At 28.8% G+C, this 144,179-nt stretch overlaps 7 protein-coding genes, 2 long non-coding RNA genes and 1 pseudogene across 9 annotated transcripts; 8 read left to right on the top strand and 2 right to left on the bottom strand.

The window, feature by feature from the left end:
- Window positions 1-5,162: 5,162 nt before the first annotated feature.
- LOC145975035 (uncharacterized) lies at window positions 5,163-7,605 on the top strand (annotated as a pseudogene).
- Window positions 7,606-9,692: 2,087 nt separating this feature from the next.
- On the top strand, window positions 9,693-19,343 carry LOC145974868 (aminopeptidase N-like). Its single transcript, XM_083104937.1, has 11 exons — window positions 9,693-10,198; window positions 10,311-10,790; window positions 10,928-11,114; window positions 11,465-11,615; window positions 12,998-13,079; window positions 15,731-16,095; window positions 16,690-16,967; window positions 18,199-18,395; window positions 18,572-18,907; window positions 18,997-19,066; window positions 19,212-19,343. The coding sequence occupies exons 1-11, from the start codon at window positions 9,699-9,701 to the stop codon at window positions 19,341-19,343; spliced, it is 2,778 nt and encodes a 925-aa protein (XP_082961063.1). The 5' UTR covers window positions 9,693-9,698.
- Window positions 19,344-55,117: 35,774 nt separating this feature from the next.
- Window positions 55,118-86,951, top strand: LOC145974576 (aminopeptidase N-like). The gene is made up of 11 exons (XM_083104492.1): window positions 55,118-55,623; window positions 55,736-56,215; window positions 56,353-56,539; window positions 56,890-57,043; window positions 58,394-58,475; window positions 59,278-59,639; window positions 84,252-84,529; window positions 85,799-85,995; window positions 86,179-86,514; window positions 86,605-86,674; window positions 86,820-86,951. Exons 1-11 carry the CDS (start codon window positions 55,124-55,126, stop codon window positions 86,949-86,951), a joined length of 2,778 nt encoding a protein of 925 aa, XP_082960618.1. The 5' UTR covers window positions 55,118-55,123.
- Window positions 71,703-77,813, top strand: LOC145974955 (uncharacterized). Its single transcript, XM_083105094.1, has 4 exons — window positions 71,703-72,674; window positions 72,778-72,915; window positions 73,038-73,226; window positions 73,495-77,813. Exons 2-4 carry the CDS (start codon window positions 72,855-72,857, stop codon window positions 77,811-77,813), a joined length of 4,569 nt encoding a protein of 1,522 aa, XP_082961220.1. The 5' UTR covers window positions 71,703-72,674; window positions 72,778-72,854.
- Window positions 80,543-81,355, bottom strand: LOC145974053 (uncharacterized). The gene is made up of 3 exons (XR_014439615.1): window positions 81,328-81,355; window positions 81,126-81,241; window positions 80,543-80,918 (listed from the first exon to the last, which is right to left on the bottom strand). It is a non-coding gene; the product is annotated as an uncharacterized LOC145974053 (long non-coding RNA).
- Window positions 86,952-88,993: 2,042 nt separating the features above from the next.
- Window positions 88,994-96,542, top strand: LOC145974634 (aminopeptidase N-like). The gene is made up of 11 exons (XM_083104596.1): window positions 88,994-89,502; window positions 89,617-90,114; window positions 90,252-90,438; window positions 90,789-90,942; window positions 92,293-92,374; window positions 93,005-93,366; window positions 93,991-94,268; window positions 95,404-95,600; window positions 95,776-96,111; window positions 96,202-96,271; window positions 96,417-96,542. The coding sequence occupies exons 1-11, from the start codon at window positions 89,000-89,002 to the stop codon at window positions 96,540-96,542; spliced, it is 2,793 nt and encodes a 930-aa protein (XP_082960722.1). The 5' UTR covers window positions 88,994-88,999.
- A 9,740-nt stretch (window positions 96,543-106,282) lies between these two features.
- Window positions 106,283-108,473, top strand: LOC145975034 (uncharacterized). The gene is made up of 5 exons (XM_083105174.1): window positions 106,283-106,348; window positions 107,335-107,531; window positions 107,707-108,042; window positions 108,133-108,202; window positions 108,348-108,473. Exons 1-5 carry the CDS (start codon window positions 106,283-106,285, stop codon window positions 108,471-108,473), a joined length of 795 nt encoding a protein of 264 aa, XP_082961300.1.
- A 4,218-nt stretch (window positions 108,474-112,691) lies between these two features.
- On the top strand, window positions 112,692-114,815 carry LOC145974710 (uncharacterized). Its single transcript, XR_014439772.1, has 3 exons — window positions 112,692-112,821; window positions 112,920-113,115; window positions 114,780-114,815. It is a non-coding gene; the product is annotated as an uncharacterized LOC145974710 (long non-coding RNA).
- On the bottom strand, window positions 114,679-118,090 carry LOC145974709 (SNAPIN protein homolog). The gene is made up of 3 exons (XM_083104718.1): window positions 118,032-118,090; window positions 117,715-117,956; window positions 114,679-117,344 (listed from the first exon to the last, which is right to left on the bottom strand). The coding sequence occupies exons 2-3, from the start codon at window positions 117,864-117,866 to the stop codon at window positions 117,302-117,304; spliced, it is 195 nt and encodes a 64-aa protein (XP_082960844.1). The 5' UTR covers window positions 117,867-117,956; window positions 118,032-118,090; the 3' UTR covers window positions 114,679-117,301.
- Window positions 118,091-129,884: 11,794 nt separating this feature from the next.
- On the top strand, window positions 129,885-138,677 carry LOC145974866 (aminopeptidase N-like). The gene is made up of 11 exons (XM_083104935.1): window positions 129,885-130,390; window positions 130,503-130,982; window positions 131,120-131,306; window positions 131,657-131,807; window positions 133,197-133,278; window positions 135,043-135,407; window positions 136,022-136,299; window positions 137,533-137,729; window positions 137,906-138,241; window positions 138,331-138,400; window positions 138,546-138,677. The coding sequence occupies exons 1-11, from the start codon at window positions 129,891-129,893 to the stop codon at window positions 138,675-138,677; spliced, it is 2,778 nt and encodes a 925-aa protein (XP_082961061.1). The 5' UTR covers window positions 129,885-129,890.
- Window positions 138,678-144,179: the final 5,502 nt, after the last annotated feature.

Here is a 144,179-nt window from a genome sequence, read left to right as displayed (position 1 = left end):
CAAATAATAAGAAAATTATATTTAATGCCTAAAATTCGAGATTTAATTTATAAAAACATTAAATTTTGTCATTTCGCTTCAAATAATAAATGTAACAGTTTCCTATCTATCCTCTCAATTTTAAATAATTTGTTTAATATTTAGAATCTCTTATTGGAAAAGCAGTAGATTAATTGTTACGGACATGCAGTAACAATGAAATTCTCATTTCGGTATAAAGAAAATTAGAAGTCATATGCTTAATTGCTTTTAAATTATTTAAAAGTTGTCAATCAATGATGAACGAAATAAATTGAGATAAAAAATAATAGCAAATAAAATAATAATGACATATAAAATATGAAATTTTTATATGATTTTTTAACATATTTCATAATATAAGAAAACAAAAATGTTAAAATAACTATTAAAAATAAAACACGTTTATACCAAATATATTTTATTTGGCAGGCAGTAAGGTAAATGTTAATATTTATAACGGATAAAGAGAGAGAGAGAAAAGGATAATCTATTAACTGTTTATGAAATAGTTTTTTATTAAATATTTCTTATTTAATGCTTATCTCGATAATTTATATACGACTATCTTACATACACTCGGCAATAAAAATACTTTAATACACGCAATAAATGGACTATTAGCCATTTATCCCGTCTAGTTTCAAATAATCTATTTAATATTCTGAATTCCAATAAGGGATCCAGATCATTAAACAAATTTCTTTAAATCAAGTCAGTTCATCAAAAATTAAATAAAAGAAAACAGATATACTTTAGATCTTATGTTAGTCCTTTATCAATCCTTTGAAGACTTTATTTTTACCCATTTTATGATGAAAATTTAAATACGAGTTAGTTAAATTTGTCGTCGCGTCGCGGCAAGCGAAGAAACACATGTAATACACTATTATACATTTTTGTTATTTGAAAATGTTGTTGCACATTACTGAAATAATATTGTTAAATAATGTCTTTGCAATATTTCTGTTACATTATAAGGCAATGAGTAATGCTGTAACATTGCAGCAATGTTGTTGCAAGCTTCTGTGTTGTATGAGATATATATAATATTTTTGGATAAGTAAATTTAAATATATTTAAGAATGCTCATTTATTATTTTTTTTATCACGGCTTTATAGTAAGATATACACCTCCTTTGGGCGTAAGTGTAAGGCTATTCGGATCGTAAGTTAACGGGACCATAGTTCGGGGATCAAGTTTGAATTTGAATTTCGACAGAAGACTTACAAGTCCAACCTTGGTTTGCATATAAGCAAATCTTGAACCTAAAAATTAATAGTAATAATGACGTGTAATAAATACTCCCTACAGCACAGAACATTGCAGCAATATTGCGACAATATTCCAATGTTGTTGCATTATTACAACAATATTAATAATATTGCTGCAATATTCTGTGTAGTATGATACTAATAAGATATATTGATAAGATAATGGTAGATAATTCACATTTGTTATAGTCATTGCATAATAAGATATTACACAGATATTACATAGTAAAATAATTGATAATTTATATATAATTAAATATAATTTTTTTTAGAATTATTTAAAAAATATTTAAAGTTAATAACATCTCTAAATGAAATATAATCAAAATATAATTATAATATCTTAATAAATCATAATCATAAATCATAATCATAAATAATCATATACAATTTATTCAATAACATATACTATTAATAATCAATGAAGCTCTAAGTATTACAATATAAATAACATAAAATAATTTTTTAAGTAGGCTACGACAAAGATTAGATTATAATCTATTTTAAGAATCAATTAATTTTTTTGTTTTAGATGAACCTTGTACATGGCACAATGATTACCGCAAAGTGTAACACATGGGAACACATCTGGCGCCAACGATAATATCTGCTATATATTTTTTATATTTTTTAATAAAAATGTAACGCTGTATTAAGAAAAAAAAAATATATATACATATTTTAAATTTTACATTGGGCCCATCAAAAATCTAGCTTTTCCTGTTTTAAACTATATGATTTAAATACGAGGCACGCCAAGTTTTCATATCTTACTTCGACCTGAAGGTCATTTATGCGATTTAGAATTTGTGTAAAACTTTTTGAAATTATATACATCATATAAAAAATGGAATTTTTAGGAATTAAAGTAATCTTAACTCATTTAGTATCGATTACGAATTAATATCACATAATTTATTGTACATGGCTAATAGTATTGATCTCATATCGATTTTTAAATATTTTATTTTTATCTCTTTTAGAATTTTTGATTTTTTTTATGTACTTGGCGTATTTTTTTACCTATATAAGGTTTTTTTCAGGGGATCTCACTGCTTTTTGTAAAAAATATTATTTCTACAGAAAATATATGTTAGATTTTTTAAAGATATCTTTTTATATACTTGACGTATTTTATTTTACCGTTATAAGGTTGTTTCTAGAGGGATATCACCATCTTTTTTTGTAAAAATTTATATTATTTCTGCAAAAAATATATACGCATTTTTAAAAATCTTTACTAAGGGTAAGTCGCGTATTTTTACAAGGTTTTCTAGATATTAAAGTTCACTCCCAAGGGATGGTTTTTGAATATTGTTATAATACGATAAATTATTCTCTTCAGAAGTCTTATCTACGGCACAGTTTTTATATTTTTGTGATACCGTTTTCGAGATAGATTAGATTTTACCCCCAAGAGGTTTTTGAAAATTGTTATGCGATAAATTAATCTCTCACACGTATACACACACATATACACATATCACACGTATGCAAACACATGTACATAAATGGTTTTGTTTCTTAAAGCATTTTTGCACACTAAAGCGAATAATCATATATGCGTGATATTAACGCAGCTTGAAGGACAAAATCGCTTTGAATGTGTGCGTGCGAAGATACGTTCATGAGTCTGAACCTTGCGATGGAAAATGAAAAAAATATGAGAAAAATGCCGTTAAATTTTTAATTACGGCTTTACTTTCTGAAATATTTCAATCGAAAGTTTAGTTGACGTCAATTTGATGTAAAATTCCGGATAAGCTACTTGGTAGCGCCGCGTCGAGAACAGTGTCTCTCAATGCTCGGATCCAATTTTTATCAGTTTTTTTATGTACTTGGCGTCGCGATGCTTGATAATAGATATTTATATTTTCTAAATAATAAATAAAATAAATTGAATAATTTGGAGAATGTAGTTTTATAAACATAGAATATAAACACTCTAAAATCTTTGTAATATAAAAATTAAAATTATTATTTATTCAGTCACGACAAATTCTGACATAAATACTCTAATAAATATATATTAATATATATTAATAAGAATATATATATATATATATATATATATATATATGCAAATTGTCAGAATTGTTCAATTATTATACATACGTACATACATATATACATACATCCGCGCGCGCGCGTACGTGTGTGTGTGTGTGTGTGTGTACAGGGTGTAACTGAAAAAGCGCCCACGGAGCAAATAGCGTTATTCCTGATTAAAAATCGAGTCGAAAAGTCCCGAACTATTTTTTTCTATAATGCTTAATAAAGCTGTAATTATTGAGTAAATAAGCACCGACCTTTAGACAGGCGCACGTCAGTGAGCCGCGCGCCTGGTAGTGTGCGTGAGCGCTCCGCCGTTTCAGCGCTATGTTATGCCGCTATCGTGCAATATTCTTATGCGTCGTAATAATGTGAAAAACTTTAATTTGCATTAAAAATCATATTTCTTCTGTCAAAAGCGTTTCCTTAAAGAAAATTTCGACAATGAGGCTAAAGGTCGGTGCTTATTGGCGTAACTTTACTCAATAATTACCGCTTTATTAAGCATTATAGAAAAAAATGGTTCAGGACTTTTCAATTCGATTTTTAATCAGAAATAACGCTATTTGCTCCGTGGACGCTTTTTCAGTTACACCCTGTATATATATATAGACACATGGTGTTAATGAATATCTGTTACAGACTTGTAGGGTATGCAGAGGGTTTAAAGTAAATCAACTTTTAATAAGGAACTCATTTCCAAAAACACACCGTTTGCGAGTTGCAGACTGGAACTATTGGTATGTTCAGTATTGAGAATAATTCTCATAATAACTTTATTTGATTACATTACACTACAAAAATGTTTAGCAATGTCAAAACAGATGACTACAATAATTGCTCATAATGACGACCACCAACTTCGATGCAAGCATTGCAGCCTGCGAAGCATGTTCTGGTACACTCTTTCCAAAATGTTAGACGTCATTTGGATTTCTCGTTGTCATTATGAGCAATTATTGTAGCCATCTGTTTTGACATTGCTAAACATTTTTGCAGTGTAATGTAAATAAATAAAGATATTATGAGAATTATTCCTAATACTAATTTTCCTAATACCAACAGTTCCAGTCTGTAGATCGCAAACGGTGCGTTTCCGGACATGAGTTCCTTTTTAAAAACTAACCTACTTTGAACCCTCTACATACTGTAGAAGTTTGTAACAGGTATTCATATACATACATATGCATACACTCACACACACACACACACACACACACATATATGTATGTATATATATATATACATATACACACATATATATGTTTATAATATATCATATATATCATATATGATATCAATTTTAATTAAAAATAATCATAAGATGTATTAAATATCATATATATAATATAAGATATAACAAAAGATATTGCAAGAATATTAAAATTTTAACAATATATTTGAAATTTTCATTTCTTGCTGTAATATGTAAAATTGCTGATACAGCCTTCATGTTACATAATAAGAACGGAAGATGCAAACATCTCTAATTATAATAATATATTTAATTTCGTAATATTTTTAACATCACGAAATATGTTTATAATTAATATATATCATATTAAAGTATTTAATAATCAACAAAAGTAATTTATTTTATAACAGGATACTATCGCGTAAATTATGATATTGCGAACTGGCGAAAAATTGCATAATACTTAAATTCTGAAAAATATAGTAATATACATGTTCTCAATCGAACGCAAATCATCAATGATGCGTTTCATTTTGCGATAGAGAAGAAACTTGAATTCTCCGCATTTTGGGAACTCGCTTCTTATTTGCCACAGGAAAGAGATTATATAGCATGGTATCCTATGCTCAAAGCATTTGAATTTTTGTCGAACATCTTTCCATTCTTAAATTTCTATCCTGAATTTAAGGTATATATATAGATATAATTACATTTTTTTATAAAAAAATTATCCATTACATCAATTATCTATTTCATAATACAACGATTTCATATCATAATAATGAATTCTTTTAAAAATAGATATATGTAGTGAGTTGAACAAAAAAAATTAATTATACATTATTATTTAATTTGTTTTGTACCAAAATTCAGAAATTTAAATTCAAAAGGCGCTTATGTTACATACTTGTTATATATTTTTTCTTTATATTTAATATAATCACATAAATTTTGAATATTTCATCAAGTTATTTTTCTATAATAATAATACGTTAGTATTTACATGATAATTGTTGATCAATTGTGTAATTAATATTTAATTAGTTTCAGGAAATTATAGAACACAGTATATAACACAATTATCTTTCTTATATTAATTTTCTTTCGTAGTATTCGAATGTTTACGATGTTAAAAATATACAAATATTTTGCACAGAAATTGACTTATATAATTTTAAGATAATTGTTTTACATTATACAACACATAATAATTTAATATAATATATAATAATCCACTTGTAAATGCTTGTTTTATAAAAGAAATTGATATTTAAAGTTTAGAATACTTAAAATCTATATTTGATACGCCACAGATTTAAATTAAGAAAATAATAATTAAAAAAGTAAAAATCATATAATCAAAATAGATACATCAATCGATACATCAATATGCACAGACTAAAATATATATACAAAGTGTCTCGTAAAGCTTGATCGCGCGTGTCTCGACTCTTGTTTTTTCATTGCTATGCGACATTCGCCGCTGGCACACCTATCGCGCATATCCTACGATATAGTCTCGCGAAACGCGCGCTTATTCACATTTTTAATTAATATTTCAATAATTATTACGAAAATTGTAGAATAGTAGAGAATTTTTCTGTTCAGTCTATTGCGTTCTACTCACTCACGAACGTTAGCACAATTTTATGAAATACTTTATATATCGATATGTGTGTTAAAGATTCATTAAATGATATAAAATCCATACCTATTTAGATGATAAAATATATACACAATTATTCACACACAAATAAGAAATTGGTTAATCTACTTATTATGATATTGATGCTACGAAGTCACATAAATATTAGAGAAATATGAAAGAAAATTATTTAGTAAAAACGTTTATGCGCGTACATTATATCTGTTCTTGTAAATAATGAATTAACTAAATATAATGATAGTTATTAAATTTTAGGGAGTGCTAAGGTTTGATTTTATGCAGAAGTTTAGAATTAGTAATTGGAATCTGCTTAACGAAAGTCACATCAACGATCATACTAAATGTTTAAAACAAGAACTCGCAAAGTAGGAATGTATTATAAATGAAAATCGTTGCGAAGTAAAATCTAGGAGTTATTTGAAATGGCATCTAGCAAATCCTGAAAAAAACAAGTAATTCTTTTCCTAATATTCAAAATATTCGATTCTTTTTATAAGGATATTTTTATATTCTACATATGTTTGAGAAATTAGTTATCACTTATATCAAAAAATTATTTATAAAATACTAAAGAAACTATTAACACAATTTCGATTAGAAGATTTTTATTTCTTTTCTGGTCTGTCTTCTGTAGACTTTTGCCTGGATGGAAGAGGTGGACATATTGCAATGGTTTGAAAACGGCAAATCGTGATACATGGAATAAAGTTTTTAATGATTATATAAAAGGAAATGATAAAATATTAGAATGTTTGGCTTATAGTAAAAGTTCTAAAATTATAATCCATTATTTAGAAACAAAAATATCAGATATTATATTTAAATCTTGGTATAATGTATCTGATATTCAATTTGAATCGATAAAGCGAGCTTATGCCTTAACTGCTAATATTTTCCTTTCTGTTCTTGAGAGGAATACTAAGTACATGCTTACAAGTTTATTAAGTAATTACGAAACAATAATACACAGGTGACGATATTATTTAATAAAGATATGCTACACATAGATGTGAAGATTTATTGTACGAATTAGTTATAATATTGTTTTATTCTTGATAGGAGAGTCAATAAGATTGCGACATTAATTGTTATAATTAACAGTGCGTATTCTAAGGAACAGTTGGATGAGGTAAATTTTAAATGAATCAGATTTCTATATTTTATATAACATTTTTCTTTAATTCTGCTTATAATGATACTCTGTATTTGTGACAGTGCAATTATTAAATACGAAATCATTTATTGATAATAATTATTTAAAAATCCATTTTAGATAAAGAAATTTGTAAAAAAGTATTTGAAAAATTCAGTCATTCCCAGTATTGAATACAAAATAGAAACACGCTGGTCGGAGATCGAAAAACAGATAAATTATTTTCGATCTTTATTTAACAATTGAATAACGAAATCTTTAAGATATTAACTGTTTAGAAATTAAAAATACAGCATAAATGATTGTAATAATATCTATAAATGTATATAACTAATTATTCACTAATGTCATATAGGAATTAATAATTGTTTAATTGTATTTAATCAATATAATATTATAATTGCACAATATAATATTAAAAATATTGTATTGTATAATATTGTATAAAAATATTATATTGTATAATATTGTATAAAATTATTATATTACATTACAATATAATTCATATTATGAATATTATGTATTGATATTTTTAATATTATATTATAATACATATTATATTGTATTACTTTTCTGTATTATTCTGTAAATTTAATAAACAGATGTTGATTATATATTTACATGTGTTTATTTTACACAGATCCATACATATACAAGGTGTTTCCAGTATCTCGCAACAAAGTAAAATCATAAGTAAATATCGCAAAACTGAACTAAAGAATCCTATATCATTTTGAAAACCACCACGTAAAATTTCGAGATATTAATTAAAAAAGATCGGCCAATACATACAAGTATAAGCGCGATTATAATTCTTCAATTAATTTTCTCTCACGAATAGTTTCTTACAAAAATTGTTTTTATAAATAAATGCTTCATATACGAAAATGAAATAAAAAACATAAACAAGTTTATACTTATTGACTTCTGTCGATATGTAAGATATCCTGTGCTACGTATAATCAAGACGTTATTTATATAACACTACGTACCTTCTATATACTGTCAGGTATGCCAACAGAGCCATCAGTTCATAATAGTCTCTTGAAGCGATAAGTTCGCGATTGAATGCTTTTGGTGTTAAATCTGGTATTAAACCTGGCTGATTGAACTAATAGGATAAGGCATTAAATATGAAATAAAATATTTATCTTTCTTTCTTTAAATGTGCATACAAAATTGTGTGGAGTAACAGGTAACGCTTTTATTTTATAAAAGACTTTCTATTTTATAAAAGATTTTCTTTAATTTTCAAATTGACTAACTCATTTTATTGTAAATATTATTTTTATCTTTTGCATACATTACAGTTAATAGAAATGAAGACATTTACGTTTGTACTGTAATCGCATGTTTCGACCATTTTGACATATAGAAAGTGTAAAATTTATATGCTAAACTTCTTTTTGACATTATAAAATTATTGTGTAATTAATTTTATATTATTGCTATAAAATTGTCTAAGCTATATAAAATATTATCTCATTATCTAAGCTATAAAATTATCTATCTTAAAAACGTATAATATTACCTGTGTTTTGTTTTTAAAATATTTTTTATAATGAATGTCTAGGACCAGTAGGATAAGTTAATTTGAATGTGTAATGAACGAATAAACAACAAATAATAAAAAATTAACATTTTATTCAAAAAGATGTGTTATAAAAATATTAACATAATTGTTTTTAGAATTTTGTTCGAATGTTTGATACAATCTGCTACATTATCAAAATTTCTAATATTTGATGATATTTGATTTCCGTTCAGTGTTTGTATGTTTTTAATACATTTCTTACTTAAGGAACAGATTGATCTTGAAAATAACATGTTAGTAAACATATAGTCCATATCGTGTATAAAATCACGTTGTTCAGAATATACCTTCATTTCTCATACATTTTAATGCTTATATTAAATATATATATATATATATATATATATATATATATATAATATATATATACAGTCAAATATGTAATTTTACTAGGACAAATCTTAAAGATAGCTAAATTGAGATAAATAAGACTTATGTTTATTGTGCTTGTCTTACTGGAATTATCTAAATACATCCTTCATATCTCCTAATATTCCAATCCGAAAAAAATATTTCATATGTCGTTTTAATAATTTGTATATTTATCTTTTCTAATCATTCCTTTACTTATTAAACTGTATTATTTTAATTTCTTTTTAAATTAATCGTATTTTCTTATGAAGTGTTTGGTAAATTTTTTTGAACGTTTTTTCACACAAAAATCGATTTTATTGCATACTCTTTGCAAATACTTTTTTTCTTAATGAAGAAACGTTTTTTTATAGATATCCGAGTGAAATTCAACATGACATTCTTAAAACAATTATTAACTATTAGTATAATATATCTTGCCATGATGGCAATAGCGAGTCATGTGGATGATGAAGAATCAAAAATCAAAGGAATCGATGAAGAATCGAAAATCGTGCGCAGTGTATTAAACAATAAATCAAGCAATATATCAGATTATATACTTCCGACACATTATAACATAGAGCTAATGTTACACAATAATTATCTCCGTAGCAAATGCATAATTACTTTAAATATTTCTTATGCAAAACAATACATAAGTTTTTATGCACCGGATTCAGCGAGTATAATAGTATCGACATTAAAGAATAATAATGGTACGGTTTATGAAACAAACTCAAGAAATTTTATTAAAAACAATATTGTCATGCTCGATTTCGGTGATGTCTTGTTGCGAGGAATGTACGATCTGTATATAGAGTCTGAAATCTCAATTAATATCGTAAGGGAATCTTTCGGAATTCCGTACATAAACAAAGATGCAGAAATAGAGTAAGTAGAAGAATATATGAAATATCAAAATCAAATTGCACATTTGTGCATTCTACGCTTACAATTATCTAAAATTAATAATTACCTAAAATATGTCATTAAAATACGGCAGGTGGTTAATCGCAACAGGTTTCCCAGCGAAAAAACAGCAAATACTTCCATATTGGGACAAGCCAGAATTAAGAAGTACTTTTGTTATTTCCATACTGCATCATACAAAATACAAAGCTTTGTCAAATATGCCGATACGAGATAATATATTTATTCCCGATATTATGATGTGGACACGTTTTCACGAGACTCCTTTGATCTCCATAGATAGTGTAGCATTTCTGATATCCGGTTCTCATCCGATCATCCTCTCGGATGATGAAACATTTCGTTCATCCATATGGTTCAGACCACAATCGGAACCGCATTTAAAATTTGCGAAAACTGTTATTTCTTCCATTAGTGTATACATACGTAATTGGAATATTTGGAGGAGAGGAGTTACGCGGACCTCTGTTTCATTTGAGAGCAAAGTGGATCATGTCGTAATCCCGGATTTACAAAATGATATGGAACAGACTTTGGGTTTCATTTTTTATCGGTAATATATAAAGTTAAAAATATAGGTATATTTTAAAAATTATTTTAATTACATATTATATTGTAATTCATTTACGTAAGAAATTATATTAATATCCAAAATTTTTGATACACATTAGTATTTATAATTATTTTTAGAGAAGCAGATATCACTTATAAAGAAGAATTAGATCCTGTTGCATATAAAACGATAATTGCGCGCTTAATTGCACGTGGGATGGTACAAAAATATATTAGAAATCTGTTCAGACCAACTTACTTCTGGCCTCATACACGTTTAAACGAAGGATTTAATATATTTTATCAAGCATACATTAATGGCCAGGTTATTTTATTACTAACGCTATTTGAATACGCAGTCAAATGATTAATAGTTTAGCAATATAAATAATTGTTAAATATTTGTGCAAATATTCTGTTTTATTTCTTAAATATAAGAAATTATAAGAATCCAAGTCTCTAAAATTTCTAGAAATCCGGTGAAAGAAATTTAATAAGAACTAAATATGTATATGTTTTTGTATGAAAATTATCGCAGAAAAATTTACACACACAAACACACATACAAACTTTATTATTAACAATAGCATATAATAAGCTAATTTTGATATGTACCAAAAACATTTTCTTTTTGATTATTTATGATAAGTTATGATTATATCGAATTGATTTTAGGTTTTGTTAAATTCTCGAGAGATGGATTTGTTTGTAGTTCAAATTCAACATGAATTACTCTATCTAAATACTTATGTTGTTATAAATTCTACTATAGAATATAATAGTTATCCTGAAAATTATTTACAGTCTTCTCTCTCTCAAATCAAAGGTATGCGTAAGACACTGCATAATTAAACAATTAAATAATTATAAATTTCTGAATGTTAATTTCATAGAAAATGAGAAAAGTCATTTATAAACAAAAGACCCTGTACGATTCTTATGGAAATTGAATTTAGAAGTTTTGTGAAATTTGCAGAAACTCTGGAAATAAATAGTTTGTGGCAAATTAAAAGTCACATTAACCGCGATATCGTTTGATAGAGCCATTTCGTCGCTACAAGCGTTCAAATGTCGAAATAAAACGTTATTTCATTACTACTGAGAGAAAATAAATAATGTATTATTGAGTAGAATCACACACAGTTGATTACTTTTATTAATACATAGATATTATATTTACGTGGAAAATATGTACATAAATGTATATATAGAGTGTCCATAAACATCCCATATACTATATTTCAGAAGCGGTTCAAAAATTACGAAAAATCATGAAACAGGTGTTTAATTATTTTGAGAGGCTAGTCTTTTAAAGCAATTAGGGAAGTTGTATCCCTCTTCCATTCGAAGGGGGAGACTTAGGGGAAACTTATATAATAACTATACTTTCAACTAATTATATTTTATCTAATATCAAATGGCATGTTATGGCGACGACAGCGGCGATGCTGCTACACACACATTTTTTCCATGTTAATAAATTAGTAAAATGTATTAATATAAATGATCAACTGTGTATGACATTCTAATATATTATTTATTTTATTTAATATATTATTTACTTTTCCTTAATAGTATTGAAATAACGCCTTATTTCGATATTTGAATACTTGTAGTGACGAAACCACTTCATCAACCTTATGACATTTATTTTGACATTTTATAAATTTTTTTGTGTTTTCACGTAAACTATTTATTTCCAAAATTAAGGAAATTCAATCAAAATTCAAATTTCTTAGAAATTCAATTTCCGTAGAAAGAACGGTGCAAGGCCCTTCATTTGTAAAATTTAATATATTTTTTCATAATATTTGCAAAAACGTAATAATATCTAACTTTAAAATTAAATTTTTATATAATTTTTGGATAATTTTTTAATGTGTAATTTTTTTTAAATTATAACTATACATGTTTATCTAAGATTTCAAAAAATCAAAATAAAATATAAAATTAACTGATTCCTTATAATTGTCTAATTTATTATTTTTAACAAATTTTTAATCATTCACTATTTATCTATTATTACAAATTTTTTCGTTGAAATGTATTTAATAATTTTTTATAGCTACTTACTTTGATTTAATTGCACAAATTTTGTGTGTGATATATTTAGTTTTATTAGTTACAAATATATTCACAACCCTTTATTGCACATTTCAGTAAAGGGATTTTAAATATATTAAATTTTTTTTCTTTTAAACATTATAGGATCCATTATATGGCGCATGTTAGAACGAACATTACCACATGATATATTTTCAAAGGGATTCGTGAAATATTTGTATAATCAGTAAGTATAATGTATTGTAATGTAATAATATATACATCATAGAGGAAAAGGAAAGATAAATCAAAGTATAAAATAGATTTAATAATACATTACCAGTTTTTTAATGTTTAAAAGACATAGATATTTAAAAGCATAAATTTATACTGCTATTTTATACGTATGAATTTTTGTTAAGATTGAATTTCAACTTTTTTCTTAATAAATATATAATAGATATTCATATTTTCTAAATATCAAATAATTTAAATTGAATGATTTGGAGAATGCAGTTTTACAAACATAGAATATAAACACTCTAAAATCTTTGTAATATAAAAATTAATTTATTATTCATTCAGTCACGACGAATGCTAACATAATTATTAATAAATATATATTAATATATATTAAATAAAAATATATACATAAAATATAAATAAAATATTTTTATTAAAAATATATACTAAAAAATATATATATTACATATATGTATATATGTTTTTATTATTTCTTTATATGTTATAAAAATAATATGTATATATATTTTTTTTATTTTTATAACATATAAAATCCATGAATCTATCGTGTATATAATCAATAATTGTATATATTATATATTATGTATTATATACACGATAGATTCGTAGATTTTATATATATATATATATATATATATATATATATATATACAGGGTGACCCATTTTAACTTAGGCAGCCAAATAACTCGAAAAATAAGCAAGATAGAGAAAAATGTTTTAGACAAAAGTTGTATGGTTTCGAGGGGGCCATAAGATGGTATCATTGGTTTGACCTTGAAGAGTCATTTGAAAGTCACGTGAAGGTCACTTCAATTTTTTTAAATGTAACATCCTATATATTTTTGTACATTCTTGTAGCTCATCTCGAGAGCTTTCCAAAACACTATAATTAAGTACATTTTCGTTAAATACTTTTTGAGTTATGAGGCTTGAAATAATTTCTTAATTTTACATAAACCGTAAAATATCTTGTAAAATATTCATTTTTCGATTACCTTACCTTAATAGTTTTATGTACAAAATAATGAGAGGAATCAATTGGTGTAAAGAAAACACATAGTTGTTTCGAAGAAAAAATATGTAATTTGCAATTAACAATTCCATATTTTTTCTTAAAAACAACTATGTGTTTTCTTTACACCAATTGATTCCTCTCATTATTTTGTACATAAAACTATTAAGGTAAGGTAATCGAAAAATGAATATTTTACAAGATATTTTACGGTTTATGTAAAATTAAGAAATTATTTCAAGCCTCATAACTCAAAAAGTACTTAACGAAAATGTACTTAATTATAGTGTTTTGGAAAGCTCTCGAGATGAGCTACAAGAATGTACAAAAATATATAGGATGTTCCATTTAAGAAAATTGAAGTGACCTTCACGTGACCTTCAAATGACTCTTCAAGGTCAAACCAATGATACCATCTTATGGCCCCCTCGAAACCATACAACTTTTGTCTAAAACATTTTTCTCTATCTTGCTTATTTTTCGAGTTATTTGGCTGCCTAAGTTAAAATGGATCACCCTGTATACAGGGTGAGCCATTTTAATTAACGCACGGAATTATTTCGGAAACAAAGCATTTTAGAGAAAAATGTTTCAGACAAAAGTTTTATGGTTTCGAGGGGGCTATAAGAGGGTATCATTGGTTTGACCTTGAAGAGTTATTTGAAGGTCACATGAAGGTCACCTTCAATTTCTCAAATGGAACCTACTATTTGTCATTGCATATTCTTGTAGCTTATCTCGAGAGCTTTCCAAAACACTATAATTAAGTACCTTTTCGTTAAGTACTTTTTGAGTTATGAGGCTTGAAATAATTTCTTAATTTTAGATAAACCGTAAAATATCTTGTAAAATATTCATTTTTCGATTATCTTATCTTAATACTTTTATGTACAAAATAATGAAAGGAATCAATTGGTGTAAAGAAAACACATAGTTGTTTTTAAGAAAAAATATGGAATTGTTAATTGCAAATTATATATTTTTTCTTCAAAACAACTATGTGTTTTCTTTACACCAATTGATTCCTCTCATTATTTTGTACGTAAAAGTATTAAGGTAAGATAATCGAAAAATGAATATTTTACAAGATATTTTACGGTTTATGTAAAATTAAGAAATTATTTCAAGCCTCATAACTCAAAAAGTACTTAACGAAAAGGTACTTAATTATAGTGTTTTGGAAAGCTCTCGAGATAAGCTACAAGAATATGTAATGACAAATAGTAGGTTCCATTTAAGAAATTGAAGGTGACCTTCATGTGACCTTCAAATAACTATTCAAGGTCAAACCAATGATACCGTCTTATGGCCCCCTCGAAACCATAAAACTTTTGTCTGAAACATTTTTCTCTAAAATGCTTAGTTTTTAAAAGAAAAGGGGTGTACGTGTGGTCTAGGACACCCTGTATATATATATATATATATATATATATATATATATATATATATATATATATATATATACAATTATATTAAACTTCATAAATTTCTACTTCTGTAGAAGTTACATTATAGATTAAAATACGAAAATAAATTATGTGTAAATTATGATCTTTTTCCTTATTATTTATTTATCATTTTTAGTTTAGTGTTAAAATTATTATGATGTTAAATCTTATAGACTTAGTATGCCTGAAGCAACAACTGCCGATCATTTATGGAACGCTATGAAATCTAAGATGATTGAATTGAATTTTAAGTGTGATTTTAATATAAAAGATATGATAAATTCGTGGATTATGCAGAGGTATCCTTCCGTGTTGGAGGTGAAGCGAAATTACTCTACTTATCATGTAACTGTATCGGTACAATTTTACAACAAATTAGATGAAAAACAATATTATATACCTCTTACTTATGCTACGGAGTCGAATCCCAATTTTGCCATAACTTGGACAAATAGTTTGTTAACACCACGGCATTCAAAAATTGAATTTTACTTTTTTGAGAATAATCAATGGATTATTTTCAATTTACAACAAGCTGGTAAATACTGAATAATAAATCTACATCTATATTGCCTATTATATAATAATAAATTTACAATTATATTGTATATAATTTCAAGTATATATATTTAAATATGAAAATACATATATTTGTATAATTATTATATTGTAGTCGAAGCCATTTTATGTTTGCACTAAATAGCATATCCAAATTGTCAGAATTGTTCAATTATTATACATACATACATACATACATATATATATACATATATAAATATATATATATATAATATATCATATATATCATATATGATATCAATTTTAATTAAAAATATTCATAAGATGTATTAAATTTCATATATATAATATAAGATATAACAAAAGATATTGCAAGAATATTGAAATTTTAACAATATATTTGAAATTTTCATCTCTTGCTGTAATATGTAGAATTGCTGATACAGCCTTCATGTTACATAATAAAAACGGAAGATGCAAACATTTCTAATTATAATAATATATTTAATTTCGTAATATTTTTAACATCACGAAATATGTTTATAATTAATATCATTTTTATCATCATTTTAAAGTATTTAATAATCAACAAAAGTAATTTATTTTATAACAGGATACTATCGCGTCAATTATGATATTGCGAATTGGCGAAAAATTGCACAATACTTAAATTCTCAAAAATATAGTAATATACATGTTCTCAATCGAGCGCAAATCATCAATGATGCTTTTCATTTTGCGATAGAGAAGAAACTTGAATTCTCCGTATTTTGGGAACTCGCTTCTTATTTGGCACAGGAAGGAGATTATATAGCATGGTATCCTATGCTCAAAGCATTTGAATTTTTTTCGAACATCTTTCCATTCTTAAATTTTTATCCTGAATTTAAGGTATATATATAGATATAATTACATTTTTTTATAAAATAATTATCCATTACATCAATTATCTATTTTATAATACAACGATTTCATATCATAATAATGAATTCTTTTAAAAATAGATATATGTAGTGAGTTAAGCAAAAAAATTATTATACATTATTATTTAATTTTTTTTGTATCAAAATTCAGAAATTTAAATTCAAAAGGCGCTTATGTTACATATTTGTTATATATTTTTTCTTTATATTTACTACAATCACATAAACTTTAAATATTTCATCAAGTTATTTTTCTATAATAATAATACGTTAGTATTTACATGATAATTGTTGATCAATTGTGTAATTAATATTTAATTAGTTTTAGGAAATTATAGAACACAGTATATAACACAATTACCTTTCTTACATTAATTTTCTTTCGTAGTATTCGAATGTTTACGATGTTAAAAATATACAAACATTTTGCAGAGAAACTGATTTATATAATATTAAGATAATCTTTTTACATTATACAACACATAATAATTTAATATACATATAATAATCCACTTTTAAATGCTTGTTTTATAAAGGAAATTGATATTTAAAGTTTAAAATACTTAAAATCTATTTTTGATACGCCACAGATTTAAATTAAGAAAATAATAATTAAGAAAATAAAAATCATATATCAACATCGATACATCAATCGACACATCAATATGCACAGACTAAAATATATGTACAAAGTGTCTCGTAAAGCTTGATCGCGCGTGCCTCGACTCCTGTTTTTTCATTGCTATGCGACATTCGCCGCTGGCACACTTATCGCGCATATCCTACGATATAGTCTCGCGAAACGCACGCTTATTCACATTTTTAATTAATATTTCAATAATTATTACGAAAATTGTAGAATGGTAAAGAATCTTTCTGTTCAGTTTATTGCGTTCTACCCACTCAAGAACGTTAGCACAATCTTATGAAACACTTTATATAAAGATATGTGTGTTAACGATTCATTAATTGATATAAAATCCATACCTATTTAGATGATAAAATATATACACAATTATTCACACACAAATAAGAAATTGGTTAATCTACTTATTATGATATTGATGCTACGAAGTCACATAAATATTAGAGAAATATGAAAGAAAATTATTTAGTAAAAACGTTTATTTGCGCGTACATTATATCTGTTCTTGTAAATAATGAATTAACTAAATATAATGATAGTTATTAAATTTTAGGGAGTGCTAAGGTTTGATTTTATGCAGAAGTTTAGATCTAATTATTGGAATCTGTATGACGAAAGTTACATCAGCGATTATGCTAAATGCTTAAAACAAGAACTCGCAAAGTGGGAGTGTATTATAAATGAAAATCCTTGCGAAGAAAAGTCTAAGCGTCATTTGAAATGGCATCTAGCAAATCCTAAAGAAAACAAGTACTTCTTTTCATAATATTTTATTCTTTTTCTAGGATTATTTTTTTAATATTCTGCATATGTTTGAGAAATTAGTTATCACTTATATCAAAAAATTATTTATAAAATACTAAAGAAACTATTAACACAATTTCGATTAGAAAATTTTTATTTCTTTTCTGGACTGTCTTCTGTAGACTTTTGCCTGGTTGGAAGAGGTGGACATATTGCAATGGTTTGAAAACGGCAGATCGTGATACATGGAATAAAGTTTTTAATGATTACATGAAAGGAAATGATGAAATATTAGAATGTTTGGCTTATAGTAAAAATTCTGAAATTATAATCCATTATTTAGAAACTAAAATATTAAATATTTTACTTAAATCTTTGTATAATGTATCTGATATTCAATGTGAATCGATAAAGCGAGCTCATGCCTTAACTGCTAATATTTTCCTTTCTGTTCTTGAGAGGAATACTAAGTACATGCTTACAAGTTTATTAAGTAATTACGAAACAATAATACACAGGTGACGATATTATTTAATAAAGATATGCTACACATAGATGTGAAGATTTATTGTACGAATTAGTTATAATATTGTTTTATTCTTGATAGGGGAGTCAATGAGATTGTGACATTAATTATTATAATTAACAATGCGTATTCTAAGGAACAGTTGGATGAGGTAAATTTTAAATGGATCAGATTTCTATATTTTATATAATATTTTTCTATAGTTCTGTTCATAATGATACTCTGTATGTGTGACAGTACAATTATTAAATACGAAATCATTTATTGATAATAATTATTAAAATAATCCATTTTAGATAAAGGAATTTGTAAAAGAAGGACTCAAAAGTTCAATCATTTCAATTACCGATATTGAACAGAAGATAGGAACACGCTGGTCGGAAATAGAAGAGCAGACAAAATATTTTCGATCCTTATTCAAAAATTGAATAATTAGATTTCTAAGACATTAACTATTTAAAAATTAAAATTATAGAATAAATGATTGTAATAATATTTATAAATGTATATACTTAATTATTCACTAATGTCATATAAAAATTAATAATTGTTTAATTGTATTTTATCAATATAATATTAATTGTACAATATAATATTAAAAATATTGTACTGCATAATATTGTATAAAATTATTATATTACATTACAATATAATTCATATTATGAATATTATGTATATTTCTAATATTATATTATATTAAATATTATATTGTGTTACTTTTCTGTATTATTCTGTAAATTTAATACATAGATGTTGATTATATATTTACATGTGTTTATTTTACACAGATGCATACATATACACGGTGTTTCCAGTATCTCGCAACAAAGTAAAACCATAAGTAAATATCGCTAAACTGAACTAAAAAATCTCATATCATTTTGAAAACCACCACGTGATATTTCGAGACATTAATTAAAAATGATCGGCCAATACATGCAAGTATAAGCGCGATTATAATTCTTCAATTAATTTTCTCTCGCGAATAGTTTCTTAGAAAAATTGTCTTTATAAATAAAAGCTTCATATACGAAAATGGAACAAAAAACATAAACAAGTTTAAACTTATTGACTTTCTGTTCGATATGTAAGATATCCTGTGCTACGTATAATCAAGACGTTATTTATACAGGGTTTAGCAAAAGTGTGGAAACCCCTTAATATTTTGAGAAATAAGCATTTAAAAAAAAAATGTTTCATACAAAAGTTATAGGGTTTTATGTGGCGCATTACACAAGCAACATTATTATGACCTCGAATAGCGTTGTCAAGGTTATGTGAAGGTCACCTCCAACTTTTTAAGTGGGACCCTATATGCTTTTACATATTCTTGTAGCTTATCTCGAGAGCTTCCCAAAACACTATAATTAAGTTAGTTTTCATTAAGTACTTTCCGAGTTATGAGGCTTCAAATTATTTCTTTATTTTACATAAACCATAAAATATCTTGTAAAATATTCATTTTTCGATTATCTTACCTTAATACTTTTATGTTCAAAATAATAAGAGGAATCAATTAGTGTAAAGAAAACACACAGTTGGTTTTAAGAAAAAATATGTAATTGTCAATTGCAAATTACATATTTTTTCTTAAAAACAACTGTTTTTTCTTTACACCAATTGATTCCTCTCATTATTTTGTACATAAAAGTATTAAGGTAAGATAATTGGAAAATGAATATTTTACAAGATATTTTATGGTTTATGTAAAATTAAGAAATGATTTCAAGCCTCGTAACTCGGAAAGTACTTAATGAAAACTAACTTAATTATAGTGTTTTGGAAAGCTCTCGAGATAAGCTACAAGAATATGCAAAAGCATATAGGGTGTCCCATTTAAAAAGTTGGAGGTGACCTTCACATAACCTTGACAACGCTATTCGAGGTCATAATAATGTTGCTGTGTAATGCGCCACATAAAACCCTATAACTTTTGTACGAAACATTTTTTTTTAAAATGCGTATTTTTCGAAATATTAAGGGGTTTCCACACTTTTGCTAAACCCTGTATAACACTACGTACCTTCAATATACTGTCAGGTATGCCAACAGAGCCATCAGTTTATGATAGTCTCTTGAAGCGATAAGTTCGCGATTGAATGCTTTTGTTGTTAAATCTGATATTAAACCTGGCTAATTCAACTAGTAGGATAAGGCATTAAATATATAATAAAATATTTATCTTTCTTTCTTTAAATGTGCATACAAAATTGTGTGGAGTAACAGGTAACGCTTTTATTTTATAAAAGACTTTCTCTTTTATAAACGATTTTCTTTAATTTTCAAATCGACTAACTCATTTTATTGTAAATATTATTTTTATCTTTTGCATACATTACAGTGTTAATAGAAATGAAGACATTTACGTTTGTACTGTAATAGCATGTTTCGACCATTTTGACATATAGACAGTGTAAAATTTATAAGCTAAATTTCTTTTTGACATTATAAAATTATTGTGTAATTAATTTTATATTATTGCTAGAAAATTATCTAAGCTATATAAAATAATATCTCATTATCTAAGCTATAAAATTATCTATCTTAAAAACGTATATTATTACCTGTGTTTTGTTTTTAAAATATTTTTTATAATGAATATCTAGGGCCAGTAAGATGTTAATTTGAATGTGTAGCGAACGAATAAATAACAAATAATAAAAAATTAACATTTTATTCAAAAAGATGTGTTATAAAAATATTAACATAATTGCCTGATTATTTACTTTACTTTAAGTCAAATTTAATTCCCATGCTCTCTATTGCCTATTGTTTTTTCTAATTAACATAATTGTTTTTAGAATTTTGTTGGAATGTTTCATACGATTCGCTACATTATCAAAATTTCAAATATTTGATGATATTTGATTTCCGTTCAGTGTTTGTATGTTTTTAATACGTTTCTTACTTAAGGAACAGATTGAGCTTGAAAATAACATGTTAGTAAACATATAGTCCATATCATGTATAAAATCGCGTTGTTCAGAATATACCTTCATTTCTCATACATTTTAATGCTTATATTATATATATATATATATATATATATATATATAAATATATATATATATATATATATATATATAAATATATATATATATATATATATATATGGGGAATTCTTTTTTAAATCAGCCACCCCCCCTGCCCATTTCAATTTTGGGGAAAAAAATTTTTTTAGCACACGAAAAAATTTGTCAAGAAGTCTAGTTTTTGATGCCGTTAGGTGTTTTAAAAAAAAAAAATTTTCTAACCTTAAAAAAACTGTCTAAAGTGAGGCATCTCGCAAAAAAATGCCATTTTTTAGTCAAAAATGATCGAAAAAATTATAATTCGTCAATAATTTTGACCAAATTACTCATTAAAAGTATTTTGGGGGTCGCTGAACAAGAATCCGATGTCAGATTTCAAATTCAAGATGGCGGATCCAAGATGGCGGACAGTATTTTTCTTACTGTTGACCGATTTCTACTAAATTCTGTATGTAGGGGTTTTTGGGATCGCTGATTACGATTCCGAATTTGAATTTCAAATTCAAGATGTCTGATCCAAGATGGCGGACCTTAATTTCAAATTCCAGATTGCGGATCCAAAATGGTGGACATATATTTTCTTATTATTGGCTGATTTCTACAAAATTTTGTAAACGGAAGTTTTTGAGGTCTCTGATAACGAATTTGAGCTCAGGTTCCAAATTCAAGATGGCGGATCCAAGACGGCGGACATTACTTTTTTAAAAACAGACATTTATGTACCATCTTGGGTCCGCCATCTTGAATTTGGAACCTGAGCTCAAATTCGTTATCAGAGACCTCAAAAACTTCCGTTTACAAAATTTTGTAGAAATCAGCCAATAATAAGAAAATATCTGTCCACCATTTTGGATCCGCAATCTGGAATTTGAAATTAAGGTCCGCCATCTTGGATCAGACATCTTGAATTTGAAATTCAAAATCGGAATCGTAATCAGCGATCCCAAAAACCCCTACATACAGAATTTAGTAGAAATCGGTCAACAGTAAGAAAAATATTGTCCGCCATCTTGGATCCGCCATCTTGAATTTGAAATCTGACATCGGATTCTTGTTCAGCGACCCCCAAAATACTTTTAATGAGTAATTTGGTCAAAATTATTGACGAATTATAATTTTTTCGATCATTTTTGACTAAAAAATGGCATTTTTTTGCGAGATGCCTCACTTTAGACAGTTTTTTTGAGGTTAGAAAATTTTTTTTTTTAAAAACACCTAACGGCATCAAAAACTAGACTTCTTGACAAATTTTTTCGTGTGCTAAAAAAATTTTTTTCCCCAAAATTGAAATGGGCAGGGGGGGTGGCTGATTTAAAAAAGAATTCCCCATATATATATATATAATATAAGTATTTGTTTAATTATTTAATTATATTATATTTTAAATATAAGTTTTTGTTTAATTTTATATTTCGAGTCTTATATTTATTAATTTTTATATATATATACAGGGTGACCCATTTTAACTTAGGCAGCCAAATAACTCGAAAAATAAGCAAGATAGAGAAAAATGTTTTAGACAAAAGTTGTATGGTTTCGAGGGGGCCATAAGATGGTATCATTGGTTTGACCTTGAAGAGTCATTTGAAGGTCACGTGAAGGTCACTTCAATTTTTTTAAATGGAATACCCTATATATTTTTGTACATTCTTGTAGCTTATTTCGAGAGCTTTCCAAAACACTATAATTAAGTACCTTTCCGTTAAGTACTTTTTGAGTTATGATGCTTGAAATAATTTCTTAATTTTACATAAACCGTAAAATATCTTGTAAAATATTCATTTTTCGATTATCTTACCTTAATACTTTCATGTACAAAATAATGAGAGGAATCAATTGGTGTAAAGAAAACACATAGTTGTTTTTAAGAAAAAATATGGAATTGTTAATTGCAAATTACATATTTTTTCTTCGAAACAACTATGTGTTTTCTTTACACCAATTGATTCCTCTCATTATTTTGTACATAAAACTATTAAGGTAAGGTAATCGAAAAATGAATATTTTACAAGATATTTTACGGTTTATGTAAAATTAAGAAATTATTTCAAGCCTCATAACTCAAAAAGTACTTAACGAAAATGTACTTAATTATAGTGTTTTGGAAAGCTCTCGAGATGAGCTACAAGAATGTATAAAAATATATATGATGTTCCATTTAAAAAAATTGAAGTGACCTTCACGTGACCTTCAAATGACTCTTCAAGGTCAAACCAATGATACCATCTTATGGCCCCCTCGAAACCATACAACTTTTGTCTAAAACATTTTTCTCTATCTTGCTTATTTTTCGAGTTATTTGGCTGCCTAAGTTAAAATGGGTCACCCTGTATATATGTACAATTATAGTAAAGTTCATAAATTTCTATATATGTACAATTATAGTAAAGTTCATAAATTTCTATCTCTGTAGAAGTTACATTATAGATTAAAATAAGAAAATAAATTCTGTGTAAATTATGATCTCTTTCCTTATTATTTATTTATCATTTTTAGTATAGTGTTAAAATTATTATGATGTTAAATCTTACAGACTTCGTAAGCCTGAAGCAACAACTGCCGATCATTTATGGGACGCTATGAGATCTAAGATGATTGAATTGAATTTTAAGTATGATTTTAATATAAAAGATACGATAAATTCGTGGATTATGCAGAGGTATCCTTCCGCATTGAAGGTGACGCGAAATTATTCTACTGATGCTGTAAGCGTATCGGTACAATTTCGCAACAAATTAGATGAGGAACAATATTATATTCCTGTTAGTTATACTACGGAGTCGAATCCCAATTTCACCATAACTTGGACGAATATTTTGTTAACATCATGGCATTCAAAAACTGAACTCTTTCTTGAAAAAAATCAATGGATTATTTTCAATTTACAACAAGCTGGTAAATATTGAATAATAAATTTACATCTATATTATCTATATTATCTATTATATAATAATAAATTTACAATTATATTGTACAGGGTGTCCTAGACCACCCGTACACCCCTTTTCTTTCAAAAACTAAGCATTTTAGGGAAAAATGTTTCAGACAAAAGTTGTTTGGTTTCGAGGGGCCCATAAGACGGTACCATTGGTTTGACCTTAAAGAGTCATTTGAAGGACACGTGAAGGTCACTTCAATTTTTTTAAATGGAATACCCTATATATTATTGCATATTCTTGTAGCTCATCTCGAGAGCTTTCCAAAACACTATAATTAAGTTAGTTTTCATTAAGTACTTTCCGAGTTATGAGGCTTGAAATAATTTCTTAATTTTACGTAAATCATAAAATATCTTGTAAAATATTCATTTTTCGATTATCTTACCTTAATATTTTTATGTACAAAAAAGAGGAATCAATTGGTGTAAAAGAAACTTTTAAGAAAAAATATGTAATTGTTAATTACAAATTACATTATTTTTCTTAAAAATAACTGTGTTTCTTTTACACCAATTGATTCCTCTTATTATTTTGTACATAAAAATATTAAGGTAAGATAATCGAAAAATGAATATTTTACAAGATATTTTATGATTTACGTAAAATTAAGAAATTATTTCAAGCCTCATAACTCGGAAAGTACTTAATGAAAACTAACTTAATTATAGTGTTTTAGAAAGCTCTCGAGATGGGCTACAAGAATGTGCAAAAATATATAGGGTATTCTATTTAAAAAAATTGAAGTGTCCTTCACGTGACCTTCAAATGACTCTTTAAGGTCAAACCAATGGTACCATCTTATGGCCCCCTCGAAACCAAACAACATTTGTCTAAAACATTTTTCTCTAAAATGCTTAGTTTTTGAAAGAAAAGGGGTGTACGGGTGGTCTAGGACACCCTGTATATAATTTAAAGTATATATATTTCAATATATAAATACATATATTTGTATAATTATTATATATATATATATATATATATATATACATATATAATGTTTGTAGTCGAAGCCATTTTATGTTTGCACTAAATTGCATATCCAAATCGTCAGAATTGTTCAATTATTATACATACAGACATACATACATACATATATATATATATTTAATATATATCATATATGATATCAATTTTAATTAAAAATAATCATAAGATGTATTATAACTCATATATATAATATATAAAATATAATATAAGATATAACAAAAGATATTGCAAGAATATTGAAATTTTAACAATATATTTGAAATTTTCATTTCTTACTGTAATATGTAGAATTGCTGATACAACCTTCATGTTAAATAATAAAAAACGGAAGATGCAAACTTCTCTAATAATAATAATATGTTTAATACTGAAATATCTTTAACATATCGAAATATGTTTAATCAATATATATCATTTCAAAGTATTTAATAATCGACAAAAGTAATTTATTTTATAACAGGATACTATCGCATCAATTATGATATTGCGAACTGGCGAAAAATTGCACAATACTTAAATTCTCAAAAATATAGTAATATACATGTTCTCAATCGAGCGCAAATCATCAATGATGCGTTTCATTTTGCGATCGAGAAGAAACTTGAATTCTCCGTATTTTGGGAAATTGCTTCTTATTTGACACAGGAAAGAGATTATATAGCATGGTATCCTATGCTCAAAGCATTTGAATTTTTGTCGACCATCTTTCCATTCTTAAATTTTTATCCTGAATTTAAGGTATATATATAGATATAATTACATTTTTTTATAAAAAAATTATCCATTACATCAATTATCTATTTTATAATACAACGATTTCATATCATAATAATGAATTCTTTTAAAAATAGATATATGTAGTGAGTTAAACAAAAAAAATTAATTATACATTATTATTTAACTTTTTTTGTACCAAAATTCAGAAATTTAAATTCAAAGGCGCTTATGTTACATATTTGTTATATATCTTTTCTTTACATTTAATACAATCACATAAATTTTGAATATTTCAGCAAGTTATTTTTCTATAATAATAATACGTTAGTATTTACGTGATAATTGTTGATAAATTGTGTAATTAATATTTAATTAGTTTTAGGAAATTATAAAACATAGTATGTAACACAATTATCTTTCTTATATTAATTTTCTTTCGTAGTATTCGAATGTTTACGATGTTAAAAATATACAAACATTTTGCAGAGAAACTGATTTATATAATATTAAGATAATCTCTTTACATTATACAACACATAATAATTTAATATATAATAATCCACTTGTAAATGCTTGTTTTATAAAGGAAATTGATATTTAAAGTTAAAAATACTTAAAATCTATATTTGATACGCCACAGATTTAAATTAAGAAAATAATAATAAAAATCATATATCAAAATCGATACATCAATCGATACATCAATATGCACAGACTAAAATATATGTACAAAGTGTCTCCTAAAGCTTCGCGCGTGCCTCGACTCTTGTTTTTTCATTGCTATGCGACATTCGCCGCTGGCACACTTATCGCGCATATCCTACGATATAGTCCCGCGAAACGCGCGCTTATTCACATTTTTAATTAATATTTCAATAATTATTACGAAAATTGTAGAATGGTAAAGAATCATTCTGTTCAGTTTATTGCGTTCTACCCACTCACGAACGTTAGCACAATTTTATGAAACATTTTATATATCGATATGTGTGCTAAAAATTCATTAAATGATATAAAATCCATACCTATTTAGATGGTAAAATATATACACAACTATTCACACCCAAATAAAAAATTGGTAAATCTACTTATTATGATATTGATGCTACGAAGTCACATAAATATTAAAGAAATATGAAAGAAAATTATTTAGGAAAAACGTTTATTTGCGCGTACATTATATCTGTTCTTGTAAATAATGAATAAACTAAATATAATGATAGTTATTAAATTTTAGGGAGTGCTAAGGTTTGATTTTATGCAGAATTTTAGATCTAATTATTGGAATCTGTATGACGAAAGTCACATCAGCGATCATGCTAAATGCTTAAAACAAGAACTCGCAAAGTGGGATTGTATTATAAATGAAAATCCTTGCGAAGAAAAGTCTAAGCGTCATTTGAAATGGCATCTAGCAAATCCTAAAGAAAACAAGTACTTCTTTTCATAATATTTTAATCTTTTTCTAGGATAATTTTTTTATATTCTGCATATGTTTGAGAAATTAGTTATCACTTATATCAAAAAATTATTTATAAAATACTAAAGAAACTATTAACACAATTTCGATTAGAAAATTTTTATTTCTTTTCTGGACTGTCTTCTGTAGACTTTTGCCTGGTTGGAAGAGGTGGACATATTGCAATGGTTTGAAAACGGCAGATCGTGATACATGGAATAAAGTTTTTAATAATTACATGAAAGGAAATGATAAAATATTAGAATGTTTGGCTTATAGTAAAAATTCTGAAATTATAATCCATTATTTAAAAATAAAATTATCGCAAATTTTATTCGAACTATTCAATCTATCTGGTCATCAGCTTGGACTGACGAAGCGAGCTTATGCCTTAAATGCTAATATTTTTCTGTCATTGAGTGGCATACTAAATATATGCTTACAAGTTTATTAAATAATTACAAATCAATAAGACACGGGTAACAATATTATTTAATAAAGATATACCACACATATAGATGTGAAGATTAATTGTACGAATTAATTATAAACGTATTGTTTTATTTTTTATAGAAAAGTCAATGAGATTGTAACATTAATTGTTATAATTAACAATGCGTATTCTAAGGGACAGTTGGTCGAGGTAAATTTTAAATAAATCAAATTTCTATATTTTATATAATATTTTTCTATAATTCTGTTCATAATGATACTCTGTATGTGTGACAGTACAATTATTAAATACGAAATCATTTATTGATAATAATTATTAATATAATCCATTTTAGATAAAGGAATTTGTAAAAAAAGAGCTCAAAAGTTCAATCATTTCAATTACCGATGTTGAACAGAAGATGGAAACACGCTGGTCGGAGATCGAAAAACAGACAAAATATTTTCGATCTTTATTCAATAATTGAATAACTAGATTTCTAAGAAATTAACTATTTAGAAATTAAAAATACAGAATAAATGATTGTGATAATATTTATAAATGTATATACTTAATTATTCACTAATGTCATATAAAGATTAATAATTGTTTAATTGTATTTTTTCAATATAATATTAATTGTACAATATAATATTAAAAATGTTGTATTGCATAATATTGTATAAAAATATTATATTGTATAATATTGTATAAAATTATTATATTACATTACAATATAATTCATATTATGAATATTATGTATATTTCTAATATTACATTGTATTAAATATTATATTGTGTTATTTTTCTGTATTATTCTGTAAATTTAATACATAGATGTTGATTATATATTTACATGTGTTTATTTTACACAGATACATACATATACAGGGTGTTTCCAGTATCTCGCAACAAAGTAAAACCATAAGTAAATATCGCTAAACTGAACTAAGAAATCCTATATTATTTTGAAAACTACCACGTAAAATTTCGAGATATTAATTAAAAAAGATCGGCCAATACATGCAAGTATAAGCGCGATTATAATTCTTCAATTAATTTTCTCTCGCGAATAGTTTCTTAGAAAAATTGTCTTTATAAATAAAAGCTTCATATACGAAAATGGAATAAAAATCATAAACAAGTTTATACTTATTGACTTCTGTCGATATGTAAGATATCCTGTGCTACGTATAATCAAGACGTTATTTATATAACACTACGTACCTTCTATATACTGTCAGGAATGCCAACAGAGCCATCAGTTTATGATAGTCTCTTGAAGCAATAAGTTCGCGATTGAATGCTTTTGGTGTTAAATCTGATATTAAACATGGCTAATTCAACTAGTAGGATAAGGAATTAAATATATAATAAAATATTTGTCTTTCTTTCTTTAAATGTACATACAAAATTGTGTGGAGTAACAGGTAACGCTTTTATTTTAGAAAAGACATTTTCTTTAATTTTCAAATCGACTAACTCATTTTATTGTAAATATTATTTTTATCTTTTGCATACATTACAGTTAATAGAAATGAAGACATTTACGATTGTACTGTAATAGCATGTTTCGACCATTTTGACATATAGAAAGTGTAAAATTTATAAGCTAAATTTCATTTTGCCATTATAAAATTATTGTGTAATTAATTTTATATTATTGCTATAAAATTATCTAAGCTATATAAAATATTATCCCATTAGCTAAGCTATAAAATTATTTATCTTAAAAACGTATAATATTACCTGTGTTTTGTTTTTAAAATATTTTTTATAATGAATATCTAGGGCCAGTAGGATATGTTAATTTGAATGTGTAACGAACGAATAAACAACAAATAATAAAAAATTAACATTTTATTCAAAAAGATGTGTTATAAAAATATTAACATAATTGTTTTTAGAATTTTGTTCGAATGTTTGATACAATCCGCTACATTATCAAAATTTCAAATATTTGATGATATTTGATTTCCGTTCAGTGTTTGTATGTCTTTAATACATTTCTTACTTAAGGAACAGATTGATCTTGAAAATAACATGTTAGTAAACATATAGTCCATATCATGTATAAAATCGCGTTGTTCAGAATATACCTTCATTTCTCAAACATTTTAATGGTTATGTTATATATATATTGCGACGTCTTTTTATTTTTAATTTTTCGATCCTCCTCGGGTGTTGGAGAGGAGGATGTTAATGGGGAGCGAAAACGCCGTCAAAAACACAAGGCGGATAGAGATACTCGCGCTCGGAGGAACTAAGATGGAGGGTGTTCTCGCGCGCGCCGCGGCGAAGCGAAGGCCGTCTCGAAATCTCGAAGATGGGCGCCAGATACGGTCTTCCACGTATCAGTTCGCAAAATCGTCAGAATAACGCGAAGAACGTTAGCCTGTTTCGCCACGGGCCGACCAGCTCACCTAACGGTAGAGGGGCAGGGTCCGTTGAAAAGGATCTAGAATTATTTTATGCGAAGCTGTCGGTGATTATGAAAATTGACGAACACAACGGAATTTAACACACACGAGAAACGAACACTCAAATAAATTACGCGAATTTAATATAAAAGAGAAGGTAACAAATTTATTTAAATAAAAGAAATATAATAGAAAAGAATATAAAGGGAAAGAAATAACAAGTTCTAGAAAGAAATAGTAATAATGACATAAATTAGCGAGACTGAATTAACGAAATATAACTGAGTTTAACATAAATGCGAAAATTTGAAATAACGTACAACAGATCGACAGCGGTGATAACAATAGCAATACGAAATCGAGATCATAAGACAGCGGAGATATTTATCGTCCTCCAGGCCCGTTTTTATGGCCGGACTTTGCGAAACCGAACGGCGTTTCGAGAGCGTAACGGAAATTTCGACAATCTCCTCGAGGACGCATTTAACAGATCTATTCCCTTTGTTACTCGCTCTTTTAATCGACAGCACTATGTTTGAAATGAGGTTAATAATTGAGCGATAGTAATCAAGCGATTTGCGAAGACGAAAAATCTCGCTTGCTACGAGCAAGATCGATTCACTCGGAATTCGATAGCCGTCGGACGCCGCTTCGCCTCTTTTCGGCGTAACGCTTTCTATCTACGCGAAACCCTCGAATTTCGACACTTTCTTAATCTATTATGCACCGCGACACACTCCAACGTACGACAAATACACGCAAATACCACGCAATAAACGCAATTCGTACCAGTATCAAGAGCGACAAGGACAGCACGACATTTGCCACGTCGTCACACGCACACGGTCACATGCTCACATACACGCTAATTACAGACGAAAATTGTCCGGAGATCGATTGCGGGGATGTCTTACGCGGTTTCGACAACTCTTTTCGACAGCACGGATAGCGGACGCATTCCCCGCGATTTACCGCGCACGTGGTCGATATACGAGAGCCGGTCACTACGCGTTTTACGACACCCCGAATTCCGGAGAGAGACGAACGGTTCCTTATCAGCTACGGCCTACGTTACGATCGTCCTTGATGCCTCGCTTGTCTCCGGTCGCCCGAAATACACGAAAATCGCGAGCTCGGTACAATGCCCGAGCGACAACGAGACACGAAAATGGCGACGGCGACAGAACGGCCGGTCCGCGGACGGAATCGCGTACGTGGCGTACAAAATAGCGATGGGCAACCTCACCGATACTCGCTCCCGTTGACAGGGGATGATCCTCGGTCTCGTCCTCTCGACAACCTCGCCTGCGACACACAAAACGACAACGACAAAATACGTTTCGCAGAACGACTACAAGCTGAGAGCGCGCGCACCAGAGTGAGTCCCTGGATCTCGCGATCCAGGGTCGATAGCGGCGTCAATTCTGCGCGCAGGGGTGCGCGGATTAGCGGCCAATAGCGCCGCGACACGCGAGGTATTACTGCGCCCCGCGACAACGCCGTATCGGGGGCCGTAACGGCCCCGATAATTTAAAATTCCGAATCTCGGTGACCTTGTTATCCGCGGTCTTCCGGATGCTGGTCCTTCGTCCTTCGTCCTTCGTCCTTGGAGGGTGGCGCCGATCCGGTCCGGTTACTCCGGCTCAAGACAGCTGTTTCTTGGCTGTTTTCCCTCCGTTATTTGAAGGGGGCGAAATCCACCCGCGACTCTGTTCCTCCGGCGTTGTCGTATCGGCTGTCGTAATGATTCCTCTTGGGCCTCTTCTGGTTTCCCTCCGGCGGGTTGCCCGACGTACAAAAATGATACAAAAAAAATAATTAATACTAGCGCGAAAAAGGATAATGGCTCGTCTCTCCGGAGATTTCGATACGGCTCTCGCAATCTTTTTCTGGCACGGCCGCTCGGCTCGCGCCCCGTGAAGATTTCCGGGGCGGATGGACGCGCGTCGGGACGGCAACGTCACACCATATATATATATATATATATATATATATATATACATTGAAATATGTAATTGTACTAGGACAAATCTTAAAGATAGCTAAATTGAGATAAATAAGAGTTATGTTTATTGTGCTTGTCCTACTGGAATTATCTAAATACATGCTTCATGTCTCCTAATATTCAAATCCGAAAAAAATATTTCATATGTCGTTTTAATAATTTGTACATTTATCTTTTCTAATCATTCCTTTATTTATTAAACTTCATTATTTTAATTTCTCTTTAAATTAATCGTATCTTCTTATGAAGTGTTTTGTAAATTCTCTTGAACGTTTTTTCACACAAAAATCGATTTTATTGCATACTCTTTGCAAATACTTTTTTTCTTAATGAAGAAACGTTTTTTTATAGATATCCGAGTGAAATTCAACATGACATTCTTAAAACTATTATTAACTATTAGTATAATATATCTTTACATGATGGCAAAGCGAGTCATGTGGATGATGAAGAATCAAAAATCAAAGGAATCGATGAAGAATCGAAAATCGTGCGCAGTGTATTAAATAGCAAATCAAGCAATATATCAGATTACATACTTCCGATACATTATAACATACAATTAATATTACACAATAATTATCTCCATAGCGAATGCATAATCACTTTAAATATTTCTTATGCAAAACAATACATAAGTTTTTATGCACCGGATTCAGCGAGGATAATAGTATCGACATTAACGAAAATTAATGGTACGGTTTATGAAACAAACTCAAGAAATTTTATTAAAAACAATATTGTCGTGCTCGATTTCGATGATATCTTGTTGCGTGGAATGTACTATCTGTACATAGAGTATGAAATCTCAATTAATATCGTAAGGGAATCTTTCGGAATTCCGTACATAAACAAAGATGAAGAAATAGAGTAAGTAGAAGAATATATGAAATATCAAAAACAAATTGTACATTTGTGCATTCTACGCTTACAATTATCTAAAATTATTCATTATTTAATGTTTATCATTAAAATACGGCAGGTTGTTAATCGCAACAGGTATCCAAGCGAAAAAACAGCAAATATTTCCATATTGGGATAAGCCAGAATTAAGAAGTACTTTTGTTATTCTCATACTGCATCATTCAAAATACAAAGCTTTGTCAAATATGCCGACAGAAACTACTATATTTATATCCGACATTATGATGTGGACATATTTTCACAAGACGCCTTTGATCTCCATAGATAGTGTAGCATTTCTAGTATCGGGTTTTCATCAGATCATCCTCTCGGATGAAACAATTCGTTCATCTATATGGTTCAGACCACAATCGGAACCGCATGTAGAATTTGCGAAAACTGTTATTTCTTCCGCTTGTGTATACATTCGTAATTGGAATATTTTGAGGACAGGACTTGCGCGGACCTCTGTTTCATTTGAGAGCAAAGTGGATCATGTCGTAATCCCGGATTTACAAAATGATATGGAACAGACTTTGTGTTTCATTTTTTATCGGTAATATATATAGTTAAAAATATAGGTATATTTTAAAATTAATTACATATTATATTGTAATCCATTTACATAAGAAATTATATTAATATCCAAAATTTTTCATACACATTAGTATTTATAATTATTTTTAGAGAAGCAGATATCACTTATAATGAAGAATTAGATCCTGTCGCATACAAAACGATAATTGCGCGCTTAATTGCACGTGGGATAGTACAAAAATATATTAGAAATCTGTTCAGACCAACTTACTTATGGCCTCAAACATGTTTAAACGAAGGATTTAATATATTTTATCAAGCATACATTATCGGCAAGGTTATTTTTATTACTAACGCTATTTGAATACGCAGTCAAATGATTAATAGTTATCAATATAAATAATTGTTAAATATTTGTGCAAATATTCTGTTTTATTTCTTAAATGTAAGAAATTATAAGATTCCAAGTCTCTAAAGTTTCTAGAAATCCGGTGAAAGAAATTTAATAAGAACTAAATATGTATATGTCTTTGTATGAAAATTATCGCAGAAAAATTTACACACACAAGCACTCATACAAACTTTATTCTTAACAATATCATATAATAAGCTAATTTTGATATGTACCAAAAACATTTTCTTTTTGATTATATATGATAAGTTATGATTATATTGATTTTAGGCTCTGCCAAATTTTCGGATGGATTTGTTTGTAGTTCAATTTCAACATGAAATACTCTATCTAAATACTTATGTTGTTATAAATTCTACTATAGAATATAATAGTTATCCTGAAAATTATTTACAGTCTTCTCTCTCTCAAATCAAAGGTATGCGTAAAACACTGTATAATTAAACAATTAAATAATTATAAATTTCTAATGTTAATTTCATAGAAAATGAGAAAAGTCATTTATAAACAAAAGACCCTGTACGATTCTTATGGAAATTGAATTTTGAAGTTTGGTGAAATTTGCAGAAACTCTGGAAATAAATAGTTTGTGGCAAATCAAAAGTCACATTAACCGCGATATCGTTTGATAGAGCCATTACTTCGCTACAAGCGTTCAAATGTCGAAATAAAACGTTATTTCATTACTACTGAGAGAAAATAAATAATGTATTATTGAGTAGAATCACACACAGTTGATTACTTTTATTAATATATAGATATTATATTTACGTGGAAAATATGTACATAAATGTATATATAGGGTGTCCATAAACTTCCCATATACTATATTTCAGAAACGGTTCAAAAATTACGAGAAATCATGAAACATGTGTTTAATTATTTTGAGAAACTAGTCTTTTAAAGCAATTAGGGAAGTTGTATCCCTCTTCCATTCGAAGAGGAAGACTTAGGGGAAACTTATATAATAACTATACTTTCAACTAATTATATTTTATCAAATATCAAATAGCATGTTATGGCGATGACAACGGCGATGCTGCTACACACACATTTTTTCCATGTAAATATATTAGTAAAATGTATTAATAAAAATGATCAACTGTATATCACATTCTAATATATTATTTACTTTATTTAATATATTATTTACTGTTCCTTAATAATATTGAAATAATGCCTTATTTCGATATTTGAATAAATTGACTTGTAGCGACGAAATCACTTCAACCTTATCACATTTATTTTGACATTTTTTTTAATTTTTATTGTGTTTTCACGTAATGGTAATTATGCATAAAATGGACCCAGCTTCGCACAAATGTGTTATTGACGTATGTTGTGAAGATGTTATCCCTGATTAACATTCTGAGGGTTTTAGCCGGTCAAAGTAATGACACATTTTTGCGAAGGTGGGCTCTTTTTATGCATAATTACCTACGTAAACTATTTACTTCCAAAATTCAGCAAATTCAATCAAAATTCAAATTTCTTCGAATTTCAATTTCCATAAAAGAACTGTGCAAGGCCCATCATTTTTAAAATTTAATATATTTTATTATAATATTTGCAATAACATAATAATATCTAACTGTAAAATTAAATTTTTATATAATTTTTGGATAATTTTATAATGTGTAATTTTTTTTTAAATTATAACTATACATGTTTATCTATATAAAATTAACTGATTCCCTATAATTGTCTAATTCATTATTTTTAATAAATTTTTAATCATTCACTATTTATCTATTATTACAAATTTTTTCGTTGAAATGTATTTATCAATCTTTTATAGCTGCTGACTTAGATTTAATTACACAAGCTTTCGGTGTGATATATTTAATTTTATTAATTACATATATAGTATATTCACAAACTTTTATTGCGCATTGCAGTAAAGACATTTTAAATATACTAAATTCTTTTCCTTTCAAACATTATAGGATCCATTATATGGCGCATGTTAATGCGAACATTACCACTTCATGTATTTTCAAAGGGATTCATTTCAAAGGGAAATATTTGGATAATCAGTAAGTATAATGGGTAAATATTTCAATGAAGGGAGCCCGCCTCGATTACCTTGACTTTGACATATGTTGTCAAGGTCATTGCCTTGAGTAACATCCAAGAGGTTTTAGCCGTCGCTCGCTGTTCGTTAAAGAGTTATTAGTAAAAGAATTTCACATTTTTAATGCTTTTTATCTCCGAAAATATTGATTTGAGAAAAAAAATTTTAAGCAAAAAATAAAGCCGCTGAAAAACTCTACAAAAAAGGTTATATGCAAAAAAGGTTATATTTTTTTCATAAACCTACTATTTTAGCTGTTATATAAAAAAATAATAATTTTAAATACACTTAATTAATACAATTTAAATTTATATAGAATTTTTAATACAATTTAATACAATTAAAAAATATCACAAATGTATGTGTACACTCACACACACACACACGCGCGCGCGCGCGGGGGTGGTGCAAGGGGGGGCCTTCGGCCCCCCTCCCGCAAACGCTCCGTTGATAGACAAGGTGGACCTCGCTTTATTACAACTTACAGCATACATCCATTGTGATTCAACTTTTCACAATGCGTCCTCTACCGGTGGGGTGGTTGCGGGAAGGGGGGGCCAAGGCACCCCCCTTGCATACTCCGCGCGCACGCGCGCGCGTGTGTGTGTGTGTGTATACAATTATATTAAAATTCATAAATTTCTATCTCTGTAAGAGTTACATTATAGATTAAAATACGAAAATAAATTATGTGTAAATTATGATCTTTTTTCTTATTATTTATTTATCAATTTTAATATAGTGTTAAAATTATTATAATGTTAAATCTTATAGACTTAGTAAGCCTGAAGCAACAACTGCCGATCATTTATGGAACGCTATGAGATCTAAGATGATTGAATTGAATTTTATGTATGATTTTAATATAAAAGATACGATAAATTCGTGGATTATGCAGAGGTATCCTTCCGTATTGAAGGTGACGCGAAATTATTCTACTGATGTTGTAAGCGTATCGGTACAATTTCGCAACAAATTAGATGAGGAACAATATTGTATTCCTGTTAGTTATACTACGGAGTCGAATCCCAATTTCGCCATAACTTGGACGAGTATTTTGTTAACACCAAAGCATTCAAAAACTGACCTCTTTCTTGAGAAAAATCAATGGATTATTTTCAATTTACAACAAGCTGGTAAATATTGAATAATAAATTTACATCTATATTGTCTATTATATAATAATAAATTTACAATTATATTGTATATAATTTCAAGTATATATATTTCAATATATAAATACATATATTTGTATATTTATTATATATATATATATATATATATATATATATGTATATATACATATATTATGTTTGGAGTCGAAGCCATTTTATGTTTGCACTAAATTGCATAATCCAAATTGTCAGAATTGTTCAATTATTATACATATATACATACAAACATACATACATACATACATACATACATACATACATACATATGTATGTATGTATGTATGTATGTATGTATGTATATATAGTATATAGTATATATATATATATATATATATATATATATATATATATATATATATATATATATATGAAGGAGAGTGAATCCGTAGGGCTGCCCAAGTGCTTGAGTATTCTCCTAGAAATAAACAGATAGACCACCCGAGCACTTGAGTTAGGTATAAACAGATAGGTCGCCCGAGCATTTTTCGGTCCGCGATACGAGTAGTCTCTGTGTCGTTGCGAGAGCGCGAAGACGTACGTTAGACGAGCGTATCTCTTTGTTCGTATTAATCCTGTAATCCAACGAATAAATAACAGTCATTTGCCCTAAAAAGTATTCTATTCCATTTTACATCCTTACACCAAAATATCCTACACTTATATAATAACTATACTTTCAACTAATTATATTTTATCTAATATCAAATGGCATGTTATGGCGACGACAGCGGCGATGCTGCTACACACACATTTTTTCCATGTTAATAAATTAGTAAAATGTATTAATATAAATGATCAACTGTGTATGACATTCTAATATATGATATTATTTATTTTATTTAATATATTATTTACTTTTCCTTAATAGTATTGAAATAACGCCTTATTTCGATATTTGAATACTTGTAGTGACGAAACCACTTCATCAACCTTATGACATTTATTTTGACATTTTATAAATTTTTATTGTGTTTTCACGTAAACTATTTATTTCCAAAATTAAGGAAATTCAATCAAAATTCAAATTTCTTCGAAATTCAATTTCCGTAGAAAGAACCGTGCAAGGCCCTTCATTTGTAAAATTTAATATATTTTTTCATAATATTTGCAATAACGTAATAATATCTAACTTTAAAATTAAATTTTTATATAATTTTTGGATAATTTTATAATGTGTAATCTTTTTTAAATTATAACTATACATGTTTATCTAAAATTTCAAAAAATCAAAATAAAATATAAAATTAACTGATTCCTTATAATTGTCTAATTTATTATTTTTAACAAATTTTTAATCATTCACTATTTATCTGTTATTACAAATTTTTTCGTTGAATTGTATTTATCAATCTTTTATAGCTGCTTACTTAGATTTAATTACACAAACTTTGGGTGTGATATATTTAATTTTATTAATTACATATATATTCACAAACCTTTATTGCGCATTGCAGTAAAGACATTTTAAATATACTAAATTCTTTCTCTTTCAAACATTATAGGATCCATTATATGGCGCATGTTAATACGAACATTACCACTTCATATATTTTCAAAGGGATTCATGAAATATTTGGGTAATCAGTAAGTATAATGTATTGTAATGTAATAATATACATCATAGAGGAAAAGGAAAGAGAATCAAAGTATAAAATAGATTTAATAATACATTTCCAGTTTTTTAATATTTAAAAGACATACATATTTAAAAGCTTAAATTTATACAGCTATTTTATATTTATGAATTTTTGTTAAGATTGAATTTCAACTTTTTTCTTAATAAATATATAGTAGATATTCCTATTTTCTAAATAACAAATAATTTAAATTTAATGTTTTGGAGAATGTAGTTTTACAAACATAGAATATAAACACTCTAAAATCTTTGTAATATAAAAATTAATTTATTATTTATTCAGTCACGACGTGCTATCATAATTATTAATAAATATATATTAATATATATTAAATAAAAATATATACATGAAATATAAATAAATTATTTTTATTAAAAATATATACTAAAAAATATTCATTACATATATGTATATATGTTTTTATTATTTTTGTATATGATATAAAAATAATATATAAATATATTTTTTATTATGGCGTTCAAAAATCGTACTCTATTTTGAGAAAGATGAATGGATTATTTTCAATTTACAACAAGCTGGTAAATATTGAATAAAAAATTTATATCTTTATTGTTTATTTATATATACAGGGTGTTCGGAAATTCAATCGCCAAATTTTCAGAGATTGTCGGGGGCACCATAAGAATCATTTTTTGCAAATGAACCTGGGGTCGCAAACGTGTCATTACATCGCTACGGCATACGGAGTGTTCGAAAGAGTCGGGACCTCGTAATATCACAAAAAATAGAAGTTTTACAAAATATTGTTTCAAACAAAAGTTAGGGGGTGTAGAAAGGTCTATTTACTGGTGCCATGTGTTTGACCTTGGATGGCGTCGCCAAGGTCACGACAAGGCCACTTTGAATTTTTGAAATGGAATCCTCCACTTTTTATTGCATATTCTTGTAGCCCTTCTCGAGACCTTTTCAAAGCACTAATTTTACCAACTTTAAGTAAGCCGTTTCGAAGTTATCGAGCTTTTCATGGTAAGATGTCTCGCCAACGAAGGCAAGACATCCAAACACAAATTCGATTCCCAGATTGGAAGATGATCTAGCCAACCATGGCAAGAACTGTGATGGATCCAGCCGATGAAGGCAAGATCGGTGGCTGATCCAGCCGATGAAGGCAAAAAAAAAACAAAAAAAACAAACAATTTTTTGTAAAACTTCTATTTTTTGTGATATTTCGAGGTCCCGACTCTTTCGAACACTCCGTATGCCGTAGCGATGTAATGACACGTTTCCGACCCCAGGTTCATTTGCAAAAAATGATTCTTATGGTGCCCCCGACAATCTCTGAAAATTTGTCGATTGAATTTCCAAACACCCTGTATATAAACACAGGGTGTTAATGAATATCTGTTACAAACTTGTAGGGTATGCAGAGGGTTTAAGTAAATCAACTTTTAATAAGTACCTCATTTCCGAAAACACACCGTTTGCGAGCTGCAGACTGGAAATGTTGGTATGTTCAGTAATAAGAATAATTCTCATAATAACTTTATTTGGTTACATTACATTACAAAAATGATTAGCAATGTCAAAACAGATGACTACAATAATTGCTCATAATGACGACCACCAACTTCGATGCAAGCATTGCACCTACGAAGCATGTTCTCGTACACTCTTTCCAAAATGTTAGACGTTATTTGGATTTCTCGTTGTCATTATGAACAATTATTGTAGCCATCTGTTTTGACATTGCTAAACAATTTTATAGTGTAATGTAAATAAATAATGATATTATGAGAATTATTCCTAATACTAATCTTCCTAATACCAACAGTTCCAGTCTGTATTTCGCAAACGGTGCGTTTCCGGACATAAGTTCCTTATTAAAAGTTAGTCTACTTTGAACCCTCTACATACCCTAGAAGTTTGTAACAGGTATTCATATACATACATATGCATATATATACAGGGTGTCCCATTTTAAAAGTTCCACCCTCCTAACTTTTCAAGATCAACGTTTGAAGGAAAACGACTCGGATAAAAGTTGTAGGGAACAAAGGGGGCTATCTAATAGTGACCTTGGATTCGACATTAAAGGTCATTTTCAAGGTCGTTTGAAGGTCAATTTCCGTTTCTTAAATAGGAACCCCTACTTTTTATTACTTATTCTTGTAGCTTATATCGAGAGCTTTCCAAAACACTATAATAAAGTATTTCTTCATTCAGTACTTTTCGAGTTATGAGGCTTGAAATAATTTCTTAATTTTATATAAACCATAAAATATCTAGTAAAATATTCATTTTTCGATTATCTTACCTTAATACTTTTATGTACAAAATAATGAGAGGAATCAATTGGTGTAAAGAAAAAACAACTGTATGTTTTCTTTACACCAATTGATTCCTCTCATTATTTTGTACATAAAAGTATTAAGATAAGATAATCGAAAAATGAATATTTTACTAAATATTTTATGGTTTATATAAAATTAAGAAATTATTAGTGTTTTGGAAAGCTCTCGAAATAAGCTACAAGAATAAGTAATAAAAAATAGGGGTTCCCATTTAAAAAACGGAAGTTGACCTTCAAATGTCCTTGGAAATGACCTTTAATGTCGAATCCAAGGTCACTATTAGATAGCACCCTTTGTTCCCTACAACTTTTATCCGAGTCGTTTTCCTTCAAACGTTGATCCTGAGAAGTTATGAGGGAACTTTTAAAATGGGACACTCATACACACACACACCCACACCCACACACACACACACACACACACACACACACACACACACACACACACACACACACACACACACACGTATATATGTATGTAATATATCATATATATCATATATGACATAAATTTTAATTAAAAATAATCATAAGATGTATTAAAACTCTTATACATATAAGATATAACAAAAGATATTGCAAGAGTATTGAAATTTTAACAATATATTTGAAGTTTCCATTTCTTGCTGTAATATGTAGAATTGCTGATACAGCCTTCATGTTAAATAATAAAAAACAGAAGATGCAAACTTCTCTAATAATAATAATATATTTAATAATGAAATATCTCGAAATATGTTTAATCAATATATATCATTTCAAAGTATTTAATAATTGACAAAAGTAATTTATTTTATAACAAGATACTATCGCGTCAATTATGATATTGCGAACTGGCGAAAAATTGCACAATACTTAAATTCTGAAAAATATTAAAATATACATGTTCTCAATCGAGCGCAAATCATCAATGATGTTTTTCATTTTGCGATAGAGAAGAAACTTGAATTCTCCGTATTTTGGGAACTCGCCTCTTATTTGGCACAGGAAAGAAATTATATAACATGGTATCCTAGGCTCAAAGCATTTGAATTTTTGTCGACCATCTTTCCATTCTTAAATTTTTATCCTGAATTTAAGGTATATATATAGATATAATTACATTTTTTTATAAAAAAATTATCCATTACATCAATTATCTATTTTATAATACAACGATTTCATATCATAATAATGAATTCTTTTAAAAATAGATATATGTAGTGAGTTAAACAAAAAAAATTAATTATACATTATTATTTAACTTCTTTTGTACCAAAATTCAGAAATTTAAATTCAAAAGGCGCTTATGTTACATATTTGTTATATATCTTTTCTTTACATTTAATACAATCACATAAATTTTGAATATTTCATCAAGTTATTTTTCTATAATAATAATACGTTAGTATTTACGTGATAATTGTTGATCAATTGTGTAATTAATATTTAATTAGTTTTAGGAAATTATAGAACATAGTATGTAACACAATTATCTTTCTTATATTAATTTTCTTTCGCAGTATTCGAATGTTTACGATGTTAAAAATATACAAACATTTTGCAGAGAAACTGATTTATATAATATTAAGATAATCTCTTTACATTATACAACACATAATAATTTAATATATAATAATCCACTTGTAAATGCTTGTTTTATAAAGGAAATTGATATTTAAAGTTAAAAATACTTAAAATCTATATTTGATACGCCACAGATTTAAATTAAGAAAATAATAATTAAGAAAATAAAAATCATATAATCAAAATCGATACATCAATCGATACATCAATATGCACAGGCTAAAATATATGTACAAAGTGACTCGTAAAGCTTAATCGAGCGTGCCTCGACTCTTGTTTTTTCATTGCTATGCGACATTCGCCGCTGGCACACTTATCGCGCATATCCTACGATATAGTCTCGCGAAACGCACGCTTATTCACATTTTTAATTAATATTTTAATAATTATTACGAAAATTGTAGAATGGTAAAGAATCTTTCTGTTCGGTTTATTGCGTTCTACCCACTCAAAAACGTTAGCACAATTTTATGAAACACTTTATATATCGATATGTGTGTTAAAGATTCATTAAATGATATAAAATCCATACCTATTTAGATGATAAAATATATACACAATTATTCACACACAAATAAGAAATTGGTTAATCTACTTATTATGATATTGATGCTACGAAGTCACATAAATATTAGAGAAATATGAAAGAAAATTATTTAGTAAAAACGTTTATTTGCGCGTATATTATATCTGTTCTTGTAAATAATGAATTAACTAAATATAATGATAGTTATTAAATTTTAGGGAGTGCTAAGGTTTGATTTTATGCAGAATTTTAGATCTAATTATTGGAATCTGTATGACGAAAGTCACATCAACGATCATGCTAAATGCTTAAAGCAAGATCTCGCAAAGTGGGAGTGTATTATAAATGAAAATCCTTGCGAAGAAAAGTCTAAGCGTCATTTGAAATGGCATCTAGCAAATCCTAAAGAAAACAAGTACTTCTTTTCATAATATTTTATTCTTTTTCTAGGATTATTTTTTTATATTCTGCATATGTTTGAGAAATTTGTTATCACTTTTATCAAAAAATTATTTATAAAATACTAAAGAAACTATTAATACAATTTCGATTAGAAGATTTTCATTTCTTTTCTGGACTGTCTTCTGTAGACTTTTGCCTGGATGGAAGAGGTGGACATATTGGAATGGTTTGAAAACGGCAGATCGTGATACATGGAATAAAGTTTTTAATGATTACATGGAAGGAAATGATAAAATATTAGAATGTTTTGCTTATAGTAAAAATTCTGAAATTATAATCCATTATTTAAAAATAAAATTATCACAAATTTTATTCGAACTATTCAATCTATCTGGTCAGCAGCTTGGACTGACGAAGCGAGCTTATGCCTTAAATGCTAATATTTTTCTTTCTGTCATTGAGAGGCATACTAAATATATGCTCACATGTTTATTAAATAATTACAAATCAATAAGACACGGGTAACAATATTATTTAATAAATATATACCACACATATAGATGTGAAGATTTATTGTACGAATTAATTATAAACATATTGTTTTATTTTTTATAGAAAAGTCGATGAGATTGTAATATTAATTGTTATAATTAACAATGCGTATTCTAAGGGACAGTTGGGCGAGGTAAATTTTAAATAAATCAAATTTCTATATTTTATATAATATTTTTCTATAATTCTGTTCATAATGATACTCTGTATTTGAGACAGTGCAATTATTAAATACGAAATCATTTATTGCTAATACTTATTTAAAAAATCCATTTTAGATAAAGAAATTTGTAAAAAAGAATTTAAAAAATTCAGTCATTCCCAATATTGAATACAAGATAGAAACACGCTGGTCGGAGATTGAAAAACAGATAAATTATTTTCGACCTTCATTTGACAATTGAAAAACGAAATCTTTAAGATATTAACTGTTTAGAAATTAAAAATACAGCATAAATGATTGTAATAATATTTATAAATGTATATACTTAATTATTCACTAATGTCATATAGGAATTAATAATTGTATATATGTATTTTATCAATATAATATTAATTGTACAATATAATATTAAAAATATTGTGTTGTTTAATATTGTATGAAAATATTATATTATATTACAATATAATTCATATTATAAATATTATATATATTTTTAATATTATATTTTATTACATATTATATTATATTACTTTTCTGTGTTACAAATTTAATGCATAGATATTGATTATATATTTACGCGTGTTTATTTTACACAGATATGTACATATACAGGATGTTTCCAGTATCTCGGTACAAAGTAAAACCATAAGTAGATCTCGCTAAACTGGACTAAAAAATCCTATATCATTTTGCAAAAAACCACGTAAAATTTCGAGATATAAATTACAAAATATTTAGTTACAATGGGACGATCTTTCTCGCGGCGCTCTTCTAGTCTCGCGTATTAGCCGATCATTTTTAATTAATGGTTTTGCTTTACTGCGAGATGGAAACACCCTGTATATATTTTAATCATATACTACAATATTAATTATATAGAAAACTTGACTTTAAAAGATGCTTCTTTTTTAAATAGAAAAAATTTCACAGAAAATATGAAAGTTTTTTAAAGTATTGTTTTATTTGCAGCTTTATTGCATAGTAATAAGATCAGATAAATACATTTAAACTCTCGTGTGCATTCTTTTTTATTTCGGAATATATTAAAATATTGAAATATAAAAAAGTAAAAAAGATTTAATTTCTTTTTCTCCCCTTTGCCCTCGCTCTCCCTTTTTCACTGATTTCTGTATTTTAATATATTAATAATCACGAATATGTTCCCATCCGAATCATCATCCGTAACAACTGTATTATTGTGCATTATATTCGGATTAAATTTTGCGGTAATACAAAAACACATGCAAATTGTCACGTTGAACACGTTAAATTATTTATTTATATTGCGCACTAATATATTAATCATATTATAATCGTTGCAAATCTATTCTTAAATATATTTAAGTTGAACTTATTTAACTTGTAAAAAATGCATAAAAATATGCTGATCAAAATGGAAACAGAATTAAAGAATTAAAATCTCGAATTTGAAAAAATATGTGATCTTATAAAGCTATCACATTATATAAATATGTTATTGAAGAAATGTCAATAGTGATCGATCTAAAAATGGTACCAAAAATATCTCGCGATATTTATTACTTGAAGAAATATAGTTTACACTTGTATCGCGCTTATATTGTAGTTACAATTTCCGTAATGCGGAAATCTCAGGCAAATCTTTCGAGGCTGCTTGACGGAATCATCAATACTCGAGTATCAATTTCCCATTTGCACTAATATCGACGATATACTCTGCTATCAGTATTTGAGTTCACGAAGCCAAATCCTCGCGGATAATCCTAATCGTCGAAACGATGCAACGTTTTATCTGCTAATCTCGCACTGGACGCCTACGACGATCGAATCAGATTGACGTCGTTTAAGATTTATATCTGGCCATGAAAGAGATTTTTATCGTATCGCGAGAAAGAGGGAGAGGCTAGCTTGGAGGAGTATATATTGTGTATGGTATGTGAGAGTGTGTATAATATATTATAGCCAATAATTATCCACATGTATATTAATACATAAAAAGATTGTATTCATTATTATTATTTATATATAATTAAAGTCAATGCAATAGTCTATTTATTATAGCTAATATTCAAGCGATACTGCTACTATTTTCGAAGACTTAAAAGAAAACATACACCCAGATGGGTCAGAAAAAACGATTTTTCAATTTCTGCATTTTCTTATACAGGGTTTACCAAAAGTGTGGAAACCCCTTAATATTTCGAAAAATACACATTTAAAAAAAAAATGTTTCATACAAAAGTTATAGGATTTTATGTGGCGCATTACACAGCAACATTATTATGACCTCAAATAGCGTTGTCAAGGTTATGTGAAGGTCACATTCAACTTTTTAACACACAGTTGTTTTTAAGAAAAAATATGTAATTGTTAATTGCAAATTACATATTTTTTCTTAAAAACAACTATGTTTTCTCTTTACACCAATTGATTCCTCTCATTATTTTGTACATAAAAGTATTAAGGTAAGATAATCGAAAAATGAATATTTTACTAGATATTTTATGGTTTATGTAAAATTAAGAAATGATTTCAAGCCTCATAACTCGGAAAGTACTTAATGAAAACTAACTTAATTATAGTAGTTTGGAAAGCTCTCGAGATAAGCTACAAGAATATGCAAAAGCATATAGGGTGTCCCGTTTAAAAAGTTGGAGGTGATCTTCACATAACCTTGACAACGCTATTCGAGGTCATAATAATGTTGCTGTGTAATGCGCCACATAAAACCCTATAACTTTTGTATGAAACATTTTTTTTTTAAATGCGTATTTTTCTAAATATTAAGGGGTTTCCACACTTTTGGTAAACCCTGTATAATAGTATAATATCTTAAGAATATTTCCTTAAAGTTTCAAGACGAAATTTAAAAAAATAAGAAAGATAGCGTTTTTAACAGGTAGGCGCTCGACTTCACGATTGGCGGGTGAATGTTTACCTGGCAAGCGCCATAGCATCTGCACTCGTTTTCTTTTTGCTAAATGTTAAAAAAACGCTAGTAATGTGTTAGTGCTAGAAGAGATAAATATTGGATACAGGATATTAAACTTTATTTCACGGCAATATCTAAGTGTGTGAAAAGTAAACATTGTGATGATGATATAACATTCAAAGCAAAAAGTACACGCGGATTCGGATTTAAAATTTAAAACCACTATTGTAAATTAATTCATGCAAGCAATGCGCATCAATATGCTTCAGCAGATAATTCGCGAATAATAAGAGTGGAACGTACCGTTCAAGACATAACGAAGGAGGCAAGATTACGTCGTAGACAAGCCAAACTTGAATTAATACAGGCTGCCACATGTCTGCAGAGGACTCACTATATGGCTCTAAAGTAAATGATTCCATATAACTCAAAAAAATCACTGATATATTGTTTAAAAGTATACTTACAACTTTAAATGCGTTTTTCTCGAAACTGTGTTTTCAAAAACGATAATCAAATATCTCGAGAACCACTGGATGGATCGCATTCTAATTTTTTTCTACTTATCTAGCATAAAATTATGCGGCGTTTGTCGTAGCCGTTTTTTATGTCTTTTATTATTTTTTTCTCATTGCCAATGTTACGTCCAGATCCTGGAATGGATAGGCCGTATGGAAGGACGCAACTTACTTACCCCGTGACACACTTTATTCGGGCGTGTGTATGGATCGGGTCGAACGAATGTGAAGGGCCTGACACAGGTCAGCGACCGAAGGTCTCTTTAACGCTGCGTTTTTAAGCCTATTCGTTCGGTGGCCCCTTTTCGATAAAGGAATTTAATCCTTGTTACGCGGGATGGGACCTAGTGCGATCTCAGGATTTAGGGAAGAGAACGGTTTAAATAATTAAATTATACATTAAATTAAAAATACATATATTATATATAAAAAAAAATAATGAAAGAAAAATACATCTTAGCAGTTGTAGGTATGCGTGAGTGGGTATCTGTATGTGTATGTATATATGCTCGCGGGTGTTACAATCGTTCGGAAGTCATCAGTCAGAATATACAGGGAAGAATTTAAGTTAAGAATTAAATTCTGACTGGTTAATACAATATACATATAATTAATATAATATAAGAAATAAAACAAAATAAAAAGTGAATGTGTAATAAAAATATGAATAACGCTTACTCATTAGGAGAAGTATAGAATTCGTCGCTTGCGCATATGTGTTATAGTTAGAATTAAAATTTTCTAAATTCGCTGAAACACAGGTCTAAATTAAAATACAATAATAAAATTAAGATAAGAGATTCGCCAAGTCTAAGTTCGAAAATTATTCATCTATTTCAACGGTTTCTCCCAAAAGTAATGATAATTCAAAGGAAAATAATATAAAGAGAAAATAAAAGATAATAATAAAAATAATAATATAAGGATGGGAAATTAAAAGAATACGAAAGGGAGTAAAGAAAAAGTAGAAATGAAAAGATATATATAAAGAAGGGCTGAAACGAGATATAAAGATAGAAAACAATATAAATTCTCGGTAAACAAATCAGAAAGAGCTAATAAAGAGAAATAAGGAATTGTTCGTGAATCGCCTTACGGAGATTCCATGCGAATTAGGAAGAACAAGGAATGAGACTGGAGGAGCGATGAGACAAGGATTGATTGATTGATAGTAATTAGTAAAATTTAATGGTTATTAAACCGTTTAAATTTATTTGTCAGACATAGATTTTAAATTGTGAGATAGTAAGATATGGGAAAGGGAGAAAATAAAAATTACTCAATTTTACTCACAACTCGTTGGCATCATAAAAATGAGTGCGTTGATAAAATTGCAATGGCTGAGGTCGGAGGTTTATAACATGAAGAGCTGGGTAATGGAGATATTCATCAGAAAATTCACACGATGCACAATTAAATGTTAACAAAATCATTTTCACTGTGATATAAAACAGATTAATAACTCAATTGCATAATGCAAGAAAAAAGGATCCCCGAGGCTATATAATTTTAAAATTGAATGACTGAATCTTGAACTGTGAACTGAACTGTCAATTGCTGCTACTCGTTGGAAGAATTAGCGTACTGTTAACTGTAGTGTTAATAGCGCGCGTCGCGCCTTGCGCTTGCATTTTAAAGTTATTACTCCTCCTCCTTACTGGATGGTGGGAATCTTGTAATAATTTTAATACTCCCTTCTTAAGGACAAAGAGGCTGATTTTTGGGAGGAGAGGCGTTTCTTAAGATTTTTATTGGTTAAGCCCTTTGGCTCGAGACTTAGCTCCATCCAGTAAAGAGTGGGAGTAAGTTGATTAGCTTATCGTTCTTGATGATTTAACGATTCGGAGAACGCTTGAGGGTGGCCTGTCGAACGAGCGCACGTGCACTATCAATTTCAAGAATATTGCTGTATGATTAGATTTTGACAATCTTCCCGAGAACCAGATCTTTATTTTAAAAATTCTTTAGATAGAGAGGCTTCGAACATAAAGCCGTACCAATAGATACGGGACAGTTGGAGTTTCTTATAACAACTTTTCGTCTTATAATTCACGAATTTATTTAGAGTTCCGTTAGCGCTATCTCGACTGGCCATTCTCTGAATTAGATTTGTTAAAGTTTAATGGCGATACACGCGGGTTAGGTTGCGTTCTTCTACGCGTTATCTTTATTCCTAAGAAGAATCGCTTTACATTCCAAATAAAAGTGGATCCTTGATTTCTTTCTTCCACGAAATCGTTTCGAGGAAAGAAAAGAATCGTGGAGTCCACCGGACGTAACAATAACTATACATGTTTATCTAAGATTCAAAAATCATAATAAAATATAAAATTAACTGATTCCTTATAATTGTCTAACTTATTACTTTTAACAAATTTTTAATCATTCACTATTTATCTATTATTACAAATTTTTTCGTTGAATTGTATTTATCAATCTTTTATAGCTGCTTAATTAGATTTAATAACACAAACTTTGGGTGTGATATATTTAATTTTATTAATTACATATATATTCACAAACCTTTATTGCGCATTGCAGTAAAGACATTTTAAATATACTAAAATCCTTTTCTTTCAAACATTATAGGATCCATTATATGGCGCATGTTAGAACGAACATTACCACTTCATATATTTTCAAAGGGATTCATCAAATATTTGGATAATCAGTAAGTATAATGTATTGTAATGTAATAATATACATCATAGAGGAAAAGGAAGAAAAATCAAAGTATAAAATAGATTTAATAATAAATTTCCAGTTTTTTAATGTTTAAAAGACATAGATATTTAAAAGCTTAAATTTATATTGCTATTTCACGTTTATGAATTTTTGTTAAGATTGAATTTCAACTTTTTTCTTAATAAATATATAATAGATATTCATATTTTCAAAATAACAAATAATTTAAATTGAATGATTTGGAGAATGTAGTTTTACAAACATAGAATATAAACACTCTAAAATCTTTGTAATATAAAAATTAAAATTATTATTTGTTCAGTCACGACAAATTCTGACATAATTACTAATAAATATATATTAATATATATTAATAAGAATATATATATATATATATATATATATATATATATACACAATTATATTAAAGTTCATAAATTTCTATCTCTGTAGAAGTTACATTATAGATTAAAATACGAAAATAAGTTATGTGGAAATTATGATCTTTTTTCTTATTATTAATTTATCATTTTTAGTATAGTGTTAAAATTATTATGATGTTAAATCTTATAGACTTAGTATGCCTGAAGCAACAACTGCCGATCATTTATGGAACGCTATGAGATCTAAGATGATTGAATTGAATTTTAAGTATGATTTTAATATAAAAGATATGATAAATTCGTGGATTGCAGAAGTATCCTTCCGTGTTGGAGGTGACGCGAGATTACTCTACTTATCATGTAACTGTATCGGTACAATTTTACAACAAATTAGATGAAAAACAATATTATATACCTCTTACTTATGCTACGGAGTCGAATCCCAATTTTACCATAACTTGGACAAATAGTTTGTTAACACCACGGCATTCAAAAATTGAATTTTACTTTTTTGAGAATAATCAATGGATTATTTTCAATTTACAACAAACTGGTAAATACTAAATAATAAATCTACATCTATATTGCCTAATTATTATATAATAAATTTACAATTATATTGTATATAATTTCAAGTATATATATTCAAGAATACAATTATATCGTATATAATTTCAAGTATACATATATTTCAATATGAAAATACATATATTTGTATAATTATGATATTGTAGTCGAAGCCACATTTTATGTTTGCACTAAATTGCATATCCAAATTGTCAGAATTGTTCAATTATTATACATACATACGCGCGCGCGCGTACATGTGTGTGTGTGTGTGTGTGTGTGTGTGTGTGTGTGTGTGTGTGTGTGTGTGTGTGTGTGTGTGTGTGTGTGTGTGTGTGTGTGTGTACAGGGTGTAACTGAAAAATCGCCCACGGAGCAAACAGCGTTATTCCTGATTAAAAATCGAGTCGAAAAGTCCCGAACTATTTTTTTCTATAATGCTTAATAAAGCTGTAATTATTAAGTAAATAAGCACCGACCTTTAGACAGGCGCACGTCAATGAGCCGCGCGCCTGGTAGTGTGCGTGAGCGCTCCGCCGTTTCAGCGCTATGTTATGCCGCTATCGTGCAATATTCTTATGCGTCGTAATAATGTGAAAAACTTTAATTTGCATTAAAAATCATATTTCTTCCGTCAAAAGCGTTTCCTTAAAAAAAATTTCGACAATGAGGCTAAAGGTCGGTGCTTATTGGCGTAACTTTACTCAATAATTACCGCTTTATCCAGCATTATAGAAAAAAATGGTTCAGGACTTTTCGACTCGATTTTTAATCAGAAATAACGCTATTTGCTCCGTGGACGCTTTTTCAGTTACACCCTGTATATATATATAGACACATGGTGTTAATGAATATCTGTTACAAACTTGTAGGGTATGCAGAGGGTTTAAAATAAATCAACTTTTAATAAGGAACTCATTTCCAAAAACACACCGTTTGCGAGTTGCAGACTGGAACTGTTGGTATGTTCAGTATTAAGAATAATTCTCATAATAACTTTATTTGATTACATTACACTACAAAAATGTTTAGCAATGTCAAAACAGATGACTACAATAATTGCTCATAATGACGACCACCAACTTCGATGCAAGCATTGCAGCCTGCGAAGCATGTTCTGGTACACTCTTTCTGGTGTAAAGAAAACACAAAATTGTTTCGAAAAAAAAAATTTAATTTGCAATTAACAATTACATTTTTTTTTTCGAAACAATTATGTGTTTTCTTTACACCAATCGATTCCTCTCATTATTTTGTACATAAAAGTATTAAGGTAAGATAATCGAAAAATGAATATTTTACTAGATATTTTATGGTTTATGTAAAATTAAGAAATTATTTCAAGCCTTATAACTCGAAAAGTACTTCACGAAAAAATACTTTATTATAGTGTTTTGGAAAGCTCTCGACATAAGCTATAAAAATATGCAATAAAAAATAGGTGGTTCCATTTAAGAAATTAAAGGTGTCCTTAACCTCACCTTAACGATGCCATCCAAGGTCAAACCAATGACAACATCTTATGTTCCCCTCAAAACCATACAATTTTTGTCGAAAACGTTTTTCTCTAAAATGCTTAGTTTTTGAAAGAAAAGGGGTGTACGGGTGGTCTAGGACACCCTGTATACAGGGTGACCCATTTTAACTTAGGCAGCCAAATAACTCGAAAAATAAGCAAGATAGAGAAAAATGTTTTAGACAAAAGTTGTATGGTTTCGAGGGGGCCATAAGATGGTATCATTGGTTTGACCTTGAAGAGTCATTTGAAGGTCACGTGAAGGTCACTTCAATTTTTTTAAATGGAATACCCTATATATTTTTGTACATTCTTGTAGCTTATTTCGAGAGCTTTCCAAAACACTATAATTAAGTACATTTTCGTTAAGTACTTTTTGAGTTATGAGGCTTGAAATAATTTCTTAATTTTACATAAACCGTAAAATATCTTGTAAAATATTCATTTTTCGATTACCTTACCTTAATAGTTTTATGTACAAAATAATGAGAGGAATCAATTGGTGTAAAGAAAACACATAGTTGTTTCGAAGAAAAAATATGTAATTTGCAATTAACAATTCCATATTTTTTCTTAAAAACAACTATGTGTTTTCTTTACACCAATTGATTCCTCTCATTATTTTGTACATAAAAGTATTAAGGTAAGATAATCGAAAAATGAATATTTTACAAGATATTTTACGGTTTATGTAAAATTAAGAAATTATTTCAAGCATCATAACTCAAAAAGTACTTAACGGAAAGGTACTTAATTATAGTGTTTTGGAAAGCACTCGAAATAAGCTACAAGAATGTACAAAAATATATAGGGTATTCCATTTAAAAAAATTGAAGTGACCTTCACGTGACCTTCAAATGACTCTTCAAGATCAAACCAATGATACCATCTTATGGCCCCCTCGAAACCATACAACTTTTGTCTAAAACATTTTTCTCTATCTTGCTTATTTTTCGAGTTATTTGGCTGCCTAAGTTAAAATGGGTCACCCTGTATATATACATTAAAATATATAATTGCACTAGGAGAAATCTTAAAGATAGCTAAATTGAGATAAATAAGAGTTATGTTTATTGTGCTTGTCCTACTGGAATTATCTAAATACATCCTTCATGTCTCCTAATATTCAAATTCGAAAAACATATTTTATATGTCGTTTTAATAATTTTTATATTTATCTTTTCTAATCATTCCTTTATTTATTAAACTGTATTATTTTAATTTCTTTTTAAATTAATCGTATTTTCTTATAAAGTGTTTTGTAAATTTTCTTGTACCTTTTTTCACACAGAAATTGATTTTATTGCATACTCTTTGCAAATACTTTTTTTCTTAATGAAGAAACGTTCTTTTTATAGATATCCGAGTGAAATTCAACATGACATTCTTAAAACTATTATTAAGTAATAGTATAATATACCTTGCCATAGTGACAATAGCGAGTCCTATGGATGGTGAAGAATCAAAAATCAAAGGAATCGATGAAGAATCGAAAATCGTGCGCAGTGTATTAAATAACAAATCAAGCAATATATCAGATAATATACTTCCGATACATTATGACATACAGTTAATGTTACACAATAATTATCTCCATAGCGAATGCATAATCACTTTAAATATTTCTTATGCAAAACAATACATAAGTTTTTATGCACCGGATTCAGCGAGGATAATAGTATCGACATTAACGAATATTAATGATACGGTTTATGAAGCAATCTCAAGAAATTTTATTAAAAACAATATTGTCGTGCTCGATTTCGGTGATGTCTCGTTGCGTGGAATATACGATCTGTATATAGAGTATGAAATCTCAATTAATATCGTAAGGGAATCTTTCGGAATTCCGTACATAAACAAAGATGAAGAAATAGAGTAAGTAAAAGAATATATGAAATATCAAAAACAAATTATACATTTGTGCATTCTACGCTTACAATTATCTAATATTATTCATTATTTAATGTTTATCATTAAAATACGGCAGGTGGTTAATCGCAACAGGTATCAAAGCGAAAAAACAGCAAATATTTCCATATTGGGACAAGCCAGAATTAAGAAGTACTTTTGATATTTTCATACTGCATCATTCAAAATACAAAGCTTTGTCAAATATGCCGACAAAAACTACTATATTTATGTCCGATATTATGATGTGGACATATTTTCACAAGACTCCTTTGATCTCCATAGATAGTGTAGCATTTCTAGTATCGGGTTTTCATCAGATCATCCTCTCAGATAATAAAACAATTCGTTCATCCATATGGTTCAGACCACATTCGGAACCGCATCTAGAATTTGCGAAAACTGTTATTTCTTCCGCTAGTGTATACATTCGTAATTGGAATATTTGGAGGAGAGAACTTGCGCGGACCTCTGTTTCATTTGAGAGCAAAGTGGATCATGTCGTAATCCCGGATTTACAAAATGATATGGAACAGACTTTGGGTTTCATTTTTTATCGGTAATATATATAGTTGAAAATATAGGTATATTTTAAAAACTATTTTAATTACATATTATATTGTAATCCATTTACATAAGAAATTATATTAATATCCAAAATTTTTCATACACATTAGTATGTATAATTATTTTTAGAGAAGCAGATATCACTTATAATGAAGAATTAGATCCTGTCGCATACAAGACGATAATTGCGCGCTTAATTTCACGTGGGATGGTACAAAAATATATTAGAAATCTGTTCAGACCAACTTACTTATGGCCTCATACATGTTTAAACGAAGGATTTAATATATTTTATCAAGCATACATTATCGGCAAGGTTATTTTATTACTAACGCTATTTGAATACGCAGTCAAATGATTAATGGTTTAGCAATATAAATAATTGTTAAATATTTGTGCAAATATTCTGTTTTATTTCTTAAATGTAAGAAATTATAAGATTCCAAGTATCTAAAGTTTCTAGAAATCCGGTGAAAGAAATTTAATGAGAACTAAATATGTATATGTCTTTGTATGAAAATTATCGCAGAAAAATTTACACACACAAACACACATACAAACTTTATTCTTAACAATAGCATATAATAAGCTAATTTTGATAAGTACCAAAAACTTTTTCTTTTTGATTATTTATGATAAGTTATGATTATATCGAATTGATTTTAGGCTCTGCCAAATTCCCGAATGATGGATTTGTTTGTAGTTCAAGTTCAACATGAATTACTCTATCTAAATACTTATGTTGTTATAAATTCTACTTTAGAATATAATATAAGCTATCCTGAAAATTATATACAGTCTTCTCTTTCTCATATCAAAGGTATGCGTATAACACTGCATAATTAAACAATTAAATAATTATAAATTTCTAATGTTAATTTCATAGAAAATGAGAAAAGTCATTTATAAACAAAAGACCCTGTACGATTCTTATGGAAATTGAATTTTGAAGTTTGGTGAAATTTGCAGAAACTCTAAAAATAAATAGTTTGTGGCAAATCAAAAGTCACATTAACCGCGATATCGTTTGATAGAGCCATTTCGTCGCTACAAGCGTTCAAATGTCGAAATAAATAATGTATTATTGAGTAGAATCACACACAGTTGATTACTTTTATTAATACATAGATATTATATTTACGTGGAAAATATGTACATAAATGTATATACAGGGTGTCCATAAACTTCCCATATACTATATTTCAGAAACGGTTCAAAAATTACGAAAAATCATGAAACAGGTGTTTAATTATTTTGAGAGGCTAGTCCTTCAAAGCAATTAGGGAAGTTGTATCCCTCTTCCATTCGAAGGGGGAGACTTAGGGGAAACTTATATAATAACTATACTTTCAACTAATTATATTTTATCAAATATCAAATAGCATGTTATGGCGACGACAGCGGCGATGCTGCTACACACACATTTTTTCCATGTTAATAAATTAGTAAAATGTATTAATATAAATGATCAACTGTGTATGACATTCTAATATATTATTTATTTTGTTTAATATATTATTTACTTTTCCTTAATAGTATTGAAATAACGCCTTATATCGATATTTGAATACTTGTAGTGACGAAACCACTTCATCAACCTTATCACATTTATTATGACATTTTTTAAATTTTTATTGTGTTTTCACTTAAACTATTTATTTCCAAAATTCAGGAAATTCAATCAAAATTCAAATTTCTTCGAAATTCAATTTCCGTAGAAAGAACCGTGCAAGGCCCTTCATTTGTAAAATTTAATATATTTTTTCATAATATTTGCAATAACGTAATAATATCTAACTTTAAAATTAAATTTTTATATAATTTTTGGATAATTTTATAATGTGTAATTTCTTTTAAATTATAACTATACATGTTTATCTAAGATTTCAAAAAATCATAATAAAATATAAAATTAACTGATTCCTTATAATTGTCTAATTTATTATTTTTAACAAATTTTTAATCATTCACTATTTATCTGTTATTACAAATTTTTTCGTTGAATTGTATTTATCAATCTTTTATAGCTGCTTACTTAGATTTAATTACACAAACTTTGGGTGTGATATATTTAATTTTATTAATTACATATATATTCACAAACCTTTATTGCGCATTGCAGTAAAGTCATTTTAAATATACTAAATTCTTTTTTTTTCAAACGTTATAGGATCCATTGTATGGCGCATGTTAATACGAACATTACCACTTCATATATTTTCAAAGGGATTCATGAAATATTTGGATAATCAGTAAGTATAATGTATTGTAATGTAATAATATACATCATAGAGAAGAAGGAAGAAAAATCAAAATATAAAATAAATTTAATAATATATTTCCAGTTTTTTAATGTTTAAATGACATAGATATTTAAAAGCTTAAATTTATACTGCTATTTTATATTTATAAATTTTTGTTAAGATTGATTTTCAACTTTTTTCTCTATAAATATATAACAGATATTCATATTTTCTAAATAACAAATAATTTAAATTGAATGATTTGGAGAATGTAGTTTTACAAACATAGATTATAAACACTCTAAAATCTTTGTAATATAAAAATTAATTTATTATTTATTCAGTCACGACGAATGCTAACATAATTATTAATAAATATACATTATTATATATTAAATAAAAATATATAAATAAAATATAAATAAAATATTTTTATTAAAAATATATACTAAAAATATATATTACATATATGTATCTTATATGTTTTTATTATTTTTGTATATGTTATAAAAATAATATATATATATATTTTTTTTTCCATTTTTATAACATATAAAATCCATGAATCTATCGTGTATATAATGAATAATTGTATATATTGTATATATGTAATATATACACGATAGATTCGTATATTTTATATATATATATTTATATACAATTATATTAAGTTCATAAATTTCTATCTCTGTAGGAGTTACATTATACATTAAAATACGATAATAAATTTTATAAATTATGATTTTCTTTTTTTTATTTATTTATCAATTTTAATATGGTATTAAAATTATCATAATGTTAAATCTTATAGATTAGATGATCCTGGAGCAACAACTTCTCGTGATTTATGGAATGTTATGAGATCTGTCATGATTGAATTGAACTCCACGTATGATTTAAATATAAAAGACACGATAGATTCGTGGATTATGCAGAGGTGTACTATCGTGTTGAAGGTGACGCGAAATTATGTTACTGCTCTTCCAAGCGTATCAGTAGAATTTTACAACAAATCAGATGAGAAACAATATTATATACCTGTTACTTATACTACAGTGTCGAAACTCGATTTTAACGTAACTTGGACGAATTTTTGGTTAACACCATGGCGTTCAAAAATCGAACTCTTTTTTAAGAAAAATGAATGGATTATTTTCAACTTACAACAAGGTGGTAAATATTGAATAAAAAAATTATATCTTTATTGTTTATTTATATATATATAATTTCAAGTATATATATTTTAGTACATATATCATGTTTGTAAAGAAACCATTTTATATTAGTACAAAATTATTTACATATCCAAATTCTCAGAATTGTTTTATTATTATTTACATTTATATATATATATATATATATATATATATATATATATCATATTATATATATCAGATTAGATATCATATATGACATAAGTTTTAATTAAATATAATCATGAAATGTATTAAAACTCATATATATAATATAAGATATAACAAAAGATATTACAAGTATATTGAAATTTTAACAATATATTTGAAATTTTCATTTCTTGCTGTAATATGTAGAATTGCTGATACAACCTTCATGTTAAATAATAAAAAACGGAAGATGCAAACTTCTCTAATAATAATAATATATTTAATACTGAAATATCTTTAACATATCGAAATATGTTTAATCAATATATATCATTTCAAAGTATTTAATAATCGACAAAAGTAATTTATTTTATAACAGGATACTATCGCGTCAATTATGATATTGCGAACTGGCGAAAAATTGCACAATACTTAAATTCTGAAAAATATATTAATATAGGGTAAAGGTGCCTATTATAAGATAGGTTCCCAATATAAGATAGCCTCTTAGTAACGACACCGTGCATTTGAAAAGTGTGGTGCTTGCGTCGCTTACTTCCTCGGATAAACAGGTCCAATCGTGTATCAATGTGCGCCGGCCAGCGACAGCGAACAGGCGAGGACACGCTGATTTGTCGCGGAAGCAAAATCATAAATTTTTCCGCACTAGATTCAAGGTACGTTAAATTTTTATAAAATTTGTTTTGAATGTTGTAAAATATTAATAAATTCGTCGCTAATGTAGTCTATTTTATGATACTAGTGCACATTATAGTGTTTTATAAGTGAAACAAAATGATTTTTGTTGAATCTCGGTCAAATGGTAAGCTCTTAATAAGAGATACCGAAGGTCTCGTAATATGAGATGTCTCATATTAGGAACCATTTTTTTTGTAACGTAGATAATTGATTATTTTGAGATTATTTTATGTTTTTAGATGCCGCCATCAAAACGAAAAAGCTGAAATCCCAGCTTCTAAGTTACAAACTCAATGATAGTTGTGATTACCTACCTAATGCGACTGAAATGTGATCTCTAGTTAAATATTTAAGGATGTTTTTTTATTTTATTTTTCTAAGGATAGTAGTAGATATGGGCCACTATGGTGCGTGAAAACAAACCCCCACCACTCGGCCCCTGGCGCCGTGGGCGTGGCCAGGTGAAGTGGAGGGAGGCGTTCTGATTGGTGGAAACAATGCCCCACCTCCCGAAGTCTCGATTTTGATTGGCTTGCACCATAGTGGCCCAGAGTTTGATTGGCTTGCACCATAGTGGTCCAGAGTTTGATTGGCTCGCACCATAGTGGCCCAGAGCTGCGATTGGTCGACGCCGGCTGTGTCGCCGATTTATCAAATTTTTATTTCCCTACCTCCGCGGTACTAGACTCGAAGAAGAGCAATCCTCCTCCCACTCCAGCCCTGGCCCACCTGTATAGGGTTCCGAGTCAAATTCCCGTTACCTAGCCCTTAGTCGCTCTCGCTACGTCTTGGCAGAACGAACCCCCCCCCCCCCACCTACCGACTTTCGGAGGGTAGCCGGCGGTATACCATATGTCTCGAGGAAACAATCCTTACCTCCCCACTCCGTCTCGGGGCCCGCTATGGAATATCGAAACAAGCCCCCTCCGCTCGAACGGTTCATGACGCACTTTATCGGAAAAAGAGACAAAGCATCTCAGTAGGAGACAATAATTATTATAATTATTATAATTATTATAATTAGACTACATTGCACTACAGAGGTAAAAAGATGAACATGCGGATGATTGAACGCAAGGCTGGGGTGTTATAAAGGAAGAAGGGAAAAGTTAAAAGTATTAAACACGAATTAAGATAAAAAATTTTCACATTTATTAATATATCCGCATACAATTCGTAGTACTTCGCAAAAATTTTTTTTATATCTTCTTACAATTAAACACGCTATTAATTAACATTATATTTTTCATGTTTTTTTTCGCGAAGAAAAATTTTATGAAATAATTCTACGATTAAATGATCGTTATATTTGCAATTTTCGGAAAAAAGACTAAGAAATCCATCGAGATCGTAACCGCTGCACATATAATATAAAAATACACAACTGTAGAGTCCGCAGGTTTGAGAGAAAAGCCCTTGTAGTTGTTCGGTATTCCATCGATAAATGTTGGAATTTCGCCGGAGACGTAGGAAAAAACCCGGATACAAGGGCGGTATTCCGTAGCTATCGAAGTATGTCCCTGTACCGTCTTCGTCGAGGAAGAAAGCGATCCAGTGTTCTCCAGGGCGATTATGATTGTCCGTATTAGCGACGATGGCCGTCGACCTCGTCCACGCCATCGGCAATCTGTCGGCAGGATAGACTCCCACATGTTTGACATCTAGCTGACGCAATGCTTGCAGAATTTCGCGAGAGTCCATTTGTTTGCAGCGAAGACGAGCGAACAAGCGGTATTATTTGAATAATTTCTTTTGGTGGCTTGTTTTCGGGTTGTACAGCTAACGGATTTTCTGTTTGCGCGGAGCGGTTAATAGCCGCACGTTCGATTTTTTGCAGATTTTTCTTCTCTATTTTATTATTTGATTGTGCTTTAATATTTTCATTTTCATCGTCGTCGTCGTCGTCGCTTACTATCAAAATTTCGGGAGAACTGCAAGTCGTTCGAGTAATGCTGTCTCCGTCGCTGCTGAAATTATTTTGCGCAACAATCCAGCTTTTTAATTTGTAAGCGTTGCGTAATGCACAATGAAAGATTCCGAATTTTCGAAATCCGTGATGTCCGCACTCTTCTTCTACCGTCAGATTTTTGAATGCCGGTGAGATGCCTTCCAAATTATATATATTTCTAGAAAGTAGATTCCTCAAATAACTCGCTTTCTCGTTTTCTCTAACATAAATGTGACGCACGCATCTTGTAATTTGCCGCAGTTGCGATGTAAAATATTTCGGATTAGTTTCGCCATCGAACCATTCAATGCCGTGATGATTTCGCGTGAGCCAGTTGTTTTCTTGTCTTATTTTTTCAGGTAATTCCGCAAACGAATGCGTCGGTATCATAATCCAATGATCGACGATTGGAGCGTCAATCGCTACAATAGCAACCTCCTTAGGGATAAACTTTTTCTTCGCATCGCGGAAACCCTGAATATCGACGACTATATCCATCTTACGAAAAAAACTTATGTGATTCGACGCGAGGCTCTATGTAAAACAACGACGCCGAGCGTGTCTCCAACGAAACTGAATATTTTTCGAAACGTTGCGCACTGATGTCGGAGTTTTGAGCGAAGTAGAGGGGGAACAATTTTAAGCGTCTATAAAAAATTTACCCCGAAAAATCGACGATGACCTGACGAGACGAGTCGATTTCTATGACATTATCGAATTCGGCATAGATAATACAATTAATCGTCTCGGAAAGTGCTCTTACGAATCGCACTTCTAATCGTAAACTACCATGTTTGACGAGATTCCAATGTCCAGCGCAATTAGCGGATAGATCGGGAGTAAGATCAAAAGCGAATAAAGTATATCCTTTGAAATAGTCGTCTCTGCTTATAGAATTTCCCTCGTTCAAAAAATGAATACCTGTTCCCGAGAAAAGCGTTTGATAAGCTTCGATGTAAAGCGGTTCCTCCTCGGAGAAAGCTGGTTGCAAAGGTCTACTGGGGATTTGCGTGCCATCGACGTACAGCGAGAAGAAATTTATTCCGTAGTTCTTGAAATTAAACGGATTTAATTTTCTGTCACCGTTAAACGCTTTATTACTAACGAAACCGACGTCTATTACTCGCTTCGGTAATTGACCGAGTATTACATTATCTAACGATTCACCCATAACGCCGCTATGAATCGTGAATGTTTTAACCTCGACTCTCGTGAGCGGATACTTGGCTGTAACTTTACTCATCATTCTAGCATGCGCGAGTAACAAACCCGAGCTTATTTTCGCCCTTCTAACGAGCAAGGTAGCGTCGAGAATGTGAATTTTCGATGTTCCGCTTTCCATGAGACAGAACGAATCTTTCGAACGAACGAATCTCAACCGTACTTCTACACCGTTAATTAAAAATTTGTCTTGATTGAAAACGTCGCAATGGAGATGTCCTACGAGATCTAACGCCTTTCCTCCGGAAATGTAACGAGCGCGTCTCGCGAGAGCGGGATTGCCGGGATTTGTTTCCAACATATCGTCCATGTGTCCGGGTGCATCCATGTCCCATAGACAGGAAGTTAGATGGGAAGTTTTTGCGGGTGAAGAATAATTTAACAACGCCTCTATGTACGCACGGTACGCGTAAGCGTTGTTTGGAGGCGACACGAGCTTTTGATTGAAATACACGTCGATTTGATTGAAGATAGAATGAAGCAAATGATTTACAGGGCCTACGGCTATTCTTTCGGCGCTTGTTCCTGAAGCCTGTCTCGTGGAATCGGCGCTTGTTTCTACACGTAGACGAAGACTCAGCATGGTGTGCGTGAGATCTAAATATTCTTCTCCGTGTCCGGGGATGACGAATTCTATCGGCGAGTCGTCCGAGAGAGAGGTCACGGGTTTGTAATGAATCCATTGCGAATTTTCGATGCTAGTTTGCGTAGGTGGTAGAGAGAAGAGATCTAGTTCGCTCTTTAAACACTCGCTCGAATGCGTGTGAAGAAAAGACATATTTCTTTATCGCAAATTGCTCGCTGTCGTCCGTCGCTCGCCACCGTCGTTAAATTAGAATGCTCCGAATATAACCGCTTAAGAAAATATATCGGATACGGTACGTTTTTTACCGATTTTACGTCGTTTCGCAGACGTCTTAAGTCTTTTTTTCACAACCGTACGACTTTTCTTCTTCTTTTTATTTCTCTGCGCTTTTGTACTCGTTCTTTTTTTCCCAACCGCTTTGATTTTCTTACTCGTCCGTCGTCGCTTGCGAGCCGATGTTATTGCGGATCGTGCGATGTGATTATCAAGCCCGACAAAAGGGAACTGAGCTACATGCATTTTCGCATCAGACTTATATCCCGAACCCTTCATTAGACTACTTATTTTTTCTTTGGCTTTTCTCTTGAGTTTGTCTCGCGATTCTTCAAAACGGTGTTTGGCCGCTACCTTAAATGGCGTATTGTTTTCGACGTCTTCGATTACATTAACGCCAGCCCGTAAAGCTTCTTTTCCCACAGCTCGCGCGGCTTTACCTAAATATGGTAGTACGCGTCTGAATAATCCCCCGAGAAAACTGCCGATTCCGTGACCGCGCTGATAGGGCGATCCGACGAAAACTCGCGGGATTCCGCCGCCGCGTCCGCCTCCGTTCTGTAATTCGTCGCAATATACCGAGTAATAGTCCATTAATAATAATAATAATAATGAACGGTCAAATGCGTTTTTCTCTTTCGCGGATTCCGTGTATTTTATAATATCTAATCGATACACCTAAAATGCAAAGTTACCGTCAGCGTTCCGAATTCGAATGGTATGCTCTTCCCCAGCTGATCTCTTATATCTATTTCGATCGTACGGAAACTCGTTCGCCGCAGCGCGATGTATTGCGCGGGCGAAAAATGCTTTATCTGAGTGGATGCAAACGGATAATCGTTTCGTACATCGTGCGCGACTATTCGAAGAAGAGGCGATTGTACATCGCCCGTAATATAAGGTTCGCAAATGTCGCAGTAGACGAAAAGCTTGTCTGGAATACCTCGCAACAAACTAGCTGGTATGTCGGCTATTATATAGTCGTCACCCGTGAGTACAAAAGGAAATTTTGGAAAAGCAATGCTCGAAGAAGGAGGAATGTCAGGATTGTAGTAGATCGGTAGTAGATCGTTCGAACTTCCACAGCGTGAATCAAAACCGAGCATACGACAAAGCTTGTCGGAAAAATGCACATGATGTTCCATATCGCATTTCCTCTCTTTGCAGGAAAGTCTCATAACAACTTTACCACCAGCTTTTAATTCCCAAACGACATGGGCTTTTACGGGTTTGCACGCGTCATTCATTGTCTCTATAATATCGCGTACGCTCGAATAAACGCCTGGTGATACTTCGACATCCGCATGAGAAAACGCATCGATGCTCTTATTAATATCGATAAACTTTATTGTTCCTTCTCCAGGGCGTATATGTAAAAAGCTACACGGAAACTGGATCTCCGTGAGCGCTACTTCCCAACGACCGCTTAAGTCTATACGCTGAGGTAATTCGGTGGTGAAACACGTTGTTTTATTTTCCGGAAAGTAGCGCATGCTACTATTACTCGGGAGGATTATGTGAAATTCTTCCCCTCTCATTTTGATATTAAACTCGAGGCTGATATCCAAGAATCGAATTTAGAAGGATATCCCCGCCAACTAACCAGTAATTGTTTATTGTCGCCCCGTCCCTTGGTTTTTATCACGTGGTCTACGATAAATTCTCCCTCTCGTAAGTCTTTAATAACTTGCGTTAATTCCTGCTCGTAAAAAATCCCGTCTATAACCTCGCCCTGTAAATCGCTTAGTTCGTATACAGGAGGTCTTCTCCATTCGAGAACGCGATGAATTCGAAATATTTCTTCACTCCATCCCGCCTCGTATCCTTTCTCAAACGCTGCTTTTGCTCTACTAATGCGTACGAGCTCGCCCGCTCTGTATTTACACTTTTGTTTGCGCCCGCGATTTTTTCTTCCTTCACCATCTTCGGCATTGATATTCCAACGTCGATTCATATTTTCTCGCGCGATACGCGCATTTTCCAACGTAACGATCGCTGGTTGCATTTTAATGCTAGAATGACGAGTATGATTGTAAGCGTGAACAATATCCTGCAAAATATCGATATAACGGCGAGTATTTTTATGTGTAAAATAGCGCCACATCCTCTCCTTAAGTGTTCTATTGAAACGTTCGACTATAGCTGCTTTGATATCGGGATTTCGCGCTACACGAAATCGGATGTTTTTTTCTTTTAAGAATTTTTGTACAGCGCTCGCGATAAATTCTTTACCTTTGTCGGTTTGTAGGTAAACGGGTAAACGTTTTTTGTTTCTCGAGAATATGTTTTGAAAGGCCTTTATCACGCACGTCGAAGTTTTATCGCGCAAAGGTTCTACCCAAGCAAATTTGCTAAGTACATCGATAACCACCAGTAGATAGGAATATCCGTCGTTATAACTCTTAAGATTACGAAGATCGATTAAATCAGCCTCCCATAAATCATCGATATTTGTCACGTTATAATGTAAACGCGGAAATTTTCGTCGTACTGGACGATGCAGCGTGTACGCGTCTTGCGATTTAAGCCAGTCGACAACCTCGTTACGCGAGAAATTCGGCTTAGCCGCTCGTGATAAATTGACCGTCGCTGAATAACCCGCGTAGTGCGAAGGATCGTAATATAATTTTTCGAGTTCCATCTTATTAGAATTTGCTCCAACCGAATAAACCTCTTGCTTTCTTCGTCGGGGAATTCTCGTCCTTACTTGCTAATGTTTTATCGGCCTCATCCTCATCCTCATCGGCAGATATAAATACCGTATCTCCTTCGGATACAACTGTCTCGTTTAACCTGCTGCGTGAACGACGAGTTTTCGGAGTGGAAGTAACAGCTGCTAATTCGCTGCTTTTAATACGACGAGCTATTTTGCCTACGTGTAAAAAACTACGATTTCCTATGAGACTGGAAGGTGTGTTTATGTCCTGCAGTAATCGCGCAAACTGAACTCTTCCGATTGCTTTTACTGTTTTTCTCTCGCGTATCGCGTCATTTATGAGATCGCTAATATTCGAACCCGTTACAACCGCACCGTTTATAGTCACGAGTCCTTGTCTATCCCAACCGATCTTTGACGACGGAGCATCGAGTAAATATTTCAATAGCGTGTGAGCTTTGTAGCGATAAGTTTTCGGCACACTTTCGATTATATTTTTAATCATTTCCGCCGATTGATCGCGTTTTTTTCCGAAACTATTAGCGTCACCTCCTCCTCCATCTTCAACGCTACTAATTAAAGTACGCGTAAATTCTTCGGTATCGTCATCTTCCAAGTACATGTCCTCGTCTTGCTCAGTTTTATCATCGGCGTCACCGTTTAAAGCCCCACGCGAATCTTTGCGAAAACGCTTTTTTGCATCCCGAACAAAGTAAAGATAACGTTGAAGTACTTCTTTATACATTTTCCATCTTTCACCCACGTCGGCGGGAGTCGAGAGATTGAGAATACGACACATCTCCGCATCGAGTCGCGATAAAGGGGTTCCCGGTGTCCGTACAGATTTATTATTATCATTTTCCGTATTATTAACATTTTCCGACTGTTGATTTTGCTGCTGCTGCTGCTGCATTCGTTGCATTTTTTCGAGATTTTCCGTAGAAATTAAAACCATTTTTTTAGCCTTTTCCATTTTTAATACTTTTCCAAATATTATTATTTTTCCTCACAAAGAATATAAAGAATTGTATTTCTTTTCACTCGCCGATAATTCGTGATAATAAAGCTCCGAGTATAGGGCCGATAATATAGGGTAAAAATCCTCCGCGTTGTACCAATAGTTTTCTTTTAGTCTTCAAATTACCCCGCTTTGCCGCGATGCGCCGTAAAGTCGTTTTATGCTTGGACAAGCGCTTTTTTTCGCTAGATTCGAGTGGTACGTTACCTTCGAGCGTATTGAAAATACACTCCTGAATACACTTTACAAATTTATTGTCGGCATCGCGTAAGAACGCCGCTCTTTGATTTTTTTTCAAATAGCATAGAGTTTTTAAGAAACACAGGTTCTTCTCTCCGATGCAACGTTTTGCAGTCTTTATTGCGCTATTCGGTAAATTCCTCGCTGTCGCTGTCGATGATGTTTTGTTAGTGTCTGCTTTTTTCACCATTGCGTCGTAATCGCACAACTACAACTCGCGGCTGCGAATACCTTTCTTTTATACGCTTCCGGCTCTAATGACAGATTTACGTGGTATGTAGACGTAATGTAGAGTATCCTCCGGAAAGATACACGTGCGAAATCGGTATTCGTCTGGAGTCGATTGTTTCAAATCGAGCAATAAATATCCATGCGGCTTCGAGGTAGCGTCGTAGTACGCTTCTTCCATAAATTTTGGATCGTCGGGATATACCTGACGCGCTAAATGACGAATTTGCGCACGATCGCGCGGATTTTTGAAAACTACTATATAATTCGCGTTGAGAGATATGTCGCGCTGTCCACGTCCCTGATGGAAAAGATTTTGCGAAATGAGTATAACGCTGAGATTCTTATGATGACTTCCTTTCGTAAATAGATCCACGATAGCGTCGCACGAAGACGATTCCCTCATAAGATCGTCGATTATCACCAATTTCGGAGAAAGCGCATCGTTAGAATAATCCTCCGGACGCGGTAACCCTTCGCGAAATTCGATTATATTTTTCCTCGATTTTATTAAAGCATTATCGCTATATTTGCTCTCGCTTTTCTCTTCTTCTCTCTCTCCCGTGTCGCAATGTAAGCACTGATACGCATCTTGTCACTCGGCGTAATAAAATAAAATTCTCTCGAATCGGACATCGGACATGCGGGATAAATGTCGAAGAAATGTTTTCACGAAAATTGTTTTCCCGCATCCCGTAGGACCGCAGACGATCGACGTCCAAGGATGTTTCCAGCGCACGTCCATTACACAAAATAATCGATTTCGCGTTTAGGAACAATCTCATAAATAAAAAAGTAAACGACGATATTTAACAACAATAATCTAAGAAAGAAAAAAATGCGCATGCTCCTCGAATATTATACAGGAATGTAAGAAGAAAATAAGCTTATTCGCGTGGGGCCCCATCCGCGCCGGCCACGTGCTCGCGCTAGCGTTCTCTGTTACGCGTGCGAGCGGAAAGCACCGCTGATTAGATGATACACGACGCGCGACCGCGAGTAAGCGTATTCGCGCGAGGGTAAGCTCGCATCGGCGACTTTCGCGAGCACCAACGCTAATGAGCTTATAATTGATTCTCCATATACGCTTATAGTAAAAATAAAATGCTTAAATTCTGGAAAATATATTTTAAATCGATGTATCGCCTAAATTACAAAATACCTGTACATACTCGTATTTTATGAATCAACCGATAGCTGACTCAGACAAACACTATCCCCCCGTGATATAATAATAATATCTAGAGATTCTTAAAACCTTAAACACACGTTAAAAAACTAGAGACATTCAATAAAATAATCTCATCTTAAGATAACCGTCAATGGTTTTCATTTTAAAATAACCCCGCTATATTTGCAATAGTGATTAAGAAAACAATTCTGTTTCCAAATAATTTAGGAAGATATGGAAAATCTTTCTCACCTTGAATCTACCCTAGCGAAACCCTCATCCTAAATCCTCAACCTATTTTTTTCTCATGCTGAAACAGCATATATATCGTATCGACTAAGAAATCTGATAAGATTTCACATTTTTTTAAATTAAACATTCAGATATACCCCCGCCCGTAATATCTATAAATTTATCATTCGAATCTTCCTTAATAAAACATCCCCTAAATATTTTTCCCGTGGTGAATCACTCGAGATATAGCTTAGAGAAAATTTTTAGAAGTTTCTAGAAACGTTTATAGAAGTTTCTCGGTATTTTTCTTTGATTATTGTAAAATATTTTGTTTGAATACGCATTTATGCTCACTTCTGCCCATATTATTTCCCCCCACTCTTTTTGCTTAGATTTTTTTTTAGGTGGGAGAAGCAGTAATATAAGCGCGAGGACAAACCGTGTATTCATTCGAATTTCGTCGTTAACAGAAGTTAAGTCTCGAGCGAAGAAGAAAAATTCTACGCAAATACGCTAACGTTGTTGTTGTGATTATTTTTTGCACAGTACATTTTTCGAGTTTGTTTCGAGTGGTTAATAGTAATGGCTGGAACGACCGAAATAGCCAGTTTTGTGAAATCCTCGCATGTTTGCGATATTAAGGAGCCGGAAAATGGAGACAATAAAATCGGCAACGGTGGAAGAAACCGACATTTGTTGCTATCAACAACATACGGACTTAATTCATCCTTCACTAAGAAGATACAAGTGGGATTGCAATCGACGAAGGAAGACTGTTTTGTTCCAATTGTTAAATTAACGAGCAATAATGCCGATGGGATTTGTCTCGACTCCGACACGTGGCAGCAATTTCAATCCTGCATGGAACATATGAGACAGTATTTGAACGACGATCAAAAAAGAACGGGAGGAATAAATCCGATTATTATTAACAATATCACCATCAACTTTACCAGCGCTTATGGCTCGAGGGCTATTCTAGTGGCATACAAGGAAACCAACGAATATTCCGCGAGTAATGTCGAGAAGGAAGAACAACCTCCGTCGAAGAAACGAAAAACTTATAACACCGCTATCGTGATGCAGAAAGTTACTTTCCTCGGCTTGGAAAATATTATAAAATGCATAGATACGCATTTGTCGCAATTAATTAATATCGTTGATATTACTGTCAATACATGTGCTAACTATATAATAAACGAAATAGAATTAAAACTTCCCTCATCGTACATAGATTGCGAAATTATAAAACTCACAATTAAAGGAAATTATGAACAAATCGAACAAAGTGTTCGAACTCAAATTAATAATTTAACATTTTTAGATGTATATTTCAGCATTATATTTGTAGAGATACTTTCGCTTAAATTTAATGAAATTTCTCGTGCGATTTTACAAAAACAAAAATTTTATGAAAACCAATAAATAAATGTACATCGATAAAATATAATAAATAACATAACAAGTTTTTCTTAAAAAAAAAATTCACAGAGTACTTTTTACTACGTTTTCAACATATTTCCCGATATCTCCTTCTGTCCTTTACTGCGAACACGCAGCAACACGTCGTGTATTATTATTATTAGCATTAAACGTGTATTTTTTCTTATAAAGAAACAAATAATTTTAAAAATTTATTATATTCGAGCAATAGCTATGGTCGACGCAAAATAAAAATCTTTGACAAATAAAATAATTACAAATTTTTTTTTATTACGCCTAGTTTTTAAGAAATCATATGCGTAAACCATTACTTAATTAAGGTAATTAGCAAAATGTTTAGCGTCAGTTGCTTTCTCGAAAAACAAAATAAGAAATGAAATAGATTATTCGCGCTACGGTGAAAAATATAATTACAATACGGTATATACGACTACAAGAAATTTCAAACTTCTACATTTTTTATGGACTTCTCCGTGCGCTGATAAAGGTTTGTTTGATTTTCCTTTTTGAGTGGGGAGGAAAATATATAAAATGGACAACGCTTAACCGAATATAAGCATTTTCGAGATTTTCTTTGCCCGAGGAAACTTGTACGATTTTCACGCGCGTGTTATTCCTTTAAGAAAAAAATGGCGTGTAATAAAAATTTGATATCGAGTTGTGCAAAGTTGGCTGCGAGTTTATCTCCAAAGATAAATTCCGCGAGCTACATTTCCAAATTAACGGAAACAAGTGAACATAATTACAGCGTATTTTCGAATTTCGCGTGTGCCTGCTCCGATACATTGCTTGCGATTTTATATAAATTGGGGCATTTCGGCGGCGACGCGAAATTACTAAATATTGCCGGCGAAATAATTAGTGCACGAAGAGCCTTGAGCGAAGATGAAAAATATGAAGAAGAGGAAGATGTAGGTGGACATATAACCTACCTACTTCGAAACTACAGTAGGATCCAGTCGACGGGTAATTATTTTACTTATTTTATTTATTTTTGCTTTCAAAGAAAAAATACGAAAAATCGCGATTATAAAGTTAAATATTTAATTACTAATTAATCACAGGAAACAATAATCTCGCGAGAACAGCGATAGTGCGACCTTCACGTAGACGCCGCGCAGAGGAAGAACCCGAGGCAGGTCCTTCGCGTAAGTTTTGCACGTAATGAAAACGAGTGCTAATTTTTCTCGGATAGAATGTTCGGTAGTAATAAAAATAATCAATACTAATAAAAAATATTCTACATTTCAGGAAGACCGCGATTACTCGAGCAAAATCCGGCGATTCCCGTTGTCGTTCTTGACGACGACGACGACGACGAGGAAAGCATGAACGCTGACGACATCACATATGCAATCAGTAGCCCTGATAGCGAAGTGTTCTCGCCGGGTAAAGATGATGATTATGTAAAAAATAGGCTAAAACGAAAATTCAAATATAAAAATAATTTTAGAACTGTTTTAAATTTTGTTTCTATAATATTAAATATTCGAATCTTGAAATATTATTAGAATTTCCGCGAGAGATGGAGGAGCGCGAGAGAGTGGAGATTAACGAAGAAGAGCCAGAAGAGAGTGGGGAAGAAGAAGAAGAAGTGCAGGAAGAGGAAGAAGTGATAGTGCTGGAAGAAGAAGAAGAAGAAGAAGAAGAGACTGTGAGAGAGGAAGAAGAGGAAAATATATACGCTCCCTCCAGAGAAGGTAACTTTAATAATTTATTTCTCGATATATTTTTATGCTCGAATTTAATCCAAATTCTTAATTTTTCTTTAGAAACTCGTCGCTGGGGGATTAGCTATTCCCCAGAATATTAGTAGCGGAATAAAAAACAACAAATATTGCTAAAAAGGTGAGATTATTTCGTTGTATTATAATATTTATAGTACGGATTACATTCGAGTATAAAAATATTAAAATAATAAAAATAACAAAAATAGTATTTATAATTTATACGGTTTTTTTTTAACAGTACAATACGGAGGTGGTGTTGACGGCCAACAAAATTCTGCGCTCTCCCACACCAATGAGGAAGAAGAAGCGGAAGAGGATGAGACTGAGGGGGAGGTAGCCGAGTTACCCCGCTCGGAAAATATTTCATCCGAGACCGAGGAGGGTGAAGAGGACGAGGAGGAGGAGCATGAGTACCAGCAGCAACAACAACAGCAACAACAACAACAGCAACATCAGCAGCAGCAGCAACAACTTCACCAACAGGTCGGAAATAATAATTTTAATTTTGTAAATTTAATATCGGAAAATGCGCGACAATTTAGAAGATTCCGGGTAATCGGTAGAGAAGCGAGTTTCGCGATACGTCCGTTGACTGAAGGCAACGATATATATCACTCGTTAGAAAACGCGTTTCGCGAAATTCACGCGTATGCGTTAAATTCATGTGAACCGGACGATTACGTAGGATTATCGTTTGATTCGCCGAATTTATCGCATGGTCCTGCGGGTATATCTTTTCGTCCGGCGCGTGATTTGAGTTACGAGGACATTTTGAGACTTGTGAGTTCGTTAGCACAGAGCGCCGGTGGTCTCGATATCGCCGACCAATTTAACATACGGGTTTATAATGTCTCGATGCCTTCGGGTCGCGGTCGCGTCACGTTAACACGGGAGGATGTCGCGAAACGTTCGATAGTCGAAATTAATAATTCCGATAACCTGTGCTTCCCTCGAGCTCTCGTAGTAGCTCAAACTTATAGCGAGCGCGGTAATATCCGTACGGGTGAGCTGCATGAGAAATGGAACGCAATAAGATATCAGCATTCTTCGTTACAACGCGAATGTGCATTGCAATTAACGAGAAATGCCGGTGTCGCAATACCGGAAGAGGGTTGTGGAATTCGTGAAATCGAACGTTTCCAGCGTTATTTCGCCGCCGACAATATCGCGATTATTGTGTATAATTTTAATACTTTCGGTCGCGGCGAAAAACCGATGTATGACGGTGCCGAAATACTCGCTTCTCTCGGACGCGAGTCCTCGCGGCGATTAAATATCATGTATTACGAGGATTCGCGACATTATAATCCTATTTTAAATTTAAAAGCCGCCGCTGGTACTCGCGATTATTGCGTAGCGTGTAATGTAGGCTTCCGAAACGATAGACCCAATAGTCACCGGTGCTTAAATAAATGCCCGCGATGCTTATCCGCACCACCGTGCGATTCCACTTACGCCGAAATAAAATGCGACGCGTGCAATCGGCTATTTTACGGTGCAAGGTGTTTCGAGCGTCATCGTAGCGAGAAATCGTACGACGGTAGAACACGCGCTAATGTTTGTAGCATCGTGCGATTTTGCGATAGTTGCGGGCGTAACGTTAAATCGAATTTAAAACACGAATGCGGCGTTTCTTATTGCAAATTATGCCGTTCACAACAACCGCGCAATCATATGTGTTATATGCAACCTCTTCGACAACGTGTCGATATTTCCTCTGCCGGGCCATCTTCATCAGCGATGGTACCGGATGAGGTAGATATATCTAGCACGAGAGAAGAAGAAGCACGGAACATATGTGATAACGCGGAAAAGAACGAACGTGCATATGAACGCGGAAAGGGACGTGTGGCTTTCGTATTTTACGATTTCGAAACGTGGCAGGACGAGACGGTCGAAGGAACGGGAAATATAAAAAAACATATTCCGACGCTATGCATCGCGCAACAGATTTGTGAAGCATGCGTGGAGGAAAATAACATGCCCGTGTGGTGCCGTTGGTGCGGAGTGCGAGAGTTCGTATTTCAACGCGATCCGGTTAAACAGTTTGTAGATTTCGTTACGCGTCCGGTAAAATATTTTAAACACATAATTTGTATAGCGCATAATGCGAAAGCGTTCGACGCGCAATTTATTTTGAAATATATCGTGGAAAATTGTAGGGATATTGAACCGAAAGTAATTTTAAACGGCACAAAAATTATTCTTTTAACCGCGGGACATACAAAATTCATCGATAGCGTTAATTATATGCCGATGCGCTTATCCGAATTACCTAAGGCTTTCGGGCTAAAGGATACTGAGGATAAGGGCATTTTTCCGCATTTATTTAATACTATCGAAAATCAAACGTACGTCGGACCGTTACCCGATGTACAATATTATTCTCCGGATAACATGAAATCGCAAGAGCGCGAACGCTTTCTCACATGGCATACCGAAATGAGGGAAAAAAATACCGTGTTCGACTTCCAACGCGAGATAGTGCGCTATTGTCGTAACGATGTTGATATTCTTCGACGAGCGTGCGTAGCGTTTAGAAAAATTTTCCTAGATCGCGGAAATGTATGCCCGTTCGAGGAATGTACAACTATTGCTTCGACCTGCATGACGGTTTTCCGGAAAAACTTTTTGCAAGCCGATACGATAGGCATTATTCCTACGGGGGGATACAGATGCGCGAGCAATCATTCGCGTAAAGCCTTACAATGGCTGATATGGATGGAGCGCGAACTCGACCGCCGTATAAATCACGCGGGGCGTGCGCGGGAATATCGCACGATCGAGGGTACGCTCGTCGATGGTTATTTCGAAACGTCTGTTGCGGGAAAGACGCAGCGTCACGTGTTGCAATTTCACGGTTGCTTTTGGCACGGATGTCCAACTTGTTTCCCTGTAAATCGCGATAAAGCGCTTTCGTCGGGGGAGGATCGCGGAGATACATTAAATTCGCGATATGAACGAACTCTCGCAGTTTCATGGCGCCTTCGTCAGCGGGGATACATAGTGTCGGAAAAGTGGGAGTGCGCCTTCGACCAAGAAATGCGCGACAATCGTGTAATGTATGATTTTCTCGCGAACCATCCGATGGTAGAAACACCACCGCTCGATCCTCGCGACGCGTTTTTCGGTGGGCGTACGGGAAATATCGCAACTCAATACGAAGTCACAGGTACGGAGAAAATACGCTACGTCGACGTATGCTCATTATACCCGTTTGTATTGAAGACGGGCGCTTTTCCGATCGGTCATCCGGAAATTTACGTCGGCGATGAATGTAGCGCGTTAGTCGGAAGGTCACCGAATTATAATTTCGACTCGCTCGAAGGCCTCATACGCTGTAGAGTACTCCCTCCTCGTGATTTATTTCACCCCGTACTTCCGCATCGCGTACGAGGAAAATTACTCTTCGCGTTATGTCGTAGTTGCTGCGAAACATTTTCTCAGACACCGTGCACTCATAATGATAGCGAGCGTGAATTCGAGGGTACCTGGGTAACCTGCGAATTACGCAAGGCCGTCGAGAAAGGTTATCTCGTAACGTCGGTAAGCGAAATTTGGCAATATAGAGTTAGCCAATACGATCGCGCGTCGCGGCAAGGTGGATTGTTCGCCGAATATATTAATACGTTTTTACAGCTTAAACAGGAAGCCAGTGGTTGGCCGAGCGAATGCGGGGAAAACGACGATGAGGCAAAAGAGCGATACTTGAGGGAATATGAAAAAACTGAGGGTATCGTTCTTGATAAGCGAAACATCGCGCGGAATCCTGGTTTACGCTCGGTTGCGAAACTATGCTTAAATTCATTCTGGGGAAAATTCGGCCAACGATCCAATTTGCCGACTACCGAAATCGTAAAAACACAACAACGTTTCACGACATTACTAACGAGCGCCGAATACGAGATAACCGACATATTACCCGTGAATGACGAGGTAATGTATGTTTCGTGGCGACTGCGACAAGAGGCTCTCGTTCCCTCGCCGATAACAAACGTCGTGACAGCAGCGTATACGACTGCACTAGCGCGTTTAAAATTGTACGAGTACCTAGAACGTTTAGATCGTCGTGTATTATATTACGATACGGATTCGTGTATTTTTATAAGCACCGGTGATTCGAACGAATACATGCCGCCTACGGGAAATTTTCTAGGCGACATGACGGATGAACTCGAAAGCTACGGCCGCGGTAGCTATATCGAGGCGTTCGTGTCCGGGGGCCCGAAATTTTACGCCTACATCGTGCGAACACCGGAGGGTAATACTCACGAAACTTGTAAAGTTAAGGGTATTACTCTCAATTACGAGAACTCGCGACGAATTAATTTTAATGCTATAAAAAAGCTACTATTAGCGAGAGAAAAAGACACACAGGAAAACGAAGAAGAAGAAAATAACGAAACTTCGATAAATCTACGCTTTAATGCGATTCGACGTACGGCGTTTCATGAAATTGTTACGCGAAGTGAAACAAAAATATGTGCGCCGGTATTAGTAAAGCGTAGATTTATCAATAGCAGATATTCGCTACCATACGGATATGTGTCGGTATAACAATATTCTTATTTCTTGGGTGACTTTTTCTTTTTTAAATAAAAGTCGCGCATTTTCCGATTTTATTTTAAAAAATAGAATTATAAATATTGTAAGTAGCATAAGAAAAATGTAAAATTTATAACAATATAAATATAATTCTTCTTTGTATATATTTCTGTATATTAATAATAAGCAAACATTTTATTAAAAAATGGCTGGTTTTGAAAAATATTAATAAATGTAAAAATTTTTTATCTTAATTCGAGTTTAATACTTTTAACTTTTCCCTTCTTCCTTTATAACACCCCCGCCTCGCGTTCAATCATCCGCATGTTCATCTTTTTACCTCTGTAGCGCAATGTAGTCTAATTATAATAATTATAATAATTATAATAATTATTGTCTCCTACTGAGATGCTTTGTCTCTTTTTCCGAGTGCGTCATGAACCGTTCGAGCGGAGGGGGCTTGTTTCGATATTCCATAGCGGGCCCCGAGACGGAGTGGGGAGGTAAGGATTGTTTCCTCGAGACATATGGTATACCGCCGGCTACCCTCCGAAAGTCGGTAGGTGGGGGGGGTTCGTTCTGCCAAGACGTAGCGAGAGCGACTAAGAGCTAGGTAACGGGAATTTGACTCGGAATCCTATACAGGTGGGCCAGGGCTGGAGTGGGAGGAGGATTGCTTCTTCGAGTCTAGTACCGCGGAGGTAGGGAAATAAAAATTTGATAAAACGGCGACACAGCCGGCGTCGACCAATCGCAGCTCTGGGCCACTATGGTGCGAGCCAATCAAACTCTGGACCACTATGGTGCAAGCCAATCAAACTCTGGGCCACTATGGTGCAAGCCAATCAAAATCGAGACTTCGGGAGGTGGGGCATTGTTTCCACCAATCAGAACGCCTCCCTCCACTTCACCTGGCCACGCCCACGGCGCCAGGGGCCGAGTGGTGGGGGTTTGTTTTGACGCACCATAGTGGCCCATATCTACTAAGCTACAAGAATAAGTAATAAAAAATTGGGCTTCCCATTTAAAAAACGGAAGTTGACCTTAAAATGACCTTGGAAATGACCTTTAATGTCGAATCCAAGGTCACTATTAAATAGCACCCTTTGTTCCCTACAACTTTTATCCGAGTCGTTTTCCTTCAAACGTTGATCCTGAAAAGTTATGAGGGTGGAACTTTTAAAATGGGACACCCATACACACACACACACACACACACACACACACACACACACACGCACACACACGCACGCACGCACGCACGCACGCACGCACACGCACACGCACACGCACACGCACACGCACTCGCACACGCACACGCACACGCACACGCACACGCACACGCACACGCACACGCACACGCACACGCGCACACACACACACACACACACACACACAAACGCAAACGTATATATGTATGTAATATACCATATATATTATATATGACATAAATTTTAATTACAAATAATCATAAGATGTATTAAAACTCATATACATATAAGATATAACAAAAGATATTGCAAGAATATTGAAATTTTTACAATATATTTGAAATTTCCATTTCTTGCTGTAATATGTAGAATTGCTGATACAGCCTTCATGTTAAATAATAAAAAACAGAAGATGCAAACTTTTCTAATAATAATAATATATTTAATACTGAAATATCTCGAAATATGTTTAATCAATATACAGGGTGAGCTATTTTAATTTACGCACGCAATTATTTCGGAAACAAAGCATTTTAGAGAAAAATGTTTCAGACAAAAGTTTTATGGTTTAGAGGGGGCCATAAGATGGTATCATTGGTTTGACCTTGAATAGTTATTTGAAGGTCACATGAAGGTCAACTTCAATTTCTTAAATGGAACCTACTATTTGTCATTGCATATTCTTGTAGCTTATCTCGAGAGCTTTCCAAAACACTATAATTAAGTACCTTTTCGTTAAGTACTTTTTGAGTTATGAGGCTTGAAATAATTTCTTAATTTTACATAAACCGTAAAATATCTTGTAAAATATTCATTTTTCGATTATCTTATCTTAATACTTTTATGTACAAAATAATGAGAGGAATCAATTGGTGTAAAGAAAACACATAGTTGTTTTTAAGAAAAAATATGGAATTGTTAATTGCAAATTATATATTTTTTCTTCAAAACAACTATGTGTTTTCTTTGCACCAGTTGATTCCTCTCATTATTTTGTACGTAAAAGTATTAAGGTAAGATAATCGAAAAATGAATATTTTACAAGATATTTTACGGTTTATGTAAAATTAAGAAATTATTTCAAGCCTCATAACTCAAAAAGTACTTAACGAAAAGGTACTTAATTATAGTGTTTTGGAAAGCTCTCGAGATAAGCTACAAGAATATGCAATGACAAATAGTAGGTTCCATTTAAGAAATTGAAGGTGACCTTCATGTGACCTTCAAATAACTGTTCAAGGTCAAACCAATGATATCATCTTATGGCCCCCTCGAAACCATAAAACTTTTGTCTGAAACATTTTTCTCTAAAATGCTTTGTTTCCGAAATAATTGCGTGCGTCAATTAAAATGGCTCACCCTGTATATCATTTCAAAGTATTTAATAATCGACAGAAGTAATTTATTTTAACAATTAGTAATTAAGTCCTCCGTAAATTAATAATTAAAAAGATAGAAAAGACAGAGAGAACTAATATGAAATGTCAAAATTAAAAATTATCAAGTATCATTATATATTTATATCGCAGCTAACAAACAATACAAAAAAGAAGAAAGAAACAGAAAAAAAATATACAAACAAAATGTGGTACATATAATTATTTACAAAGTTATGTGCGGACGTTTCGACTTACTTTCAAGTCATCATCAGCGCAAATTAAATAGCAAGGAAAGCATAAAGCACATTCGCAGAAATATAACGCAAACAAACATGTATATAGGGTGGCATCTTTAAGTATACTTATTGTCGGGAGGACGCCAATGGAAGCGCTAAGGATGCCCATCATACAATAATAACAGGTTTAAACGGTTCTTTGAGGTTGGCGGAGACCATCTCCAATTTGGGTGTGTATGCCCAAATTTGAGTGTCGTTTAACAAGCTGTCTGCAAAATCCGTTACTTAAACCTGTATTAACCACGCAGGCAATGTAATCGTTATATAAAGGATTAAGAGTGAATCAAAAGTACTGATAAAATAGCTAAAATTATAAATTTCTTTATAGGGAGAAACAATAATAAATCAAAATAATAACTATAATGTCAACTGATAATAACCGTAATAAGTATGATGACATATGTAAAAATTAAAGTGGCGTAAAGAAAAATAACTTACAATGTTGAGAGAAAGATCGCATGGTCAACGTGGTCATTATTGGTGTTGAAATTGCTTAACCATAAATCGACAATCGAGCGCTAACATCTCGAAACGACGGCAACGGCACAAGTGGCCTGAGATAACAATAAGCCGTTTAGTAATAACAATTTCTGCGTATGACCCTCAAACGTAAGGAAGTTTATTTATTACTTCATTATACCTAATTGTGATGCCGACAAAATTATTGTTAACATTGACCCCTCGTCGTTTTCTAACATCAAATACAATATTTCTGACATCAAAGATAAATGGTTTATAAATAAGTCATCAACTCATATTCCTGATAACATTAAAAATTTTTTACAATTGGGTGGAAATTTTAGCTTACCTGTAATTAATACCACTAGAATAACTACCAATTTCATTATTAATCATGAAAATAATCTTAGTAAACTTCCTCCTGATAAACGCATTGTTGTCCGTAACAGATTTGTTAATATTATTAATTCTTTGCCTTCTTACCGCTATCCACTCTCCAAGACTCATAAGGAGATACTACATCTTAACTCGATCACAAAAAATTTCCTTAAGGAGAATCCCAACCTAATCGTCACACGAGCTGATAAAGGCAACGTCACTGTTGCACTCGACAGAGACAGGTATATTTATGAGATTGAAAAGCTACTAAAAGATGAAGAAACCTATGTTGTGGTAAATAAAAATCCTATCAATCGATTAATTTCTAGTTTACGTGAATCACTTACTAAATGGAAAAATAAAGAATATATCACATTAAAATCATACCGCTCATTATCATTCAGTGAGGGCACACTCCCACGGGCATACGGTTTGCCTAAGATTCACAAGCCTAATTGTCCGTTCAGACTTATTGTCTCATCAATTAACAGTCCTCTTTATCAGTTAGCTTTATTTCTCCATAAAATTATGAGCAAGAGTTTCCCTCTAGCTCGCGGCTTTGTAGATAATAGTTTTGAATTGGTCAATAAGTTAAATGACGTGCGACTAGAAGAGGATCACAAACTTATCTCACTTGATGTGGTGTCTTTATTCACCAATATCCCGATTGATCTCGCATTGGATGGCGTTTCTAGAAGATGGAACTTTATCAAAGAACATACTGATCTACCTGAATCTGAGTTTCTATATGGAGTGAGATTTGTGCTAGATTCCTCTTTCTTTGTTTTTAATAACACCTTTTAGACAATCTTTTGGCACTCCTATGGGCTCTCCCCTTTCACCGATCATAGCTGACATTGTAATGCAGGACTTAGAGAACAGAGCCCTGAACATTATAACCTTTACACCACATTTTTATTTTAGGTTTGTGGACGATATAATTACTGCTTTTCCCACTAACCTAATCGACCATGTTTTATCTGTTTTCAATTCTCTCAACCCGCGATTGCAATTCACAATGGAGGTTGAGGTTAACAAATCTCTCAGTTTTTTAGAGATCACCATTATATCAGAGAATAATAGGCTCCTTTTTGATTGGTACCATAAACCAACCTTTTCCAACAGGTATTTGAACTTCCTGTCGCAGCATCCTGAATGCCAGAAAAGAGGTACAATTATTGGTCTGATTGACCGAGCCTTCATGTTGTCGCATCCAAAGTTCCACTTTGGATTCTAATAATGAGGCAAAAACATTAGCCTCATTATTAGAATCCTTATTTACAACGGATACCCATTAAAGTTCATTTTTGACACGATTAATCGTAGAATCCTTTTCCTGACACGGAAATCCACAGCTAATAAGTCTGACATTGAAAAAACATCCCCGTCATATTTCACAGTGCCTTTTTTACCTTCCTTAACAGATAGTTTAAAAAACATCTTTAAAGACACTGATACTACTTTATCTTATTATAGTCTTAATAAACTAAATTCTATCATTATGGGCCATAAAGATGCCATTCCGAAGAACTCGAATACAAATGTCGTATACAAAATTGAATGTGGTGACTGCGACGCATCTTACGTTGGACAGACAAGTAGGAAATTGGGCACAAGGATTAATGAGTATAAGAAACATATAAATAGAAACACAACGAACAAGTCCGTTATTACAACACACAGGTTAAATTTCAATCATGAATTCAGATGGGACGATGTTAAAATATTGGACAGAGAAGTTTTTTATAATAAAAGATTAATCTCTGAAATGTTGTCCATTAAACGACAGCAAAATGGTTTAAATTTACAGACGGATACAGATCATTTTCCCGATATGTATAACGAAGTAATAAATAAACTTCCTTACGTTTGAGGGTCATACGCAGAAATTGTTATTACTAAACGGCTTATTGTTATCTCAGGCCACTTGTGCCGTTGCCGTCGTTTCGAGATGTTAGCGCTCGATTGTCGATTTATGGTTAAGCAATTTCAACACCAATAATGACCACGTTGACCATGCGATCTTTCTCTCAACATTGTAAGTTATTTTTCTTTACGCCACTTTAATTTTTACATATGTCATCATACTTATTACGGTCATTATCAGTTGATATTATAGTTATTATTTTGATTTATTATTGTTTCTCCCTATAAAGAAATTTATAATTTTAGCTATTTTATCAGTACTTTTGATTCACTCTTAATCCTTTATATAACGATTACAATGCCTGCGTGGTTAATACAGGTTTAAGTAACGGATTTTGCAGACAGCTTGTTAAACGACACTCAAATTTGGGCATACAAACCCAAATTGGAGATGGTCTCCGCCAACCTCAAAGAACCGTTTAAACCTGTTATTATTGTATGATGGGCATCCTTAGCGCTTCCATTGGCGTCCTCCCGACAATAAGTATACTTAAAGATGCCACCCTATATACATGTTTGTTTGCGTTATATTTCTGCAAATGTGCTTTATGCTTTCCTTGCTATTTAATTTGCGCTGATGATGACTTGAAAGTAAGTCGAAACGTCCGCACATAACTTTGTAAATAATTATATGTACCACATTTTGTTTGTATACTTTTTTTCTGTTTCTTTCTTCTTTTTTGTATTGTTTATTAGCTGCGATATAAATATATAATGATACTTGATAATTTTTAATTTTGACATTTCATATTAGTTCTCTGTCTTTTCTATCTTTTTAATTAGTAATTTATTTTATAACAGGATACTATCGCGTCAATTATGATATTGCGAACTGGCGAAAAATTGCACAATACTTAAATTCTGAAAAATATAGTAATATACATGTTCTCAATCGAGCGCAAATCATCAATGATGCGTTTCATTTTGCGATAGAGAAGAAACTTGAATTCTCCGTATTTTGGGAACTCGCCTCTTATTTGGCACAGGAAAGAAATTATATAGCACGGTATCCTATGCTCAAAGCATTTGAATTTTTGTCGAACATCTTTCCATTCTTAAATTTTTATCTTGAATTTAAGGTAAATGTATATATATATATATATATATATATATATATATATATATATATATATAATAACACTTTTTTATAAAAAATTATCCATTACATCAATTATCTATTTTATAATACAACGATTTCATATCATAATAATGAATTCTTTTAAAAATAGATATATGTAGTGAGTTAAACAAAAAAATTAATTACACATTATTATTTAATTTCTTTTGTACCAAAATTCAGAAATTTAAATTCAAAAGGCGCTTATGTTACATATTTGTTATATATTTTTTCTTTATATTTAATACAATCACATAAATTTTTAATATTTCATAAAGTTATTTTTCTATAATAATAATACATTAGTATTTACATGATAATTGTTGATCAATTGTTTAATTAATATTTAATTAGTTTTAGGAAATTATAGAACACAGTATATAACACAATTATCTTTCTTATATTAATTTTCTTTCGTAGTATTCGAATGTTTACAATGTTAAAAATATACAAACATTTTGCAGAGAAATTGACTTATATAATTTTAAGATAATTATTTTACATTATACAATACATAATAATTTAATATATAATAATCCACTTGTAAATGCTTGTTTCATAAAAGAAATTGATATTTAAAGTTTAAAATACTTAAAATCTATATTTGATACGCCACAGATTTAAATTAAGAAAATAATAATTAAGAAAATAAAAATCATATATCAAAATCGATACATCAATCGATACATCAATATGCACAGACTAAAATATATATATAAAGTGTCTCGTAAAGCTTGATCGCGTGTGCCTCGACTCTTGTTTTTTCTTTGCTATGCGACATTGCTATTCGACGCTGGCACACCTATCGCGCATATCCTACGATACAGTCTCATGAAACGCGCGCTTATTTACATTTTTAATTAATATTTCAATAATTATTACGAAAATTGTAGAATGGTAAAGAATCTTTCTGTTTAGTTAATTGCGTTCTACCCACTCACGAACGTTAGCACAATTTTATGAAACACTTTATATATCGATATGTGTGTTAAAAATTCATTAAATGATATAAAATCCATACCTATTTAGATGATAAAATATATACACAATTATTCACACAAATAAGAAATTGATAAATCTACTTATTATGATATTGATGCTACGAAGTCACATAAATATTAAAGAAATATGAAAGAAAATTATTTAGTAAAAACGTTTATTTGCGCGTACATTATATCTGTTCTTGTAAATAACGAATAAACTAAATATAATGATAGTTATTAAATTTTAGGGAGTGCTAAGGTTTGATTTTAAGCAGAAACTTAGATTTAGTAACTGGAATCTGTTTAACAAAAGTCACATCGACGATCATACTAAATGTTTACAACAAGAACTCGCAAAGTGGGAATGTATTATAAATGAAAATCGTTGCGAAATAAAATCTAGGAGTCATTTGAAATGGCACCTAGAATATCCTGAAAAAAACAAGTAATTCCTTTCATAATATTCAAAATATTCGATTCTTTTTATAAGGATATTTTTTATATTCTACATATGTTTGAGAAATTAGTTATCACATATATCTAAAAATTATTTATAAAATACTAAAGAAACTATTAACACAATTTCGATTAGAAGATTTTTATTTCTTTTCTGGACTGTCTTCTGTAGACTTTTGCCTGGATGGAAGAGGTGGACATATTGCAATGGTTTCAAAACGGCAGATCGTGATACATGGAATAAAGTTTTTAATGATTACATGAAAGGAAATGATAAAATATTAGAATGTTTGGCTTATAGTAAAAATTCTGAAATTATAATCCATTATTTAGAATCAAAAATATCAGATATTTTATTGAAATCTTGGCATAATGTACCTTATATTGAAGTTGCATCGATAGAGCGAGCTTATGCCTCAACTGCTAATATTTTCCTTTCTGTTCTTGAGAGGAATACTAAGTACATGCTTACAAGTTTATTAAGTAATTATGAAACAATGAGACACAGGTGACGATATCATTTTATAAAGATATACTACACATAGATGTGAAGATTTTATTGCACGAATTAGTTATAATATTGTTTTATTCTTAATAGGAGAGTCAATAAGATTGCGACATTAATTGTTATAATTAACAGTGCGTATTCTAAGGAACAGTTGGATGAGGTAAATTTTAAGTAAATCAGATTTCTATATTTTATATAATATTTTTCTATATTTCTGTTCATAATGATACTCTGTATGTGTGACAGTACAATTATTAAATACGAAATCATTTATTGATAATAATTATTAAAATAATCCATTTTAGATAAAGGAATTTGTAAAAGAAGAGCTTAAAAGTTCAATCATATCAATTACCGATATTGAACAGAAGATGGGAACACGCTGGTCGGAAATAGAAAAACAGACAAAATATTTTCTATCCTTATTCAACAATTGAATAATTAGATTTCTAAGACATTAACTATTTAAAAATTAAAATTATAGAATAAATGATTGTGATAATATTTATAAATGTATATACTTAATTATTCACTAATGTCATATAAAAATTAATAATTGTTTAATTGTATTTTATCAATATAATATTAATTGTACAATATAATATTAAGAATATTGTACTGCATAATATTGTATAAAAATATTATATTGTATAATAGTGTATAAAATTATTATATTTCATTACAATATAATTCATATTATGAATATTATGTATATTTTTAATATTATATTATATTACATATTATATTTTATTACTTTTCTGTATTATTCTGTAAATTTAATACACAGATGTTGATTATATATTTACATGTGTTTATTTTACACAGATACATACATATACAGGCTGTTTCCAGTATCTCGCAACAAAGTAAAACCATAAGTAAATATCGCTAAACTGAACTAAAAAATCCCATATCATTTTGAAAACCACTACGTAATATTTCGAGACATTAATTAAAAAAGATCGGCCAATACATGCAAGTATAAGCGCGATTATAATTCTTCAATTAATTTTCTCTCGCGAATAGTTTCTTAGAAAAATTGTCTTTATAAATAAAAGCTTCATACGAAAATGGAATAAAAAACATAAACAAGTTTATACTTACTGACATCTGTCAATATGTAAGATATCCTATGCTATGTATAATCAAGACGTTATATAACACTACGTACATTCTATATACTGTCAGGTATGCCGACAGAGCCATCAGTTCATGATAGTCTCTTGAAGCGATAAGTTCGCGATTGAATGTTTTTGGTGGTAAATCTGATATTAAACCTAGCTATTTCAACTAGTAGGGTAAGGCATTAAATATATAATAAAATATTTATCTTTCTTTCTTTAAATGTGCATACAAAATTGTGTGGAGTAACAGGTAACGCTTTTATTTTATAAAAGACTTTCTATTTTATAAAAGATTTTCTTTAATTTTCAAATTGACTAACTCATTTTATTGTAAATAATATTTTTATCTTTTGCATACATTACAATTAATAGAAATGTGTGGGTGAAGACATTTACGTTTGTAATAACATGTTTCGACCATTTTGACATATAGAAAGTGTAAAATTTATAAGCTAAATTTCTTTTTGACATTATAAAATTATTTTGTAATTAATTTTTTATTATTGCTATAAAATTATCTAAGCTATATAAAATATTATCTCATTAGCTAAGCTATGAAATTATCTATCTTAAAAAAGTATAATATTACCTGTGTTTTGTTTTTAAAATATTTTTTATAATGAATGTCTAGGACCAGTAGGATATATTCATTTGAATGTGTAATGAACGAATAAACAACAAATAATAAAAAGTTAACATTTTATTCAAAAAGATGTGTTATAAAAATATTAACATAATTGTTTTTAGAATTTTGTTCGAATGTTTGATACAATCCGCTACATTATCAAAATTTCAAATATTTGATGATATTTGATTTCCGTTCAGTGTTTGTATGTCTTTAATACATTTCTTACTTAAGGAACAGATTGATCTTGAAAATAGCATGTTAGTAAACATATAGTCCATATCATGTGTCGCGTTGTTCAGAATATACCTTCATTTCTCACACATTTTAATTCTTATATATATATATATATATATATATACATTGAAATATGTAATTGTACTAGAACAAATCTTAAAGATAGCTAAATTGAGATAAATAAGAGTTATGTTTATTGTGCTTGTCCTACTGGAATTATCTAAATACATCCTTCATGTCTCCTAATATTCAAGTCCGAAAAAATATTTCATATGTCGTTTTAATAATTTGTATATTTATCTTTTCTAATCATTCCTTTATTTATTAAACTGTATTATTTTAATTTCTTTTTAAATTAATCGTATTTTCTTATGAAGTGTTTGGTAAATTCTCTTGAACGTTTTTTCACACAAAAATCGATTTTATTGCATACTCTTTGCAAATACTTTTTTTCTTAATAAAGAAACGTTTTTTTATAGATATCCGAGTGAAATTCAACATGACATTCTTAAAACTATTATTAACTATTAGTATAATATATCTTGCCATGATGGCAATAGCGAGTCATGTGGATGATGAAGAATCAAAAATCAAAGGAATCGATGAAGACTCGAAAATCGCAGTGCGCAGTGTATTAAACAATACATCAAGCAATATATCAGATTATATACTTCCGACACATTATAACATACAGTTAATGTTACACAATAATTATCTCCTTAGCGAATGCATAATCACTTTAAATATTTCTCATGCAAAACGATACATAGGATTTTATGTACCGGATACAACAATTATAATGTACTCAAAATTAAATCAAAATAATGGTAAGCTTTATGATACAAATTCAACAAATTTTATTAAAAACAATATTGTCGTGCTCGATTTCGGTGATGTCTCGTTGCGTGGAATATACGATCTGTATATAGACTATGCAATCTCAATTAATATCGTAAGGGAATCTTTCGGAACTCCGTACATAAACGAAGATAAAGAAATAGAGTAAGTAGAAGAATATATGAAATATCAAAAACAATTTGTACATTTGTGCATTCTACGCTTACAATTATCTATAAAATTAGTCATTATCTAAAATATATCATTAAAATATGGTAGGTGGTTAATCGCAAAAGGTATCCAGCGAAGAAATTGGTATCAAACGAAAAAACAGCAAATATTTCCATATTGGGACAAGCCAGAATTAAAAATTACTTTTATTATTTGCATAATACATCATCCAAAATACAAAGCTTTGTCAAATATGCCGATACGAGATACTGAATTGACGAACGATAATATGATATGGACATATTTTCATGAGACTCCTTTGATCTCCATAGATAGCGTAGCATTTCTGGTATCCGGTTTTCATCAGATCATCCTCTCGGATAATGAAACAATTCGTTCATCCATATGGTTCAGACCACAATTGGAACCGCATCTAGAATTTGCGAAAACTGTTATTTCTTCCGCTAGTGTATACATTCGTAATTGGAATATTTGGAGGAGAGAACTTGCGCGGACCTCTGTTTCATTTGAGAGCAAAGTGGATCATGTCGTAATCCCGGATTTACAAAATGATATGGAACAGACTTTGGGTTTCATTTTTTATCGGTAATATATATAGTTGAAAATATAGGTATATTTTAAAAACTATTTTAATTACATATTATATTGTAATCCATTTACATAAGAAATTATATTAATATCCAAAATTTTTCATACACATTATTATGTATAATTATTTCTAGAGAAGCAGATATCACTTATAATGAAGAGTTAGATCCTGTCGCATACAAGACGATAATTGCGCGCTTAATTGCACGTGGGATGGTACAAAAATATATTAGAAATCTGTTCAGACCAACTTACTTATGGCCTCATACATGTTTAAACGAAGGATTTAATATATTTTATCAAGCATCCATTATGGGCAAGGTTATTTTATTACTAACGCTATTTGAATACGCAGTCAAATGATTAATAGTTTAGCAATATAAATAATTGTTAAATATTTGTGCAAATATTCTGTTTTATTTCTTAAATGTAAGAAATTATAAGATTCCAAGTCTCTAAAGTTTCTAGAAATCCGGTGAAAGAAATTTAATGAGAACTAAATATGTATATGTTTTTGTATGAAAATTATCGCAGAGAAATTTACACACACAAACATACATACAAACTTTATTCTTAACAATAGCATATAATAAGCTAATTTTGATATGTACCAAAAACTTTTTCTTTTTGATTATTTATGATAAGTTATGATTATATCGAATTGATTTTAGGCTCTGCCAAATTCCCGGATGATGGATTTGTTTGTAGTTCAAGTTCAACATGAATTACTCTATCTAAATATTTATGTTGTTATAAATTCTACCATAGAATATAATATAAGCTATCCTGAAAATTATATACAGTCTTCTCTTTCTCATATCAAAGGTATGCGTATAACACTGCATAATTAAACAATGAAATAGTTATAAATTTCTAATGTTAATTTCATAGAAAATGAGAAAAGTCATTTATAAACAAAAGACCCTGTACGATTCTTATGGAAATTGAATTTTGAGGTTTGGTGAAATTTGCAGAAACTCTGGAAATAAATAGTTTGTGGCAAATCAAAAGTCACATTAACCGCGATATCGTTTGATAGAGCCATTTCGTCGCTACAAGCGTTCAAATGTCGAAATAAATAATGTATTATTGAGTAGAATCACACACAGTTGATTACTTTTATTAATACATAGATATTATATTTACGTGGAAAATATGTACATAAATGTATATATAGGGTGTCCATAAATTTCACATATACTATATTTCAGAAACTGTTCAAAAATTACGAAAAATTATGAAACAGGTGTTTAATTATTTTGAGTGGCTAGTCTTTTAATGCAATTAGGAAAGTTGTATCCCTCTTCCATCCGATGGGGGAGACTTAGGGAAAACTTATATAATAACTATATTTTCAATTATTTATATTTTATCAAATATCAAATACCATGTTATGGCGACGACAGCAACGATGCTGCTACATACACATTTTTTCCATGTAAATAAATTAGTAAAATGTATTAATAAAAATGATCAACTGTATATGACATTCTAATATATTATTTACTTTATTTAATATATTATTTCTACTTTTCCTTAATAGTATTAAAATAACGCCTTATTTCGATATTTGAATACTTGTAGTGACGAAACCACTTCATCAACCTTATCACATTTATTTTGACGTTTTTTAAATTTTATTGTGTTTTCGCGTAAACTATTTATTTCCAAAATTTAGCAAATTCATTCAAAATTCAAATTTCTTCGAAATTTAATTTCCGTAGAAAGAACCGCGCAAGGCAATTCATTTGTAAAATTTAATATATTTTTTCATAATATTTGCAAAAACGTAATAATATCTAACTTTAAAATTAAATTTTTATATAATTTTTGAATAATTTTATAATGTGTAATTTTTTTTTAATTATAACTATACATGTTTATCTAAGATTTCAAAAAATTATAATAAAATATAAAATTAACTAATTCCTTATAATTGTCTAATTTATTATTTTTAACAAATTTTTAATGAGTCACTATTTATCTATTATTACAAATTTTTTCGTTGAAATGTATTTATCAATTTTTATAGATGCTTACTTAGATTTAATTACACAAACTTTGGGTGTAATATATTTAATTTTATTAATTACATATAAATTCACAAACCTTTATTGCACATTGCAGTAAAGACATTTTAAATATACTAAATTCTTTTTTTTTCAAACGTTATAGGATCCATTATATGGCGCATGTTAATACGAACATTACCAATTCATATATTTTTAGAGGGATTCATGAAATATTTGGATAATCAGTAAGTATAATGTATTGTAATGTAATAATATATACATCATAGAGGAGAAGGAAAAAAAATCAAAATATAAAATAAATTTAATAATATATTTCCAGTTTTTTAATGTTTAAATGACATAGATATTTAAAAGCTTAAATTTATACTGCTATTTTATATTTATGAATTTCTGTTAAGATTGAACTTCAACTTTTTAATTAATAAATATATAATAGATATTTATATTTTCTAAATAACAAACAATTTAAATTGAATGATTTGGAGAATGTAGTTTTACAATCATAGAATATAAACACTCTAAAATTTTGTAATATAAAAATTAAAATTATTATTTATTCAGTCACGAGACAAATTCTGACATAATTACTAATAAATATATATTAATATATATTAATAAGAATATATATATATATATATGTATGTATATATATATATATATATATATATATATATATATACACATATATATATGTATACAATTATATTAAAGTTCATAAATTTCTATCTCTGTAGAAGTTACATTATAGATTAAAATACGAAAATAAATTCTGTGTAAATTATGATCTCTTTCCTTATTATTTATTTATCATTTTTAGTATAGTGTTAAAATTATTATGATGTTAAATCTTACAGATTTCGTAAGCCTGAAGCAACAACTGCCGATCATTTATGGGACGCTATGAGATCTAAGATGATTGAATTGAATTTTAAGTATGATTTTAATATAAAAGATACGATAAATTCGTGGATTATGCAGAGGTATCCATCCGTATTGAAGGTGACGCGAAATTATTCTACTGATGTTGTAACCGTATCGGTACAATTTCGCAACAAATTAGATGAGGAACAATATTATATTCCTGTTAGTTATACTACGGAGTTGAATCCCAATTTTACCATAACTTGGACGAATATTTTGTTAACACCATGGCATTCAAAAACTGAACTCTTTCTTGAAAAAAATCAATGGATTATTTTCAATTTACAACAAGCTGGTAAATATTGAATGATAAATATACATCTATATTATCTATTATATAATAATAAATTTAAAATTATATTGTATATAATTTAAAGTATATATGTTTCAATATATAAATACATATATTTGTATAATTATTATATATATATATATAAATATATATATATTATGTTTGTAGTCGAAGCCATTTTATGTTTGCACTAAATTGCATATCCAAATCGTCAGAATTGTTCAATTATTATACATACAGACATACATACATACATACATATATATATATATATATATATATATATATCATATATATCATATCTGATACCAATTTTAATTAAAAATTATCATAAGATGTATTAAAACTCATATATAATATATAATATATAATATAAGATATAACAATAGATATTGCAAGAATATTGAAATTTTAACAATATATTTGAAATCTTCTTTCTTGCTGTAATATATAGAATTGCTGATACAGCCTTCATGTTACATAATAAAAACGGAAGATGCAAACATCTCTAATTATAATAATATATTTAATTTCGTAATATTTTTAACATCACGAAATATGTTTATAATTAATATATATAATTTTAAAGTACTTAATAATCAACAAAAGTAATTTATTTTATAACAGGATACTATCGCGTCAATTATGATATTGCGAATTGGCGAAAAATTGCACAATACTTAAATTCTCAAAAATATAGTAATATACATGTTCTCAATCGAGCGCAAATCATCAATGATGCTTTTCATTTTGCGATAGATAAGAAACTTGAATTCTCCGTATTTTGGGAACTTGCTTCTTATTTGGCACAGGAAAGAGATTATATAGCATGGTATCCTATGCTCAAAGCATTTGAATTTTTGTCGAACATCTTTCCATTCTTAAATTTTTATCCTGAATTTAAGGTATATATATAGATATAATTACATTTTTTTATAAAATAATTATCCATTACATCAATTATCTATTTTATAATACGATTTCATATCATAATAATGAATTCTTTTAAAAATAGATATATGGAGTGAGTTAAACAAAAAAAAATAATTATACATTATTATTTAATTCTTTTTGTACCAAAATTCAGAAATTCAAATTCAAAAGGCGCTTATGTTACATATTTGTTATATATTTTTTATATTTAATACAATCACATAAATTTTAAATATTTCATCAAGTTATTTTTTTATAATAATAATACATTAGTATTTACATGATAATTGTTGCTCAATTGTGTAATTAATATTTAATTAGTTTTAGGAAATTATAAAACACAGTATATAACACAATTATCTTTCTTATATTAATTTTTTTTCGTAGTATTCGAATGTTTACGATGTTAAAAATATACAAACATTTTGCAGAGAAATTGATTTATATAATATTAAGATAATCTTTTTACATTATACAACACATAATAATTTAATATATGTATAATAATCCACTTGTAAATGCTTGTTTTATAAAGACAATTGATATAAATATCATATATCAACATCGATACATCAATATGCACAGATTAAAATATATGTACAAAGTGTCTCGTAAAGCTTGATCGCGCGTGCCTCAACTCTTGTTTTTTCATTGCTATGCGACATTCGCCGCTGGCACATCTATCGCGCATATCCTACGATATAGTCTCGCGAAACGCACGCTTATTCACATTTTTAATTAATATTTCAATAATTATTACGAAAATTGTAGAATGGTAAAGAATCTTTCTGTTCAGTTTATTGCGTTCTACCCACTCACGAACATTAGCACAATTTTATGAAACACTTTATATATGGATATATGTGTTAAAAATTCATTAAATGATATAAAATCCATACCTATTTAGATGGTAATATACACAATTATTCACACACAAATAAGAAATTGGTAAATCTAATTATTATGATATTGATGCTACGAAGTCACATAAATATTAAAGAAATATGAAAGAAAATTATTTAGTACAAACGTTTATTTACGCGTACATTATATCTGTTCCTGTAAATAATGAATTAACTAAATATAATGATAGTTATTAAATTTTAGGGAGTGCTAAGGTTTGATTTTATGCAGAACTTTAGATCTAATTATTGGAATCTGTATGACGAAAGTCACATCAGCGATCATGCTAAATGCTTAAATCAAGAACTCGCAAAGTGGGAGTGTATTATAAATGAAAATCCTTGCGAAGAAAAGTCTAAGCGTCATTTGAAATGGCATCTAGCAAATCCTAAAGAAAACAAGTACTTCTTTTCATAATATTCTATTCTTTTTCTAGGATTATTTTTTTATATTCTGCATATGTTTGAGAAATTAGTTATCACTTATATCAAAAAATTATTTATAAAATACTAAAGAAACTATTAACACAATTTCGATTAGAAGATTTTTATTTCTTTTCTGGACTGTCTTCTGTAGACTTTTGCCTGGATGGAAGAGGTGGACATATTGCAATGGTTTGAAAACGGCAGATCGTGATACATGGAATAAAGTTTTTAATGATTACATGAAAGGAAATGATAAAATATTAGAATGTTTGGCTTATAGTAAAAGTTCTAAAATTATAATCCATTATTTAGAAACAAAAAGATCAGACATTTTATATAAATCTTGGTATAATGTATCTTATATTGAATTTTCATCGATAGAGCGAGCTTATGCCTTAACTGCTAATATTTTCCTTTCTGTTCTTGAGAGGCATACTAAGTACATGCTTACAAGTTTATTAAGTAATTACGAAACAATAAGACACAGGTGACGATATTATTTAATAAAGATATACTACACATTGATGTGAAGATTTTATTGTACGAATTAGTTATAATATTGTTTTATTTTTTATAGAAAAATCAATGAGATTGTAACATTAATTGTTATAATTAACAATGCGTATTCTAAGGGACAATTGGGCGAGGTAAATTTTAAATAAATCAAATTTCTATATTTTATATAATATTTTTCTATAATTCTGTTCATAATGATACTCTGTATTTGTGACAGTGCAATTATTAAATACGAAATCATTTATTGATAATAATTATTTAAAATATCCATTTTAGATAAAGAAATTTGTGAAAAAGAATTTGAAAAATTCAGTCATTCACAATATTGAATACAAGATAGAAACACGCTGGTCGGAGATCGAAAAACAGATAAATTATTTTCGATCTTTATTTAACAATTGAATAACGAAATCTTTAAGATATTTACTGTTTAGAAATTAAAAATACAGCATAAATGATTGTAATAATATTTATAAATGTTTATAATTAATTATTCACTAATGTCATATAGGAATTAATAATTGTTTAATTGTATTTAATCAATATAATATATAATTGCACAATATAATATTAAAAATATTGTATTGTATAATATTGTATAAAAATATTATATTGTATAATATTGTATAAAATTATTATATTACATTACAATATAATTCATATTATGAATATTATGTATTGATATTTTTAATATTATATTATATTACATATTATATTGTATTACTTTTCTGTATTATTCTGTTAATTTAATACACAGATGTTGATTATATATTTACATGCGTTTATTTTACACAGATACATACATATACAGGCTGTTTCCAGTATCTCGCAACAAAGTAAAACCATAAGTAAATATCGCTAAACTGAACTAAAAAATCTCATATCATTTTGAAAACCACCACGTAATATTTCGAGACATTAATTAAAAAAGATCGGCCAATACATGCAAGTATAAGCGCGATTATAATTCTTCAATTAATTTTCTCTCGCGAATAGTTTCTTAGAAAAATTGTCTTTATAAATAAAAGCTTCATACGAAAATGGAATAAAAAACATAAACAAGTTTATACTTATTGACTTCTGTCAATATGTAAGATATCCTATGCTATGTATAATCAAGACGTTATTTATATAACACTACGTACATTCTATATACTGTCAGGTATGCCGACAGAGCCATCAGTTCATGATAGTCTCTTGAAGCGATAAGTTGGCGATTGAATGCTTTTGGTGGTAAATCTGATATTAAACCTAGCTAATTCAACTAGTAGGGTAAGGCATTAAATATATAATAAAATATTTATCCTTCTTTCTTTAAATGTGCATACAAAATTGTGTGGAGTAACAGGTAACGCTTTTATTTTATAAAATACTTTCTATTTTATAAAAGATTTTCTTTAATTTTCAAATCGACTAACTCATTTTATTGTAAATATTATTTTTATCTTTTGCATACATTACAGTTAATAGAAATGAAGACATTTACGTTTGTACTGTAATAGCATGTTTCGACCATTTTGACATATAGAAAGTGTAAAATTTATAAGCTAAACTTCTTTTTGACATTATAAAATTATTGTGTAACTAATTTTATATTATTGCTATAAAATTGTCTAAGCTATATAAAATATTATCTCATCATCTAAGCTATAAAATTATCTATCTTAAAAACGTATAATATTACCTGTGTTTTGTTTTTAAAATATTTTTTATAATGAATGTCTAGGACCAGTAGGATATGTTAATTTGAATGTGTAATGAACGAATAAACAACAAATAATAAAAAATTAACATTTTATTCAAAAAGTTGTGTTATAAAAATATTAACATAATTGTTTTTAGAATTTTGTTCAAATGTTTGATACAATCCGCTACATTATCAAAATTTCAAATATTTGATGATATTTGATTTCCGTTCATTGTTTGTATGTTTTTAATACATTTCTTGCTTAAGGAACAGATTGATCTTGAAAATAACATGTTAGTAAACTATAGTCCATATCATGTGTAAAATCGCGTTGTTGAGAATATACCTTCATTTCTCATACATTTTAATGCTTATATTATATATATATATATATATATATATATATATATATATATATATATATATATATACATTGAAATATGTGTAATTGTACTAGGACAAATCTTAAAGATAGCTAAATTGAGATAAATAAGAGTTATGTTTATTGTGCTTGTCCTACTGGAATTATCTAAATGCATCCTTCATGTCTCCTATTATTCAAATCCGAAAAAAATATTTCCTATGTCGTTTTAATAATTTTTATATTTATCTTTTCTAATTATTCCTTTATTTATTAAACTGTATTATTTTAATTTCTTTTTAAATTAATCGTATTTTCTTATAAAGTGTTTTGTAAATTTTCTTGTACCTTTTTTTACACAAAAGTCGATTTTATTGCATACTCCTTGTAAATACTTTCGTTTTTAATGAAGAAATATTTTTTATAGATATCCGAGTGAAATTTAACATGACATTCTTAAAACTATTATTATGTAGTAGTATAATATACATTACCAAAATGGGAATAGCGATTCCTATGCATGATGAAGAATCAAAAATCAAAGGAATAAATATCGATGAAGAATCGAAAATCGTGCGCAATGTATTAAACAACAAATCCAGCAATATATCAGATTATATATTTCCGACATATAACATAAAGCTAATGTTACTCAATAATTATCTCCGTGGCAAATGCAAAATCACTTTAAATATTATTTATGCAAAACAATACATAAGTTTTTATGCACCGTATTCAACGAGTATAATAGTATCGACATTAAAGAAAAATAATGATACGGTTTATGAAACAAACTCAAGAAATTTTATTAAAAACAATATTGTCGTGCTCGATTTCGGTGATATCTTGTTGCGTGGAATGTACGATCTGTATATAGAGTATGAAATCTCAATTAATATCGTAAGGGATTCTTTCGGAATTCCGTACATAAACAAAGATGAAGATATAGAGTAAATAGAAGAATATATGAAATATTAAAAACAAATTGTACATTTGTGCATTCTACGCTTACAATTATCTAAAATTATTCATTATTTAATGTTTATCATTAAAATACGGCAGGTGGTTAATCGCAACAGGTATCCAAGCGAAAAAACAGCAAATATTTCCATATTGGGACAAGCCAGAATAAAGAAGTACTTTTGTTATTTTCATACTGCATCATACAAAGTACAAAGCTTTGTCAAATATGCCGATAGAAACTACATTTATGTCCGATATTATGATGTGGACATATGTGTATTTTCACAAGATTCCTTTGATCTCCATAGATAGTGTAGCATTTCTAGTATCGGGTTTTCATCAGATCATCCTCTCGGTTGAAACAATTCGTTCATCCATATGGTTCAGACCACAATCGGAACCGCATCTGGAATTTGCGAAAACTGTTATTTCTTCCGCTAGAGTATACATTTGTAATTGGAATATTTTGAAAACAGGACTTGCGCGGACCTCTGTTTCATTTGAGAGCAAAGTGGATCATGTCGTAATCCCGGATTTACAAAATGATATGGAACAGACTTTGGGTTTCATTTTTTATCGGTAATATATATAGTTAAAAATATAGGTATATTTCAAAAATTATTTTAATTACATATTATATTGTAATCCATTTACATAAGAAATTATATTAATATCCAAAATTTTGCATACATATTTGTATAATTATTTTTAGAGAAGCAGATATCACTTATAATGAAGAATTAGATCCTGTCGCATTCAAAACGATAATTGCGCGCTTAATTGTACGTGGGATGGTACAAAAATGTATTAGAAATCTGTTCAGACCAGCTTACTTATGGCCTCATACATATTTAAACGAAGGATATATTTTATCAAGCATACATTATCGGCAAGGTTATTTTTATTATTAACGCTATTTGAATACGCAGTCAAATGATTAATAGTTATCAATATAAATAATTGTTAAATATTTGTGCAAATATTCTGTTTTATTTCTTAAATGTAAGAAATTATAAGATTCCAAGTCTCTAAAGTTTCTAGAAATCCGGTGAAAGAAATTTAATAAGAACTAAATATGTATATGTTTTTGTATGAAAATTATCGCAGAAAAATTTACACAAACACACATACAAACTTTATTCTTAACAATAGCATAAAATAAGCTAATTTTGATATGTACCAAAAACTTTTTCTTTTTGATTATTTATGATAAGTTATGATTATATCGAATTGATTTTAGGCTCTGCCAAATTTTCGGATGATAGATTTGTTTGTAGTTCAAGTTTAACATGAATTACTCTATCTAAATACTTATATTGTTATAAATTCTACTATAGAATATAATATAAGCTATCCTGAAAATTATATACAGTCTTCTCTTTCTCATATCAAAGGTATGCATATAACACTGCATAATTAAACAATTAAATAATTATAAATTTCTAATGTTAATTTCATAGAAAATGAGAAAAGTCATTTATAAACAAAAGACCCTGTACGATTCTTATGGAAATTGAATTTTGAAGTTTGGTGAAATTTGCAGAAACTCTGGAAATAAATAGTTTGTGGCAAATTATATGTCACATTAACCGTGATATCGTTTGATAGAGCCATTTCTTCGTTACAAGCGTTCAAATGTCGAAATAAAACGTTATTTCATTACTACTGAGAAAAAATAAATAATGTATTATTGAGTAGAATCACACACAGTTGATTACTTTTATTAATACATATTAATAGATATTATATTTACGTGGAAAATATGTACATAAATGTATATATAGGGTTTCCATAAATTTCCCATATACTATATTTCAGAAACGGTTCAAAAATTACGAAAGATCATGAAACAGGTGTTTAATTATTTTGAGAAACTAGTCTTTTAAAGCAATTAGGGAATTTGTATCCCTCTTCCATTCGAAGAGGGAGACTTAGGGGAAACTTATATAATAACTATACTTTCAACTAATTATATTTTATCAAATATCAAATGGCATGTTATGGCGACGACAGCGGCGATGACTGCTTCACACACATTTTTTCCATGTAAATAAATTAGTAAAATGTATTAATATAAATGATCAACTGTGTATGACATTCTAATATATTATTTATTTTATTTAATATATTATTTACTTTTCCTTAATAGTATTGAAATAACGCCTTATTTCGATATTTGAATACTTGTAGTGACGAAACCACTTCATCGACCTTATCACATTTATTTTGACGTTTTTTAAATTTTTTTTGTGTTTTCACGTTAACTATTTATTTCCAATATTCAGGAAATTCAATCAAAATTCAAATTTCTTCGAAATTCAATTTCCGTAGAAAGAACCGTGCAAGGCCCTTCATTTGTAAAATTTAATATATTTTTTCATAATATTTGCAATAACGTAATAATATCTAACTTTAAAATTAAATTTTTATATAATTTTTGGATAATTTTATAATGTGTAATTTCTTTTAAATTATAACTATACATGTTTATCTAAGATTTCAAAAAATCATAATAAAATATAAAATTAACTGATTCCTTATAATTGTCTAATTTATTATTTTTAACAAATTTTTAATCATTCACTATTTATCTGTTATTACAAATTTTTTCGTTGAATTGTATTTATCAATCTTTTATAGCTGCTTACTTAGATTTAATTACACAAACTTTGGGTGTGATACATTTAATTTTATTAATTACATATATATTCACAAACCTTTATTGCGCATTGCAGTAAAGTCATTTTAAATATACTAAATTCTTTTTTTTTCAAACGTTATAGGATCCATTGTATGGCGCATGTTAATACGAACATTGCCACTTCATATATTTTCAAAGGGATTCATGAAATATTTGGATAATCAGTAAGTATAATGTATTGTAATGTAATAATATACATCATAGAGAAGAAGGAAGAAAAATCAAAATATAAAATAAATTTAATAATATATTTCCAGTTTTTTAATGTTTAAATGACATAGATATTTAAAAGCTTAAATTTATACTGCTATTTTATATTTATAAATTTTTGTTAAGATTGAATTTCAACTTTTTTCTCTATAAATATATAACAGATATTCATATTTTCTAAATAACATATAATTTAAATTGAATGATTTGGAGAATGTAGTTTTACAAACATAAATTATAAACACTCTAAAATCTTTGTAATATAAAAATTAATTTATTATTTATTCAGTCACGACGAATGCTAACATAATTATTAATAAATATACATTATTATATATTAAATAAAAATATATAAATAAAATATAAATAAAATATTTTTATTAAAAATATATACTAAAAATATATATTACATATATGTATCTTGTATGTATTTATTATTTTTGTATATGTTATAAAAATAATATATATATATATATTTTTTTTCTATTTTTATAACATATAAAATCCATGAATCTATCGTGTATATAATGAATAATTGTATATATTGTATATATGTAATATATACACGATAGATTCGTAGATTTTATATATATATATATATATACAATTATATTAAGTTCATAAATTTCTATCTCTGTAGGAGTTACATTATACATTAAAATACGATAATAAATTTTATAAATTATGATTTTCTTTTTTTTATTTATTTATCAATTTTAATATGGTATTAAAATTATCATAATGTTAAATCTTATAGATTAAATGATCCTGGAGCAACAACTTCTCGTGATTTATGGAATGTTATGAGATCTGTCATGATTTAATTGAACTCCACGTATGATTTAAATATAAAAGACACGATAGATTCGTGGATTATGCAGAGGTGTACTATCGTGTTGAAGGTGACGCGAAATTATGTTACTGCTCTTCCAAGCGTATCAGTAGAATTTTACAACAAATCAGATGAGAAACAATATTATATACCTGTTACTTATACTACAGAGTCGAAGCTCGATTTTAACGTAACTTGGACGAATTTTTGGTTAACACCATGGCGTTCAAAAATCGAACTCTTTTTTAAGAAAAATGAATGGATTATTTTCAACTTACAACAAGGTGGTAAATATTGAATAAAAAAATTATATCTTTATTGTTTATTTATATATATATAATTTTAAGTATATATATTTTAGTACATATATCATGTTTGTAAAGAAACCATTTTATATTAGTACAAAATTATTTACATATCCAAATTCTCAGAATTGTTTTATTATTATTTACATTTATATATATATATATATATATATATATATATATATATATATATATACAGGGTGATTCTAAATAACTTTATGCTTTTGCAAAAACATAATCTTGACCGAATTCTAAGACGATTTTTCCTTTGGCAAAATTTCGTCCGAAGCTTAGTTTTTGAATTATTAAAGGAAGTAGTTAACGTATGACGGGTCGAATACAAGAAGCAGGCAAGGGTGACGCGATTCACCGTCAGACGCGGGTGCTTACGCGGGGCGCCTGCTGCGATCAGCTGGTCGCTATACACATACATACACACATGCGAACACATACATTCTCTCTCTGTCTGTCTGTCTGTCTGTCTCTCTCTTTCTCTCTCTCTCTCCCCGCCTCTCTCGCTCATTCGCTCACTCACCTGTTTTTTTTTTTTTTTTTTTTTTTTACGAGAGAGGGGAAAATGCATTTTATGCATACCCACCGGTCGATCCAGTGAGTTATGTGGGACTCGAGTACCAAGTCGAATTACCAACTCGGTACTCCCTACCCACTAAAAACCCCTCTCTTTTCACGAATTTCCTTTGACACACTGTCCCTCTGACTTCCCGAGATCTGTTTTCACATAACGTCAAAAAGTAGTTATTATTACCTTGTTCGATGACTTTTGATGTATTGCTGTAATTGCTTGAAGGAGAAATGAATTTTCCGATAGATCGTACGTTCTCAAATTTAACGTAGATATCACGTTGCAAAAGACAAGAAATCCACACTAAATTATTAACTGAAAGTTTTTATCCTTTCATGAACTGTATTCTTGTATAAACTTTAACGTAATCACATTTATTTACTCACTCGATGAGACGAGAAATTTACTAATGACTCTCACTAATCACTATTAATCACTGTCGAATAATAACTGTTGGCGATTAAAAATCACTCGATGAAAGAAACACGCGCGGACACGTTACTACACGACGCGACGACGCGACAATGCGACGATAATTACTCGGCGACTGCAAGCAGTTTTTTGTCATGGTAGGTTGCGGTAGGTTAATGTACTACTGGCGCTATCGAACGCGATCATGTGTTCGATTGAAGAATGCGGTAAACATAATAAACATTTAACATATTAATATTATTATTATCATGAATGTGTGTGATATCCATACATCGTATATCTATTTAAAAATTAATTAGATTAAATAAGTGTTTTTAAAATATTTATTACTTTTACTATTACCATATAAAATATTAATATTAAATATTTATTTAAGATAATAGTAAAAGTAATAAATATTTTAAAAACACTTATTTAATCTAATTAATTTTTAAATAGATATCATACGATGTATGGATATCACACACATTCATGATAATAATAATATTAATATGTTAAATGTTTATTATGTTTACCGCATTCTTCAATCGAACACATGATCGCGTTCGATAGCGCCAGTAGTACATTAACCTACCGCAACCTACCATGACAAAAAACTGCTTGCAGTCGCCGAATAATTACCGTCGCATTGTCGCGTCGTCGCGTCGTGTAGTAACGTGTCCGCGCGTGTTTCTTTCATCGAGTGATTTTTAATCGCCAACAGTTATTATTCGACAGTGATTAATAGTGATTAGTGATAGAGTCATTAGTAAATTTCTCGTCTCATCGAGTGAGTAAATAAATGTGATTACGTTAAAGTTTATAAAAGAATACAGTTCATGAAAGAAGAAAAACTTTCAGTTAATAATTTAGTGTGGATATCTTGTCTTTTGCAACGTGATATCTACGTTAAATTTGAGAACGTACGATCTATCGGAAAATTCATTTCTCCTTCAAGCAATTACAGCAATACATCAAAAGTCATCGAACAAGGTAATAATAACTATTTTTTGACGTTATGTGAAAACAGATCTCGGGAAGTCAGAGGGACAGTGTGTCAAAGGAAATTCGTGAAAAGAGAGGGGTTTTTAGTGGGTAGGGAGTACCGAGTTGGTAATTCGACTTGGTATTCGAGTCCCACATAACTCACCGGACCGACCGGTGAGTATGCATAAAATGCATTTTCCCCTCGTAAAAAAAAAAAAAAAAAACCACGGGTAAGTGAGCGAATGAGAGAGAGAGAGAGAGAGAGTGAGAGAGAATGTATGTATTCGCATGTATGTCCGTGCATAGTATAGCGACCAGCTGATCGCCGAAGGCGCCCCGCGTGAGCGCCCGCGTCTGACGGTGAATCACGCCACCCTTGCCTGCCTCTTGTATTCGACCCGTCATACGTTAACTACTTCCTTTAATAATTCAAAAACTATGCTTTGCACGAAATTTTGCCAAAAGAAAAATCGTCTTAGAATTCGGTCAAGATTATGTTTTTGCAAAAACATAAAGTTATTCAGAATCACCCTGTATATATCATATTATATATATCAGATTAGATATCATATATGACATAAGTTTTAATTAAATATAATCATGAAATGTATTAAAACTCATATATATAATATAAGATATAACAAAAGATATTACAAGTATATTGAAATTTTAACAATATATTTGAAATTTTCATTTCTTTCTGTAATATGTAGAATTGCTGATACAACCTTCATGTTAAATAATAAAAAACGGAAGATGCAAACTTCTCTAATAATAATAATATATTTAATACTGAAATATCTTTAACATATCGAAATATGTTTAATCAATATATATCATTTCAAAGTATTTAATAATCGACAAAAGTAATTTATTTTACCATATAACAGGATACTATCGCGTCAATTATGATATTGCGAACTGGCGAAAAATTGCACAATACTTAAATTCTGAAAAATATAGTAATATACATGTTCTCAATCGAGCGCAAATCATCAATGATGCGTTTCATTTTGCGATAGAGAAGAAACTTGAATTCTCCGTATTTTGGGAAATCGCTTCTTATTTGGCACAGGAAAGAGATTATATAGCATGGTATCCTATGCTCAAAGCATTTGAATTTTTGTCGAATACCTTTCCATTCTTAAATTTTTATCCTGAATTTAAGGTATATATATAGATATAATTACATTTTTTTATAAAAAAATTAACCATTACATCAATTATCTATTTTATAATACAACGATTTCATATCATAATAATGAATTCTTTTAAAAATAGATATATGTAGTGAGTTAAACAAAAAAAATTAATTATACATTATTATTTAATTCTCTTTGTACCAAAATTCAGAAATTAAAATTCAAAAGGCGCTTATGTTACATATTTGTTATATATTTTTTCTTTATATTTAATACAATCACAAATTTTGAATATTTCATCAAGTTATTTTTCTATAATAATAATACATCAGTATTTACATGATAATTGTCGATCAATTCTGTAATTAATATTTAATTAGTTTTAGGAAATTATAGAACAGTATATAACACAATTATATTTCTTATATTAATTTTCTTTCGTCGTATTCGAATGTTTACGATGTTAAAAATATACGAACATTTTGCAGAGAAATTGATTTATATAATATTAAGATAATCTTTTTACATTATACAACACATGACTCTTGTTTTTTCATTGCTATGCGACATTCGCCGCTGGCACACCTATCGCGCATATCCTACGATATAGTCTCGCGAAACGCACGCTTATTCACATTTTTAATTAATATTTCAATAATTATTACGAAAATTGTAGAATGGTAAAGAATCTTTCTGTTCAGTTTATTGCGTTCTACCCACTCAAGAACGTTAGCACAATCTTATGAAACACTTTATATATCGATATATATGTTAAAAATTCATTAAATGATATAAAATCCATACCTATTTAGATGGTAATATACACAATTATTCACACACAAATAAGAAATTGGTAAATCTACTTATTATGATATTGATGCTACGAAGTCACATAAATATTAAAGAAATATGAAAGAAAATTATTTAGTAAAAATGTTTATTTGCGCGTACATTATATCTGTTCCTGTAAATAATGAATTAACTAAATATAATGATAGTTATTAAATTTTAGGGAGTGCTAAGATTTGATTTTATGCAGAATTTTAGATCTAATTATTGGAATCTGTATGACGAAAGTCACATCAGCGATCATGCTAAATGCTTAAAACAAGAACTCGCAAAGTGGGAGTGTATTATAAATGAAAATCCTTGCGAAGAAAAATCTAAGCGTCATTTGAAATGGCATCTAGCAAATCCTAAAGAAAACAAGTACTTCTTTTCATAATATTTTATTCTTTTTCTAGGATTATTATTTTATATTCTGCATATGTTTGAGAAATTAGATAACACTTATATTAAAAAATTATTTATAAAATACTAAAGAAACTATTAACACAATTTCGATTAGAAGATTTTTATTTCTTTTCTGGAATGTCTTCTGTAGACTTTTGCCTGGATGGAAGAGGTGGACATATTGCAATGGTTTGAAAACGGCAGATCGTGATACATGGAATAAAGTTTTTAATGATTATATAAAAGGAAATGATAAAATATTAGAATGTTTGGCTTATAGTAAAAGTTCTAAAATTATAATCCATTATTTAGAAACAAAAATATCAGTAATTTTATATAAACCTTGGTATAATGTATCTTATATTGAATTTGCATCGATAGAGCGAGCTTATGCTTTAACTGCTAATATTTTCCTTTCTGTTCTTGAGAGGCATACTAAGTACATGCTTACAAGTTTATTAAGTAATTACGAAACAATAAGACACAGGTGACGATATTATTTAATAAAGATATACTACACATTGATGTGAAGATTTTATTGTACGAATTAGTTATAATATTGTTTTATTTTTTATAGAAAAGTCAATGTGATTGTAACATTAATTGTTATAATTAACAATGCGTATTCTAAGGGACAATTGGGCGAGGTAAATTTTAAATAAATCAAATTTCTATATTTTATATAATATTTTTCTTTAATTCTGCTTATAATGATACTCTGTATTTGTGACAGTGCAATTATTAAATACGAAATCATTTATTGATAATAATTATTTAAAAAATCCATTTTAGATAAAGAAATTTGTAAAAAAGAATTTGAAAAATTCATTTATTCCCAGTATTGAATACAAAATAGAAACACGCTGGTCGGAGATCGAAAAACAGATAAATTATTTTCGATCTTTATTTGACAATTGAATAACGAAATCTTTAAGATATTAACTGTTTAGAAATTAAAAATACAGCATAAATGATTGTAATAATATTTACAAATGTATATACTTAATTATTCACTAATGTCATATAGGAATTAATAATTGTTTAATTGTATTTAATCAGTATAATATTATAATTGCACAATATGATATTAAAAATATTGTCTTGTATAATATTGTATAAAAATATTGTATTGTATAATATTGTATAAAAATATGACATATACAGGATGTTTCCAGTATCTCGGTACAAAGTGAAACCATAAGTAGATCTCGCTAAACTGGACTAAAAAATCCCATTTTGAAAACCAAAATATCATTTTGAAAACCACCACGAAAAATTTCGAGATATTAATTAAAAAAGATCGGCCAATACATGCAAGTATAAGCGCGATTATAATTCTTCAATTAATTTTCTCTCGCGAATAGTTTCTTAGAAAACTTATCTTTATAAATAAAAGCTTCATACGAAAATGGAATGAAAAACATAAAGAAGTTTATACTTATTGACTTTTGTCAATATGTAAGATATCCTATGCTACGTATAATCAAGACGTTATTTATATAAAGCCGGGTCTACATTGGTCGTATCGTAAGGTTGTAAGGTCGTAGTCGTAAAAAATTGACCAATCCCAGTTGAAGTTCAGGAGAATAATCAACTGTGATTCGTCAATATCTTACGACTACGGCCTTACAACCTTACGATACGACTAATGTAGACCCGGCTTAACACTACGTACATTCTATATACTGTCAGGTATGCCGACAGAGCCATCAGTTCATGATAGTCTCTTGAAGCGATAAGTTGGCGATTGAATACTTTTTGGTGGTAAATCTGATATTAAACCTGGCTAATTCAACTAGTAGGATAAGGCATTAAATATATAATAAAATATTTATCTTTCTTTCTTTAAATGTACATACAAAATTGTGTGGAATAACAGGTAACGCTTTTATTTTATAAAAGACATTTTCTTTAATTTTCAAATCGACTAACTCATTTTATTATAAATATTATTTTAACTTTTGCATACATTACAGTTAATAGAAATGAAGACATTTATGTTTGTACTGTAATAGCATGTTTCGACCATTTTGACATATAGAACGTGTAAAATTTATAAGCTAAATTTCCTTTTGACATTATAAAATTATTGTGTAATTAATTTTATATTATTGCTATAAAATTATCTAAGCTATATAAAATATTATCTCATTAGCTAAGCTATGAAATTATCTATCTTAAAAACGTATAATATTACCTGTTTTGTTTTTAAAATATTTTTTATAATGAATGTCTATGATCAGTAGGATATGTTAATTTGAATGTGTAATGAACGAATAAACAACAAATAATAAAAAATTAACATTTTATTCAAAAAGATGTGTTATAAAAATATTAACATAATTGCCTGATTATTTACTTTACTTTAAGTCAAATTTAATTCCCATGCTCTCTATTGCCTATTGTTTTTTCTAATTAACATAATTGTTTTTAGAATTTTGTTGGAATGTTTCATACGATTCGCTACATTATCAAAATTTCAAATATTTGATGATATTTGATTTCCGTTCAGTGTTTGTATGTTTTGAATACGTTTCTTACTTAAGGAACAGATTGATCTTGAAAATAACATGTTAGTAAACATATAGTCCATATCATGTATAAAATCGCGTTGTTCAGAATATACCTTCATTTCTCATACATTTTAATGCTTATATTATATATATATATATATATATATATATATATATATATATATATAAATATGTACATTGAAATATGTAATTGTACTAGGACAAATCTTAAAGATAGCTAAATTGAGATAAATAAGAGTTATGTTTATTGTGCTTGTCCTACTGGAATTATCTAAATACATCCTTCATGTCTCCTAATATTCAAGTCCGAAAAAAATATTTCATATGTCATTTTAATAATTTTTATATTTATCTTTTCTAATCATTCCTTTATTTATTAAACTGTATTATTTTAATTTCTTTTTAAATTAATCGTATTTTCTTATGAAGTGTTTTGTAAATTCTCTTGAACGTTTTTTCACACAAAAATCGATTTTATTGCATACTCTTTGTAAATACTTTTGTTTTTATTGAAGAAACGTTTTTTATAGATATCCGAGTGAAATTCAACATGACATTCTTAAAACTATTATTAAGTAATAGTATAATATACCTTGACATGATAGCAACAGCGAGTCATGTGGATGATGAAGAATCAAAAATCAAAGGAATCGATGAAGAATCGAAAATCGCAGTGCGCAGTGTATTAAACAATCCCTAAAAAAATTACCCTTTTAAAAAAAAGGTAAAAAAAGGTGCTAAGTCCGCGTAAAAAACAGTATATGTATTTGCAAAATAGTGTATTATTAACTGTAAAAAACTATTGTAAAAAACCTGTCTCCAAAATAGTGTTATTTTAAAACTGTAAAAAACTACTGTAAAAAACCTATCTTCAAAATAGGATTATTTTAATCTACAAAATAGTTATTTTAATCTGCACAAAATAGTGTTATTTTAAACCGTAAAAAATTGTTCTACAAATTATTTTAATTTTGTGTAAAATTGTATATCCTACAAAAATAATGATATCAAAAAAATTGCGCTAAGTGAAAATAAAAACTTATAAAAATATTTTAACCAAAAAAAGTTATACAAAATAGTTGTTTTAATTTTCTACATTATATCCTAGAAAAATGATGATATCCAAAAATTACGCTAATTGAAAATAAAAACTTAAAATATTTTAACTAAAAAAAATTGTACAAAATAATTGTTTTAATTTCCTACAAATAATATTAAAAAGTTGCGCCAACTGAATAAAAATTTTCACTATAAAATATACATTTCTTTTTTATTTCCAATATTAAAAGAAAAATGATATTAAATGAATTGTAATATATCTATTATAAAAAATCGTTGAAAATATGAACAATCATATACATTGCAATAATCATATGCATATATCCTGAAAAGTTTAATTAAAAAAAAAAAAAGGAAATGATAATACAAAATACAAAATACAAAATTATTAAAAAAATTAAAAATTAGAAATTAATAAAAAAAAAAAAATTTATTTAAAAATTAAAAATTAATACATATAAAAAAATTTTAGTTAAAAAACTTAGCGCTGCTAATTTCATTAGCACATTATTCAACGTAGCAGCGCTAAGTTTTTTAACTAAAATTTTTTTATATGTATTAATTTTTAATTTTTAAATAAATTTTTATTTTTTTTTATTAATTTCTAATTTTTAATTTTTTTATTAATTTTTAATTTTGTATTTTGTATTATCATTTCCTTTTTTTTTTTAATTAAACTTTTCAGGATATATGCATATGATTATTGCAATGTATATGATTGTTCATATTTTCAACGATTTTTTATAATAGATATATTACAATTCATTTAATATCATTTTTCTTTTAATATTGGAAATAAAAAAGAAATGTATATTTTATAGTGAAAATTTTTATTCAGTTGGCGCAACTTTTTAATATTATTTGTAGGAAATTAAAACAATTATTTTGTACAATTTTTTTTAGTTAAAATATTTTAAGTTTTTATTTTCAATTAGCGTAATTTTTGGATATCATCATTTTTCTAGGATATAATGTAGAAAATTAAAACAACTATTTTGTATAACTTTTTTTAGTTAAAATATTTTTATAAGTTTTTATTTTCACTTAGCGCAATTTTTTTGATATCATTATTTTTGTAGGATATACAATTTTACACAAAATTAAAATAATTTGTAGAACAATTTTTTACGGTTTAAAATAACACTATTTTGTGCAGATTAAAATAACTATTTTGTAGATTACAATAATCCTATTTTGAAGATAGGTTTTTTACAGTAGTTTTTTACAGTTTTAAAATAACACTATTTTGGAGACAGGTTTTTTACAATAGTTTTTTACAGTTAATAATACACTATTTTGCAAATACATATACTGTTTTTTTACGCGGACTTAGCCTTTTTTTACCTTTTTTTTAAAAGGGTAATTTTTTTAGGGATATCACTCTTTTTTGTACTATATGTTAAACATCTTTAAATAAATGAGCAAAGAACCCGCCACCACCCCCGTCATATTTCATTAAAATTCGACGGTCCTCTTTGCTTACTATATAGATATTCAAATCCTTCAAACTTCTTTGCTATTCTTATTGCAAAAATAACGGCTAATTACAAATCAATATGTCATTAGAAATCTACATTTATTATTCACAATTAATACTTATAAATCCATTAATGAATAATCGTTGCTTTGCTTATCTAATTCATCATTGAATATATAAATGGAACGGAGAAAAAGTGAGTTATTTAATTCTATTTTTAATAGTAAGGGAAATAAAGACAAATTATCAAGAGACACGGTAGTGTTGGCAACTTACCTAAATATTTTTTCACAGTTCATCAAATAATGCAGAATATGAAGCAGTCTTCACGAAATTATTGTTGATACATTACAACATTCTTTTATATGGGACTGATCGAAAGGGTTTTCTATCATTTTTATACAAATATTTTATAACTTATATTATACATTTACAGTTCCAGAAACGAAAAAGAACCAGCAACAATTAATGATAATGAAACTCACAAAAGGTAAGCAATGATTATTAATAATATCTATAAAGATATTTTATAATATAATTTATTATTTTATATATTTTATTTCAATCTTTTATTATAATCTTCTATTATATATGTTTCACGCATGATACTGTTTAACTTTTATTTAAATGTGTCTTATTATAATTCATATATGTATTATACATACAAATACATATAATTACTCATCGCAATAACTAATGATTGTTATAATACATATACAGGGTTTGTCAAAAGTGTGGAAACCCCCAAATATCTCACAAACGGTGCATTTAAAAAAAAAATGTTTCAGGCAAAAGTTGTTTGGTTTCAAAGGGGCCATAAGACGGTACCATTGGTTTGACCTTGAAGAGTCATTTGAAGGTCACGTGAAGGTCACTTCAATTTTTTTAAATGGAACACCCTATATATTTTTGCACACTCTTGTAGCTTATCTCGAGAGCTTTCCAAAACACTATAATTAAGTACCTTTTCGTTAAGTACTTTTTGAGTTATGAGGCTTGAAATAATTTCTTAATTTTACATAAACCGTAAAATATCTTGTAAAATATTCATTTTTCGATTATCTTACCTTAATACTTTTACGTACAAAATAATGAGAGGAATCAATTGGTCTAAAGAAAACACATAGTTGTTTTGAAGAAAAAATATGTAATTTGCAATTAACAATTCCATATTTTTTCTTCAAAACAACTATGTGTTTTGTTTAGACCAATTGATTCCTCTCATTATTTTGTACGTAAAAGTATTAAGGTAAGATAATCGAAAAATGAATATTTTACAAGATATTTTACGGTTTATGTAAAATTAAGAAATTATTTCAAGCCTCATAACTCAAAAAGTACTTAACGAAAAGGTACTTAATTATAGAGTTTTGGAAAGCTCTCGAGATAAGCTACAAGAGTGTGCAAAAATATATAGGGTGTTCCATTTAAAAAAATTGAAGTGACCTTCACGTGACCTTCAAATGACTCTTCAAGGTCAAACCAATGGTACCGTCTTATGGCCCCTTTGAAACCAAACAACTTTTGCCTGAAACATTTTTTTCTAAAATGCACCGTTAGTGAGATATTTAGGGGTTTCCACACTTTTGACAAACCCTGTATATTACTATATGTTGCATGCGCAATACAAATGCATTATAATAAAAAATTAAAATAGACCATTAAAATTAAAACTAACCATTAGTTGTTGCGATACGTAACTATATGTACTTCTGCGTATAACACATATATATGTATTACAATAAAAGATTAAAATAAAGGTTAACCAAATATTGTGTGTGCAACTCATATGCATTACAATAAGGATTAAAATAATAAAATATATAAAATAATAAAATATTATAAAATTTTTTATAGAAATGATAGATAACAATCTATTATTTCATTATAAAAATGTTTTATAATCTATTTTAATATTTTATTATCTTAATCTTTTATTATAATGCATATGTATTGCATACCCAATACTTGGTTAACTTTTATTTTAACACTTTATTGTAATACATATTGTAATACATATATATAATAAAAATATAGAAATATATAATAAAAATAGATGACAAAGAATTAATTTTTATTTTAATCTTTTATTGTAATACATAATATAAAAATATTTTATATTGTACAATATATTTTATACATTTCTATTTTCAGATCTAACGAAAAAGAAAATGAAGAAAATCCTAAAAAGTAAGTGTAACACATTATATTATTAATACATATGCGTAAGAAATGATAGATAACAAGGGAATAAAAATTTATTTTACTATTTTTATTGTAATTCACTTATTGTAATTACTTATTTTTTATTGTAATTCATATTTGTGTTGCACACACAATACATATATGCATTACAATAAAAGATTAAAATGAAGATTAATCATTTATTATCTATCATTTCTACTATCATTTCTAAACATATTTTATAATATGTATTTTATATGTTTCCATTCTTTCAGAACCTACAATATGGAAGAAATGGAGCCAGAAATTGAATTGTCGTCCTTTTTACGTGTTGAGGCTGAAGCGGCTTTAAAAGAAAATATAATACTTAAAAAAAAAATACAAAAATTAATGGAAACACAAAAATTAATGGAAACACAAAAAGAATCGCCTCCACCAACGATGGCATCACTACCACCGCCACTGCCGCCGTCAACGTCGTCACCGCTGCCATCGCCGTCAGCGTCGTCACCGCTGCCACCGCCGCCGTCGTCACCGATAATGACAGCGGGGCAAGTAAGAGGTAAATAATTTTGAATTATATAATTGGCACGTTAATTATAAAGGAATCAGCTAAATGAATCAGCTATGTTAAAAGTTAATAAATCTATTACATTTTCAGATTTATGAATTTAACATTGCCCAAAGTATTTTTAGCCTTCTATAGAATTAAAATTTGTATTTTCATGAATTTTTGTGTCGTATAAATTATATTTTACAAAAAAAATTTTTAATTCACAAATAATTATTTTTATATTTTAAAAGGCTAAAAGTATTTTGCGTAATGTTAAATTCATGAATCTGAATGTACATATATTAAAATTAGATTTATTAACTTTCAATATAGTTAATCCGTGCAGTTCTTCTTTAAATATTATATTCAAATAAAATAACATTAAAATATTTCTTTTATTGTAGAACAACCGCGTGCACGATGGGCTAGAGCGGGACGGTCGAGAGGACGAGGCCGAGGCCGAAGTTCCAATCCAAGAACCTCAGCCCGTTATAGAAATAATATTTTTAATTTTTATTAATATTTAAATGTGTATGCGTGTGCGTGTGTGTGTGTGTGCGTGTGTGTGTGTATCATCATACATAGAATATTTTTTATAAATGTGTCTTTTTGTTTTTTCTTTCTATGCTTTGCATAAACTACTTTTTATTTTTCATTTCCTTTTGCAAAGCATAAGCTATTTTTAATTTTGAAAATTTAAATATTCTATGTTATGATATAAAAAGATGTTTGTATGTGTGTGCATGCGTGTGCGTGTGTGTATGTATATCATCATAGCATAGAGTATTTTTTCTTTCTATGCTTTTGCATAAACTACTTTTCATTTTTTTCATTTTTAATTTTCTTTCGCAAAGCATAAGTTATTTTTAATTTTGAAATTTTGAATTTCAATACTCTATGTTATGATGATATAAAAATATGTGTGTGTGTGTGTGTGTGTGTACATCATCATAACATAGAATATTTTTTTTTATAAATGTGTTTTTTCGTTTTTTCTTTCTATGCTTTGCATAAACTACTTTTTATTTTTAATTTTCTTTTGCAAAGCATAAGCTACTTTTAATTTTGAAATTTAAAAATTCTATGTTATGATGATTTCTTTTAAAATCGCTTCAGCCTCAACATGTAACGATGACGATAATTCAATTACTGACTCCATTACTTCTTCCATGATTAGTTTGTGCGTGTGCGTCTGTGCGTGTGTATCATCATAACATAGAATATTTTTTATAAATGTGTCTTTTTGTTTTTTCTTTCTATGCTTTGCATAAACTACTTTTTATTTTTCATTTCCTTTTGCAAAGCATAAGCTATTTTTAATTTTGAAAATTTAAATATTCTACGTTATGATGATATAAAAATATGTTTGTATATGTGTACATGCGTGTGCGTGTGTGTATGTAATATCATCATAGCATAGAGTATTTATTTTTTCTTTCTATGCTTTTGCATAAACTACTTTTCATTTTTAATTTTCTTTCGCAAAGCATAAATTATTTTTAATTTTGAAATTTTGAATTTCAATATTCTATGTTATGATGATTTTTTCTTTCTATGCTTTTGCATAAACTACTTTTCATTTTTAATTTTCTTTCGCAAAGCATAAATTATTTTTAATTTTGAAATTTTGAATTTCAATATTCTATGTTATAATGATTATATCAATTGCAATAAAATGAGCATTATATTTTTTCAATGCCATTGCTAGAGCTGTGATGACTATACCAGAACCACTACCTATTTCTAAACAAATCACAGGTTTCATCGCATGCAGAATGTCTAAATCTTCTTCCAAAGTATCTATTAAAAGATACGAATCCTCAGAAGGATCATAAACCGTCTTGAGTTCTTCATCTGATAAATTAACTACTGGAGTTTCCATAATTTATGGTGAAAATTGTAAGAAATTCCTTTTATAAAACTTGCAAAGTAATCAATGTTAAGTAATAACAATCCGCTGCTTCAGCTCTATTTGACATATCCTATAACAAAGAGAATAGTTATGCATAAAAAATAATACTCTTCGCAACTTTTGTACGCAACTTGTAGTACATGATAGAAGCACAATTTTTTATAACATTCCAATAATTATATATGAAAATTGAAAATGATTTTCAAAATGCTCAAGAATTCTTGTAAAATAGGTAACAATAAGATATATATGTTGCTTGTGTAAGTAAATCGCAATTTTTTATCGTTACAATTCGATGAATAAACATATATTTTGCAATAAATAGTACGTACTGTGAAAGAAATATAAGAATAATAAATATACGTAAATTTGCAAGAAGAAACGCGAAAAATAAATGTTACTATTATTGCATGCGCGCTGAACAGAAAACTTGACGTCACCTTGTGGCGCGAATTCTCTCGTCCAGTTGATCCACCGTAGGTTTCAAGAGACTCATAAGACCTTCCGTTAATGCATCCCGCGTCGGATTTTCGCAAAAGTCATCTATCTTGTCGTCGATAGATGTATTGTCACTCGCTGTGTCCACGTCCATGTTATAGCTGTAGTGAAGTAGACACTACCGTGTCTCTTGATATATATATATATATATATATATATATATATATATATATATATATATAATCTGAAATAATAATATAGATACAATCTAATCTAAATATATAAATGTTATATGTATATTATTATTTTATATAATTACCTGAAGTGACACACTTAACCTTTTAGAACATATTCATAAGCATCGTTAACGACACAGAGCGCTACTAACGCTGCGTCGCGTGAATCACTGCTAGCGCATTCTTGTGGCAGACGTTGGAAACGTATTTCTGTATATTCTTTGTTACATTAAGAGGAGTTGACGATGACTATGACGACGTTTCTTAATCGAAATTTTCACATTTCAGACTTTGCATCATGATATCTCCGTTTACAGAGCACGTAGCGCAAAAATAAAAACACTTTTATTATTTAATTTAAACCCAAGCTATCGATTAATTCTACTAAGAACTCGATCAGTTGAGCGGTTATATGAGAAATAAAAATATCGAGTTATACTCTCAATCCGACTCGCGTAATAATACACGGAATGCATTTTTTTGCTTACGCTAGGACTTAGCAAAGACACTACCGTGTCTCTTGATACATCAAGCAATATATCAGATTATATACTTCCGACACATTATAATATGAAGATAATGTTAGACAATGATTTTCTCCATAGCGTATGCATAATCACTTTAAATATTTCTCATGCAAAACGATACATAGGTTTTTATGTACCGGATACAACAATTATAATGTACTCAAAATTGAATCAAAATAATGGTAAGCTTTATAAAACAAAAACAACAAATTTTATTAAAACAATATTGTCGTGCTCGATTTCGGTGATGTCTTGTTGCGTGGAATGTACGATCTATATATACTGTATAAAATCTCAATTAATATCGTAAGGGAATCTTTCGGAACTCCGTACATAAACGAAGATGAAGAAATCGAGTAAGTAGAAGAATATATGAAATATGAAAAACAAATTGTACATTTGTGCATTCTACGCTTACAATTATCTAAAATTAATAATTATCTGAAATATGTCATTAAAATACGGCAGGTGGTTAATCGCAACAGGTATCCCAGCGAAAAAACAGCAAATATTTCCATATTGGGACAAGCCAGAATTAAGAAGTACTTTTGTTATTTCCATACTGCATCATAGAAAGCTTGTCAATACAAAGCTTTGTCAAATATGCCGACAGAAACTACCATATTTATATCCGATATTATGATGTGGACATGTTTTCACAAGACTCCTTTGATCTCCATAGATAGTGTAGCATTTCTAGTATCGGGTGTTCATCAGATCATCCTCTCGGATGAAACAATTCGTTCATCCATATGGTTCAGACCACAATCGGAACCGCATCTAGAATTTGCGAAAACTGTTATTTCTTCCGCTAGTGTATACATTCGTAATTGGAATATTTTGAGGACAGGACTTGCGCGGACCTCTGTTTCATTTGAGAGCAAAGTGGATCATGTCGTAATCAAGGATTTACAAAATGATATGAAACAGACTTTGGGTTTTATTTTTTATCGGTAATATACAGGGTGTTTCATTTTAATCCGACCAGTCGAATATCTCGAAAACTAAGCCCGGGAGAGAAAAATATTTCAGACAAAAGTTGTTTGGTTTCGAGGGGGCCATAAGATGGTGACAATGATTTGACCTTGAACAGTCATTTGAAGGTCACATAAAGATCACCTTAAATTTCTTAAATGGAATATCCTATATATTTTTGCACATTCTTGTAGCTGACATCGAGAGCTTTCCAAAACACTATAATTAAGTACCTTTTCGTTGAGTACTTTTTGAGTTATGAGGCTTGAAATAATTTCTTAATTCTACATAAACCGTAAAATATCTAGTAAAATATTCATTTTTCGATTATCTTACCTTAATACTTTTACGTACAAAATAATGAGAGGAATCAATTGGTGTAAAGAAAACACATAGTTGTTTTGAAGAAAAAATATGTAATTTGCAATTAACAATTCCATATTTTTTCTTAAAAACAACTATGTGTTTTTTTTACACCAATTGATTCCTCTCATTATTTTGTACATAAAAGTATTAAGGTAAGATAATCGAAAAGTGAATATTTTACAAGATATTTTACGGTTTATGTAAAATTAAGAAATTATTTCAACCCTCATAACTCAAAAAGTACTTAACGAAAAGGTACTTAATTATAGTGTTTTGGAAAGCTCTCGAGATAAGCTACAAGAGTGTGCAAAAATATATAGGGTGTTCCATTTAAAAAAATTGAAGTGACCTTCACGTGACCTTCAAATGACTCTTCAAGGTCAAACCAATGATACCATCTTATGGCCCCCTCGAAACCAAACAACTTTTGTCTGAAATATTTTTCTCTCCCGGGCTTGGTTTTCGAGATATTCGACTGGTCGGATTAAAATGAAACACCCTGTATATAGTTAAATATAGGTATATTTTAAAAATTATTTTAATTACATATTATATTGTAATCCATTTACATAAGAAATTATATTAATATCCAAAATTTTTCATACACATTAGTATGTATAATTATTTTTAGAGAAGCAGATATTACTTATAATGAAGAATTAGATCCTGTCGCATACAAGACGATAATTGCGCGCTTAATTACACGTGGGATGGTACAAAAATATATTAGAAATCTGTTCAGACCAACTTACTTATGGCCTCATACATGTTTAAACGAAGGATTTAATATATTTTATCAAGCATACATTATCGGCAAGGTTATTTTATTACTAACGCTATTTGAATACGCAGTCAAATGATTAATAGTTTAGCAATATAAATAATTGTTAAATATTTGTGCAAATATTCTGTTTTATTTCTTAAATGTAAGAAATTATAAGATTCCAAGTCTCTAAAGTTTCTAGAAATCCGGTGAAAGAAATTTAATAAGAACTAAATATGTATATGTTTTTGTATGAAAATTATCGCAGAAAAATTTACACACACAAACACACATACAAACTTTATTCTTAACAATAGCATATAATAAGCTAATTTTGATATGTACCAAAAACTTTTTCTTTTTGATTATTTATGATAAGTTATGATTATATCGAATTGATTTTAGGCTCTGCCAAATTCCCGGATGATGGATTTGTTTGTAGTTCAAGTTCAACATGAATTACTCTATCTAAATACTTATGTTGTTATAAAATCTACTATAGAATATAATATAAGCTATCTTGAAAATTATATATCTTCTCTTTTTCATATTAAAGGTATGCGTATAACACTGCATAATTAAGCAATTAAATAATTATAAATTTCTGAATGTTAATTTCATAGAAAATGAGAAAAGTCATTTATAAACAAAAGACCCTGTACGATTCTTATGGAAATTGAATTTTGAAGTTTGGTGAAATTTGCAGACACTCTGGAAATAAATAGTTTGTGGCAAATCAAAAGTCACATTAACCGCGATATCGTTTGATAGAGCCATTTCGTCGCTACAAGCGTTCAAATGTCGAAATAAATAATGTATTATTGAGTAGAATCCCACACAGTTGATCACTTTTATTAATACATAGATATTATATTTACGTGGAAAATATGTACGTAAATGTATATATAGGGTGTCCATAAACTTCCCATATTCTATATTTCTGAAACGGTTCAAAAATTACGAAAAATCATGAAACAGGTGTTTAATTATTTTGAGAGGCTAGTCTTTTAAAGCAATTAGAGAAGCTGTATTTCTCTCCCATCCGAAGAGGAATATTTAGGGAAAACCTATATAATAACTATACTTTTAATTAATTATATTTTATCATATATCAAATATCATGTTATGGTGATGACAGCGGCGATGATGCTACACACACATTTTTTCCATGTAAATATATTAGTAAAATGTATTAATAAAAATGATCAACTGTTTATGACATTCTAATATATTATTTACTTTATTTAATATATTATTTACTGTTCTTTAATAATATTGAAATAATGCCTTATTTCGATATTTCAATAAATTGACTTGTAGCGACGAAATCACTTCATCAACCTTATCACATTTATTTTGACATTTTTTTAAATTTTTATTGTGTTTTCACGTAAAGGTAATTATGCATAAAAATGGCCCAGCTTCGCACAAATGTGTTATTGACGTATGTTGTGAAGATGTTATCCCTGATTAACATTCTGAAGGTTTTAGCCGGTCAAAGTAATGAGACATTAGTGCGAAGGTGGCCTCTTTTTATGCATAATTACCTACGTAAACTATATATTTCCAAAATTCAGCAAATTCAATCAAAATTCAAATTTCTTCGAATTTCAATTTCTATAAAAGAACCGTGCAAGGCCCTTCATTTGTAAAATTTAATATATTTTTTCATAATATTTGCAATAACGTAATAATATCTAACTTTAAAATTAAATTTTTATATAATTTTTGGATAATTCTATAATGTGTAATTTTTTTTAAATTATAACTATACATGTTTATCTAAGATTTCAAAAAATCATAATAAAATATAAAATTAACTGATTCCTTATAATTGTCTAATTTATTATTTTTAACAAATTCTTAATCATTCACTATTTATCTATTATTACAAATATTTTCGTTGAATTGTATTTATCAATCTTTTATAGCTGCTTACTTAGATTTAATTACACAAACTTTGGGTGTGATATATTTAATTTTATTAATTACATATATATTCACAAACCTTTATTGCGCATTGCAGTAAAGACATTTTAAATATACTAAATTCTTTTTCTTTCAAACATTATAGGATCCATTATATGGCCCATGTTAATACGAACATTACCACTTCATGCATTTTCAAAGGGATTCATGAAATATTTGGATAATCAGTAAGTATAATGGGTAAATATTTCAATGAAGGGAGCTCGCCTCGATTACCTTGACTTTGACATATGTTGTCAAGGTCACTGCCCTGAGTAACATCCAAAAGGTTTTAGCCGTCGCTCGCTGTTCGTTAAAAAATTATTAGTAAAAGAATTTCACAATTTTAATGCTTTTTATCTCTGAAAATATTGATTTGAGAAAAAAAATTTTTAAGCAAAAAATAAAGCCGCTGAAAAACTCTACAAAAAAGGTTATATGCAAAAAAAGTCATATTTTTTTCATAAACCTACTATTTTAGCTGTTATATGAAAAAATAATAATTTTAAATACACTTAATATAAATTAAATTTATATAGAATTTTTAATACAATTGAATACAATTAAAAAATATCACAAATGTATGTGTACACACACATACACACACACGCGCGGACGCGCGGGGTGCAAGGGGGGGCCTTCGGCCCTCCTCCCTCAACCGCTCCGTTGGTAGGCAAGGTGGACTTCGCTTTACAACTTACAGCATACATTCATTGTGATTCAACTTTTCACAATGCGTCCTCTACCGGTGGGGTAGTTGCGGGAAGGGGGGCCAAGGTCATCCCTTGCGCCACTCCACGCGCGCGCGCGCGCTTGTGTGTGTGTATACAATTATATTAAACTTTATAAATTTCTATCTCTGTAAGAGTTACATTATAGATTAAAATACGAAAATAAATTATGTGTAAATTATGATCTTTTTTCTTATTATTTATTTATCAATTTTAATATAATGTTAAAATTATTATAATGTTAAATCTTATAGACTTATTAAGCCCGAAGCAACAACTACCGATCATTTATGGGACGCTATGAGATCTAAGATGATTGAATTGAATTTTAAGTATGATTTTAATATAAAAAATACGATAAATTCGTGGATTATGCAGACGTATCCTTCCGTGTTGGACGTGACGCGAAATTACTCTACTTATCATGTATCCGTATCGATACAATTTTACAACAAATTAGATGAGAAACAATATTTTATACCTGATACTTATGCTACGGAGTCGAATCCCAATTTTACCATAACTTGCACGAATAGTTTGTTAACACCATGGCATTCAAAAATTGAATTTTTCTTTTCTGACAATAATCAATGGATTATTTTCAATTTACAACAAGCTGGTAAATACTGAATAATAAATCTACATCTATATTGCCTATTTATTATATAATAAATTTACAATTATATTGTATATAATTTCAAGTATATATATTTCAATATGAAAATACATATATTTGTATAGTTATTATTTTGTAGTCGAAGCCAATTTTATGTTTGCACTAAATTGCATATCCAAATTGTCAGAATTGTTCAATTATTATACATACATACATACATACATACATACGTATGTATTTGTATGTATACGTATGTATACGTATGTATGTATTGCGAGTTGCAGACTGGAACTGTTGGTATGTTCAGTATTAAGAATAATTCTCATAATAACTTTATTTGATTACATTACACTACAAAAATGTTTAGCAAAGTCAAAACAGATGACTACAATAATTGCTCATAATGACGACCACCAATTTCGATGCAAGCATTGCACCTGCGAAGCATGGTACACTCTTTCCAAAATGTTAGACGTCATTTGTATTTCTCGTTGTCATTATGAGCAATTATTGTAGCCATCTGTTTTGACATTGCTAACCATTTTTGTAAGTGTAATGTAAATAAATAAAGATATTATGAGAATTATTACTAATACTAATATTCCTAATACCAACAGTTCCAGTCTGTATCTCGCAAACGGTGTGTTTCCAGACATAAGTCCGTTATTAAAAGTTAGTCTTTGAACCCTTTACATACCCTAGAAGTTTGTAACAGGTATTCATATACTTATATTTACATATATATATATATATATATATATATATATATATATATATCATATATATCATATATGATATCTATTTTAATTAAAAATAATCATAAGATGTATTAAAACTCATATATATAATATAAGATATAACAAAAAATATTGCAAAAATATTGAAATTTTAACAATATATTTGAAATTTTCATTTCTTGCTGTAATATGTAGAATTGCTGATACAGCCTTCATGTTACATAATAAGAACGGAAGATGCAAACATCTCTAATTATAATAATATATTTAATTTCGTAATATTTTTAACATCACGAAATATGTTTATAATTAATATATATCATTTTAAAGTATTTAATAATCAACAAAAGTAATTTATTTTATAACAGGATACTATCGCGTCAGTTATGATATTGCGAATTGGCAAAAAATTGCACAATACTTAAATTCTCAAAAATATAGTAATATACATGTTCTCAATCGAGCGCAAATCATCAATGATGCGTTTCATTTTGCGATAGAGAAGAAACTTCAATTCTCCGTATTTTGGGAAATCACTTCTTATTTGGTACAGGAAAGAGATTATATAGCATGGTATCCTATGCTCAAAGCATTTGAATTTTTGTCGAACATCTTTTCATTCTTAAATTTTTATCCTGAATTTAAGGTATATATATAGATATAATTATATTTTTTTATAAAAAAATTATCCATTACATCAATTATCTATTTTATAATACAACGATTTCATATCATAATAATGAATTCTTTTAAAAATAGATATATATAGTGAGTTAAACAGAAAAAGTTAATTATACATTATTATTTAATTTTTTTTTTACCAAAATTCAGAAATTTAAATTCAAAAGGCGCTTATGTTACATATTTGTTATATATTTTATATATTTAATACAATCACATAAATTTTAAATATTTCATCAAGTTATTTTTCTATAATAATAATACATTAGTATTTACATGATAATTGTTGATCAATTGTGTAATTAATATTTAATAATTTTTAGGAAATTATAGAACACAATATATAACACAATTATCTTTCTTATATTAATTTTCTTTCGTAGTATTCGAATGTTTACGATGTTAGAAATATACAAACATTTCGCAGAGAAATTGACTTATATAATTTTAAGATAATTTTTTTACATTATACAATACATAATAATTTAATATATAATAATCCACTTGTAAATGCTTGTTTTATAAAAGAAATTGATATTTAAAGTTTAAAACACTTAAAATCTATATTTGATACAGCACAGATTTAAATTAAGAAAATAATAATTAAAAAAGTAAAAATCATATAATCAAAATAGATACATCAATCGATACATCAATATGCACAGACTAAAATATATATACAAAGTGTCTCGTAAAGCTTGATCGCGCGTGCCTCGACTCTTGTTTTTTCATTGCTATGCGACATTCGCCGCTGGCACACCTATCGCGCATATCATACGATATAGTCTCGCGAAACGCGCGCTTATTCACATTTTTAATTAATATTTCAATAATTATTACGAAAATTGTAGAATGGTAAAGAATCTTTCTGTTTAGTTAATTGCGTTCTACCCACTCACGAACGTTAGCACAATTTTATGAAACACTTTATATATCGATAGGTGTGTTAAAAATTCATTAATTGATATAAAATCCATACCTATTTAGATGATAAAATATATACACAATTATTCACACAAATAGGAAATTGATAAATCTACTTATTATGATATTGATGCTACGAAGTCACATAAATATTAAAGAAATATGAAAGAAAATTATTTAGTAAAAACGTTTATTTGCGCGTACATTATATCTGTTCTTGTAAATAATGAATAAACTAAATATAATGATAGTTATTAAATTTTAGGGAGTGCTAAAGTTTGATTTTAAGCAGAAACTTAGATTTAGTAACTGGAATCTGTTTAACAAAAGTCACATCGACGAACATACTAAATGTTTAAAACAAGAACTCGCAAAGTGGGAATGTATTATAAATGAAAATCGTTGCGAAGTAAAATCTAGGACTCATTTGAAATGGCACCTAGAAAATCCTGAAAAAAACAAGTAATTCTTTTCATAATATTAAAAATATTCGATCTTATTATAAGGATATTTTTTATATTCTACATATGTTTGAGAAATTAGTTATCACTTATATCAAAAAAAAATTATTTATAAAATACTAAAGAAACTATTAACACAATTTCGATTAGAAGATTTTTATTTCTCTTCTGGACTGTCTTCTGTAGACTTTTGCCTGGATGGAAGAGGTGGACATATTGCAATGGTTTGAAAACGGCAGATCGTGATACATGGAATAAAGTTTTTAATGATTACATGAAAGGAAATGATAAAATATTAGAATGTTTGGCTTATAGTAAAAATTCTGAAATTATAATGAATTATTTAGAAACAGAAATATCAGATATTATATTTAAATCTTGGTATAATGTATCTGATATTCAATTTGAATGGATAAAGCGAGCTTATGCCTTAACTGCTAATATTTTCCTTTCTGTTCTTGAGAGGAATACTAAGTACATGCTTACAAGTTTATTAAGTAATTACGAAACAATAATACACAGGTGACGATATTATTTAATAAAGATATGCTACACATAGATGTGAAGATTTATTGTACGAATTAGTTATAATATTGTTTTATTTTTGATAGGTGAGTCAATGAGATTGTGACATTAATTGTTATAATTAACAATGCGTATTCTAAGGAACAGTTGGATGAGGTAAATTTTAAATGAATCAGATTTCTATATTTTATATAACATTTTTCTATAGTTCTGTTCATAATGATACTCTGTATGTGTGACAGTACAATTATTAAATACGAAATTATTTATTGATAATAATTATTAAAGTAATCCATTTTAGATAAAGGAATTTGTAAAAAAAAGGGCTCAAAAGTTCAATCATTTCAATTACCGATATTGAACAGAAGATGGGAACACGCTGGTCGGAAGTAGAAAAACAGACAAAATATTTTCGATCCTTATTCAACAATTGAATAATTAGATTTCTAAGACATTAACTATTTAAAAATTAAAATTATAGAATAAATGATTGTGATAATATTTATAAATGTATATACTTAATTATTCACTAATGTCATATAAAAATTAATAATTGTTTAATTGTATTTTATCAATATAATATTAATTGTACAATATAATATTAAAAATATTGTACTGCATAATATAGTATTAAAATATTATATTGTATAATATTGTATAAAATTATTATATTACATTACAATATAATTCATATTATGAATATTATGTATTAATATTTTTAATATTATGTTATATTACATATTATATTTTCTGTATTATTCTGTAAATTTAATACACAGATGTTGATATATATTTACATGTGATTTATATATTTACATGTGTTTATTTTACACAGATACATACATATACAGGGTGTTTCCAGTATCTCGCAACAAAGTAAAATAAATATCGCTAAACTGAACTAAAAAATCCCATATCATTTTGAAAACCACCACGTAATATTTCGAGACATTAATTAAAAAAGATCGGCCAATACATGCAAGTATAAGCGCGATTATAATTCTTCAATTAATTCTCTCTCGCGAATATTTTCTTAGAAAAATTGTCTTTATAAATAAAAGCTTCATACGAAAATGGAATAAAAAACATAAACAAGTTTATACTTATTGACTTCTGTCAATATGTAAGATATCCTATGCTATGTATAATCAAGACGTTATTTATATAACACTACGTACATTCTATATACTGTCAGGTATGCCGACAGAGCCATCAGTTCATGATAGTCTTTTGAAGCGATAAGTTCGCGATTGAATGCTTTTGGTGGTAAATCTGATATTAAACCTAGCTATTTCAACTAGTAGGGTAAGGCATTAAATGTATAATAAAATATTTATTTTTCTTTCTTTAAATGTGCATACAAAATTGTGTGGAATAACAGGTAACGCTTTTATTTTATAAAAGACTTTCTATTTTATAAAAGATTTTCTTTAATTTTCAAATCGACTAACTCATTTTATTGTAAATATTAATTTTATCTTTTTCATACATTACAGTTAATAGAAATGAAGACATTTACGATTGAAAAGCTGTAATAACATGTTTCGACCATTTTGACATATAGAAAGTGTAAAATTTATAAGCTAAATTTCATTTTGACATTATAAAATTATTGTGTAATTAATTTTATATTATTGCTAGAAAATTATCTAAGCTATATAAAATAATATCTCATTATCTAAGCTATAAAATTATCTATCTTAAAAACGTATAATATTACCTGTGTTATGTTTTTAAAATATTTTTTATAATGGATATCTAGAGCCAGTAGGATATGTTAATTTGAATGTGTAACGAACGAATAAACAACAAATAATAAAAAATTAACATTTTATTCAAAAAGATGTGTTATAAAAATATTAACATAATTGTTTTTAGAATTTTGTTGGAATGTTTCATACGATTCGCTACATTATGAAAATTTCAAATATTTGATGATATTTGATTTCCGTTCAGTGTTTGTATGTTTTTAATACGTTTCTTACTTAAAGAACAGATTGATCTTGAAAATAACATGTTAGTAAACATATAGTCCATATCATGTATAAAATCGCGTTGTTCAGAATATACCTTCATTTCTCATACATTTTAATGCTTATATTATATATATATATATATATATATATATATATATATATAATATAAGTTTTTGTTTAATTATTTAATTATATTATATTTTAAATATATATATATATATATATATATATATATATAATATAAGTTTTTGTTTAATTTTATATTTCGAGTCTTATATTTATTAATTTTTATATATATATATATATATATATATATATATATATATATGTACATTGAAATATGTAATTGTACTAGGACAAATATGAGATAAATAAGAGTTATGTTTATTGTGCTTGTCCTACTGGAATTATCTAAATACATCCTTCATGTCTCCTAATATTCAAATTCGAAAAACATATTTTATATGTCGTTTTAATAATTTTTATATTTATCTTTTCTAATCATTCCTTTATTTATTAAACTGTATTATTTTAATTTCTTTTTAAATTAATCGTATTTTCTTATAAAGTGTTTTGTAAATTTTCTTGTACCTTTTTTCACACAGAAATTGATTTTATTGCATACTCTTTGCAAATACTTTTTTTCTTAATGAAGAAACGTTCTTTTTATAGATATCCGAGTGAAATTCAACATGACATTCTTAAAACTATTATTAAGTAATAGTATAATATACCTTGCCATAGTGACAATAGCGAGTCCTATGGATGGTGAAGAATCAAAAATCAAAGGAATCGATGAAGAATCGAAAATCGTGCGCAGTATATTAAATAACAAATCAAGCAATATATCAGATAATATACTTCCGATACATTATAACATACAGTTAACGTTACACAATAATTATCTCCATAGCGAATGCACAATCACTTTAAATATTTCTTATGCAAGACAATACATAAGTTTTTATGCACCGGATTCAGCGAGGATAATAGTATCGACATTAACGAATATTAATGACACGGTTTATGAAGCAATCTCAAGAAATTTTATTAAAAACAATATTGTCGTGCTCGATTTCGGTGATGTCTCGTTGCGTGGAATATACGATCTGTATATAGAGTATGAAATCTCAATTAATATCGTAAGGGAATCTTTCGGAATTCCGTACATAAACAAAGATGAAGAAATAGAGTAAGTAAAAGAATATATGAAATATCAAAAACAAATTATACATTTGTGCATTCTACGCTTACAATTATCTAAAATTAATAATTACCTAAAATATGTCATTAAAATACGGCAGGTGGTTAATCGCAACAGGTTTCCCAGCGAAAAAACAGCAAATACTTCCATATTGGGACAAGCCAGAATTAAGAAGTACTTTTGTTATTTCCATACAGCATCATACAAAATACAAAGCTTTGTCAAATATGCCGATACGAGATAATATATTTATTCCCGATATTATGATGTGGACACGTTTTCACGAGACTCCTTTGATCTCCATAGATAGTGTAGCATTTCTGATATCCGATTTTCATCCGATCATCCTCTCGGATGATGAAACATTTCGTTCATCCATATGGTTCAGACCACAATCGGAACCGCATTTAAAATTTGCGAAAACTGTTATTTCTTCCATTAGTGTATACATACGTAATTGGAATATTTGGAGGAGAGGAGTTACGCGGACCTCTGTTTCATTTGAGAGCAAAGTGGATCATGTCGTAATCCCGGATTTACAAAATGATATGGAACAGACTTTGGGTTTCATTTTTTATCGGTAATATATAAAGTTAAAAATATAGGTATATTTTAAAAATTATTTTAATTACATATTATATTGTAATTCAGTTACATAAGAAATTATATTAATATCCAAAATTTTTCATACACATTAGTATTTATAATTATTTTTAGAGAAGCAGATATCACTTATAAAGAAGAATTAGATCATGTTGCATATAAAACGATAATTGCGCGCTTAATTGCACGTGGGATGGTACAAAAATATATTAGAAATCTGTTCAGACCAACTTACTTCTGGCCTCATACACGTTTAAACGAAGGATTTAATATATTTTATCAAGCATACATTAATGGCCAGGTTATTTTATTACTAACGCTATTTGAATACGCAGTCAAATGATTAATAGTTTAGCAATATAAATAATTGTTAAATATTTGTGCAAATATTCTGTTTTATTTCTTAAATATAAGAAATTATAAGAATCCAAGTCTCTAAAATTTCTAGAAATCCGGTGAAAGAAATTTAATAAGAACTAAATATGTATATGTTTTTGTATGAAAATTATCGCAGAAAAATTTACACACACAAACACACATACAAACTTTATTATTAACAATAGCATATAATAAGCTAATTTTGATATGTACCAAAAACATTTTCTTTTTGATTATTTATGATAATTTATGATTATATCGAATTGATTTTAGGTTTTGTTAAATTCTCAAGAGATGGATTTGTTTGTAGTTCAAATTCAACATGAATTACTCTATCTAAATACTTATGTTGTTATAAATTCTACTATAGAATATAATAGTTATCCTGAAAATTATTTACAGTCTTCTCTCTCTCAAATCAAAGGTATGCGTAAGACACTGCATAATTAAACAATTAAATAATTATAAATTTCTGAATGTTAATTTCATAGAAAATGAGAAAAGTCATTTATAAACAAAAGACCCTGTACGATTCTTATGGAAATTGAATTTTGAAGTTTTGTGAAATTTGCAGAAACTCTGGAAATAAATAGTTTGTGGCAAATTAAAAGTCACATTAACCGCGATATCGTTTGATAGAGCCATTTCGTCGCTACAAGCGTTCAAATGTCGAAATAAAACGTTATTTCATTACTACTGAGAGAAAATAAATAATGTATTATTGAGTAGAATCACACCCAGTTGATTACTTTTATTAATACATAGATATTATATTTACGTGGAAAATATGTACATAAATGTATATATAGAGTGTCCATAAACATCCCATATACTATATTTCAGAAGCGGTTCAAAAATTACGAAAAATCATGAAACAGGTGTTTAATTATTTTGAGAGGCTAGTCTTTTAAAGCAATTAGGGAAGTTGTATCCCTCTTCCATTCGAAGGGGGAGACTTAGGGGAAACTTATATAATAACTATAATTTCAACTAATTATATTTTATCTAATATCAAATGGCATGTTATGGCGACGACAGCGGCGATGCTGCTACACACACATTTTTTCCATGTAAATAAATTAGTAAAATGTATTAATATAAATGATCAACTGTGTATGACATTCTAATATATTATTTATTTTATTTAGTATATTATTTACTTTTCCTTAATAGTATTGAAATAACGCCTTATTTCGATATTTGAATACTTGTAGTGACGAAACCACTTCATCAACCTTATGACATTTATTTTGACATTTTATAAATTTTTATTGTGTTTTCACGTAAACTATTTATTTCCAAAATTAAGGAAATTCAATCAAAATTCAAATTTCTTAGAAATTCAATTTCCGTAGAAAGAACGGTGCAAGGCCCTTCATTTGTAAAATTTAATATATTTTTTCATAATATTTGCAATAACGTAATAATATCTAACTTTAAAATTAAATTTTTATATAAAAAAAATTTTTGGATAATTTTTTAATGTGTAACCTTTTTTAAATTATAACTATACATGTTTATCTAAGATTTCAAAAAATCAAAATAAAATATAAAATTAACTGATTCCTTATAATTGTCAAATTTATTATTTTTAACAAATTTTTAATCATTCACTATTTATCTATTATTACAAATTTTTTCGTTGAAATGTATTTAATAATTTTTTATAGCTACTTACTTTGATTTAATTGCACAAATTTTGTGTGTGATATATTTAGTTTTATTAGTTACAAATATATTCACAACCCTTTATTGCACATTTCAGTAAAGGGATTTTAAATATATTAAATTTTTTTTCTTTTAAACATTATAGGATCCATTATATGGCGCATGTTAGAACGAACATTACCACTTGATATATTTTCAAAGGGATTCGTGAAATATTTGTATAATCAGTAAGTATAATGTATTGTAATGTAATAATATATACATCATAGAGGAAAAGGAAAGATAAATCAAAGTATAAAATAGATTTAATAATACATTACCAGTTTTTTAATGTTTAAAAGACATAGATATTTAAAAGCATAAATTTATACTGCTATTTTATACGTATGAATTTTTGTTAAGATTGAATTTCAACTTTTTTCTTAATAAATATATAATAGATATTCATATTTTCTAAATATCAAATAATTTAAATTGAATGATTTGGAGAATGCAGTTTTACAAACATAGAATATAAACACTCTAAAATCTTTGTAATATAAAAATTAATTTATTATTCATTCAGTCACGACGAATGCTAACATAATTATTAATAAATATATATTAATATATATTAAATAAAAATATATGCATAAAATATAAATAAAATATTTTTATTAAAAATATATACTAAAAAATATATATATTACATATATGTATATATGTTTTTATTATTTCTTTATATGTTATAAAAATAATATGTATATATATTTTTTTTATTTTTATAACATATAAAATCCATGAATCTATCGTGTATATAATCAATAATTGTATATATTATATATTATGTATTATATACACGATAGATTCGTAGATTTTATATATATATATATATATATATATATATATATGTATATACAGGGTGAGCCATTTTAATTAACGCACGCAATTATTTCGGAAACAAAGCATTTTAGAGAAAAATGTTTCAGACAAAAGTTTTATGGTTTCGAGGGGGCTATAAAGATGGTATCATTGGTTTGACCTTGAAGAGTTATTTGAAGGTCACATGAAGGTCACCTTCAATTTCTCAAGTGGAACTTACTATTTGTCATTGCATATTCTTGTAGCTTATCTCGAGAGCTTTCCAAAACACTATAATTAAGTACCTTTTCGTTAAGTACTTTTTGAGTTATGAGGCTTGAAATAATTTCTTAATTTTAGATAAACCGTAAAATATCTTGTAAAATATTCATTTTTCGATTATCTTATCTTAATACTTTTATGTACAAAATAATGAAAGGAATCAATTGGTGTAAAGAAAACACATAGTTGTTTTTAAGAAAAAATATGGAATTGTTAATTGCAAATTATATATTTTTTCTTCAAAACAACTATGTGTTTTCTTTACACCAGTTGATTCCTCTCATTATTTTGTACGTAAAAGTATTAAGGTAAGATAATCGAAAAATGAATATTTTACAAGATATTTTACGGTTTATGTAAAATTAAGAAATTATTTCAAGCCTCATAACTCAAAAAGTACTTAACGAAAAGGTACTTAATTATAGTGTTTTGGAAAGCTCTCGAGATAAGCTACAAAAATATGCAATGACAAATAGTAGGTTCCATTTAAGAAATTGAAGGTGACCTTCATGTGACCTTCAAATAACTCTTCAAGGTCAAACCAATGATATCATCTTATGGCCCCCTCGAAACCATAAAACTTTTGTCTGAAACATTTTTCTCTAAAATGCTTAGTTTTTAAAAGAAAAGGGGTGTACGGGTGGTCTAGGACACCCTGTATATATATATATATATATATATATATATATATATATATATATATATATATATACAATTATATTAAACTTCATAAATTTCTATTTCTGTAGAAGTTACATTATAGATTAAAATACGAAAATAAATTATGTGTAAATTATGATCTTTTTTCTTATTATTTATTTATCATTTTCAGTGTAGTTTTAAAATTATTATGATGTTAAATCTTATAGACTTAGTATGCCTGAAGCAACAACTGCCGATCATTTATGGAACGCTATGAAATCTAAGATGATTGAATTGAATTTTAAGTGTGATTTTAATATAAAAGATATGATAAATTCGTGGATTATGCAGAGGTATCCTTCCGTGTTGGAGGTGAAGCGAAATTACTCTACTTATCATGTAACTGTATCGGTACAATTTTACAACAAATTAGATGAAAAACAATATTATATACCTCTTACTTATGCTACGGAGTCGAATCCCAATTTTGCCATAACTTGGACAAATAATTTGTTAACACCACGGCATTCAAAAATTGAATTTTACTTTTTTGAGAATAATCAATGGATTATTTTCAATTTACAACAAGCTGGTAAATACTGAATAATAAATCTACATATATATTGCCTATTATATAATAATAAATTTACAATTATATTGTATATAATTTCAAGTATATATATTTCAATATGAAAATACATATATTTGTATAATTATTATATTATAGTCGAAGCCATTTTATGTTTGCACTAAATAGCATATCCAAATTGTCAGAATTGTTCAATTATTATACATACATACATACATACATATATATATACATATATAAATATATATATATATATATATATATATATATATATAATTTATCATATATATCATATATGATATCAATTTTAATTAAAAATATTCATAAGATGTATTAAATTTCATATATATAATATAAGATATAACAAAAGATATTGCAAGAATATTGAAATTTTAACAATATATTTGAAATTTTCATCTCTTGCTGTAATATGTAGAATTGCTGATACAGCCTTCATGTTACATAATAAAAACGGAAGATGCAAACATTTCTAATTATAATAATATATTTAATTTCGTAATATTTTTAACATCACGAAATATGTTTATAATTAATATCATATTTATCATCATTTTAAAGTATTTAATAATCAACAAAAGTAATTTATTTTATAACAGGATACTATCGCGTCAATTATGATATTGCGAATTGGCGAAAAATTGCACAATACTTAAATTCTCAAAAATATAGTAATATACATGTTCTCAATCGAGCGCAAATCATCAATGATGCTTTTCATTTTGCGATAGAGAAGAAACTTGAATTCTCCGTATTTTGGGAACTCGCTTCTTATTTGGCACAGGAAGGAGATTATATAGCATGGTATCCTATGCTCAAAGCATTTGAATTTTTTTCGAACATCTTTCCATTCTTAAATTTTTATCCTGAATTTAAGGTATATATATAGATATAATTACATTTTTTTATAAAATAATTATCCATTACATCAATTATCTATTTTATAATACAACGATTTCATATCATAATAATGAATTCTTTTAAAAATAGATATATGTAGTGAGTTAAGCAAAAAAATTATTATACATTATTATTTAATTTTTTTTGTATCAAAATTCAGAAATTTAAATTCAAAAGGCGCTTATGTTACATATTTGTTATATATTTTTTCTTTATATTTACTACAATCACATAAACTTTAAATATTTCATCAAGTTATTTTTCTATAATAATAATACGTTAGTATTTACATGATAATTGTTGATCAATTGTGTAATTAATATTTAATTAGTTTTAAGAAATTATAGAACACAGTATATAACACAATTACCTTTCTTACATTAATTTTCTTTCGTAGTATTCGAATGTTTACGATGTTAAAAATATACAAACATTTTGCAGAGAAACTGATTTATTTAATATTAAGATAATCTTTTTACATTATACAACACATAATAATTTAATATACATATAATATAATCCACTTTTAAATGCTTGTTTTATAAAGGAAATTGATATTTAAAGTTTAAAATACTTAAAATCTATTTTTGATACGCCACAGATTTAAATTAAGAAAATAATAATTAAGAAAATAAAAATCATATATCAACATCGATACATCAATCGACACATCAATATGCACAAACTAAAATATATGTACAAAGTGTCTCGTAAAGCTTAATCGCGCGTGCCTCGACTCCTGTTTTCTCATTGCTACGCGACATTCGCCGCTGGCACACTTATCGCGCATATCCTACGATATAGTCTCACGAAACGCACGCTTATTCACATTTTTAATTAATATTTCAATAATTATTACAAAAATTGTAGAATGGTAAAGAATCTTTCTGTTCAGTTTATTGCGTTCTACCCACTCAAGAACGTTAGCACAATCTTATGAAACACTTTATATAACGATATGTGTGTTAACGATTCATTAATTGATATAAAATCCATACCTATTTAGATGATAAAATATATACACAATTATTCAAACACAAATAAGAAATTGGTTAATCTACTTATTATGATATTGATGCTACGAAGTCACATAAATATTAGAGAAATATGAAAGAAAATTGTTTAGTAAAAACGTTTATTTGCGCGTACATTATATCTGTTCTTGTAAATAATGAATTAACTAAATATAATGATAGTTATTAAATTTTAGGGAGTGCTAAGGTTTGATTTTATGCAGAAGTTTAGATCTAATTATTGGAATCTGTATGACGAAAGTTACATCAGCGATTATGCTAAATGCTTAAAACAACAACTCGCAAAGTGGGAGTGTATTATAAATGAAAATCCTTGCGAAGAAAAGTCTAAACGTCATTTGAAATGGCATCTAGCAAATCCTAAAGAAAACAAGTACTTCTTTTCATAATATTTTATTCTTTTTCTAGGATTATTTTTTTAATATTCTGCATATGTTTGAGAAATTAGTTATCACTTATATCAAAAAATTATTTATAAAATACTAAAGAAACTATTAACACAATTTCGATTAGAAGATTTTTATTTCTTTTCTGGACTGTCTTCTGTAGACTTTTGCCTGGTTGGAAGAGGTGGACATATTGCAATGGTTTGAAAACGGCAGATCGTGATACATGGAATAAAGTTTTTAATGATTATATAAAAGGAAATGATAAAATATTAGAATGTTTGGCTTATAGTAAAAGTTCTAAAATTATAATCCATTATTTAGAAACAAAAATATCAGATATTATATTTAAATCTTGGTATAATGTATCTGATATTCAATTTGAATCCATAAAGCGAGCTTATGCCTTAACTGCTAATATTTTCCTTTCTGTTCTTGAGAGGAATACTAAGTACATGCTTACAAGTTTATTAAGTAATTACGAAAAAATAATACACAGGTGACGATATTATTTAATAAAGATATGCTACACATAGATGTGAAGATTTATTGTACGAATTAGTTATAATATTGTTTTATTCTTGATAGGGGAGTCAATGAGATTGTGACATTAATTGTTATAATTAACAATGCGTATTCTAAGGAACAGTTGGATGAGGTAAATTTTAAATGAATCAGATTTCTATATTTTATATAATATTTTTCTATAGTTCTGTTCATAATGATACTCTGTATGTGTGACAGTACAATTATTAAATACGAAATCATTTATTGATAATAATTATTAAAATAATCCATTTTAGATAAAGGAATTTGTAAAAGAAGGACTCAAAAGTTCAATCATTTCAATTACCGATATTGAACAGAAGATAGGAACACGCTGGTCGGAAATAGAAGAGCAGACAAAATATTTTCGATCCTTATTCAAAAATTGAATAATTAGATTTCTAAGACATTAACTATTTAAAAATTAAAATTATAGAATAAATGATTGTGATAATATTTATAAATGTATATACTTAATTATTCACTAATGTCATATAAAAATTAATAATTGTTTAATTGTATTTTATCAATATAATATTAATTGTACAATATAATATTAAAAATATTGTACTGCATAATATTGTATAAAATTATTATATTACATTACAATATAATTCATATTATGAATATTATGTATATTTCTAATATTATATTATATTAAATATTATATTGTGTTACTTTTCTGTATTATTCTGTAAATTTAATACATAGATGTTGATTATATATTTACATGTGTTTATTTTACACAGATACATACATATACAGGGTGTTTCCAGTATCTCGCAACAAAGTAAAACCATAAGTAAATATCGCTAAACTGAACTAAAAAATCTCATATCATTTTGAAAACCACCACGTGATATTTCGAGACATTAATTAAAAATGATCGGCCAATACATGCAAGTATAAGCGCGATTATAATTCTTCAATTAATTTTCTCTCGCGAATAGTTTCTTAGAAAAATTGTCTTTATAAATAAAAGCTTCATATACGAAAATGGAACAAAAAACATAAACAAGTTTAAACTTATTGACTTTCTGTTCGATATGTAAGATATCCTGTGCTACGTATAATCAAGACGTTATTTATACAGGGTTTAGCAAAAGTGTGGAAACCCCTTAATATTTCGAAAAATAAGCATTTTAAAAAAAAATGTTTTATACAAAAGTTATAGGGTTTTATGTGGCGCATTACACAAGCAACATTATTATGACCTCGAATAGCGTTGTCAAGGTTATGTGAAGGTCACCTCCAACTTTTTAAGTGGGACCCTATATGCTTTTACATATTCTTGTAGCTTATCTCGAGAGCTTTCCAAAACACTATAATTAAGTTAGTTTTCATTAAGTACTTTCCGAGTTATGAGGCTTCAAATTATTTCTTTATTTTACATAAACCATAAAATATCTTGTAAAATATTCATTTTTCGATTATCTTACCTTAATACTTTTATGTTCAAAATAATAAGAGGAATCAATTAGTGTAAAGAAAACACACAGTTGGTTTTAAGAAAAAATATGTAATTGTCAATTGCAAATTACATATTTTTTCTTAAAAACAACTGTTTTTTCTTTACACCAATTGATTCCTCTCATTATTTTGTACATAAAAGTATTAAGGTAAGATAATTGAAAAATGAATATTTTACAAGATATTTTATGGTTTATGTAAAATTAAGAAATGATTTCAAGCCTCATAACTCGGAAAGTACTTAATGAAAACTAACTTAATTATAGTGTTTTGGAAAGCTCTCGAGATAAGCTACAAGAATATGCAAAAGCATATAGGGTGTCTCATTTAAAAAGTTGGAGGTGACCTTCACATAACCTTGACAACGCTATTCGAGGTCATAATAATGTTGCTGCGTAATGCGCCACATAAAACCCTATAACTTTTGTACGAAACATTTTTTTTTAAAATGCGTATTTTTCGAAATATTAAGGGGTTTCCACACTTTTGCTAAACCCTGTATAACACTACGTACCTTCAATATACTGTCAGGTATGCCAACAGAGCCATCAGTTTATGATAGTCTCTTGAAGCGATAAGTTCGCGATTGAATGCTTTTGTTGTTAAATCTGATATTAAACCTGGCTAATTCAACTAGTAGGATAAGGCATTAAATATATAATAAAATATTTATCTTTCTTTCTTTAAATGTGCATACAAAATTGTGTGGAGTAACAGGTAACGCTTTTATTTTATAAAAGACTTTCTATTTTATAAACGATTTTCTTTAATTTTCAAATCGACTAACTCATTTTATTGTAAATATTATTTTTATCTTTTGCATACATTACAGTGTTAATAGAAATGAAGACATTTACGTTTGTACTGTAATAGCATGTTTCGACCATTTTGACATATAGACAGTGTAAAATTTATAAGCTAAATTTCTTTTTGACATTATAAAATTATTGTGTAATTAATTTTATATTATTGCTAGAAAATTATCTAAGCTATATAAAATAATATCTCATTATCTAAGCTATAAAATTATCTATCTTAAAAACGTATATTATTACCTGTGTTTTGTTTTTAAAATATTTTTTATAATGAATATCTAGAGCCAGTAAGATGTTAATTTGAATGTGTAGCGAACGAATAAATAACAAATAATAAAAAATTAACATTTTATTCAAAAAGATGTGTTATAAAAATATTAACATAATTGCCTGATTATTTACTTTACTTTAAGTCAAATTTAATTCCCATGCTCTCTATTGCTTTTTCTAATTAACATAATTGTTTTTAGAATTTTGTTGGAATGTTTCATACGATTCGCTACATTATGAAAATTTCAAATATTTGATGATATTTGATTTCCGTTCAGTGTTTGTATGTTTTTAATACGTTTCTTACTTAAAGAACAGATTGATCTTGAAAATAACATGTTAGTAAACATATAGTCCATATCATGTATAAAATCGCGTTGTTCAGAATATACCTTCATTTCTCATACATTTTAATGCTTATATTATATATATATATATATATATATATATATATATATAATATAAGTTTTTGTTTAATTATTTAATTATATTATATTTTAAATATATATATATATATATATATATATATATATATATATATATATATATAATATAAGTTTTTGTTTAATTTTATATTTCGAGTCTTATATTTATTAATTTTTATATATATATATATATATATATATATATATATATATATGTACATTGAAATATGTAATTGTACTAGGACAAATATGAGATAAATAAGAGTTATGTTTATTGTGCTTGTCCTACTGGAATTATCTAAATACATCCTTCATGTCTCCTAATATTCAAGTCCGAAAAAAATATTTCATATGTCGTTTTAATAATTTTTATATTTATCTTTTCTAATCATTCCTTTATTTATTAATCTGTATTATTTTAATTTCTTTTTAAATTAAATCGTATCTTCTTATGAAGTGTTTTGTAAATTCTCTTGAACGTTTTTTCACACAAAAATCGATTTTATTGCATACTCTTTGCAAATACTTTTTTTCTTAATGTAGAAACGTTTTTTTATAGATATCCGAGTGAAATTCAACATGACATTCTTAAAACTATTATTAACTATTAGTATAATATATCTTGACATGATGACAAAGCGAGTCATGTGGATGATGAAGAATCAAAAATCAAAGGAATCGATGAAGAATCGAAAATCGTGCGCAGTGTATTAAATAGCTAATCAAGCAATATATCAGTTTACATACTTCCGATACATTATAACATACAATTAATGTTACACAATAATTATCTCCATAGCGAATGCATAATCACTTTAAATATTTCTTATGCAAAACAATACATAAGTTTTTATGCACCGGATTCAGCGAGGATAATAGTATCGACATTAACGAAAATTAATGGTACGGTTTATGAAACAAACTCAAGAAATTTTATTAAAAACCATATTGTCGTGCTCGATTTCGGTGATATCTTGTTGCGTGGAATGTACTATCTGTATATAGAGTATGAAATCTCAATTAATATCGTAAGGGAATCTTTCGGAATTCCGTACATAAACAAAGATGAAGAAATAGAGAGTAAGTAGAAGAATATATGAAATATCAAAAACAAATTGTACATTTGTGCATTCTACGCTTACAATTATCTAAAATTATTCATTATTTAATGTTTATCATTAAAATACGGCAGATTGTTAATCGCAACAGGTATCCAAGCGAAAAAACAGCAAATATTTCCATATTGGGATAAGCCAGAATTAAGAAGTACTTTTGTTATTCTCATACTGCATCATTCAAAATACAAAGCTTTGTCAAATATGCCGACAGAAACTACTATATTTATATCCGACATTATGATGTGGACATATTTTCACAAGACGCCTTTGATCTCCATAGATAGTGTAGCATTTCTAGTATCGGGTTTTCATCAGATCATCCTCTCGGATGAAACAATTCGTTCATCTATATGGTTCAGACCACAATCGGAACCGCATGTAGAATTTGCGAAAACTGTTATTTCTTCCGCTTGTGTATACATTCGTAATTGGAATATTTTGAGGACAGGACTTGCGCGGACCTCTGTTTCATTTGAGAGCAAAGTGGATCATGTCGTAATCCCGGATTTACAAAATGATATGGAACAGACTTTGGGTTTCATTTTTTATCGGTAATATATATAGTTAAAAATATAGGTATATTTTAAAATTAATTACATATTATATTGTAATCCATTTACATAAGAAATTATATTAATATCCAAAATTTTTCATACACATTAGTATTTATAATTATTTTTAGGGAAGCAGATATCACTTATAATGAAGAATTAGATCCTGTCGCATATAAAATGATAATTGTGCGCTTAATTGCACGTGGGATGGTACAAAAATATATTAGAAAACTGTTCAGACCAACTTACTTCTGGCCTCATACACGTTTAAACGAAGGATTTAATATATTTTATCAAGCATACATTAACGGCCAGGTTATTTTATTACTAACGCTATTTGAATACGCAGTCAAATGATTAATAATATAGCAATATAAATAATTGTTAAATATTTGTGCAAATATTCTGTTTTATTTCTTAAATATAAGAAATTATAAGAATCCAAGTCTCTAAAATTTCTAGAAATCCGGTGAAAGAAATTTAATAAGAACTAAATATGTATATGTTTTTGTATGAAAATTATCGCAGAAAAATTTACACACACAAACTTTATTCTTAACAATAGCATATAATAAGCTAATTTTGATATGTACTGTATGAAAACTTTTTCTCTTTGATTATTTATGATAAGTTATGATTATATCGAATTGATTTTAGGTTCTGCCAAATTTTCGAGAGATGGATCTGTTTGTAGTTCAAGTTCAACATGAATTACTCTATCTAAATACTTATGATGTTATAAATTCTACTATAGAATATAATAGTTATCCTGAAAATTATTTACAGTCTTCTCTTTCTCAAATCAAAGTTATGCGTAAAACACTGCATAATTAAACAATTAAATAATTATAAATTTCTGAATGTTAATTTCATAGAAAGAGAGAAAAGTCATATATAAACAAAAGACCCTGTACGATTCTTATGGAAATTGAATTTTGAAGTTTGGCGAAATTTGTAGAAACTTTGGAAATAAATAGTTTGCGACAAATCAAAAGTCACATTAACCGCGATATCGTTTGATAAAGCCATTTCTTCGCTACAAGCGTTCAAATGTCGAAATAAAACGTTATTTCATTACTACTGAGAGAAAATAAATAATGTATTATTGAGTAGAATCACACACAGTTGATTACTTTTATTAATACATAGATATTATATTTACGTGGAAAATATGTACATAAATGTATATATAGGGTGTCCATAAAATTCCCATACACTATATTTCAGAAGCGGTTCAAA

Source organism: Camponotus vicinus, unplaced genomic scaffold (assembly GCF_025532165.1).
Source record: "Camponotus vicinus isolate PSW18456_S1 unplaced genomic scaffold, iyCamVici1.0 SCAF_7, whole genome shotgun sequence".
In the NCBI taxonomy this organism is placed as follows: Eukaryota; Metazoa; Arthropoda; class Insecta; order Hymenoptera; family Formicidae; genus Camponotus; species Camponotus vicinus.
This window is presented reverse-complemented; position numbering and strand designations above follow the sequence as displayed.

Bases quoted from the DNA above. Each gene is read 5' to 3' on its own strand.
- LOC145974868 (XM_083104937.1), top strand. From the start codon at position 9,699: ATGACATTCTTAAAACAATTATTAACTATTAGTATAATATATCTTGCC. The intron at 11,115-11,464 runs GTTATTTTATTA...AATTGATTTTAG, and splicing joins AAGCATACATTAATGGCCAG to GTTTTGTTAAATTCTCGAGA. The intron at 16,096-16,689 runs GTAAATACTGAA...ATTTTATAACAG, and splicing joins TTTCAATTTACAACAAGCTG to GATACTATCGCGTCAATTAT.
- LOC145974576 (XM_083104492.1), top strand. From the start codon at position 55,124: ATGACATTCTTAAAACTATTATTAAGTAATAGTATAATATACCTTGCC. The intron at 56,216-56,352 runs GTAATATATATA...AATTATTTTTAG, and splicing joins TTGGGTTTCATTTTTTATCG to AGAAGCAGATATCACTTATA. The intron at 86,675-86,819 runs GTAAATTTTAAG...AATCCATTTTAG, and splicing joins CTAAGGAACAGTTGGATGAG to ATAAAGGAATTTGTAAAAGA.
- LOC145974955 (XM_083105094.1), top strand. From the start codon at position 72,855: ATGAACGCTGACGACATCACATATGCAATCAGTAGCCCTGATAGCGAA. The intron at 72,916-73,037 runs GTAAAGATGATG...AAATATTATTAG, and splicing joins TAGCGAAGTGTTCTCGCCGG to AATTTCCGCGAGAGATGGAG. The intron at 73,227-73,494 runs GTAACTTTAATA...TTTTTTTAACAG, and splicing joins ATACGCTCCCTCCAGAGAAG to TACAATACGGAGGTGGTGTT.
- LOC145974634 (XM_083104596.1), top strand. From the start codon at position 89,000: ATGACATTCTTAAAACTATTATTAACTATTAGTATAATATATCTTGCC. The intron at 93,367-93,990 runs GTAAATATTGAA...ATTTTATAACAG, and splicing joins TTTCAATTTACAACAAGCTG to GATACTATCGCGTCAATTAT. The intron at 94,269-95,403 runs GTATATATATAG...ATTAAATTTTAG, and splicing joins ATTTTTATCCTGAATTTAAG to GGAGTGCTAAGGTTTGATTT.
- LOC145975034 (XM_083105174.1), top strand. From the start codon at position 106,283: ATGCTCAAAGCATTTGAATTTTTGTCGAATACCTTTCCATTCTTAAAT. The intron at 106,349-107,334 runs GTATATATATAG...ATTAAATTTTAG, and splicing joins ATTTTTATCCTGAATTTAAG to GGAGTGCTAAGATTTGATTT. The intron at 107,532-107,706 runs GTACTTCTTTTC...TGTCTTCTGTAG, and splicing joins GCAAATCCTAAAGAAAACAA to ACTTTTGCCTGGATGGAAGA.
- LOC145974709 (XM_083104718.1), bottom strand. From the start codon at position 117,866: ATGGACGTGGACACAGCGAGTGACAATACATCTATCGACGACAAGATA. The intron at 117,345-117,714 runs GTGACGTCAAGT...TCTTTGTTATAG, and splicing joins GAGAGAATTCGCGCCACAAG to GATATGTCAAATAGAGCTGA.
- LOC145974866 (XM_083104935.1), top strand. From the start codon at position 129,891: ATGACATTCTTAAAACTATTATTAAGTAATAGTATAATATACCTTGCC. The intron at 135,408-136,021 runs GTAAATACTGAA...ATTTTATAACAG, and splicing joins TTTCAATTTACAACAAGCTG to GATACTATCGCGTCAATTAT. The intron at 137,730-137,905 runs GTACTTCTTTTC...TGTCTTCTGTAG, and splicing joins GCAAATCCTAAAGAAAACAA to ACTTTTGCCTGGTTGGAAGA.